The 121896-nt window shown below is 42.4% G+C and overlaps 6 protein-coding genes and 1 long non-coding RNA gene across 13 annotated transcripts in view; 3 read left to right on the forward strand and 4 right to left on the reverse strand.

Moving 5' to 3' along the window:
• The window catches only part of LOC308593209, a 361814-nt gene extending 356081 nt beyond the window's left edge, over nt 1–5733 (reverse strand). Inside the window, exon 1 of the long non-coding RNA XR_014010850.1 lies at nt 4304–5733. This is a non-coding gene — a long non-coding RNA (uncharacterized lncRNA). The remainder of the gene's footprint in view (nt 1–4303) is intronic.
• Nucleotides 3173–17424, forward strand: TERF1 (telomeric repeat binding factor 1). The gene is made up of 9 exons (XM_081205198.1): nt 3173–3509; nt 5744–5839; nt 7083–7213; nt 7476–7562; nt 11782–11928; nt 12465–12574; nt 13940–14043; nt 15765–15838; nt 17034–17424. The coding sequence occupies exons 1-9, from the start codon at nt 3287–3289 to the stop codon at nt 17190–17192; spliced, it is 1131 nt and encodes a 376-aa protein (XP_081061324.1). The 5' UTR covers nt 3173–3286; the 3' UTR covers nt 17193–17424.
• A 546-nt stretch (nt 17425–17970) lies between these two features.
• Nucleotides 17971–28540, reverse strand: SBSPON (somatomedin B and thrombospondin type 1 domain containing). Its single transcript, XM_081205156.1, has 5 exons — nt 28261–28540; nt 22731–22925; nt 21279–21369; nt 20008–20187; nt 17971–18256 (listed from the first exon to the last, which is right to left on the reverse strand). Exons 1-5 carry the CDS (start codon nt 28469–28471, stop codon nt 18139–18141), a joined length of 795 nt encoding a protein of 264 aa, XP_081061282.1. The 5' UTR covers nt 28472–28540; the 3' UTR covers nt 17971–18138.
• Nucleotides 28541–51168: 22628 nt separating this feature from the next.
• LOC308593086 (uncharacterized protein) lies at nt 51169–58137 on the reverse strand (the record flags this gene model as incomplete). Of its 5 annotated transcripts, none has more annotated exons than XR_014010688.1 (4): nt 51169–51984; nt 55541–55588; nt 56025–56090; nt 57746–58137. XR_014010688.1 is itself a non-coding variant. In XM_081205316.1 (4 exons), the coding sequence occupies 4 exons, from the start codon at nt 57426–57428 to the stop codon at nt 51937–51939; spliced, it is 309 nt and encodes a 102-aa protein (XP_081061442.1). In that variant the 3' UTR covers nt 51170–51936. The 5 variants fall into 5 exon arrangements, 1 of the variants encoding a protein (XP_081061442.1); XR_014010689.1 differs by lacking the exon at nt 57746–58137 and adding an exon at nt 56180–56477; XR_014010690.1 differs by lacking the exon at nt 57746–58137 and adding an exon at nt 56836–57210 and having other exon boundaries at nt 51170–51984.
• Nucleotides 57372–68293, forward strand: LOC308592999 (uncharacterized protein C8orf89). Of its 2 annotated transcripts, none has more exons than XM_081205157.1 (8): nt 57372–57582; nt 59514–59565; nt 60815–60975; nt 63333–63465; nt 65012–65101; nt 65690–65800; nt 67153–67217; nt 67991–68293. In XM_081205157.1, exons 1-8 carry the CDS (start codon nt 57543–57545, stop codon nt 68128–68130), a joined length of 792 nt encoding a protein of 263 aa, XP_081061283.1. In that variant the 5' UTR covers nt 57372–57542; the 3' UTR covers nt 68131–68293. The 2 variants fall into 2 exon arrangements, with proteins under 2 accessions (XP_081061283.1, XP_081061284.1); XM_081205158.1 differs by having other exon boundaries at nt 57376–57582; nt 63336–63465.
• Nucleotides 68294–68695: 402 nt separating this feature from the next.
• RPL7 (ribosomal protein L7) lies at nt 68696–78790 on the reverse strand. Of its 2 annotated transcripts, none has more exons than XM_081205187.1 (7): nt 78658–78790; nt 77369–77474; nt 75323–75489; nt 73695–73832; nt 71232–71341; nt 70365–70575; nt 68696–69191 (listed from the first exon to the last, which is right to left on the reverse strand). In XM_081205187.1, exons 1-6 carry the CDS (start codon nt 78669–78671, stop codon nt 70367–70369), a joined length of 744 nt encoding a protein of 247 aa, XP_081061313.1. In that variant the 5' UTR covers nt 78672–78790; the 3' UTR covers nt 68696–69191; nt 70365–70366. The 2 variants fall into 2 exon arrangements, with proteins under 2 accessions (XP_081061313.1, XP_081061314.1); XM_081205188.1 differs by having other exon boundaries at nt 69137–69932.
• Nucleotides 78791–80659: 1869 nt separating this feature from the next.
• On the forward strand, nt 80660–103949 carry RDH10 (retinol dehydrogenase 10). Its single transcript, XM_081204986.1, has 6 exons — nt 80660–81728; nt 83760–83992; nt 98503–98601; nt 100009–100154; nt 100613–100744; nt 102663–103949. Exons 1-6 carry the CDS (start codon nt 81437–81439, stop codon nt 102784–102786), a joined length of 1026 nt encoding a protein of 341 aa, XP_081061112.1. The 5' UTR covers nt 80660–81436; the 3' UTR covers nt 102787–103949.
• The last annotated feature ends 17947 nt before the right edge of the window (nt 103950–121896 follow it).

Below are 121896 nucleotides of genomic sequence, written 5' to 3' on the forward strand. Positions count from 1 at the left end.
GATATAGACACAACATCTTTGTAATGTGGAAATCAAGTGGTCTATATTTCACCTCTCTGGATTTAGCAAGTTCACTATATGGGCAACAGTTAGAGATAAAATAAGGGAAATTAAAATTCATAGCCATAAGAAACAGTAGAAAATGGTACCAGAAAGAAGGTACCTTCTGCATGGATGATCCAGCTGATAGGTGAAGGTCAGGGAGTGGAGAACCAATGGCTTTCCAGTTGTTGCCTAATCTGCCTGCCCTGCCTTCAGCTGCTGCCACCACCACTGAATGCCCAGGCTGCAGAAACTCTGCTGGTGGCAGCCCAGAAATAGGATTGCTGTGTGTGTTGGGTACAACCTTAGATTCCAGAATGTTTTTTTAAAAAGTAACAATTTTTTCCATTTAAAAATTATGTTAAGCAGATTATCTGTAGAATGGCTGCAGGTTGATGAAATTCAGATCTACTGTTGAGCTGTGATTGGTATGGGAAATGTTATTATGGTTTTGAATAAGTAGCTAGGGTAGGAATTTGTTGTAGTTTCCATGGATACACATGCATGCATGCATGCCAGAATTCAGCTCCCATAATATTTCTGTCACTAAATATTTCTCAACACTAAAAGGCATAAACATTTCCCAAGGGGGTTGTGCAAAATGGTTATTGAATATTCATGTCTTCCTACACCCATATTTCTTGTTCTCATTCCATATTCTCCTAGAATCAACCAAATCCAAATGTGTTTAATCTCTTCTGAGATCATTTGTTACATATGTAGCATTTCTGTTATGGGCTATTAATGTTCACCCCTTTATATACAAACATTATTACATCATCTAGATTACAAATGTTGTAATATGCATATATACACTTTAAAACCCAATAATAAGTTAGATCACATTAAATCAGCGTGGCCTATCATCTTTGCTGAAGTTAAAATTAATAGCATCTTTGTTTTCACCCACTCTTGTATTTCTCTGATTTCTGTCATCAAAACAGGAAAGACTTTATTTATGTGCTCTGCCCAGGCATCTGCTATTTATTCTATGTTGCATAGAGAGAATCGTTTCTAAAAGCAGGCCAATCGTGCTTTTCCAAGGTTTGGTTTCCTTGGAATGAGGGACAGCAGATACTGCAGTGTCTTTATGATGTATGGTTCATTTACACATATATACAACCTGAGCCTACAATGAAGGGGTTCACAACATTAACACCCCAAAAAGGTTTGCTTCTCCCATAGCCACAGCCTTGGATTCAAGCAAAGATCAGGCACAGCTCTGTCTCTCAGCTGCCCAGCCTGCAACCTTGCTTCTACCTTACACACCTCAACTCTGGACTTTGTCTTTCTAACTAAAAGTCATTTTTAAGAGGGGGACCCACCCATTTGTCCTCTGGCAGAGCCAATTCCTTTGTTACCTGAACAACCCATATATGGGCCATTAGCAAGAATCTTGCCTGGCAATTCCAGCAATTTGAATCCCAGCTGGTACCAGGAATTGGAAGGAATTCAGACATACAGCGCACCCCACCCCAAACTCACAACAGTATACTTTTCTTTCAGTTCCTTGTACTTGTTTTAAAGATATTTGGGGCGGGATGATAATATTTTTTTAAAATGTATCTTGCACAATTTTGCTAATTAACCTCAAAGAATCACCCTAATGGAAACTTTAAAAAATACAAACGAAGGTGGAATTGTAGCAAGATGCTTGTTTGCTTATCGTGATCCTATTTGACTGGCAATACAGTGGACTCCCCACAACCTCCCCACCCCAGAATTAAAATTTGCACAATTTTATTAATTCAACCCAAATAGTAAAAAGGGGAGTCCTTACTGAAAACCAGTGCAGGAAAGCTGAAAAATTATCTCACCTGAAAGTTAAAACAGTGTAGGGAGAACCAAGGAAAAGAGTCACTCTAATTTTCCACAATAATTCAGTGGCATGTACAACAGTTCAATTCAGTTTCAGTTTGGCAGGAAATGATCAGAACTAGCTGATCTCAGCACCAAATCAAATGGTAATAATTAGCATCAAACCAACTAGAACCAAGCTTTCTTGGAATGCAGTCATGCCCATTTCAATTTAAGCAAGTCGCTATGAAGAACACTGTTCTTCTATGTAATCAAAAGCAACCCAAGTCCCAGTGTGCTGGGCTATACCCTCAGGAACTCTTCAGCTGATGAAAGGAAAAGGCTTTATTAAATCCTATAGCTCCTAAGGGATCTCTTTGCAGAGAGAATGGGAGTTAGAGAGATCATGTCCTTCTTCCATCAAGCCGCATTCTGATGGGACGTAATGAATTCTCCCAGTCTGCTGATGACTACATATAAAAATGACATATAAAAGGGGGTGCACTTGCCAGTCACATCATTATAACTTCTCTTTAGAGCAGGGTGGTGAAACTGTGGCCCTCTAGATGTTGGACTACAACTCCCATCACCCCCTAACCATTGGTTACGTTGGCTGGGTCTAGTAGAATGGCTGCTACAGAAGTCTTATCATAGATGCCGTCTCCATTTTTCTGTGAGTCCTGATCCCTCAGCCTAGCCTATCTTACAGGGTTGTGGTGAACATAAAAGGGGAGGATGAGGGTGATGTGTGCCACCCTAAGTTCCTTGGAACTGGAGAAGGGATATGTGATGAAATATCTACTTTTCCCCATTAATCGTTCAGCCTCTCCAGAAGGCTAAACCTGCCAAACTGGCAAAATGAAAACACTTTCATCGAACATTATTATTACGTATTATTTTAATTTTTATCTCGCCTTTTCCCCTGACAAGGACTCAAGGCGGCCTACAGATAAAGAAGGAGCAGCTAAAAACATGGGGGGGTTTCATAAAAAACACAATTAAACATTAATAAAATTAAAACTAAATATAAAAGATTGATTAAACTTTAAGGAAGACAGATAATTACAAATAAAAACATGCAGTAGCCATGCAAAGAAAGAGGGCGAGGGGAGAGAAAATATCATTTGGTTACAACACAAGGCATAAAAAAAATGTTTGTCCGCAATACAGAAAAGAGGTAAGAGAGTCAGGGACGGTTCTCTGCGTTATTACCCTGGCCCGGAAAAAGAGGGAAGCATTAAATGAAGTCCGGAAGTGAGCGCTGTGCGTAATCCTTCCCCCCTCCCTCCCCTTTCTATATCTAGGAAAGAAGCTAGACTCCTTCCCAGATGGCCCGCGAGGCGGCAGGAAGAGGCGTGGCCAGAAGGGGACCGGTGACGTAGCGGGACGGTTGAGCGAAAAGGGGGCGGAGATTTACGTATTCGTTTTGAGCGCGCCAGATTCGGAAATGGACGTTGGGGCGAGTTTAACGGTTTCCGGCCCAGTTCGTCCCCCGCGACCGAGTCCCGCGGCGGCAGGTCCGGCTGGGCGTGACGAGGCGCAGGTTCCTTTCTCTCAGGTGGAGGCGGTCGCCGCCGGATGGATGCTGGACTTCGCTTGCCGCTGCCAGTGCCGCCATTTTTGTCAGGGCAACCGGAGGGAATTCGAGAACAGCCGAGACCAGGCGCTGAGTGAGTGACTGGCCCGGCGGTGGGGGGGGGGCTGCCGGGGGGGCCGGAGCTGCCGCCGCTCGCTTGACTGGTTCTGCCTCGAAAACACAGAAAGTGAAGCTTCTCCTCCTCTTCCTCGTGCCAGCAGAACAACCTCGCTCGCAAATTACCGCGCAACAATAGCCTCTTCCGTTGGGGGGGGGGGAATCTACACACAGAGAGAGGGAGAGAGTACGCGTGTGTGTGTGAATATTAGTTTATTAGGAGGGACAAGAGGACACAAATAACAACTGCAAAGCCAGTATGAATGGTTCCAAGCATGCCTCCGTTTTATTTCCCCTTGAGGTGTCCCTGTACTTTTAGCAGTTGCAGTGTTAGCCCAGGTACAGGTACAAGATGTTGCAGGTACAGGTACAAGATGTGATAGCCCTGTAAAGCTGCAGCTTGCTGGCCACATTCTAAATGCAATCAACACATCTGTAGCAGTACCTAATGAAACTTTCCGCATCCCACCAACCTGATTGCTCTGGAGAACAGCAAGTTCAGACTCCTGGGGAATTTCCTGTGAGAGAAAAGGTTATTTAGCGTTAAATTTGTTATCACATGCGCAGGGTATTAAAGGAATAGAGTTTTCCAATTTTATCCTCTTTAACAGTGTGGAAGGTTAGGCTGAGAAATAGCAACTGTCCCAAGGTCCCTCTGAAATACAGTGGTACCTCAGGTTACATACGCTTCAGGTTACAGACTCCGCTAACCCAGAAATAGTACCTCGGGTTAAGAACTTTGCTTCAGGATGAGAACAGAAATCGTGCGACGGTGGCACAGCAGCAGCAGGAGGCCCCATTAGCTAATGTGGTGCTTCAGGTTAAGAACAGTTTCAGGTTAAGAACGGACCTCTGGAACGAATTAAGTACTTAACCCGAGGTACCACTGTAAAATAAAACCTTGGGTATCCCCGCTGAAGGACACTCAACCCATTATACCACTCTGGTTCTATTACAGCTTGCTTGCTTGCTTGCTTGCTTGCTTACTTACTTACTTATTTAGTGTACCACCCTTCCCAGGGCCCCCACCTCTGCAGAAGGGAAAAGGTGCTGAAAGCCTCAATCTCAACAGGAAGTGATTCTTCCTGCCCAGTTGAGAAAACAAGGTCCAGAGTGTGGCCTGCCACCTGCATTGGCTGGTTGACGCGTTGGGCCCCTGGTCATCATGGCAGCTATGTAGCCCAGAGCCAGCTCTTCCCAGGCACAACCCATGTCCCTTAATTTAAACAACAACAAAAAACTCCCAAATTTAAAAACACAAGTTAAAAGCAGTAAAAAAAAACCACAATTCCAGTGGTTTTAGAACAGGGACTTATAAGGGAATGCTTTTCCTTGATGTAATAACTACAGTAGAGAAACCAAAGCTTTCCTCTTAGCTTAACTTGGCAGATTAGTATGTTCTGCCTGAAATGACCTAGTCAAATAATTAATGAACACTAAAAATACGGTATCAAACTGTTGAGCAATTGTATCATGTTTGCTGTTATGTGCTGCATTATTTCTAAGACAAATTTACAAAGACACAATGCATTTATGACTTAAGTAACTACAGTGGTACCTCGGGTTACATACGTTTCAGCTTACATACGCTTCAGGTTAAAGATTCTGCTAACCCAGAAATAGTACCTCGGGTTAAGAACCTTGCTTCAGGATGAGAACATAAATCGTGCTCCGGCGGCATGGCAGCAGCGGGAGGCCCCATTAGCTAAAGTGGTGCTTCAGGTTAAGAACAGTTTCAGGTTAAGAACGGACCTCTGAAATGAATTAAGTACGTAACCAGAGGTACCAGTGTACTTCAGACTATCACACTGGGGGGAAATTGGGTTGTTACCACCATTCAACCTGAAAGTGTCCTGAAATTTATTTCCGCTGAAAATTGGCCTGAAAAACTCTTGATCTCTGGCTCCCTCTATGGTCAAAATAACTCTAAAACTTATTGTTTAATTGCATGCAAATATGATGAATCTCATTTACAGATTGACTAGTCATATTTTAGAATGTGTGCATCGGTGCAAGCCACTAAATAAAAGTTGCCCTTGAATTCTCCAGTCCTAAGTAAAATTATTTGAAAGATAGTGCCATTGATTTCAGCACAGCTTCATTTCAAGTAACTGTGCTTAAGATACAGAAAAGGTTCCTGATACTGATAACCACACAGTGGCACTATAGGAACACAATTCATCTAATCATGTATGGTCTTTCTTTCTCCAGCTATTATCAAAGGACTAAATCAAATTGAAACTCATCAAATGAAAACAGTGTGCCTTTGTCAGCTGTTGGCATATATTGCAGAAGGAAAATCACTTGGTAAATATTCTGCTAAATTTCTTCAGTTTGCATTGTAATTCCTTTACAATATTCCTTTACAGCCCAACTTACACTGGGGTTACATTCTGAGGATAGCACCTAAAGCCCAAGTAGTGTATAGTCAAAACACATTGGGTTCAATGGTGGATGGGATTGCCAAAATCTTTTTTCCCTGACTTCCACCCGATTTAATGTTGTTGTTTCGTTTGTTTTTTTAAAAAAAGCCTAGTGCATAAAGCTGAACGTGCACAAGTTAAATGTGCATAAGTTGTAAGTTACCTGTACGGATAAATCAAATGAGGCTTCTGTTGTTTAGTGCCAACAATGCATGCAGTGCTTCACAGAGTGGCATAACAAAGCAACAAAAGGTCACTGTTTTCAGGAGCTTACAGTCTAAACTTGGACATAGGGTTGGAAAGGATGAGACTCATATAACAAAGGACAGTCATGAATGGCATCTAAAAGTTTTGTTTGGTCTTGATAGAAAGCTATTGTTTGTGATCTCTTGCACAAGTCACTGGGGAAAGTTAAAAGCAATAAGAGGTTCTTGTTGCTCTTGACCAGGGGTAGGCAACCTAAGGCACCTTCTCAATCTGGCCCGTGGACAGTGTGTTTTTATATGAGTAGAATGTGTCCTTTTATTTAAAAGGCATCTCGGTTATTTGTGGGGCATAGGAGTTTCTTCATTTATTTATTTTCAAAATATAGTCCAGCCTGCCACATGGTCTGAGGGACTGTGGCCCACGGCTGAAAAAGGTTGCTGGCCCGTGCTCTTGACCATGTCTAAAGTCTGGCCTGAGGGAAGGATTCTGCTCATTCCCTGAGACTACATTTGTCTGCCTTTGTTCTGGGCTTTGGAGCCACTCAGAAGCAGCAAATAATGTGTTTCCACTGCAAGGTGCCACCTGGTGCCAACTGAGAAGCTGTGCCCTGAATACTCTTCTATTTCTTTCCATCTTCTTGAAGTCATGGTTCTTTGTATCTCAAGCTCAAATGCATAGGTCCTGAGAATATGTCCAAGGGGGGCCTTCCTAGTTTGACATATTTGCTTGATAGAACAAAAACTGGTCACATTTAATTCTGTAAGGGTCAAACGAGGAGGCTTAACAAATGGCAAGGTGCACCTAAAACCATCAGCTGTGGAGGCATATGATGATTGCTAAATTTTAGTGTCCTTTTTGTGTGTGTCTTCTTTACTCTATGAAATACACTATTTACCCTTCTCAATTTATTTCCTTTTAAGGTTTTCATTTGGGGGATGATGAAGACTCTTCACCACTGGAAAAAGCCCTATTAATCTGGACTTCATTTTTAAAAACACAAAGCAAACAAGATAAGCTGCATGAAGACATCAAGCGGTTAATTCAGATTCAGGTCTGTTTGTAAATCCATGCAGCCGTATTTGCTTGAATGTGCCATGGAAATAAGTTAGAGCATCACTCATTTAAATTTCTTCATGGACTATCATTGACCTGTCCAAGCAAGACCATAGGATTGAGTCTTAGGAAAGGCCATTAACAAAAATTGGTCATGTAACATTCAGCTGCAGAAGTAGCTTTGCTTCCATACGGTATTACAACTTTTTGTGTAATTGTGACACCTCTTAATCAATCCAGAATGTATTCTTTCTTTGTAGGCTGTAGCAGTGTATATGGAAAAAGGATATTTTACGGAGTCAGCAGAAGTCCTGGAAAGAATATTTCCGGAATCTCTCTCAAATGAGGTAATACTGAAGTTTCAGTATTTTTAATAATAATAATAATAATAATTTTTTATTTATACCCCGCCCTCCCCAGCCAAGGCCGGGCTCAGAGCGGCTTACAAGCAATAATAAAAACAAGATGAGTGATTACAACTTAAAAACAAAAATAAAATACAACATTAAAATAATGGAACATTAAAATATTAAAATGGAGCCTCATTGCAGGAGAAGGAAAAGAAAAAAGAAAAAGGGGGCGGAGGGAATCAAATTGGCTCCAATCCAAAGGCCAGGCGGAACAACTCTGTCTTACAGGCCCTGCGGAAAGAGATCAGATCCTGCAGGGCCCCGGTCTCATGAGACAGAGCGTTCCACCAAGTTGGGGCCAGTGCTGAAAAGGCCCTGGCTCTGGTTGAAGCCAATCTAACTTCCTTAGGGCCTGGGACCACTAGGGTGTTGTTATTTATGGACCTTGAGGCTCTCCGTGGGGCATACCAGGCGAGGCGGTCCCGTAGGTACGAGGGTCCTAGGCCGTGAAGGGCTTTAAAGGTCAAAAGCAGCACCTTAAATCTGACCCTGTACTCCACCGGGAGCCAGTGCAGCTTGAAAAGCACTGGATGAATATGCTCCCATGGCAGAGACCCTGTGAGGAGCCTCGCTGCAGCATTCTGTACCCGCTGGAGTTTCTGGGATAGCTTCAAGGGCAGCCCCGCGTAGAGCGAGTTACAGTAGTCAAGCCTGGAGATGACTGTCGCATGGATCACTGTGGCCAGGTCGGGGCAGGAAAGGTAAGGGACCAACTGCTTGATGCGGCGAAGGTGGAAAAATGTCGCCTTGGCTGTTGCTGTGACTTGCGCCTCCATGGAAAGGGAGGCGTCAAGGATTACACCCAAACTCTTAACGGAAGGCAATGGCACTAATTGGGCCCCCGCAAGAGAAGGGAGTTGGTCCCTCATCCCCATGCTATCCCGACCTAGCCATAGGACCTCTGTCTTCGAAGGATTTAGTTTCAATCGGCTCCCACGAAACCATCCAGCCACAGCTTCCAAGCATCTGGTCAGTGTGTAAGGGGCCGAGTTGGTGTGGCCATCCATCAGTAGATAGAGCTGAGTGTCATCAGCATATTGATGACAGCCCAGCCCAAAGCTCCGGATAATCTGGGCAAGGGGGCGCATAAAGATGTTAAAAAGCATTGGGGAGAGAATTGCGCCCTGCGGCACTCCACACACCAAGGAGTGGCGTGACGACATTTCCCTCCCCAGTGCCACCCTCTGTCCCCGACCAGAGATAAAAGAGCACAACCAGTTACGGGCTATGCCCTGTATCCCCACGTCTGCAAGGCGATGGTCCAGAAGATCATGATCGACCATGTCAAAGGCTGCTGACAAATCTAAAAGGATCAGCAGTCCTGACCCGCCTCGATCCAGTTGTCTACGGATATCATCTGTTAGGGCAACCAGAGCCGTCTCCGTCCCAAAACCAAGACGGAAACCGGACTGAAATGGATCTAATGCCGATGTTTCCTCCAGAAACCTACCAAGCTGTTCAGCAATCGCTCTCTCAATTACCTTACCCAGGTATGGAAGATTTGAAACTGGGCGGTAATTGGATAGGTCTAAGGGATCTAATGAAGTTTTCTTTAAGAGTGGACGCACCACTGCTTCCTTCAGTTCCCCTGGGAATGTCCCCGTGTCAAGGGACAAATTGATAATTTCAACCAGGGGGGTCCGCGCAACATCTGGACACTCCCTAATCAGCCAAGACGGGCACGGATCAAGGAGGCAGGTGGTGGGCCTACCAACTTGGAGGAATCTATCCACATCAGTAGGGAGTATCCGATCGAAATGGTCCAACACTGGACCTGAAGTCAGTCGAGGGGCCTCCAGTTCAGTCACTGTATCTAAATTGGCAGGGAGGTCACGGCGGAGCAACAGGACTTTCTCCGCAAAAAAGCTCGCGAATGCCTCACAGCTGTGGGTCGAATTTGTGCTTAAATTTGGTTGTCCTCCTAAGGACGTTATTGACCTAATTATTCTAAAAAGTTGTGCCGGGCGAGAGCTAGCGGATGCAATGGAAGCTGCAAAGTAAGATTTCTTAGCAGCTTTCATAGCCATCTCATAGGCTTTCATAAGCATCCTATAAGATGTTCTTGAGGCTCCGTCACGAGTCCGTCGCCATACTCGCTCCAGAAGCTTGCTTACTCCAGACAGTTTGGTCTGGAACAAATTTTAAAAGCATCAGATGCCTATAAATGATCAATATGCAAATTTACCAAGCTATTAGCTTGTTTGTTAAATTATATATTGCATTACTGTGTAGAATGGGGTTACAAAAGAGATACGAAAGATAAAATCAGTTAAAATTAATGAGAAAATCAGAAAATACCTAGGAGCTTGTCACTTTCCCTTGGGGCTTACTTCCAGGGATTCTGGCATTGCAAGGACCTACATTGTAGTGCACAGGTGGCTGAATCTGTGGTCTTTGAGATGTTGTTGACTCCCAGTTCCCATCAGCCCGAGTCAGCATGGCTAATGGTCAAGGATGATGAATATTATAGCTCAACAACATCCAGAGGGCCACAGGTTAGCCACCCCTGCTCCAGTTGTAGTTTCTACCTTTGTGGATGCAGCCATTGTGTAATCTGAAGACACTAAAGCCTTATCTCTATGCACTAAAAACCTCCAGGGTTTTATCCTTAGTACAGTAGAACCTCTACTTACAGACATAATCAGTTCCAGAGGTCCGTCCACTAGTCGAAACAGTACGCTAGAAGAGGCGTATTGTACGCGTGTGCATTTGACGGTAGCGCACTTCTGCGCACATGCAGATGGCAGAAGCTGCTTCTGCACATGTGTGAATCGCGGCAAACCCAGTGTTTACTTCTGGGTTTGCTACGGACGCAACTTGGAATGTCTGCGAGATGAGGCGTATGTAGGTCGAGGTTCCACTGTACTGTCCTCTTAAACCAGACCTTCACAGCATACAGCCTACATTCTGACACAGCGCCCTAAGATAATTCCTAATAGCCAATAGCTTGCAGTTGTCTCTAAGGCCCAGCCTAGTTTATTGGAAGTGGTACTTAATGAGAAAAGACCTCTATTATTTCTTCTCCTTGGATTCAGCATCAGGTTTTTTAGCCTCTTGTAGCCAGCTATGCTGCAAGGTCTGCCTGTGCCCAAGAATCAGTCACTGGTGTGAATTCCTTGGAAAGTGAAAGCTTTGTGTGCCGTTACTGCACTTGAGGAAGATGTGGAGAGAAGGGACAGAAATAGGGGGAGTGCTATAGAGTGGACAAAGAGATTGGTGTGCTGAGGAAATAATGTGAGCAGGGTATAGAGAGGAGGGTGTGTGGTATGATGTGAAGAGAAAGGGGCCACCTTACAGAGTTGTACATTAGAGATCTTGAAGTTAGATATGCTTCCTTCACAGTTCAGACAGTAACATGTGACTTACGTTGTGCACTGCTGTTAGATGCAGGTTGAATGTTGAGAGTGTCATTGGGGGTGTCCTTTGGAGCTCCAGAGTATGGGTGTGCAGTTCTCACGAGTGTTTTATGCAAAGCTCCACTATGCAGGACAGCCCTGTATAGGAAAGTTTTTAATGTTTGATGTTTTACTGTGGTTTTCTAATTCTTTGGAAGATGCCCAGAGTGGCTGGGGAAACCCAGATGCCCAGATGGACAGCATATCAACAGAAGTAGTAGTAGTAGTAGTAGTAGTAGTAGTAGTAGTAGTAGTAATTTCAAAATAAGCAAGGCAGCTTTGCTTCTTCCTTGCTCCTTTCCCCTCATCTCCATGGCAGAAAGCATGCATGGTAGGGTTCCATATTTTCCCAAGCCAAGCTGCGGACAAGAAGACATTGCTCTTGGTCACCAAAGATCTTAACTAATGAAAATCAAGTTCCCTATATTGAATAGGATAGCCATTCGACATTTTGCAATCTGTAACTATATGGAGAAGTATTGAAAATTTATTCACAAACAAGTCTATAGAGCAAAATATTCCTTTAGATTGAAAATGCTAGATAAAAGAAGGGTAATTTGTGCAGCAGTGATGTGATTTGTACCAGGATAACAAATGGACCGATCCTACCTGTACTGAACTTCTTAAATTTTGGCTCGTAGAAGGCAGAAATAACATACTCTAGCTGTTCGTAAAGGTATATATCCTTAGTAAGATACAATGCAATGTAACCCTGATCATATATATATTAATTTTTTATTTTTTTATTTATTTGCATTTAGCCTTTGCGAATGAAGCTGGCTGCAATAATAAAACACAAAGATCCACATCATCCATTTCTCCGAAATTTCAGTTTCAGTCTTTTGATTCAGAACATCAAATCATACATCAATATTTTCTTGAGCGAAAAAACTGATTTTCTAACGAAGGTATGTTGAAGCAATGTGACATCTCACTTCACATGAATATCATTTTATGGAAAATTAAACAAATACTAAAAACCTGGAAAAAAATGGCTTACATCCTTTAAAGACAAAGCAAAATATAATCCTGGTTTGAAAAATTCCAATTTATGTGTACAGTGGACCCTCTAGTTACATACTGCTCTGGATACATAACTTTCGGGTTATGAACGCGGCAAACCTGGAACTGTATAGTTCTGGGTTTCGCCGCATGCGCAGAAGCGCTTAATCACGCCGTGCATGAGCACAGAAGCAGCGCCTCTGCCTACGGACTTTTCTGGTTGCGGACGGACCCCCGGAACAAATTGAATTTGTATCCAGAGGGTCCACTGTACCTGTCATTTAAGTTGGTGAGTGAACGTAAATCATTGAAATTTGTTCTTAACATTGTAGTGTAGTTTTACTCCCCCCACCCCCCAAGAAATGGATATAGTATTTCTAAGAACAATGCACTACTTTTTATTGCTGGTGAAGTAAAGTGGCATTTCTTCTCTGTTTTACAGGAAGCTATGAAAGAAGTGGAAGCTAGAAGTTCAGGAAAAATAATGTTAGAATTGCAATGTAACAGTGTAACTGAATCAAAGAAAGAAAACTGTTTGGAAACCAAACAAAGGTTAGTACAATGGTACCTCAGGTTACATACGCTTCAGGTTACCGACTCCGCTAACTCAGAAATAGTGCTTCAGGTTAAGAACTTTGCTCCAGGATGAGGACAGAAATCGTGCTCCGGCGGCACGGCAGCAACAGGAGGCTCCCTTAGCTAAAGTGGTCTTCAGGTTAAGAACAGTTTCAGGTTAAGTATGGACCTCCGGGACGAATTAAGTACTTAACCTGAGGTACCACTGTATCACTTTAAAGTAAAAATATTTTTTTATTTTGACTATGGCAGACCAACACGGCTACCTATCTGTAACTTTAAAGTAAGTACATATTGAACATGGTTCTTGTTACTGCAGCTTTATTATAGCAAGGGTAGTGTAGGTGCGAGCAGGGATTTATTCCTGAAGAGTCAGTCTCTTTTTGTGTGAAACCATATTTTCCTTAGCTCCAGACTACATTTTGTCATGTTTTTATCATAGTAAAATTTAGTAAGTAGAGGCATAGGCTGGAAAATCACTAGCTATCTAGTAAGACATTAGGGTTTCTGTATAGCATCTCCATCTCAAAAGCATTGTATGTGTGCATGTTTATAAATACAACTACACTGAGAGAAGCTTTTTCTTGCTCTGCCAATGGGCGCTGTAAATTGGAGGTGCCCCACAGATGCACAATAACTATATCAATCTGTCCTTCTTATTCACTTTTCCCCATTACCCAGGATGGTGTTGCACCCAAGAGCGGTTGGCAGTAATGCAACTTTCCTTGGAACCCTAACATGGGAGCTTCCTGAAATAGACCTGGGGTGGGGTAGATGCAGGGAGAGTCAGCATCAGGCAGCATGGCTGAAGATGTTAAGGCACTACAGAATGGTAAAAGTAGCAGTATTGATCAAACATAGAACTTTAAAACCCAGATTCCAACCCAGGAGTAGTAAAATTGGGTACAGTATTTACTTCCACAGCATCACGTGTCCCTGTATAATATGATGAATGCAGCTGAAATATAGTGTTATAGAAGTTTACTTATATCAAAGAGGATTCTGAAGTTTGAGAGAGATGGTGACAGATTTTCTATATGCAGGGTAAAATGTTGGTAGAGTATCCTAATTTGATACAAAGCAAAATATTATGTGGACATCCACTTCATCACTGCCTATGTTTGGGGCCTCCGAAGAGGAATGTTTTTTGCAGCATGAGGCACTAAGCTTTGTGGAATGTGGCCAAAGTTATATTGATTTTGTTCTTAATTCTGATCTCACCCGTCCCTCAAATAAACCCCATCCAGCAAAGAAAAAGCACTGCAAAAATATCTTCTAGCATGAATTCAAAATAGTTAAGTGTCAAGACTAGAAATTTATGTATGTTTCATTCCTTTATAGCTCAAAGAGACAAACTTGTTCATTAGCTAACCAAGTACCTTGGGATTCATGGCAACTACAGACTCCCCAGAGAAAAATAAGGAGAAAAGGAAGTGCTCTTCAAAGTAAGTGCTGCAGTCCTTTCAGTGTATATGAACTTCATTTTAATTTTGGTGGGTAAATAATTGAAATACTGCTATAAGTTTTTAAATACAAGAAAACTGCTTATAAATACTATGCATTCATACCTGGATCACAGCCTTAAACTATTTTTGGTACCAACTATTTAGGACTTGCCATGGTTCTGGTCCTACTTGGATGTTGTTTAACATCTACATGAAATCGCTGGGTGTGGTTATCTGGGGGTTTGGAGTACAGTCATACCTTGGGTTGTGAACGTGATCTGTGGATCTGTGCGGGAGGCACATTCGCAACCTACAGCGTTCGCAATGCATGAGCACCGAAACCCGGAAGTAACCCGTTCCAGTACTTCCAGGTTTGGCACAGTCCACAACCCGAAAAGGCGCAAACCACAGCGTTCGCAACCAGAGGTATGACTGTACGTTGTCAGCAATATGCTGCTGACAAACATCTGCAGGTGTGCCAGTTCATGTGCTGGACCTTGGTAATGGCCTTGCCTTGGTAATGGACTGGATGAGAGCCAACAAGATGAAGCTCAATCCAGATAAGACTGAGGAACTGTTAGTGGGTGGTTCCCTAGACTAGACAGATGGGAGATTGCCTGCTCTTGATGGGGCTATGTACTCCCTCTGAGGGTGTAGGTATGTAGCTTGGGGGTATTTCTGGGTCCTTTTCTGTCACTTGATGCTCGGGTAGCCTCAGTGGTGCCTTCCATCAGCTTCAGGTGGTGGCCCAGCTGCCTCCCTGACTGAACAGGGAGAGTCTAATTTCTGTAGTTATGCTCTGGTAACCTCTAGGACAGATTACTGAAATCCGTTATATGTGGGACTGCCTCTGAAGATTCTTCAGAAACCTCAGCAGGTGCACAGTTCAGTGGCCAGGCTGCTTACTGGGGCAAGACAGTTTGAGCATATTACATCGATCCTGGCCCAACTGAACTGGCTGCCAGTTTGTTTCCAGAGCCAATTCAAAGTGATGGTTTTGACCTATAAAGCCTTAAATGGCTCAGGACTAGAATACCTCAAAGACCACCTGCTTCCATATGAACCAACCCAGACTCTTCAATCATCATCTGAGGCACTTCTTTATGTACCCCCTTCACGAGAGATTTGAAGGGTGGCAACACAAAAACAGGCCTTTTCTGTGGTGGTTCCCCACTCGTGGAATGCTCTCCCCAGGGAGGCTCACCTGGCCCCATTATATATCTTTAGGTGCCAGGCAAAAATCTTCCCATATAACCAGGCCTTTGGCCTTTTAACTATCTGTTGCCTTTTAGAAGTGGGTAGGATGTTTTTGTTTTTCTTTATACCGCTTGGTTTTAGAGAGAGAGAGAGAGAGAGAGAGAGAGAGAGAGAGAGAGAGAGAGAGAGAGTGATCTGCCTGGTTAGTTGGTTGCAAGTCATTTTGGGTTGCCCTGGGCTATTGCTAAATTGCAAGTAAACCGTGCATATATGGCTCTCCACACAACTAAATTATTGGCAAGCTTTCTTGTCACCCTAGTTCTTTTCTCTTATTAGCTGATGTAGTTGTACATACTGTCTTATAGAAGCAATAAAGCTGTGCCCACAGAATTAACTGCTATTTAAATTATCTTCCACTGTTTTGCAATAAATTTGTATTAAGAAAATTCCTGAGTTTTAGGCCATTAATAATACATTGTAGTTGAAAGATTCAAAATATTTGTTTTGTTTGTTAGCTGAACTAGACAAGAGGGAGCTGCATGATCCTGAAAATGGTCAAGAAGATACTTTATCTCTGTCAACAAGTTTTAAGAGACAGGTATGAATGGGGGAAGGGTTATAAAATGCAGACCATGTCCTTAGAAGGGCCCATTGAATCCAGTTTCATGCTGTCACAGTGGCTAATCCATGCCTATGAGAAGCCCACAACATCACTCTCCAAACTTGTGATTCCCAGAAATTGCTATTTAGATACTGATTTTGAGATTGGAATGTAGCCATCTTAGCTACCCATTGATTGTTGTGCCCTCCATGAAGATGAAGGTGCCCCTACTTGCGCAGAAACTCCTTTCCAGAGTTGACAAGTGACATCACAGCTTGGCAGGAGAGGGTCTTGGCCTAGCAGGCTTGGGAAGCCGGCAATCCCAGACTTAAAATACTGTGTTCATTGTGGACAATTTCAGGTTCTCCCTAAAATAAGTAAATACGTTGCTTTTCTTCACAATCTTTGTTATTGAAATAATCTCAGAGCTCAAAGCAGCTCTTTTGAGTATTCCAAACAAGCTGAACCTACCCATTTCAATAGTGACGGATGTTTATAGAAGATTTTACATGAAAGAACACTGTGAATGTTCAAAAGGCTGTTGACTTTTTACAACTCTCTGAGTGGTTATTCTGTTCAATGTTGCCATTGTTCAATTCTCCCATAGGCAAAGTGAATGTTGTAACAGTGTCTTCTGTTAATCATTGCACTATTTTTTAGTTAGCTTGCATACATGGGTCTATATATTTTTACAATTTTGCAGCTAAAAATAGAATTCAGAAAGTCATTTTCAGTTGGCAAGTGAATGTTGTGCCCTGCTTGATTGGTTGGAAGATATACATTTTTATCTCAAAGGAGTTTCTGCCTTCTAAAAATATGATGTAGAAAAATCAGTCATGCTAGAGATGGTCATTAGGCTGATAGTCGTTTTATTAAAAAAACCCTAGATTTGAAGCTTGCTAAAATAGTTTCTAGATTAGCTTTCCATCAAAACAAGTCCCGTATTTAAATACAGTTTTTCCATAAAAACATTGGATTTATTGACCTTGTCCCTAGTGGGAACAATTCCTGAAATGCTACACTTCTGTAGGCTACAAGTATGCAGAAGATTTAACTCCTTCAGTCCTAAAAAATCATAATGGTAAGAACTGAAGGTTTCCTTCACAGCTTGTTAGCTCAACAGTAGAGGAAAATATTTTGAAGTGTGTTGTGCATATCTGAGTATCACAATGTTTTGTTTTGTTTTTTAAAGCGATGGAGTTGGGAAGAAGACGAGAAATTGAAAAAGGGTGTACAGGAGTTTGGAGTAGGAAAATGGACTAAAATTCTTCTACATTATGACTTCAATCATCGGACTAATGTAATGTTGAAAGACAGATGGAGGACTTTGGTCAAACTAAACATGGTTTAAGCTGTTTTCCCAAATATTTTCATTTTACTCCACTCTTCCCTATACTGTATTTCTGATCTTGTCAGGTGATTCCTTTATGTAGTCTACAGCGGACCAGTGAAAACCATTTTGGTGTAAGTATGTTTAACACAAAAAAATCTAGTATATTTTATTAAATAGTCTTGTTGCTTAAGCTGTTTTTTGAAAAGGTAGTGTATCTAGTTATCAGGCAAATAAAATGATTTGCATTCAATCATTATGATAATTTATCTTTTAGCCTTGAGAGCTTGATAAGAAATTCAAACCTATCTTCTGCACAGTTGCATAAAAGTTGCTACAAGCAATTAAAACAGAAAACCCCAGATGGTCAGAAGAATTCACGTGATGAGGGGCCACACATTAGTAGTTGTCTCATGTGAGGAGCTACTTATCTATAAAGATTAGCTGTACTGTGAAGCTGCATCAAACAGCTTCCCTATTCAGGCGTTCATGTAAAGCAGGCAGTCTCTAACCATTTCTTTTGTGTGTGCACCTTCTAAGGAACCTGTAATATTTGGCTGATGTCGAATATGCCTGGAATTCCAGTATCTATCCCAGGAACATCCTTTTGAATGGTGATTATTGTCTTTTGTACTGGATAAAACAAACTGGGAATCACTAGCCTGCTATTAAAATGGATAGGGGCAAGTGATTCTGGATTGCCTCATTTTCAGTGAGGCTTCCACAATGATCATCAGTACTGGATTATGCCAAGTAAAATCTCACTCAAATCCCATCTGCAGACCCAAGATGCCCACCATAACTTACAATAATTAGGTTAGTTTTTATTCAGTGCAGCAAAAGACTCTGATTTCAAAATGTTGACTTGTCACTTGTTAAAAAGCAATGTCTAATAGGGCTACAGAAGTCCAACAGTAGAAGAGTTTCCTCAGTTCAGTAAAATATTAAAGGTTATGTGTTCAAACTGCTACGTAAAAATAAAACTATGTACAAGAGGGCATGAACATTCTTCCAGCTGCTGAACTTTTTTCCATGTTCCATGGCAGGATGGATTGCCAACCGCTTGCCAGTGAAGAACTTTATTCCTAAAAAGAGAACATATGTATAAACATCATCCCACGGGGATTGGATATAAATACATGACATTTTAACTTCCTGTTTAAACTTACTGAGCATCCTGTAAAGAGCTACTTCACTGTTCAATAATTCTAATTCGTAGCATCTGCAAAATGAATTTTATTACTTTTTTGTATGGCAGCTAACAGCATATGCTCTCGGGTTGGTTCACAAAAAAATAAACATAAGCTATAAATCAACACATCAAACTTTAATACTGCTTTTTATGGCAGATATGCAATAAAACACAAAACATAAAATTGAAAAGCCCAGATTAGAAACATTTTTTTAATCTTCACCTTCTGTCAATATAGTTTCGCCACAGATAAGATACTTTCCCTAGCAACCAGCCACCTCACTTTATTTCGCCAAAGAAGTTGTAACAGGGTCTCCAGTGATCTTGGGGAATCAGGTAAGTATATACGTAAGAAAGTATTTTAAGTAACCTGGCCCTTTGAGTCCATAACAATGCAACATTTTCACAGTGTCTATATAAAAGCAACTTGCATTTACTGTGTCATCATATTGCAGTAACCTTCTTTCTTAAGTACACTGATTTTATAGCAGGGGTTCTGCAGATGTTGAACTCCCAACACCCATCAGCCCAAGCTAGCATGGTCAATGGTTATGTATTATGGGAGTCACAGTCAAGCAACACCTGGAGGGCTACAGGTAAGCCATCTGTGTTTAATAGCAACTTTGACTTTACTGTATCAGTTTACTTGTTGAACTGATAGAAGCTATTCATAATAACTGTCCATCAATGAAGAAAGTTATGCATTGATTCTGCTATGGTAGGTGTAAGCTGAGTTCTGTGTGAATTAGCCTATATTTTCTGTAACATGGCTGCCAAGGTCTTTTGATGCAGTCATGGAGGCAGAAGTTAAAAGCAGCAAGGTGGTAGCACTCACTACAGTAGGACCAAGAAAATAATTGATTTAAGGACTCTGCTTACTGAGCCTGCAGGGTCTAGGCCCCCACCTGTATTGCAACTCATTGGAGTACAATTTGCATCCCTGTTTTTTGTATGGAAAAAGAAATGTGCCTTTAGCTACTTTGCATGACTAATTTAACCCCACTTTTGTCAGAAAGGGATGTGAAGTAAAAGAGAAGATTTTTAAGACAGCTGAACAACCACTTGGAGAAAAGGGGGGATGTCATCTATTAGTTTTGACATTTAAGAGGGGACGAAGGAAAGGGGGCAATTGGAAAAAAGACATTAAAGAGGACATCCTCTTCAGGCTCTGGGGAGGGTCTCCTGGTGAGCCAACTATCGAATGAAGTCTCAAAACTATTATGTTGTCTGTTGGAACTCAAGCTTGGTATTTTTAAACAGTAATTTAAATGCAGGAAATGGTGTTTGAAGCCTGGATATCAAGCAATTGCTGCTTTAGCCTAAATTGAGACACCTTTACATTAAAAGATCTCACTTTTGAATGAGGGTGGGGGTCAAAACGACCCAGTTCAACTTCAAGTCAGAAAGTTCCTATTCTGCATTCACATGAACAAAATAGAGAAATGTTCTTGGCCTTGCACTTGTATACCTTAATACTGTACAGAGGAGTGCCCATACAGTAGTGATTTGAAGCAGTACAAGTTACTTTAAAATGTTCTCTGTGTCAGCAATCTACTCTCTTTAAAAACTGTTCAATATAACATATAAATCAAAAGCTTTGTGGTGCTGATGGTAGGACTTCAGAAATGAGATTCAATTGCTTACCCATCTGCATCACCACCATCTCCAAAACAGCGATGGCTGCTAGTGTGCATTGCTGGAGGCTGGCAAGTTACACACACCGTAAATCCTTCTCTGATGTACTGCATCCATCGAGCATATGGGCGATTCTCCATAGAGCAACGAGGAGACAATGTTTCTGTTTTAAATTCCACACAATAGCTCCTTAAGAGAAGAAACTTTGGTTAATGTGTTGCATTATACATTTAATAGACTATAGCATAACTATTACCTGCAACTGCAGTAAAAGGTAAGCCAAAATATGTTGTCCACTGTGTCTGTATGAACTGGTGATAGCTGAACAAAACATTACTGTCTATCAGCTACAGCCATGTTATGTTCACAGCCAGCAAACTGACCTGGGCAGACAATATTTTTTTACTTTATTTTAATACAGTGATTCCACTAGGTTAGCTATGCTGATGTTGGGTGTTTTAAATTAAAGGCTCTTGAGAATGATCCCGTATTTTGAGACAATGCAGATAGAATTGGGAAAGTATCTGAGTAATTAACTTAATATTGCTACCACTAGGAATGGGTTACAGAACAGATTAAAAAAAATTATTAAATAAGGCAGGTTAGTTGAAATAAAGCCCCATTTATAGGTGAAGTTGTAGCAGGGAGTGAGTTATCCATGAAATACATGTTGCCAAAAAAAAAAAAAAAATCACAGAAGGATCTTCACAATCACTGTGGGCTCCCTAGCAGCTAGGCAACATGAGTGTTCTGCATTCCTCATAGACAAATTATAGGAACAGAATACTATTGAGCTGTGCTTACAATCAATAGTCGCCTCACAGCAGACCCTACAATATGAAGTAGGCTGCGGCACAGGGAACTGAGAAGAAAGAGGCATTCCTGAAAACTTTGCAGAGAGGCCTTCTGCCAGTGGAGTTTTGAACATGGAAGGTGCCCCAATTAATTTTTGCAGTGCCCCCTTCAGAACCCTTACAGTATAGCTTATCCTATTCCTCAAGGTACCCTTGGCAGAGGATGATTGGCAGAGCATTTTTAGGAGCTTGTGTAGAGAAGAGATGGGGATGTCAGCTTCCACCAATCCCTTTCAGATTAACTCTGGAACAGGCCTGGTTGAATTACTCTACATGAATGTTCAATATTTTCTTTCCTGTGAACTGAATAACCTAGGTGCATATTACAAGATTAGCCTATAGCTCAAGCCTGCGTTTCTCTATACTCAGAGTAAGTACTGTGGAGTTCAACGGGGCTTGCAAGTATGGAATTGCAGCCTTAATTACCTAGAATTCTCTGTTTCTGAAGACCACCTTGGATTTGCAGCTCTCTTTTTTCTCTCTTTGCTGTATTCAGAAGTAGTTATAAAAGCAGGAACTAGGAAGAGAAAGGTTTATCAATACAAAACAAGCTTCTTCAAGAAGGATGAAAGACACTGACATTACTGTTTAGCTGAAGTGATGCAGAAAACACAGAGTTCTCTATCATAAGATAGTCATCAAATAAACTGGCAGACAAGGCCATTCTAGTAGGATCGGCTATTTTCATGAGGGACTACTGTGTTATTGGTTATAGGCCTATAAATTGTGAAGGCTCCATACGTCCAAAGTCCTGCAAATATCCCTGTCATTTTGAAATATGGTTCTCAACAAGAGGTTGAATAGGCAAACATTCGCAGTTGAGTAGATTATAGGTTTTCTCCACATTCCAATGAATATTTTCATGTAAATTACCTTTTTACCCTGCTGGCTGCTCTTTATTTGCTACTATGCAATCCCTTCTACCCCAAGTTAAATATGTTTGAAGTATGTTAACAGTTAAAGCCTTGTCTCAAAATAAACAAACTTGTCTGCTTTCCAGGAGAAATACAAGAAATTTAATAAAAGAAAAAAGCTACACAAGCACTTACATAAAAAAGACAATTCAGTTCACTGGGACTTGGAACATAAGAATTGCATTTCTGCAGAATTATCACTGGTGCTGCTGCTATGTAACAAACATCTCCAGGTGCAGTGAGGAAGCAGAATGCAAAGCTATTTACATACCACAAAATGTGGCAGGTACAGAACCAGACCATTCACATGTGTCCTGTAAAGTCCTGGGCCCGCTGCAAAACCAACTGCTGGCATAACTCTGACCTAGTGGAGATATGACACTTGCTCCCTATAAATCATAGTTTGCAGGATGGGAGTCAGCCTGCTGAACATGTTCCGTTCCTGTTCCAGGCTCTGAAGCAATTCCACCCTTTCCCCATCACTGACTGTAGTTGTGTATTATACATGCACTGACACAAACTATGGTTTACACAAACTTCACAGAGACTCTAACTGTAGTGCCTTTGAAAACTCTGATTATAAGAACATGGTTTTGGCTTCAAGCACATATTACAGTAGTTGAAACCATGGCTAATGTTAGGAAGGAGGAAGAGGGGAAGATCTGGCAAGCAGGAGGAAATATGAGTGCTCTCAGTTTGCAAAAATTAAGCACAATATATTGAAGGAAGCCATTTTAGTGAAATGGAAAGACAGTAAGGCAGATTCTTTTATTTGCTTCATGCAATACGCTACTTATCAATTGATAGTTAACCCTATGGAAAAATATTTTGCATTTTTTTGAATAAATAGTACCCAGTGTTTTTACTGCAGCCAGTCATAATAAATGAATTATTAAAAAGCAAATGTTTATGGATGTGAGTAGCATAATGGAAGATTCGGAGCAAAATAGTATGTTACGTGTACCGTGCTCATCTCCACAATCCTGCCCCTCGTAGGTAGTATATTCCAGGCATCCAGCTCTCTCTTCTAATGGAGGACAGGGCTCCCCACCATTTTTGGGTTCCTGCTGTATGTTCCGTGTACGCATACGGAAGTTTGGCTTACACTGTGCTGCGCAGCCACTCCAGTGACTCCACTCCCCAACGATGCATGGAAGAGCTACAAAGATATTTAAGATTATCATCAGTAATAATACCTGAGGAAGTTATGAAGCCATACATCAAATTATTAACATTTTCCCTGTAGTACTTAGTGAGTGGACTTGGGATGGGGGGCGGGGCTTGTTATGCCCACACTCTATATCATAGGCTGCCTCTGGCAGGAAAACACAGGGAGGCCACATAGGTAATTCTGACTAAACACTATGAAGTCAACACTCGGTGCCATTTTCAAAACTTTTGTGCCTTGCATAACCCTAGGTCTTTGTAATAAAGTATAATTCGATAAATGCATTTCCTCACATTCACCCCTTCTATTCTTTCTCTCCCTTCAAGTATGATTCAGCCAAATGCACTTTAAAGTCCCACTGATCCCTACGGAAAACTCCTTATGACCAATCAACAGCACTAAAAATAAGATCACTTTCATGAATTGTTCACATTTGTTACTTGCAGTGGTACCTCGCAAGATGAATGCCTCGCAAGACAAAAAACTCGCTAGACGAAAGGGTTTTTTGTTTTTTGAGTTGCTTCGCAAGACGATTTTCCCTATGGGCTTGCTTTGCAAGACGGAAACGTCTTGCAAGTTTGTTTCCTTTTTCTTAACACCGTTAATACAGTTGCGACTTGACTTTGAGGAGCAACTCATAGAACGCGGTGTGGTAGCCTTTTTTGAGGTTTTTAAAGACTGGTGATTTTTGAAGCTTTTCCAAAACTTTCCCGACACCACGCTTCGCAAGACGACAAAAATCGCGGAACAAATTAATTTCGTCTTGCAAGGCACCACTGTATTACCTCTTCATCTTTTCTATTGTCAAAATTTGATACAGCAGCTAGGGGAGTAGTATTGTTTTTGGAAGCTACCACACAGGAATCCCCCACACGATGGAAGAATGCACGAGGGGCATGCACTGTATAACCCTGTCCTTGATGGGAGCACCAGCCATGTTGCCTGCCAGCCACACATTCAGCAGCCAAGTGAAGGGAGCCTTTCGATGCTATTTATTTTCAATCCCCTCACATGAACTTTCCCTCCTGAATGTAATCCGATGAAAATTTTAACACTTTTCCTTTTTTCACCTTCCAAAGAGAGACGCATGCTTCGTGAACTAGATTCCCAGTCTAGCTTGGGTCTTGGCACTCTTATTTCACTTATTTGCTACCCTGGCCTCTGTTGGGAGGAAGGGCAGGATATGTATTTAAATATATGTTGCTAAGGGATTAGTTCAGGCTTCCTCAACCTCAGCACTCCAGAAGTTTTGAGACTACAATTCCCATCATCCCTGAACACTAGTCCTGCTAGCTAGGGATCATGGGAGTTGTAGGCCAAAAACATCTGGAGGGCCAAGGTTGAGGAAGCCTGGATTAGTTCAATTTAGCAGCTACAAAATTACAGTACCTCATAGGAATATGGTACCAATGTGTGAAAAATGTATTACACACTTTGCTATGTTTGAAATCCGGGATAAACAGAAATGGAAGTTGCTTTCCAAGCCATCTTTTATTTTCTTTGAACCCAGCTTGCATGTCCCTCAAGGCCCCACCTCCTACTTGGAAGGCTACCCCTTCTTCTCTCATTCCAAAAATAACATCCCCCCCCCAATAACTAACAAAACTAACAATCCTCAGGAAATCTTTTATTTTAAAACACTTTAATAATGACTGATGTCACATTTTCGTATCTAAATTTCAGTTTAGAAGGTCAAATGCCTGAGTATAGCATACCAGTAGCCTTTCGGACCACCCAAATAGATCTTTTCATTCCTTTGGCCTCCCAGCTTGATGGGAGTGGAAGTCACTAAGAAACAGCTTTGTACTGGCAATCTTTACCCTCCCAAGAATCAAGATGGAAGAACTAAAAGTCATGCTCAAGTGAGATTTCACTATTTTTGCTCATTTCAAAGACAATAATTATTTTTTGTTTATTTAATAAAATTTATATAACACTTGATTGTAAGAGAAAAAAATGCCACTGGCCATTGCATTCCTTTCTTACATGGATGTGCCAGAGGATTAGAATGAAAATCAGAATCACGGAGAATGTACTGCAGAGTCCACAGTGTTCCTCAGGAGTCCGTTCCACTGTCAAACAGTTCTTACTGTCGTGATGTTAAGTTGGAATCTCCTAACTTGAAGCCATTGGTTCCTGTCTCCAGAGTAGGAGAAAACAAGCTTGCTCCATCTTCCAGGTTACAGCCTTTTAGATATCTTCTCTCAATCTCTTTTCTAGGCTAAATATACTCAGCTCCTTCAACCGTTCCTCATAAAGCAGGGGTGTCCAAACTTTTTTCAAAGAGGGCCAGATTTCAAAGTTGTTGAGATTTTTTTGAGATTTAAGTTGTCCTTTTTGGAGGGTTTTTAACCAAAGCGCTTTTAAAATTTTTACCCTTTACCCCAATAAATAAACTACCACAGGGGCAGGATTAAATCTATACGGCCAGATTTTCAACATGCCTGTCATGAAGCTTGGTTTTCAGGCCCTTGGTCATCTTGGCTGCCCTCCTCTGCACACGTGGAAGGGTGAGGTAGGGCAGTGGCCTGAGGTAGGGACTGCACAGGCTGACTAGCAGAGCCAATCCAGAGTTTCTGACTGTACACTCCCCCAACCTTGCTTCCATGCTGCTCCACCTACGTCAGTGGCTTTGTGGCACACACCCCACACACCCGCCCCTGACTTTCATGCAGTTCAAGCAATGACTAGGCAGGAGAGGAGGGGAAAAAAGAGAAGTGCTCAGTAGGTCAGATAGTAGATTGGACCACCACTTGCCAACCACTGCTATGATGATGAAACAAACACAAGATACCCTAAAATTTTCAATGGCAGGTAATTATAATGCATGGCATATGGGGGCATTTGCAGAAGAGGGTTGATGGACTGGACGGGATATTTAAAACTTCCTCTGTCTGCTGTTCCTCCTCCACAACTGCTTCCTGGCCAGGGCTTTCTCCACCATCAAAGCTTGTTTCCATCCTGAGAAATGGGTGGCAGGAAAGCATTTAAAAGGGGCTGGAGGAGCACTATGCAAGGTAGAATTGATGAAAGCTAAGCATCCTCTCCCACTAATTTCCCTCTGCAACTACCACTACCCCATTGTAATAATAATAATAATATATTATTTATACTCCGCCCATCTGGCTGAGTTTCCCCAGCCACTCTGGGCGGCTTCCAATCGAGTATTAAAACAACTGTTAGCACCATGAGGCAAAACTGAGATTCAGAAACGCCAGTTTGCCTTATAATCTATAGTACCACGATCAGCCTGAGGTACAAGTCTGAGCAAATGGACTTAAAGAGGCCAGGTGATCATCCAATTCAACTCCCCACTCTGAGGCCGGATCCTTTCCACTGCAACCTCTCTCCCTGCTTCACAGATTAATCCATATAATCCATTTCACAATGCACCAAACAGAGCAGAAACAAACCTAGCACACCAGTCCAAGATGCCTGCAGAGCAGACAGCTCCAAAAGCTATCAAGCAAATAAGCAACACTTGCACACTGCAAGAGGGAAATCGTGAATATTGTCTGAAATAAAAAAAAGTTATTTTTAATTGTCTTTTGGGTTGCAGGCCTTTAGGGTTCACATTTGACAGACGTCTCCCTGCACCTGCTCCTGTCAGCTGTGTAAAAAGAATTAAAAAGAGGAATAATTCCTTATGCAACCTTTTTTAAAACAAAAACAAAAAACACAATTTCCAAGGGGAGGGTTTTCTCACTAGGAGGGCTTGGTCCTTTGGCATTCAGGTCCTGACTCCAGCTGCTATACTGAAAGGTTTGTATATGTCTGGCAGGATTCTTGCCTTCATTGATAAATCTATACCAGCATTGTTTGAATTACAGGGTGACTTGCTCCCTCCCTCAGCCCTTACCTTTTGTGTATAGTGCTGGTGCTCCTAGTTAATGGTTTAGAAAGATTTCAAAAAACAATTTTAAACCATGATTCATAGCTATGACTATTTGATTTCATTAAGGCCTCCTACCTTGTCTGTGACTGGAGTTCACTGTCAGGGGTCCTTTACATTTACCTTTTTTACCTTTACCCCAACAAAGCATTGTATATCAAATCAAACACTTCTACTTTACTCCATGGCAATGACACATTTAAAGAAAGAGAAAAGAAGCCTCCATATACATGATATTTTGTGTAACTCTATTCCAACACTGCTTATTGCACCACTCATGCTCTCAATACATTAGATTTGCAAAGGAATTTAATATCTCCATCTCAAGCAGGAATCTACTTCACAAACAAATACCCAGTGAAGTCTCCCTGAGTCACTTCCTTGCATTTTTTGGTTCCTCAATTGGATTTCCCATGTAAAATAAAAAAACAAGGAAATTCGTGCTTTCCCCTCCTTGTTTAAAGCCTTTGCTTATGAAGCCTGCATTTCCTTGGGATCAAGAGCAAAAAGTGGCCAATGCCAGGGCTGGAAAGGGAAGTCAAGTCCTGGGTGGAGATCTGGCATCTGAGCAGGTGGCTGTTCAGCGTCTCATTATTGGGGGTTTAAGCTGAAACAATTATTAACATTATTTTTATATTTATTTATATCCCGCTTTCCCCCCACTCTGCGACACAAGACGACTCACGCAAATTAAAACAACACAGATAAAATACTAACAGCTAAAACCATATATAAAAGATAATCGTTTTTATAGAATTTCTCCAGCCAACGGCAAGGCTTAGCCCTGGTTTGTAATAATAATAATAATAATAATAATAATAATAATAATAATAATAATAAAATTTTATTTATATCCCGCCCTCCCCAGCCGAAGCCGGGCTCAGGGCGGCTAACAACAATCAAATAATCAGTCAAATAATCACACAATCTAAAAATATTTCATTATAAAAATTAATTAAATCAAATTGAAGGCAACCAATTAAGCAAAATTCTGTGCAGGTTGCCAGAGGAGGGAGTCAGGCTGCGCCCTGACCAAAGGCCTGGTGGAACAGCTCTGTCTTGCAGGCCCTGCGGAAAGATGTCAGGTCCCGCAGGGCCCTGGTCTCTTGTGACAGAGCGTTCCACCAGATTGGAGCCGCAGCTGAAAAAGCCCTGGCTCTAGTTGAGGCCAGCCTAACCTCTCTGAGGCCTGGGACCTTGAGGATGTTATTATTTGCAGACCGTAGGTTTCTCTGTGGGGCATACCAGGAGAGGCGGTCCCGTAGGTAAGAGGGTCCGAGTAAAGCCAGCGGCGGCTCTCTGAGCATGTGCAGAGTGGACTCCACCCCCATCTCCGCCGGCAAAAGCCGCTCACGGTTAACCCTTCGGACACCTGTTCTCAGAAGGCAAAAAAAGAAGCCCACCCCCTCCAGTCTCTCCCTCCGCGGCAAGTACCTGGGCACGCCTGGGCGTAGTCATAGCAGCAGTCGCCCGTCAGCTTGCACGCCTCGTCGCAGAAGCACGTCCCGTAGGCTCGGTCGACGCGCCAGCCGCTGCTGGCACAGCTCGGGTCCCGGCCAGCGCAGCAGCGCGCCTCTTCCGCGCAGCCCGCCTCGGCGCGGCGCCAAAGCGCCAAGAGGGCCAGGGCCAGGATGCCGGCGCCCATCTCGCAGGCGAAGAGCTTACCCCGACTGAGGCGAGGGAAGGCAGCTCCACCCGGCGGGGCGCGCGGAGAGAGGGGGGCCGGGCGCGCTGCTGCCTTGCCACGCCTCGGCCCCTCCCAGCCCCTCGCCAGGCGCCCGCGGCTCTCGCTCTCCCGGAGCTAAGGTAAAAAGGGTCGCCGCCGCCGCCGCCACGCGCTCCCAGGAAAAGGCGGCAAGGGCGCGAGGGGGATTCCGCGCGCCTCCCTGCCCGCTCTTGCCGCTGCCGCTGCGTACTTGGGCGGGGAGGGGGGCAAGGGATGCTCCGGCCCGCTCATCCTCTCCGGGCAGGGTCACGGGAATGCGCGGGGTTGGCAGCGGACCAGCTGCCCTCGCTCCGCCTCTCTCCGGCCACAGCCTGCGCCGCTAGACGGGGCGGAGGGAGCGGGGCGCTTCTCGCTCTAGCACCTGTTCTCTGGTGTTGACTTTTATTGTACTGGTTCTTGTATAATTGTTGTAGGCCGTTGTAGGGGGTTTTTTTTATCAGTAACGGTATAGAAGTACAGTATGTTAATAAATCAGCTTTAAACTCGCGCACTGAGGGCCAGTGTGGTGCAGTGGTTGGACTGAGACCTGGGAGGTGAGGGTTCACAACTTTAATATAATTACAATTATAATTATTGCCTATAATTAGGCCACACAGCGATGAAGCTCCCTGGGCGGCCTTAGGCCTGCCACTGCCTCTCAGCCTAACCTACCGGTACCTCACAGGCTTGTTGTGAGGAATAAGAGCTCCTTGGAGAAAAAGGCGGGCTATAAATGCAATAATTATAATTGTAATTATATTAAACTTGTGAAATAATATTTGAGGAAGCTGTCCCTGAGCAGGTCCCTGAGAGTGCATGCCGATTCACTGAGCAGCAATAGGTATGGGTAACAGAACTTCTCCAGGGCAGCATAAGCAAAAAGAAAAATATATCCGACAGTCTTGGATTGGTACCTTCTGTGTTTGAAAGAGCTGTTGATATGGGGGAAGTGACGCTTAATGAAAGCTTATCCTTTCTTCCCACATTTGCCGGAAGAAAACTGATACTCCTTTAAACAGCTTGGATGCTCAGTGTGTGGGATCCAGTAGTGAGGACATAGCAAAATGCATAGGCCACTTTAGGGCAGGAACCAGTGGGAGACTAGATCCAGGCCTCATCTCTCCCTCCTAAATTGTTGTCAGGCACAGTGTTCAAAACTCTCATCGTTCTAGGCACATTTTGCAACTGGGAATTTCATTACCGTGAGCAACTTCTGAGCTCTGGCCACAGTACTGCGCCTAAGATTTCAGATTAAAACTGCCATTGTTGGAGTTGAGGGCTTGGAAGGAGAAATTCCTGCCTGCTGGACTTCCAAGAAATCACTGCAGTGTCAGCAAGTTGATAGGTTCTGCCTCTCAGCTGGCCTTAAAGAAAGGCAGTGTTTTGAGGGACCCTCATAAGACTATGTGGGACGCGGGTGGCACTGTGGTCTAAACCACAGAGCCTAGGGCTTGCCAGTCGGAAGGTCGGCGGTTCAAATCCCCACGACGGGGTAAGCTCCCGTTGCTCGGTCTCAGCTGCTGCCCACCCAGCAGTTCAAAAGCACGTCAAAATACAAGTAGATAAATAGGTACTGCTCCAGCGGGAAGGTAGAAGCGGCTTTGTCATGCTGGCCACATCTGCAGACAAACGCCGGCTCCCTCGGCCTATAGAGTGAGATGAGCACCATAGGCGCCGACTCCATGGGGCCTGAGGGGGCTCGAGCCCCCTCAAAAAATTTTTTGGGGGGGCTCAGCCCCCCCAATAATCTCGGGCGCCCTTCCAGCAGAGCGCCGCCGCCGTCCCTCGCCTCCTCCCCACCTGCTCCTTCGCCAGCCAGCCAGCCAGCCGCGCGCCCTAATCGGAGAGCCCCGGCCGTCCCCCGCGAGATTAGGGAATCCCCGGGGGCGGGGGCTCCTGCCTCGCTGCTTCGCAGCACCACCGCCACTGCCAAGGCACTGCCGGAAATCCCGCGAGAACAGGGGAATCCCGACTGGCCACACCTCCCAGCCAGCCAATCGGCTGGCTGGGGGGCGTGGCTTGCCCTATTTAGGGCCGGAGCCACTTTATTTGCATATTCATGAGCTTATTTATTATTCATGAGCTTTCCCGGGCCCCCCCAATATTTTTTATAAGTCCGCGTCCCTGATGAGCACACAACCCCAGAGTAGTCCTCGACTGGACCTAATGGTCAGGGGTACCTTTACTTTACCTTTACATAAGTAAGGGGGCAGGCAGGGGAAGCATGGCTTTTTTTTCTTTTTCTTTTTTTGCAGTCTTTCGATGAGGACTAGACAATGTGAAAAACGAACATAAGATTTTAGCTGCAGTTCATTCATTTTCAGCTTTGTATTCTACTTATAAAAAAAGTGTGCCTAGACATTCTGTTGTGGTGCCCATAACCTAGGTTTAAGGTGCCATTTAGCTCCTAGCTTTCATATCTCATTTTCTAACACTGGTCAGGCACTGTTGCTGGCATAGAGTTATTAGATGTGCAGCCCTGGATTGGGTCAGGAACTATGCTCCCTGTACATGTTCAGCTGCTGCTCATCCAGCAAGGGTAGGCAGTGGTGTAGCGTGGGGGGTGCAGGGGGGGCCGGCCGCACCAGGCGCAACATCTGGGGGTTAGGGTTAGGGGGCGCAAATCCACAGGTTAGGGGGCTCAAATCCATGGGTTAGGGGGCGCAAATTACTTGCCTTGCCCCGGGTGCTGACAACCCACGCTACGCCACTGGGGTAGGCACATGTATTCCATGAAGCTCACTGGGTGAAGTTGGGCCAGTCACTGCCTTCCAGCCTAACCTACCTCACAAGGTTGTTGTGGGGAGGATGGGAAGAACCATGTACAATCGCTTGAGCTCTTTGGAGAAAAGGTGGGATATAAATGCAATTCATAAACAAAAATATGCCTTCTCCCACATGTATAGAATATGCCTCTGGCTGTGTCTAGGCAACTTGGTGGTGGAATCCATTTAGATCTGTATAGTTCCTGTGTCCATCTGCTCATCACTGTTCCCTAGCCACTTTTTGGAAAACAGCTGTAGTTGGCCTCCACATCTGCAGCATTTCACATGTGACATGGTGATTTCAAAGATCACCGGGCTCTAGGAACACTGGTCATTTAAGTGGCAAATGTAAATGATATGAATTAAATAAATCCACTTAAGGATAATAGTCCATTGGGAGGTTACTTTTATTTAAACATCTTAGAGCTTGCGTTGCCTCTTCTTTCTACTTCCAGTCATTGGTGTTTGTTTGTTTTTAATGCCTCAAAGGCTGGAATATCCAGGACAGACCACTTCCCACACAGCCTGCCTTATGTGGATGTGAAGTGGGGATTTTTTCCTTCTGAGATGAGAAAACTTCTGTGGTTCATCTCATTTAGCTGAATGCATTAGCATGTCTTTAAGCCACTTTGATTTGGCATATCTTCAGATTTAAAATGCTCAACCAAGTCCATCCTGCACCATTTCCGTCTTCTACCTCCACCAAATTTCAAAATGACTTTTGTGGGTTTGCTATGAAGCTTGGTATACACAAAACATTTGCTGTACTGCTGCTTTGTGCATGGCGTGTCTGTGTTCTCCAGGATATCATGACCAAATTTGGTCAAGGACAAAACAATGCACTGCATGGCTGAGGTTTGGATATTGAGATTGCCCATGGTGCACCTGCGTCACTGAAATTCTGGAGCATTCGTTCCCCTTTTCTCTTCATTTAAGACACAAACTCCACAGTGGATCTCTGAAATGTTTTAAGAACTAAAATGCTGCTGTGGAGGGCTATAAATTTATTCACAGCAGCAGCAAGTGGGAGAGTGTTGTTTAACCCTTTCTCCTACCTAGAGTGTTCGTAGTAACCAAGTCAGGTTTTAAGGTGTTGTTATTAGTATATAAAGCCCATAACATTTTGGGACCAGGTTATCCACATATGCACCCACTCATCCATTTTTATCTGCAGAATGTCACTTTTACAAGTGTCATATAATGTTCATTCTGCACTTCAGAACCTGATCTTTTAGCAGGGAAGCTCCCACACGCTGGGACTCATTTCCCATTGATATTAGGCAGGCATCTTTCCTGTAATCTTTCTGGCACCTTCTAAAAACTTTTCTGTTTAGGCGAGCCTACGCAGACATGTAAAGTTGGCATGTATTCTAACCCGTAATTTTAGCTTATAATGTATGCTTCTAACCATTGACGCTGTTCATTTCGCTTTTAACATTGATTTTTATTGGCAGCTTTAATGTACACTTTATATTCTTTGTAAACATCTTAGAGGTTTTATTTACAGTTCTCTGCAGTATTAAAAAACATGCAAATATACTTTTTTGTAAATATATTTAACTGATTTTGTTAAAGGAAGCAAACAAGTGGCAACAAACATAATAGTTACACGTCTCGCGCCTGAGGATTTTCAAAAATAACAGCTTAGTCTTTTAGCCACTAAAAAGATAAAAAAAGGTGAAGGACCCCTGGATGATTAGGTCCAGTCAAAGGTGACTATGGGGTTGCAGCTCTCATCTCGCTTCAGGCTGAGGGAGCCGACATTTGTCCACAGACAGCTTTCTGGGTCATGTGGCCAGCATGACTAAACTACTTCTGGCACAACGGAACACCTTGACGGAAGCCTGGAAACACTGTTTACCTTCCTGTTGCAGCAGCACCTATTTATCTACTTGCACTTGTGTGCTTTCGAACTGCTTGATTGGCAGGACCTGGGACAGAGCAACAGGAGCTCACCCCATCCCCATCCTGTGGATTTGAACTGCTGACCTTACAATCAGCAAGCCCAAGAGGATCAGTGGTTTAGACCACTGCGCCACCCACTCCCCCTAACTTAGCCACTATGCTGCATCAGCTACTCATAATTTCTTTTGAGGTCCTAACTAGCTGGCTCTAAGTAAACCACTCTGTCTTGGTCTCAGTCCCCCATCCCTGCATTCCCAGTTATGATCTTTCCTTCACACACACAATTGAGGAGGAGGGAATAATAAATGTGTAATAGTAATGCTATTTGAGAAGGGTTACAGCAGTGGAGAGGATTCCTCACTAGGAATGACCATTCAGTCATAGAGCAGGATATGGTTATTGCATGTTTGGGTACCATTCCCTCATGGGCAAACCTTCCAAGCATTGCATGCCAGGGGCTAGGAAAGAAACAGGTAGAGGCAAGGTGGGCAGGATAATGGCTTTGACACTTAACTTTGTAAAGAAGGCTGGATTCCACCAGCTGCACAAAAGCCAGAGGTTTCTACACATACCTGCCTCTCTGTTCACTGCAAGCAAGAAGCACTATCGCATACCTGTCAAGCAGAAGTATTCACAGGAAAGAGGAGTATGCCCCTAGGGTTGGGTCATGGCCTAGGTTGGGTCCTAAGGCTGGAACTTGGCCTGGAGGGCTGCATTCAGCTTTCGAACCTGAAGCTCCTCACCCCAATCAATCAGAAAGGTAGCATGATAAGTCATAAATACTCAAGGAAATCAAGTAGTAATTCCATGAATTCAGAAAGTCCTGAAAGTGCTCTGAAAGAAAACACGATGAACAGAGAAAACACTAGAAAGCATGTTTGTTCACCGTGGCATGCAAATGCTGATGGAAAGTGAGTGAACCAAGCATACCCATTGCACAGTAAAATACCCAGTGTAGAATCTTTATATTACTAATAAAGGCACTGAGCAGCTGTCAAAGGTACTGAGCAGGTTAAGCCCTTTTTAAAAAATTAATGAAAATGTTATACTAGGTAATAGAATTGGTGAACATAAGTTAGCTGGTAATAGAGCACTATTCTACTTAGTTTTAAAATATTATTGCACAGGATTAATTTCCCCTTTACATAGTTTCCTCCTTTAAATCCCTATGAAATAGCCTGCCTTAGGTGAAAACACTAACAAAGTTTATAAATACACAATGGAATTAATTGAATCTCTAGAACTTTTAAAGCCACCTGGAAGAGCTTCGTATCTTGTGCCTAAGGTAATATTTAAGTAAATTTTGAATGACATGATATAACGCAAAAGACCCCTGAAAGAAAGGGGGGAAGCTAAGGAAATTTTTTTAAATCTATATGAGTCTATTAGAAACAAAAGAACCAGCCTAAAATGTGAATTAACTTACTTAAAAGCTTTATCTTTCTTTAACTTGTAGAGCAAGCTATTGAGGGAGAAGCATCTAGGGCAAAAGTTCAGTTAAACATATAAAAGCAGGTGGTGTCTTGAAAAGTCAAATAATATGGCATTTTTTTCAGTAGAAATATAACAGCATTAACAGCCATTTACTGGCTGCCATTTTGTTACCAAGCCAGGTTTAAGGTTTTTGCTATTAGCTTATCAGGTCCAAAACAAATTGGGACCAGTTTACAGTGTCTTGTTCCACGTAGCCTTGTCTGCTCACTGAGATCAGCAGGTGAAGTTGTTCCAACTTCTGTCCACCCAAAAGAGCTCCTTCACATTAAAACTACCTACCTTTTGAAATAGCCAAAGCTTCGTTACATGTCAGCCAGTAAATGGATGTCCATGCTGTTCTATTTCCACTGAAAAAAATGCCAGTTCAGATGCCACACTTTAGCCAAACATTGACTAAGCACAGCAGGACCGTCAGACCATAAGGCATCCTAGCTCCTGCCAACCTAGCAATTCAAAAGCATACCAGTGCAAGTATAAATAGGTTCCACTGCGGCGGGAAGGTAAACCGCGTTTCCTTGCACTCTGGCACTCGTCACGGTGTCCTGTTGCGCCAGAAGCGGTTTAGTCAAGCTGGCCACATTACCCGGAAAGCTATCTGTGGACAAACGCCGGCTCCCTTGGCCTGAAAAGCGAGATGAGCGCTGCACCTCATAGTCGCCTTTGACTGGCCTTAACCATCCAGGGGTCCTTTACTGCTGGAGGAAGTGTGCTTATGAATACCAGTTTCTGGAGTGCTCTTGCATATCCCGCTTGCTGGCTTCTCACAGGCATCTGGTTGTCCACAGTGAGAACAGAACCATTGGGTCGATCCAGCAGGCTCTTGTGTTTTAAAGGAAAACAGAATTTGAACACAGACGCATTGAATAACGGAAGTGCAAGATAGCCATGCGATCTAGCATACTGAAGAAATGGTCTTCATGCAATAACTGGCTTCCCATTAGATTTACAAGGAACTACATATGCTCATCAGTTAAAAAACTAGTTAGGCCTCCAGCCTGATCTATAAATACATTTTCATTGTAATAGTTAACGAGACACACAGGAAAATCAAGTTAGCTGGGACTTGTTGTTCATATTGGCCTTAGCTGAATGATTAATAGTCAAATCAACTTTGGTCTTGTCAAGTCTAAAACGTAGCAGCAGTAATATTGAATACTGAATATAAGGATCAGTAAGGTCAACTTCAAAGTATATTTCCCATATATTAGCTGTCAGTCCATAGCATTCCATGAGTGTGCACACCCTCCACATGAGCAAACTTCCTGGAAGGCCTTCACTTACACAAATACAGATAGTTCGTTCCTGTTTGCTTTTAAAGGATTTAACTGATGGCATCTAGATGAGAAGGTTTCAGAGATTCTACATTTCACTTTTCTCTCTCTTTCAGGCTTGTTTGCACATGCCCACCTATTTACTTTCCCAAAGTCTCCTTCCAATAAAAGAAACATGGGCCTTCTCGGGTTTTGAAGTGAGACAACATCATGAATTGTGTTGATACAAATGTTCACTTTGCAGAAGGTTCCCCCCACTTTCAGGATATGCAAATAAACGGTGTGTGTCCACGGAAGATCACCACCATAAATGCCCTTCATCCACCTTTCTTTCTTTCTTTCTTTCTTTCTTTCTTTCTTTCTTTTTGGTTTTCACCAACCCTAACTCTGGCAAATGTAATCCAGATATATCAAACTGAAGGCTTTCAAACATAGCTTTCAAATGAACAAAAGCATTCTGTGTTCTGAAAAACATACAAAGCACTCTGTCAATAAACATACCGGTAACTTTAAAGGGGGGGAGGGGGTTGAGGACCAAAACATGGAACAATTCTTAATTGTGGTTTAAACTAGGATCTCCGAAAAATGTCTGGCCAAACGTATGCAACAACATCTCATCTGATCTAACATGTTTCCTTTTGTCCCAAAAGCAGTCATATACATACTGGACTGTATGCCAAAAAGATTTCCTAAGGTATGTCTATTCCAACATGGTGTAATGGCGGCATATTGGACTATAATCTGAAAGACCTGGGTTCAAATCCCCACTGCTTGGGTGGCCATGTGTCCTACTTTACAGTGAACATTCATCTATTTGAAGGTGTCCTCTACTTGAGGGCTGTCCAGTCCAAGCCTGCTTTAAAGAAAAGGAACTATTAAAAGAGAGAGCATATGCGTTGAAATTGCCCATCAGTAGTTAGCAGCATCTGGTCCACTACAGCAAGATGTGTTGCTTAACTATTTAAATCAAAATAAAAAAATTCCTTCCAGTAGCACCTTAAAGACCAACTAAGTTAGTTCTTGGTATGAGCTTTCGTGTGCATGCACACTTCTTCAGATCTTCATGGCAGATTTAGAACAACGTTTCCTAAACTCCTACCCACTCAAACCTCTCTTGTACCTGCGATACATTGACGATATTTTTATCATCTGGACACATGGTCAACAGACCCTGGACACCTTTCACCAGAAATTTAATGATTTTCACCCCACAATCAACCTTACAATGAATCAATCTATGCAAGAAATACATTTTTTGGACACTACTATAAAAATACAGGATGGGCGCATAGACACCACCTTATACCGTAAACCAACTGACCGACAAACATATCTACATGCCTCTAGCTACCATCCCAAACATACCAAACAGTCCATTGTATATAGCCAGGCACTACGTTACAGCCGCATCTGTTTCAATTCTACAGACAGAGACTCTCACCTAAGAGATCTACAGCAAACCTTTTCAGAACTAAAATACCCAGCAGATGAAGTTAGACAACAGATCAACAGAGCCAGACTTATACCCAGAGACAACTTGCTGCAAGACAGACCCCAAAAAGAAAATAACAGAACACCTCTAGTCATCACGTACAGCTCCCAAGTTAAAACAGTACAACACATCATCAGAGATCTACAACCTCTCCTGGACAATGACAGTTCTCTTTCTCAAGCTCTGGGAGGAAGACCTTTCATTGCCTACAGACAGCCACCCAATCTTAAACAACTCCTAACCCACAATAATACTACAACCAGACTTAACACGGACACTGGCACCAGAGCCTGCAATAAACCCAGATGCCAACTTTGCTGCCACATACACCCGGACAACACCATTACTGGCCCCAACAACATCACACATACCATCTCGGGACTATTCAATTACTCATCGTCTAACATTGTGTATGCCATCAAATGCCAACAGTGTCCTTCAGCTCTCTATATTGGACAAACAGGCCAAACCTTACGCCAAAGAATAAACGGACATAAATCTGACATCAAGAATCACAAAACAGAGAAACCAGTAGGAGAACACTTCAATCTCCCAGGACATTCTATAAAAGATCTCAAAGTAGCTGTTTTACTACAAAGGAATTTCAGAAATAGACTGGAAAGAGAAGGAATTTCAGAAATAGACTGGAAAGAGAAGCTGCTGAATTGCAGCTCATTACCAAACTTAAAACCATGGAGAGACCTGGTTTGAACAAAGACATTGGATTCTTATCCCATTATACATGACTAAGCCATTTCTCACCTTCTCACCCCTTGCCTTTTCCTGTAAGACCTATTACAGTCGTTAAGAGTCGTCAACAGGCTCATCTCAGCTATCTGCCAATCTCCCATTCCCACCACCCTTCTGAGTAATACCCCTCCCCACCTTCTCACTATATAGAAGGATCTGGCAACTTCTGTTTCAGTGTATCTGAAGAAGTGTGCATGCACACGAAAGCTCATACCAAGAACTAACTTAGTTGGTCTTTAAGGTGCTACTGGAAGGATTTTTTTTATTTTGACTATGGCAGACCAACACAGCTACCTATCTGTATTTAAATCAAGATTGTTTATAAATTTGCACCTATACATATAACTACCATGTGTAATTTTTATGCACATGGACATAATCTTTTTTCTTTTCTTTTTGGTGATGCGAATCTTATTTTTGGCAATGCATAACTTGCAACTCTAATTCAGCTGTGAAGCTCATTGGTGACCTTGCACTAATTATTCTCTTCTTTACATTTTAAATGGTCTTTAATGTTATATTTTGAATTGTTGTAACCCGGCCTAGGACTGTAGGGTGAAGGATGAGTAGCCAATTAAATTATTTTTGCTATTAAGAACAGCGTTGACATCTGCTGCTTGAGTAGCTGCCACATTTGTATCTCCATAGATGGATCATGGCCATTTTAAAAACAGAGTATTCTACGACCTCTTGTACTAGTACACTATTTAATTGAATGCTGCCCAATGGGATGGATTCAATGAATCCACTGTGCTAGCAGAAGCCAGCTCAAGTATTCCTGCTAGTGCAGGCATAGGCAAACTCGGCCCTCCAGATGTTTTGGGAATACAACTCCCATCATCCCTGACCACTGGTCCTGTTAGCTAGGGATGATGGGAGTTGTGGTCCCAAAACATCTGGAGGGCCGAGTTTGCCTATGCCTGTGCTAGTGCTAGTTCAATGGGGCTTCCCCCACTGCGCCCCATGTACTCCCTGCACTTCCCCCAAATCCATTCTGGAGGGCCAGAGAAAACCCCAGAACAGCACATGGCTGTGGAGAGGAGAGGAGATATTATTACATGTGGCAAGCATGTGCCCCGATGAAATTATTGTATTAGCATGATGCTAAATTCTACCCATTATATTTAGGGTCAGGAAGGGTGAACTTTAGTGTTATTTTGCCATTGCTTTCTTTTGTAGTTTTCTGTTACACCTTTCAGACATGATAGCTGGAGAAGTGTGAGACAAGCTTGTTCTCCATCCAGCTCACGATTCCAAATTATAAGCTTGCTGGTGAAAGTTGCTGGGAGAAACAGGAAAGTTATTTCCTTAATGCTTGTAATGTATCAATAGTATGGTGCCACACAGATTCAACAGGGATGTACTGTGATCTGATTTTTATTTTTATTCTAATGGCTTGCAATATTTTAAATCTTCACAGTTTTAAAATTACTGTTAATTTAATATTCTAATTGGGATTGCAAACCAGCCAGAAAAGCCTGCAAACTAGAGTGTTCAGTTTGTTGTCAGAGTCAGGTTGCGTGCACAATTTACCTGCAAAGCACATTCTTTCCCTCAAAGGACTGTGTAGTTTACCCCTCGCTAGGGCTACAATTCCCAGCAACCCTTTAATAAACTCTCTGAATTCTTTGAGGGAGAAAACATGCTTCTGCTATAGTGTATACAGAGCCTCACACTTGACCATGAAGCCCAATTGGGTGGCCTTGGGCCAGTCACTACCTCTCTGCCCAACCTACCTCACATGGTTGTTATGGGGATTGATGGGAGGGGGAAAGAAAACAGTGTTCACCACTTTGAGCTCCTGAGAGGAAAAAGTGGGATATTAATTAAATAAATAAATACAGCAGGGATTGTGAACCCAAGTCTCATCACATGTTGTTGGACTACACCTTCCATCCGCCTCAGCCAGCATGATTGCAGTAGTTCAGCAACATCTGTAGAGCCACTCATTAGCTCAGAGGCCCATGTGCCTTTAACTGCTAGACAAATGGTGCACAAAGAATGTGGTTGGTTCTGGTTATCTCAGCATGAAGATACAGCGATGGAGAAAGTTTCCCCTACTAAGGTTTGGCCTATCACAAGTTGTTCTTAAAACCACAGAATCGTCAGCACAGAAAATGTGGCAATCTTAACATGTTCATTTAGGGTCATTGAGACCGAAACAAGTTGAATAGGATTACTCCAGAGAAAGTTCTTTGAGGCTTTAAAGGGCAAACAGTCCTCCCTGTCACATAAAGCTAGCTTATGGGTTGTTGTTTTTAACGTACACAAACATACATATATATCATATATAGTGGTGTGCCAGGAGAGATTAATGCAAACAAACTATATCTCATTAGACTTCGTGCCACAGATTCTCTCTGAAAAGAGGAGAGGTTTTCATAATATTTATGTGAGCATTTATTTAAACCACAGAGACTTTCAACACATACAGCTTGAAGCCTAACATTTCCCAGACATTAGCTGCAGATCATCTAAACTAATTCCCTCTGTTCACACCATATGTGGAACAATGAAGGAGCTTTTACAACATAGTTCCCATTTTGAGTTTTATGTTGGGGTTTTTTAAACACACGCGTGCACACTGGCAAAGTAAAATAAGATTAGCCATATAGTTGATTGTACTGGCACCAGTAGAAATTATGTTCATTTTTGGCCTTAAAAGGAAGCTTTTAAAGTTTTACGGCTGAGACCAAAAATAGAGAGAAAAAGGAAATCCTGCCAAGTTTGTGGGCAGTTATTTCCCTCCCCTCACTCTTTTCATTTAGATTAAAAAGTTATTTAAGCAGAACAGTGATATAAACCCATTTCACTGTGCATAAGGAGACAGGTTCTAAGGCTGGAATACTATGCATGCTTACTTAGAAGTAAGCCCTGCTGGAGCCAATTGGTGTCTCCCATTAGGTTTTACTCATAGTAGACCTGCTGAAATTAATGAACCTAGGTCAGTCATGTCCATTCATTTCAGTGGGACTTCCTTGAGTAGAACCAACATTGGCTTCAACCCAATGGCGGCTTGCTTCTGAGTAAACATGCTGGAGACATATTTTTGCAATTAACTGCATTTTTCTAAACAAAATGCAAGTAAAGATTCAGAGGAACTCATTTATTAGCTGCTGCAAGATGCAGCCACCAAGTCAGATCACGTCAAAGGAGGAATGTACAAATTAGTGGAGAACAAGGCTCTTAGTGGCTACTAGCCGTGAGGAAGGTATACTGCCTCCCTTTGCTGTTCGAGGGAAGCAGTATACCTCTCAACACCAGTGGCTGGATATCCAAAATGGGGAGAGCTCTATTGCACTTGGGTCATTTTTGTGGGCTTCCTGCAGGCATATAGTTGGCCACTGTGAGATGCTGGACTAGATGGGCCATTGGCCTGATCCAGCAGACTCTTCTTACTTAAGGAACTGATATCCCACTTTTCTATTTATTAAAACAATAACATGCTCAAGAGAGCTTACAATAATAATAAAAAACACCATCATTAAATGTTCAAAAACCAAACAACACAACCATGGAACAAGGATGCTAGATCCTATACAATGGTTCATTCCTATGACTTCACATGCCACTCAGTCTGAGCATGATGCCAGTCCAGTGCCACAAGCTGTGAGCTTCTTGCGCTGGCACAGCAAGGGCTTTATGCCAGCTGTGCAGGGGAATCTGCCATCGCAAATGTTTTAAGAGCTGGGGTGTCGTCATAGTTTCTGAATAAGCCTTCAGGAGGCAAGTTCTGTGATGCTGAATATTTGATGCTAGCCAGGTCTTGAAATTCATCTTCATTAAATGAGAATGTTTCATTCTGTCAACTTCATCGCACAGGGAAACCTCACACAGCTTCAGGAATGTGAGCACCACCTGTTTCCCAGAGGGCACTGAAAAAAAGGAAGACAGACCCTTTGCTCATGGTACAGAGTGGTGCTTTGAAAGCACGAGCTGAAGGATCTCCATCAGAGCCAGGAAGACACCTGTCTGAGGCCAGATTTGCAAAGACTGCTGTAGACGTCACTTTGCAGGCAGGTCTGCTACTGAGCCACAGTCAGATTGTCCTCTGGGGGCTGCTGAAAGCCATAAACTAACTCAACTTGTGGTGTGTCCATACACACCACGTTATGCAGTGAGATGAGCACCACACCCCATAGTTGCCTTTGACTGGACTTAACCATCCAGAGGTCCTTTACCTTTACCTTACCTTTTGATATGCAGTGTCTAAGCAGCAATGAAACAGACACAGGAAAAGGCAACTCTAGACTTTGTCATTTGTTGGTATAACATGTTGTGAAGCGCTTTGTGAAACATGTTGCTTAATAAGCTGGCTATGAATTGCATCCAAATTAAGTCCTACCCAGACTACACCTACAGAAGCCAAAGGAACTAAGTTAGTCAGGACCCAGGGAAATTGAGGGTGCTATGACACCAGAGAGAGAGAGAGAGAGAGAGATGCAACCAGCTTCAAATCCACATTAAATTCTAATGTGGACAAATCTCAATCATAGGATTAGGTTTTAAGGCACACGCTTTTACTGGGTTTACAAGTTATGTTGAGAGACTCGCACAAAGTCTTTCTCTTCTCTTCTCTTCTCTTCTCTTCTCTTCTCTTCTCTTCTCTTTTCTTTTCTTTTCTTGTCATGTCTTTTCTTTTCAAGCACACTAGTCTAGTCCTGAAGTGCCAAAACACTTCTCTGAAAACAGACCTCCCAGTTTAGCGGTGGGTTTCCCCACCGCCTTACACACTGTAGGTCAAAGATCAGTTTTGATCATTACTCACTAGAGTGAAAGGTTGTTTTAACACCTTTTTCTGAAATATGAAATTTACTTCATATGTCAAGGGATAGTAAATTCTTAACAGCATGGAGAAGCCAGAAACAAATATTATAGAAAGGATTTGCAAAAGAATTCAAAGTGAAGAGGCACAAGGGGGGAACGAGGTAACTGCTATCTAGTGAGCTGCTAGAAGCATACACACACACACACCCCTACCCCTCATGGACTCCACATATTCTACTGCCTCCCTGATAGGGGCAACCTGTGATTAGGCAGCCATGTTAGGGACCTATCCCATTCACATAATAAATGGAGTGATGGGCGGTGGCCTGATTTTCTGCATCAAAAGGGAAACACAAGTGAAGGAACTTAAACTCCCTCCCACTTTTATTTCATTACTTCACACAGGCCAGCGTAGGGGGCTGGGTGCCCTCTAGATGTTGTTGGATTACAAGTCCCATCATTCTTGGCCATGATGGCTAGAGCTGATGATGCCATGCCCCTGCTCAAGGAATTCTAATCAGAGGAAGACCTGGTAATCCTTGAAGGGAACGGTATGGAGGTAGTGGTGGGGTCAGGTAACAAGGCCAAACCAGGACCGTCAGACCATATGGCATCCCAGCTGCTGCTCCAATAGAGACCCCAGACTTGGAGGTAGAAGCTGAGCCTGAGAGAGCTCTAGTGCAAGACTAGGCAGTGGCCAGGCAATGGAGCGTCCTTCAGAAAGTCAAGGCCTCCTTCAGAGTAATGGGCTATGTGTGAGGGGAAAGCTCTGGTGGCCACCAGCTGTGCAAAGGGATACTTGATAAAAGCCTTCAGTTCCTTGAGAAAGCTGTTGGAACAGGATTGGTCCTCTGGTGTGTTGATGGGCTGTGTTACCTTGATCTATGACTGGCCTTTGTGTCTCTTGTTGATCCCTTCCAGACCCCCACCCCACTTGACCTTAGACTGTGACCTGACATTAGTCTCTGGACATGGAGAGCTACAGGCTCCCCATGGGTCCTTTGCTCTTATACTGGAAATGAGCTGGGCTGGAAGAAAGGTTGCTGGAGTAACAGCATGGGGACAGGAAGGGTTTGGCTTCCATTGTGTCCGTCTCTCCTTTCATGGAAAAACCAGACATTCAAATATGTGCCCTCTTTTTTGGTGATGTGTTCTCTTTCTCCCCCCCCCCCACCTTGTGGCTGCTTTTAAACATTTTTTTTTAAGTCAGGAACCTAACCCTCAATCTCCTACTGCCTCATGTATCCATTAGCCCTCAGTCTTTCAGTACATTGCAAGATCATAGTGATTTCCTATAAAACTTTTTGTAACTTGGTGCCATGCTATAATATTGTTATAAGATGGGGGTGGTCTGGATGTAATTTTATGTAGGTAAAATTGGGTTATATAAAAAGAGAGGCTGTCAAAGTCGTCAGACTAGTCTATTTATAAAATTAGTGGTTCTAGCCCAATCTGTTAAGTATCTCTTTCCATGATTAAAGTGTACAAGTGACTCACTGCCATTGAAACTTCTGGCTGGAGATTTTTCCAGAATGGGCCTATTCTCCCGTTCCCAGATGGAGGCAATCACATTGGTAATCCAAAACTGGGAAGGGGGATAGAAACCTAATGGAAGTGTGAGAAATGTTGGGAGTGTTAATTCTGTGAGCACTTCCATTGGGACTCAGCATGGACTCAGCACGTGTTTATTTACACCACAATCTCTGATGACCTTCATTCCAAGAAAATTAAACCCAAGATACTGTATGTGTTGGCTCCCATGAGATCTCTCACTATATGGAGTTTAGTGTGCACTAACAATATGGAGGACCTTCTCCATATGAACCTCCCCAGATGTTGAGATGTGTGAGGAAAGCCTTGGTCCAGATAGTTATGGAGTTGAATCCACAGCAGAACAGAAGTATGGTACTCCTAATGGTTCCACTCTAGCTGTGGAACATCCAACCCTGAGAAGCTCAATGTTGTCGATTTTCTGCAGACAAGTTATTTTAGGCTGACATTTTCCTGAAGCTGTCTTGATGGTAGTTCTTGGAATTTGTTGAGAGATTATTTGACATGTATACATTTAACTAGTCTTAACTGTAACTGAGATGTAAACTGTATAAAGAAATCAAATAAAAGCTGCCTTTGGGCTGCAAAGGAAAACCCACGATAACAATTCCATTTCAGATAAAATGCTTCAAGAATGCAAAGATTATAACCTTCTCTGCCTCTGTTTTCTTTCTTCCTTTCTTGCTGTCTGGCTTGCTTCTCCACTGTTTCAAAGGCAGTACTGACAGTTCTCTACCCTGCAAGCATCCTTCAAGAACTAACAATTTCATTCAGTAGAGCTGTAAGACCTTGACTTTGACCTCAAAGTCCAGCCCTAACTGCATCACTGGCCATAGAACCTGTGGCTCTCCAGATGTTGAATTCAAACTCAGCCCTAGGCAGCATAGCTAATGTTCAGAGATTATCAGAGCTGTAGTCCCAGCAATCTCTAGAGCAGTGTTTCCCAACCACTGTTCCGCGGCACACTAGTGTGCCGCGAGATGTTGCCTGGTGTGCCGCGAGATGTTGCCTGGAGGGAGGCGGGCGAGTCGGGCGGTGAGAGGCGGGGCGGCGCCGGCGAGGAGAGGCCGCCCAGCGCGGAGCTCTCGCCGTCTGCCTGCCTGGCTGCCTGCGAGCTCGGCGGGCAGCGCCTCCGTCCGCAGCGCCCGCCTCGCGGCTCTCATTCCCTGCCCCTGCCAAAGCTCACCCAGCCAAGCTGCGCTCTCCTTCCTGCCTCGCTTTGCTGCCTCCTCCTCCCCCCACCCCCAAAGCTTGGAGGTTCCCCGGCAAGGGGGAGGGAAAAAAATTGAAACTTACACTTTCGTGCGTCCCTCCCGGCGTGACGCTGCGCGCTGACGTCACGGGGCTGTAATGGTGGTGTGCCTCGAGATTTTTTTCATCAAACAAGTGTGCCTTTGCCCAAAAAAGGTTGGGAAACACTGCTCTAGAGGACCTCCCTAGTGTAGGCAATACTGAACTATATGGCCCAGTGCTCTGATCTGGCATAAGTCTATGTTGTTGTTTCACTCAATAATCTGAAGAGGAGTCTGCCAGAGATCTCCAAATGTCATGTGCTTGGTTATAGATCACAAGAGCAAGTGGCTTGGAATGTCTCCTTTCAGCACATCAAAATTACACAGATGAAACATTAAGTAAAAAACAAGAGTATCATGGGACAGTCATTTCCTGCTGAAGGCATTATCAGGAAATCCTAAAGGGCGCAATTATCTGATGAAACTGCTATACTTTGAAGCTTCTTGTTTTTTGAAGAGGGAGCCTTTGCCCTTTTAACGCTGCACCAAACTGATGGCATTGGCATTTTCGAGTGGTTAATCCTTTGTTTGGAATGAGCAATTTATGCAACAAGCTTTAATGTCCTTGCAAAATACACAGTGGTCTATCGGAGCCCTTTCTCTGTTCAAAACAGGGCTCTCTTAGGAAAAGGAAGGGAAAGCTGTTTTGACAGTGGGGGGGGGGTGTGCATATCCATCATCAGCCAGTGGTGTGTATTACCCACCCACCATCATTTCTGTAAGTCGCCGGCAGAGCAGAGAGCTGCTAGCAATCCTCTTAAGACTTAAGTGAAAGCTAAGCCAGAACACACCTCTCTGTGGGTGATAAAAGCATTTCCCACTAGGCTGCTCCTGTGCTGAATCTCCAGTACGGACTCAGTAAAGCACTCCCACTCTGTGGCCTGAGAGGCATAATCAAGCTGAGAATTCCTCAAGCCTGAGGAAATCCTGGAGCGAAATGTGCGGTGCTTCAGGCCTTTTACAATTGCCCTCATTCTTCATATGATGAACTGATCTCGCTTTGGCTGAGAGCCCCTCTCTGGAACTTGACCTCTGAGGCACTAGGAGTGGGGAAACAAGAAAAATGTCCGTGGTTGAAGAGCTTGTTTGCTGTCTACCTAAGAACAAAGCTGTTGGATCCAAGCCTGATAGCTCTCCGTTTTCTAGTAACACTTCCTCCCAGCTTGAGGATGGGGCCAGGATAACACTGAGCTTTTTTGCACAGAGATTTAGTACTGCAGTCAGAGGTTAACTAGCCCATGCTGTCTGCTCAGTGGCCAATTTCTTAACAGAAAAGTGTCATACATAGCACCACAATGGAAATCTCAGAGGTAGATTAGAAACCGCCTTATACTGAGCCAGTCCTTTAGCTCTGTATTGTCTATAATGACTGATAGTGTCTCTCCAGGATCTCAGACAAGGAGTCTTTCGCAGCCCTTCCTGGAGATGCTGAAGATTGAAGTGGAGAAGCGATATGGCTCAGTGGTAGGGTTGAAAGGATCTCTCCGTTTTAGTTCTCTCAGATTCTCATTTTCCCAGTTTTAAATTCAGTTCACATTTCTCAGCAATATGTGAGTATTATTTTTAAATTCACGTGAAAATTCAATAGCATTTCATTGTGAATCTCTCTAATAAACGCATTCTGGTATGCAATTTTGACTGATGTGCATGTTTTTGCAAGCAACTTCCCCCCAAAAATGCATTTTGTGTGTTATTTTCATGAATGTGTTTTTTATTTCATGCCTTCCCCGAATGTATGCATTATTGTAAATATTGAGTGAGTGGAGAACTGCACCACAAAATTTGGATAAGTGCAGGACCACTTCCTGTCATTTGACCACTTAAAGGGCTTGAGACCACCTCCATTCACATGAAGCTGCACAACTCACCAAGCGCCTTTCTCCAAGATCCCTGCCACCAGATGTCAGGCAGGCAGTGACCAAACAAAGCTTTCTTAGTCATGGTGCTTTGTATCTGAGGCAACCTCCTTGGAGAGGCTTCATTGGCGTCAACACCAGCAACATTTTGGCACCAAGCGAAAGCTTTATATTTGCTTAGACATCCAGCATATTTATTAGCTGGATTTCATGCCTTCTTTTGAGTATTATTATCTTGTTATGGCCTGTTACGTTTGTATTTTACTGTTTGTGTTGTATTTTATGGTAGCTGGTTTTAGTGTTTGTAAGCTACAGTGCCTCGTGCTGAAGGGCAGATTATAAATTAATCAAATACAATGTACAAAGACAATAAACTTACCAAATGCACGCCAACATACATTGTGGAGGGCAGAGAGAAGGGTCTTGTAACCAAGATGGGTATGGACCAGTATTTTAATCAAAAGGGATAGAAAGCAAGGCCTGTATTTTTGCAAAATCATACATGGTGAAGCAATCTACCATATCACAGGGAGTAAGAAGTGAAGGATTATAATGAAGCAAAATAACTGAAGTGGATAAAGTTATACACGGTTGTGCTTTTTTAAAAAAAAACTTTTTCTTTTCAGTTACATTTAATAATGTGTTGCCTCTTCTAATGATATTTTAGAAGACTGCCAAGAATAATTTTAGTTATAAAAAAATGGCATTTCATACTCTCAGCTGTAAACATTAATATCAGCTGATTTCCTGACATTAACTACATCTTTTCTCAGCACTTTCTCATTTCACTGGGTTTTGCCCTTCTCTCTCTCTCTCTCTCTCTCTCTCTCTCTCTCACACACACACACACACACACACACACACACACACACACACACGTGTGTGTGTTTCAGAAATCAGTCCAGCCTTGGAAACCTCTCTGTAGAGTCCATCCTCATTGAATTCTTCTCATTACCATGCGCAGGTATCAGGATCTAACTCAGGCACACAGAAGAATTGCACTAATCAGAGGCCATGCTTGTCTTCTACCAGCCCCAATCCAGGGAGCACAAGGCCTCCCCAGAATCATTAGGTGGTGAACACTAGAGGCAGCTCCCACAGTAGTTCAAATATATAAAAGGATGTCACATAGAGGAGGGAGAAAGGTTGTTTTCTGCTGCTCCAGAGAAGCGGACACGGAGCAATGGAGCCAAACTACAAGAAAGAAGATTCCACCTAAACATTAGGAAGAACTTCCTGACAGTAAGAGCTGTTCGACAGTGGAATTTGCTGCCAAGGAGTGTGGTGGAGTCTCCTTCTTTGGAGGTCTTTAAGCAGAGGCTTGACAACCATATGTCAGGAGTGCTCTGATGGTGTTTCCTGCTTGGCAGGGGGTTGGACTCGATGGCCCTTGTGGTCTCTTCCAACTCTATGATTCTATGATTCTATGATTCTATGAATTGCTGTGATACATCCCACACAGGCACTGGCAGAGGAAGAGGAGTGCGGGGGGAGCGCACTGCCCCCGACAGCATGATCCCAGTGGGGTGCCATCGTGGCTGCTCCCCCACCCGCACTGGGACCACGCCCCCACAGGCAGCGCACCACACTGCCCCCGCCTGCTCTCCACACACACACACACACCCATGCCGAAGCATGAAGCTCTGCCACTGCACACAGGATCCCCTTCCTCCATTACAGGAGAAGCAAATGTTTGTTCTTACTGTGATAAGTTCCTTCTCTGTAGGGAGGAAGGAGATCCAGCTGCCAAGTGACTATTGCAGGGGAGAGGTCATTGGACACAGAGAGCTGAAGGTTGTCCGGGGCCTTGGGTCACCTACCAACACACACACCAATGTTCAGGGGCCTCCACTTTTCCTTTCCCATCTTCTCCCTTCTCTTACTCCAGCCCATACCAGGATTTTTCTTCTCTTCTTACAGGGGCCATTAGGACCTCTTAGGACTGGGCCATAGGGAACAGAGTGGTATGTCCCACTGTGGAACCACTGAGTTCTTTTTTATTAACAAGTTGTGTTCTGTTTCATTCCTGCTTTTAAGTTGTTTATTTATTATTTATTTATTGCTGTCTAGTTATTTGCTTAAGCACAAATTGAACTGGCAGGGGACACCTCTTGAAAGTCTAACTTCCTGCCAGTGGAGAGGTGGGTGGTGACAAACCACACAGGATCCCCTTCCTCAAACTTTGCTTCTGCTCAGACTCAGCTTTACTCTTGCCAAAACAATGCCAAATAGCTTGTTCTCTGTGCAGGCAAGTGGCTCAGCAATTGTCTCATTAAGTAATTTTTGTAATTGTTTCCCCTTCAGCACATCTGAAAAGGTGCCTGACACCAATTACTAACAAGTGTGTAATTATTCTCGCACATCCCTAGAATCATTAGGAACCTTGATGCAAAGGTTTATGACATAACATTGCAAGTGCAATACATTGCATTCAAGTGGTGGACATTAGGGCAAAAAAATACTAATTTCACATATACTCTCAAGGGGTCTGAAGTGGCAGTAATGGACCAGGAATGAGACCTTTGAGTCATAGAGGGTAGATTGAGGAAGATGTTGACCCAATGTGCAGCAGCTGTGAAAAAGGCAGGTCCCACGCTAGGGATAATTAGGAAAGAGATTGAAAATAAAACTGTCAGCATCACAATGTCATTGTACAAATCTATGGTGAGGCCACACTCGGAATAGAGTTCTGGTTACATCACCTCAAAAAAATCATTGTAGAGCTGGAAAAGGTTCAGAAAAAGGCAAGCAAAATTATCAAGAGCTTGGAGTAACTCCCCAGTAAAGAAAGGGTACAGCATCTGGAGGTTTTTTTAGTTTACAACAGGGTTTCCCAAACTTGGGGCTGCAGCTGGTTTTGGACTACAATTCCCATCATCCCTGACCACTAGTGCTGCTAGCTAGGGGTGATGGGAGTTGTAGTCCAAAAACAGCTGGAGACCCAAGTTTGGGAAACCCTGGTTTAGAAAAATGGTGAGGGGTTACTGATAGAAGTGTAATAATATGATGTGTAGTGTGGATTAAGTTTTCCTCCCTCTCTCATTATATTAGAACTTGGGGCCATTCAATGAAGTTGAACACTGGATGATTCAGAACAGGCAAAGAAAGTACTTCTTTACACAGTGCATAGTTGAACTATGGAATTCTATCCTGCAAGATGTAGTGATGGCCACCAGTTTGGAAGGCTTAGCAGGCATGGCCAAACTTGGCCCTCCAGCTGTTTTGGGACTACAACTCCCATCATCCCTAGCTAACAGGACCAGTGGTCAGGGATGATGGGAATTGTAGTTCCAAAACAGCTGGAGGGCCAAGTTTGGCCATGCCTGGCTTAGAGGATCAAACAGATTAATGGCTATGTTCTACCTCCACCATTGGAGGCAGAATGCCTCCGAATGCCAGTTGCTGGGAATCACAAATAGAAAGGGTGCTGATATATACTGAGAGGGGCTTGCTGTCCCTTGCCCCTTTCCACATCTTGTATAGATATTTGCTTGTCTGCATGGCTTCTTGCTAATTTGTGCTCCACAAAGGAGTAGGATTCTTTATTTATTAAAATATGTATGTGTCATTTATTACGAAAACAGCTCAGGGTTTAGAATAAAATCCATTAAAAATACAACAGCAACCATAATATTAATCCAGCAGCATGAACAGACAGTACAAATAAACAGTTATGACAAATGGCTGACATAAGTAGCTAGCAAATGCCTTGGTAAACAGCTAAGTTTTCAGTATTTGCTGAAACAGCATTAATGGCAGCAATGGTGCTACCAACTGGAAAGAGTACAGATACATATGCAACCTATTACAGGTGTCTCTTGTGTATTGGCATAGAAAATGTACTTACTTAGCTAACACCATTAGGCAGGGGCATTTTATTTATTTTAGTTAACCATTTAAATATGCACAGTAGGCTTAGAAGCTGTTATGATAACAGCAGTTGACTTTCTCTATAGCAACCCGAAAGGGGTTATAGTGTACTGCAAATGCCTACAATATTTTTAAAAAGATAAATTCAAATGGGAGAAGCACATGTAAAGATTCAAGCTGCTGCACACAATCTGATGTTGAAGGGTCTATTTAGGTTTGTTTCATTGCCCCACCTAGTGGTTAACATGTACAATTCAACAGCCGTTCTACATAACAAAATGTCAAAACATGTCTAACAGTTTCTTACTGAATGTAAAGATAAAACCTATCATAAGTGTAGTAAGAAACCAGAATGACACAAATCTGTCTGGAATTACAGAAATTTTGAGTTGTTATTTTTCTTCCTTTTTTGATTTCAGTCTGTCATTCTGCTCATGGAGCTTTTCCATAGAAGCACATGAAAAGTAAAAAAAAAAAAAATGAAATCAGGCATTACTGTGTTCATAAGTAGGGAAAGAATTCAAGCCCAGGCTTAATGCATTATTTAATCAGGCATACTCTATAAAACTTTCCAGGGATGCTGGCCAATTGTTAGCAACTTTTGACCCTTATTTTGGCTTCATTGGATCTTGGCACTCTGGCAACAAGCAAACCAATGGGACTCTGATTTCAGAGGAGCTCAGCCACTCCTGAAAGGTGATTTAAAATATCCAGAAGTCAAATAACAAACTTCTTAACTTTAAAGTATAGTTCAAGGGGGATGTAGATAGAACCACAAAGTAAGGGGAGCATATAGCCTACAGCTGTATGTGGGTGCAGAATCCCCCTCCCCATTTACTGCATGGAAGTCAATGGTTGGAAGCTGGAGACATGGTCCCACTGCCTCTTCCATGCACTGGCTGTGAAGACTCCTTGTGATTTCTGGGTATTACTCAGCATGGGAGTGGAAACGGGAGGGACAAGAGATCAGAGCAGGTCATCATGAACAGCACCCATGCCCACAACTGCTGCACTCTCACTCTTTAGTCCAGTTCTCTGAAATTCTGGCAGGGGATGTGATTCAAATTCTGCTGAGAAGTGTCGCTGGGTCAAAATAGGTGTATCATATCTGCTGGATCTCCAAATAAAAGTCATGCAATCAATGATACCAAAGTGGCCCGACACCAGGGAAGCATTGCTATAGGGTTGGAGAGGTAGTCTGGATAATATCTGTGGGCCCCTTCCAAACCTGTGATTCTGTATCTGTGAGGTTAGAATCTACAAAAAGAAACCTGATTGCTGAACCAATCAAACCAGTTCCATAGCTGACCCAGGTAAGTGCCTCTGTTAGCATCCTAATGGGCCATGTTGTGATGGAATGATTCATTCTCTCCACCCTGTCACCTGGCTGGAAGTGACATCATCTTGAAGTTAGGACAATAGCAGAGCTGGTCCGTGTATGATTGATGCTCTATGTTGAATCCAAAGCTATGGAAACTAATGGGGAGGCACAACCTGTTTTAGTCCCAAAGGCCAAATAGAAAGGCCCAGGAGGCTGCATTTGGCCTCCAGGCCTGAGGTTCTGCATCCCTGACCTCCAGCCTCTAACTTTTTAAACAAATATATACCTCTTGCTATTCTGGGAACTGCCCCCAAAGCAAGCAAGCAAACAAAATGCAGCCACACTGGTTTTTGTGGTCGGATAGCTGTTACAAGGTTGTGTACTGTTACAATGGCAACTCCTCTCACTGCTTTGTGTTGGTAACACCGGCATAGAATGTATCCTATTTTGCACCTGTTTTCAATTAGAAATATAAATCTCTACCCTAGTGTAGCAATGTTTGACTTATCTCCAGTCAATTAGACATAGCTGAGTTTAAAGTTCCATTAGGTGTTGCCTTTTTTACATACTTGGGCCTTCTAGAGGTGTTAGGTTCAGGTCCCGATGGCCTGATAAAATGCCCAAGCAATCCCCACCCCCTTTTTAACAAATAAGAAACTGGTTTTATTGACTTTTCCTCATTTTGATATGTTAAATTTATCTATAAATCCATGGGAAATGCAACATTTGCCCGCATTTTATTTCTCTTCTGTGCAATATAAAAGGAACTAATAAGCCAGGTTGGTCTTTTTGTTGCTTTGACAACAGATTTAACTGATTTAACGAAAAACAAAAGTTAAGGGAGAAAAAAGACTTATAATGGCTTCTATTTTTGGCAATCTTGTTATTGTAATTTATGAAACCAGGAACTGAAGGTTTGCAAAGTGAGAACCCTGCAGAAGACAAATCAAACATTGCATAGATCAGCAAATTTTAAGAAACATTCAAAGGTCAAACATATAAGCAAGAAGCAAGTAAGTAAAAGAAAATGTATTGGGCTCTGGATGCTAACACACACGTGCACACCCAGCAGGAGAGTGGAAAGAAGAGAGGACCATTTATCTGGGTAGACAGTAAAAGGTGTTCCTTAACAACTGCTGCCTTCTTGTCCTCTGCCTGTGGTACGTTTGCAGGAGAGTTTGGCTCCTAGAGAGGCCAGCCAGTTTGACTCAGCAGTTTGTCAGCAGACACCTCTGCCTGATGTCATCATCAGGTTTCTGGTGACAAGGACTTAAAAGGAATCCTGTTTGGCGGGATGGACCCACCAGTGGCAGGGTCACCACCAATAGCTTGTAGTCCTCCTATATTCATCCTTGTCACTGGAGGTCCAGGTAACTGACTAGATTATCCTCAGGGTCCCTTCCAACTCTACAATTATACTAATTGTGTATTGTCCCTGTACTCTGGAACACCCCTTCCCTTTGTCATACACAAAGCATCATCCATTAGTTGCTTCAGAGATGTATATACATCTTTTTTCAGGCTTTCACTGACCCTTAAGATTTGAGCCTGTTATTTCTAGCTTTCTGTCTTTATATCTGTTTATATAATACTGTTGTGAGTTTGGGGGTTTAGCCTGCATGATACCCAAGTCCCTTGTAATTCCTGGAATCCTGGATCCAGCAAGGGTTAAAATCTAATGGATTTGTTCCACTGTTGAATGGGTCAGGCAAGTCCCTTTGTGAGAGAATGGCCATAGTTACCATCTAAGTATGTTCCTTATTATAACAAAGTGGGTTGCTGTATGCCAGAGAGCAAATGGGTGGTAGAGAGAAAGACAAATGCCAGTGTGTGAGACAGCTGAGCTAGAAGCAGGCAGAAGCTAGAGAGTGAGAGCTAGATATTAATGAGACTAGGTAAGCAAGACAGGAAAGGTAGGGTGTTAAATATAGCTATACTTTGTAGAGAAAAGCAGACATGCAGAATGACCAGTAATCTCAGGGTGGTCTATTTCTGCAAAAATGTCTTACAAACACTTTGCTCATCATTTCACAAACAGTTGCAAAAATACTGTACACAGACTGTTGTTTTGTCCACAGCTTGACCACAAGATGTAAAAGCATGGTGTGATTGTTGGTAATTCTGTATTTGCATTTCTGTACCGAGTATCCCTATTTTTGACATCTTTCTTACCTTTCCTCTTCCATTAACCTTAATTGAACCTTTAAGTGCCAATGCTTTGGACAAAATCCCCATCTATGTAGACTTCTTGTACTGTTTGTTTCTGCTTTACTGAGCCAGGATTCTAGAGTGTCACCCGTTGTGTAACTGAGAATCTAGTATGCTGTGTCTCCACTCCACAGAGGTGGTTGTCATCAATGAACCTGTTGTATTTCAGACAGTGTATCAAATTTGCCGTCCTATTCTCTCATCTTTTCACCTCTTGGCTGAAGGGGTATGCTTTTGTGTTTGTGGCGTGGCTTTTCAAGCTCATGCCTCCAGTCACACAAACACAAATGCATAGCTTTTAGTGCACATAAATATTTTCAGTATTCACGATATGGCCAATTTTATGCACACAAGTGCCAGAATATTGACTGTGGGGCAACTGGGCTATGTGGCTAATCCTACAAAGAAAAGCAATCATGAATATCAAGACAGCCAGATGGCAAATTTCTGGTTGTGGCACATTTTACCTTGAATTGCAGAATTATGCAGAGGGAGAGTGTGGAATCCTGTGTTTCCTATGAAAGGACACAAACCAGTTTTTGACAAGACAGCAGTGTCATGATTTTTGTCAGTATTCATCAATCTGTCCTTGCTTAGTCTTGTGCCAAAGAAGCAGCTAGGAATTTATTTGAAGTAGAAATAAGATATTCTCTCCCCTTTATGCTGTTTTCACTGGTGGTATATTTTTCTGATGGGAAAGTGGTTTAACATACATTTACTCCCACCTGCAACATGAAGTGGCACAGTTCAGAAAGACCTTTACTGCGTGAATGTGCTGAATGTATAAATTGAGATTTAGATGTACACCACTTTTGAAGGAATGATTTGTGCTTTTGAAATCCTTATATTATGACTGCGTTTCATTCAGCAGCTGGTGTTGTGACCTTTTTTGTCCTAGTTCTTGCTAGAATTGTCACAACATTATTTTTAAAAGGAACTCATGGAACTTACTTTATTTGCTTCATGGAATCTATAGCACTGCATAACTTTAGCGTTGCGATGGTTCCATGGTGTTGTCTGAAATAAAGGACAGCCCGTTTAATGTTATAAAATAACTTCTACGGAGAAACTTCTCCCACCCGTGGTAAAACAGATTAGAACCTCACATTGACATTGCCACTTAGGGTGTGTGGACAGGGCAGCACTGAGTAAACAGTGCCTTTGCTGTTTCTGCAGCTGTTCTCCTTTCCTATTGATGGAATCCTTATCATTCTAGGACTCCTATCCTAACCTTCTCTTGGTGCTTGGATAAAAAATCAGCCAACTCAAATGCTTTGAAATAAGTTGTGAAACAACCTGGGAACCCACACAGCTGCTGAAGTACCAGCAATTATGTGTAGTAGTAGTAGTAGTAATAATAATAATAATAATAATGACAATAATAATAATTTATTATCCACTTATTTCACAATGAAATCATCTCCTGGAGTGCTCTTTGCCAATCCTCTGCATGCCAGTTTATACAGAGAGGATCCCACCAAATGAACCAAGCAGCAGCAGAAGCAGATTACATTAGCATGCATGGCTAGGGGTTAAACTGTCACTTTTATATTGAAAAGCTCCAAAGTTACTTCATGATGATTAAGCAACATGCCACAAACATAGTGAGCATGTATTTGAATCCACAAGGCATCGGACTAGACCTTGAGCCAAACAGAAGAGGCGTGTGAGAAAAATTAAACTGTGTGATTTTAATCCAAAACATTACTCTTGGTTATATAGTCTTATAAAGGGTGTGGCTATGGGAATAGTGTGCCTTCACCACTGCTCCTAATGCCCGGCATTAAAGGTGAGAACCGCCACATTCTGGATCCAAGGACAATTCCATCTGAGTCAACGTGGACTACGATGAAACTCTTTAAAGACTTTGCGATGCCCATGAAGTTTGGGATTTTGCCGTAAGAGACTAAATGCAGCTCCCATTCCGGGCCTTGGCCATGGAGGATGCTGCCTCTCCCTATCAGCCTTTCTGATTGCAGGTGGCAGAAATTCAACAGGGGAGGCTTTTTCCAAAACAAAAGAGGGCAGCAGCAGGTGGCTTCGCCTGTTGAACGCCTGCCTTGCAGAAACAGTTGTCGGAAGCCGAGGGAACCCTCCTCGCAGCAGTGAAGGGAAGGCACTCGACGGGCCTTCTCAGCTGCGGCTTCCCTTCAGCTTCAAGGCCCAGAGAGCCACCTCGCCGCCGCCCCAATGAAGGCCAGGCCTCGCCTCTTTATTGCGGCTCCCTCCGTTGCCTAGCAACCAGCGGCAGGCCTGCTCGCCCGCCCGCGCCGGTCCGGCGCTCCAGTAGCCGAGGCCGGCGGGGCAGAAATGCGGCCGTTGGGGTCTCGCGCGCCGGCTGCCGCGGAGGGCCATGAGGGGCCTCAGCCTCCTCCCGTCCTACAGAGGCGAGGGGGCCGAATCTTCGGCCGCCGTTGAGCCTCCTTCGTCTTTTCCCCGAGCGAGCGCGGTGGTGCTGGAAGGGCCGCTATGAGCAGGAGCCAGCAGCGCATCCACTTGGAACAGCAGGGTGCGTGAGTGCTGCGGGGGGGGGGTGTTGTGGGGGGGGCAGAGGGGAACTGCTGCAAGTCCCCCCCACCTCTTCCCCTAAAAGGAAAGGACGCTGCAGAAGACGCTGGTGGGCCATTCTCCCTGCTTGGCGTGCGTGCAGCATGGCGACCCAATTGGTCTACCTTACGAGGTTGTTGTGAGGGATTAAGGTGAAGCTCCCCGGGCGCTCTCTTAACAGGGCGATATGTCCCATTGAGCTAAATGGGGTTTATTCACAAAGAAGAGAGCACAGGATTCTAGCCTAAAGCATTTTGCAAATGCTGGGTATTGGAGGCATGTTGGGGCTCAACTCTGCCTGAAACGACTCCCCTATCACGTGGGGACTGATAGGGAAGGGCACTCTGCACGTGCTTGAAACACTTCTCACCCTGCGGTGGGGGTTTGCATATCATTCCGAGGTATATTGTGTTAAAAAACAGGGTTGCAGGAATGGCACCTGACACAAACAAAGGCGTGGGGCTTCCACTCCGAAAGTAAAAGATACCTAACAGTCCTGAGGACTCGAGGAAACAAAAGTGAGCAGTGGTAAAATAGAGCAGTGGGAATAAGAATTGGCCTGCTGGGAAGGGAGTTTGTTTCCAGTGGGGAGTCATAAGGGTAATTTCCCCAAAATTGTATGGTGGCCCAGATTAACATGGGTATGGTTTTGTGCGGTGTGTTTGTTCTGAGGTAGTGGAGAGGGAGTGTGTGGGCTTGAGAAACTTGTAGGTTTGAGAGATGATATGGGGATAATTTATTTGATTTAGATTTGCTAGAGTAAGTCAACTGCTAGGCTGGAAAGAGCAGAGGGCTGTAAATTTTATTTATCATAGTTCATGTAAAAAGAGACCATCAGAAATGTAATATAAATGTTTTTCTAACAAACTTTGAAATCTATGCCTTTTGATGTATTGTACATAGGGTTCATTTTTTATAAATTTCCCAGAAATTTCAGCGAGTACAAAATACAGTGTGACCAGTTAATTGGGGCCAACTTTATGCATCCTTTCTCACCTGTGCTTACATAGCTGCATTAGATTTCTTTCCAAGCACAATTCAAAGTGTAGATTGTTACCTTTCTGTGGGGAATCTTTGGTCTACAGGCTTAATTAGGTATACTAGGCCTCTCCATACCCACCTACACCTAACATCTTATATGATGACACCAGGTGCAGAGCAGGTGTATGTGCACCTGAGCCAAAAAGAAGTTTGCAGGCACTGCTGATCATCCACACTTGCAAAGCCCAGTGCAGCTGATTGGTTGTTGATGCTTTGTGGGCTGTGTCAAAAATGGGGCACCTGACATCACTGTGGTGTCAGGTGATTGATAGGTGGGTGAACTCATCTCCTGGCTAGATCCACTTCCTCAACCTTGCTATAAAGCCTTAAGTTGTGTGCGGCTGGTGATAAATGGTTATAGAGCTGTCCCAGTTGTACCTCTGATATGTAATATTCTCTCTCAAGAAGTGTAACAGGTTCCAATTTTGATGTCTTTTTGGCATCTGAAATTGCAGCAAATTTTTTAGTTTTAGTGTTTTCTGCTTGATCTTTGAGGTTTTTGCTGCAGCTTCTATGATTTATTGTATTGTTTGTATGCCAGCCTGAGAACCCTGTTATTGAAAGATGGTTTATAAAGTGACAAAATAAGCTATAAAAATTCCTTAAGTGTTTTGTTAATAGATATTATATCCCAATCACACTCATTTAAATCGGTGTTCCGACCAAATTTTGGGTTGAATAATATGTTGTAGTGCATCATTAAAATGGGGGAGTGTGCTGTCTAAAGCAAAATTTACCATTACTGGTAAAATATTTACTGTTTTTAATGCAAGTATATTTAACTGTAATGTTACTTTAACTTTTGGTATGAAAATAGAGTAACTGAATCTGAATGGACTTTGCATATTACAGGTTCACAAGCTCCTAATGGTAAGCTGCCAGAAATCTCGTGCATCCCTGAATGGTAAGTATTTATTTAACTTTGCCCAGTGGTCTAAAATTAGTGTTCTAAAATATGAAACTGTTTTTAAAATATGAAAGCCCAACCCAACTTGATTTCAAGAGGTTGGTTTTTGGCTAAGTGCTTAGGGCTTATATACCTTAACTTAGCATCGTTCCATAACTCCTAATTCCTCATTCCCATTAATGGAGATGAGTGGTTAAGTCTGTAATCTTCTGGGAGTAAGCCCCACTGAACTAAGTGAGACCTGCTCCAAAGTAGACATGTAGAAGATTGCATTGTTAATCTCTTTGTAACTGAGAGGCTGCTGTTGCTTACTGCGTCTGCCACCTGAACAGCAGACTTGTATGTAGTCATGATGCTGAAATTGCCTGATGCTGGTTCACAGGAATACTTTCGATTCTATCGTTTAGAGCCAAATATTCCCTTGTTCTATTCAACTTCTTGTTCTATTCAACTTCTTTATTCCCAGTTCTTGAGACCCTTGGGGGTTTATTGATATTTTTAAATGTCTACAAGTACTGCGCTTTCTTTGCCAAAGATTTGGAGTTATTTTCTATTTTAGGGGATAGGGTCTTGTAAGTTTAGATTGCAACAGAAGAATTTACAATAAGGACAGCTTAGCATCGTATTTTGATGATTCATAAGAGCTGTAGCAATTATCAAAACAGGCACTTTTTAAAAGTAAAGGGACATTTGCCTCTAGTATGCATAGGATCCTTTTCTTTATGACTATGCATTTTGAACTTTCTTTGGCAATCTATCTGGTTTTCTCACTGAGAATATCAATGCAAACTTTCCTGAAACAGTTTGTCCATCCCTGTTGCTAGCCCTGTAAAATGCATGCTGTTGATTTGGAGTATGCCTAAAGATGCACTAGAGATCATACTGGGTAATAGTGAGGCTGTACATGTCTGAACAATGGCTTGTGCTCGGTGTGCACCCTAGAACATTTCTCTTTTCTCTGTAGCACTCCAATATTCCATGGCTGAAATTGAGTAGTTTCTCACAAATAGATAAGGAAAGAGGTAGCTAAATGTTACAATATTTGATTGAAAACAGTTTGAGGCACAATTCTGAAGAAACAGTAAGTTGGCCATGGAGAGACGTCCTTCTGAGGAGTAATCATGTAGGGCAGTCTTCCCCAACCCACTTACTACTTGAGAAATACCGGTACCAGACAACATGTGAAAAGCATTTATTATTTTTGCTTTTGTATCCCCTCTGGTGTTCACTATTATGTTTGAAACAGCAGACCTGTCATTTCTCAGCCACCAAAGGAACAAAAATTGCCAATCCTAAAATCTGACCAAAGATTCCTAGATAAAAAAGTCTCCGGAAAATCATTTGGGGGTCACCTTTTCGAGAATAGTTGGAAACATGCAGTGATAAAGACAAAAAGGATAAAACAAGGTAAGATGTTTAAGGTTGTCATTTGATAGTTATCCTAGGCTACATTTCATAAAAAGGAAACTTACCAAGATTTTTTAGTGTTGGAATTGCCATAAAGATCAACCTAATCCCTATTTCTGGGTTCCAAATTGTCATTAGTTTGTGGACTGGAATCCACTGACTACTGGCAAATTTAGGTTGAGCAATTATAGTGGATTTCGTAGTTGTGTACAACAAACAAATTCCTTTGCAATAAGAAAAGTGATGGGAAATACACTGAAAGGGGGTAGCAATTGCTTGATTTAAATACATACAACATCCCCACAAACAAATCAAAATCAAAAGTTGTTAACAAACTGGTTGTCTGGGAAGGTACCTATGTAGTTTTTCCTTGCACTTTTTGTTGTTGAGAGTTTTCTTCCACTCCTTAAAATCAATAGTTTGCCCATTGAGTTCAAAAGAACAAGAATTGTCCTTTAAACTGCTGTACTGCACACCCTCTCCAGATATTGCTGTTCTTCTCAGCCACTTTTGATACCGTTAACGATAGTATTCTTCTGGATGGGCACCCTGGTTTGGAAGATGGAAGTGATGTTCTGATTGGTTCACTTCTGCCTCTCAAGCTGTTCCCAGAATGTGATAGTTGGGAACTACTGCTTGATCCCATATAATTTCTTCTTTGCTGTTTCATAGTGTTTTGTCTTGCTCCATACTTTTTTCATAACTAAATCACACTTTTGGATAAAGGCCACCAGTGTACTGATGACACCCAGCACTTTCTGTGTGTCTCTTGTTTTATCAGTTTCAGGTGAGGGAGTAGAAGTGCTGAGGAGGTGCCTGGAATCTATAATGGGCTGAATGTGGGTTAATAAGCAAACTCAATCCCATCAAGACAGAGGTTCTGTGAGTAGGTGTTTTGTCTGTTCAGGGAGATAGTGTTCAGCTTGTTCTGGATGGGGGTTACATTCACCCTAGAGGTAGCTAACGTGGTACAGAAAATGTAGTTGAACCACAGCTCCTATCATCACTGACCTGCTGACTTGGACTGATGGAAACTGTAGCATAACAACATGTGGAGGCCACCTCATTAGCTTCTGAGTACACATTTTGGGGGTACTCCTAGATCAAACATTCTACTTGGAGGCCTTGGAAGCTCTGTGGCAAGAAGTGCCTGTCCGCAGCGTAGGCTGGTGCACCAGCTGCGGCTTCTAGACAGAAATAACCTGGCCATAGTTATTCATTCCAGGTAACATCTAGGATTGAATAATACAATGTTTTGTGCATGGAGCTGCCTTTTAAAACGGTTAAGAAACTGCAAATGGCTCACAGTACGGTGGTTAGGCTGCTAACTGTAACTGATCATTTTAGAAGTATTACGCCAATACCTGAAGAACTTCACTAGTCCATTTTCCACATGCAATTCAAAGTACTTCTGAAGTCCTTATGTGACTTGGTACCTGAAGGAACACCACCTTCCATATCAACCTGCCTATGTAGTGAGAGTCTTCAGAAGCTCTCTTCTGGAGCTCTCTCCATTTGAGGTAAGGTGTGTGGTGACCAGAGTGAAGGCCTCTTCTGGTTGTGGTACCCCATTCTTTCCCAAGGGAAGCTTACCTGATACCAGCATTACTATCTTTTCAGTGCAAGCAAAGACTTTTTAATATATTGCTGTTTTTAATATGTTGTGTATTAGCATATTTTTGTAAATGGCACAAAAGGATTGCTAAAGGGAGATATATAAACATTTGTTTGTAAATAAAATAAATGTTAAGGTAGTCAACGACAGTTTTTGTTCTAAAACAGTAGGTTTTTTGGGGGGGGGGTTAGCGATGGCATTATTCCAGGTTTGACTGCCATTCAGGGGTTCTTAGGATTGCTGCAACTTGATCCTCTTACCTGGGAGTAAGCCCCATTGAACTTGGTGGAACTTATTTCAAAGTAGGCATGCATAAAATAGTGCTGTTATCTGCAATCGCCCTGCGATGCATTGTGTTCCAGGTAGTGGCTCAGCGTAAGGAACAGAATGTGCATGTTTTAGATACTGGAGTAAGTTTCAGCTGTGGATTTGAATGATGAATAGATGTTATGTAGTTAGTTTAGTGTAAGTGTGTGCACACAGTATATTTAGAAGGCATTTCCGCTCTTGACGATTCCTGACTCTATAGGTGGCTGAGAACATAAGCTTACTATAAGGGAACTGCTCCTTCTGACTTGGTAACCCCACAAGGACCAGACCAGTTTCTTGTGCCCAGACATGTCTCTTCAGAAGTCTCCCATTGACCTCAGTGGAGCAAACTTCTAAGCAAGTGTAAGACTGTAGCTCTAGCTAGTTTTGGCCTGATGTTCCATGTACGCTGCTTTGAATTATTTCTCTTAAGCAGAATATACATCTGCATATGGCTTGAGAGACTCTGATGAAAATGCTGCAATGCCAATTCTTGCTCAGGCAATACCAAACTCCTCTCCCGTTGCACAGAAGACACAAGGTGCTGCTCATTTATTTCCAGACAGGTATACCTTTATAAACTCTATTATTGTATGAAGTGCATAGATGTTTCACATACTCAAAGTGCACTGCACAGGTATAATTCAGAGGCAGACTTCAAGCTGAGGAATTTCTAATAAGCACATCTCATAAAATTTCATGTACAAATTTATTTTAAAAATAGCAATAGAAGATGGAATTTTAGCTCCATTTCTGCATTTAAAGTCAAATGGATTGAAGATGTACACTTCTAAAATATGAACAGGCCATGATATAGTGACTTGTATAAATCATCATTATATAGTGGAAATTCTATTACTTCCAAATGTTGTATGAGCCCCAATTCAGACATTGGCAAGTAGGCATATAGCCAGTCAGATGGTTAAAGCTGTTGCTTGTGATCATCAGTGATCACCTGTTCAGAGGAAAGGGGAAGATTATTATTGGGTACTTCATACTCAGACTGGCTTTGTTTTTTGTTTAGAGCAAAGGGAATCACTTGCCATTCAGTCACCATCTTGCCTCAAGCTTAGTAGTTTCACATTGGCTTGTTTCAAACAAGCTATGTTTTGTCAGTTGCAACAAGGAAACAAGCTGTAGGTAAGCAAAAATGGAAATGAAATGTTCCACATTCTACCTCATAGCTGTTAGGAAGAGGAGACCAGTTTGTTCTGACCACACTAAACTGTGGTATAGGGTGATGTCTGAATATGGCAAGTGGGAAACAGCAAAAACCTCAGTATTTTTAAGTGATCAAGTACTCATCTGTGCCATAGGCTTACTGCTTTATGGTTTGGTTTGGTTTGGTTTGGTTTGGGTTTTATAGACAAAGCTTATGCCTGTACAGGGTAGTGTTATTTCCTACACATAAAGTCTCAACTTCGTTAATGGTAGTTTACAATGTTTCATTGTTTAATGTGGTATGTAACTGAGAGGCTTCTCACTAACTCTACAATTGAATCAACTGGAGAAATGACAGTAACCACAAGTTTCCTAAAGTGAACAGAGGATAGGTTTTTGCTCTTCTCCCCTTCATGTTTCTTTTAGTGTAAGTTGCCCCAGAGCCAGTAGTAGAAAGCCAAACAGCAAGCATGTATTTAATAAACACACGCTTAATTTGGCCCCGGAAGTTCTATAACTATGTGTCTTACCACTCAGCTATACATGTATCATTAAAAAACAATTTTTAGTAGAAACGGGAGTGGATGAATGTACTCTTCATGTTTTTCTCATAGCTTGTTGCATACTGCAGCTGGGGTTGAGGCAGGATCGTTTAAGGCAATTCCCAGAAGTGCAGACAAGTTAGTCTGTTGTAGCAAAAACTACAGGGCCACAAGGCACTTTAAATCAATATATGTATGGCATAAGGTTTCACGGACTAGTCAGCGTAGTGTTATGAGTTAGAGGTCAGAGAGAAATATATGACAAAGAGCCCTGTTTTATTTCTACCCAATTATGTATATCCCTGTATCTGTTGACCAATCCCATTAATTGGGATATGCTAAAAAATTATAACACAACGTCTAACCATTTAATATTATATAGTTAGATACCTTCTTCTTTTGATTTTAGCTGTTACAGTAATGATGACCCCGGTTTGCCACCTTTTGTGCTTCCATGTACTTCATCACAATACTTTATTGAAAGCTGCTACAAAAGCAGGCAAGTTAATTTTACTCTTTATAGTTTGGATTCAGAATTATGTTCCTGAAGGGTGAATGTTGGCATGTCCGACTGGGCTTTAGTCAGCCTCAGAGCTCCTTCCCCTAGGGTCAAAAGAGGGGCAGGGCCTCCGAGAGGCAGATCTGCTGTCCACTCCCCACTGCAGCAGACCCTACTGATGTCAGAGCTCTACTGGTAGGCCTCAAAAGGAGTATTATTAAAAGTAGATGCAGTGAAGGAGACATACCCAGACCTGCAACATGGACCCTACACTAGGGAGAAAACTATGATAGCAAACCTGTAAAGGGTGGAGGAGGGCTGCTTCATCCTTACTTTCTCCCTGCCAGTGACAGCCCAGCAGGGCACTGGGTGAAATTGCCACCTTTGATTTCCTCTCCTATGTCTTTAAGATTGTGCCTTAAAATGACTTGACACTGGTAAAGAACGTGGTGTGCTGGTGATATGCTGTTTGTGAACCTTGGGCCATAAAAACTACCCTCACAGCACTATGTGAAAAATAAGTGATGCCAGGATAGTTTTACTGTAAAACCTATTGCTGTCTGAGATACTTTTTTTTTTCTCCTGCAGGGGAGATACAGCCATGGGGGATGCTTATAAAAGAGGGTCGTTTACTTGGAAACCAGGCCCTCTGAAGACATCCGGTATGCATGGTGGAGCTGGAGAATTAGGTGCTGTAAGGTAAGGCAGTATGAGTGGACCAGGTCTTTCATGAAAAACAATGTTGGGAGTTACTTTAATTTATATATTTAATTCTGTCTCTTCACCAGACTGTTTTCTAAATGTTTATTCCTGAAACAACATAATAGCTAAAGAGGGAAACATGACTTGATCAAATTCATGAAAATAAAGGGAATATTTATTTTAACCACCTTTAACTGTCCCGAAATGGTGTGTTTGGCAGACTAGTCCACCTGCTTGCCTTCAGCAAGGTCACTGCATGATGTGCCCTTCACCATGTCTTGGGACCTTACTGGGGGACACAGGAAGTGGAGAGGCAAGGATCAAAACTCACTTAGACCTGGGGCAGTTCCAGAGTGTTGCTATATTGTGGGTGGGATTGAACTGGGCACCGGATAGTTAAGCAGCTTCCACATTTTAGCCTGGCCCATCCCCTTGATAGTCTCTGGACTCAGCCAAGGGGTTATCTTTTGTTGTGATGCTGGGAAACATCACCCCCTTGCCAAAGGGTCATGTGTACAGTGGTACCTCGGGTTACATACGCTTCAGGTTGCAGACTCCGCTAACCCAGAAATAGTACCTCGGATTAAGAACTTTGCTTCAGGAGGAGAACAGAAATCGTGCTCCAGCGGCGTGACAGCAGCAGAAGGCCCAATTAGCTAAAGTGGTGCTTCAGGTTAAGAACAGTTTCAGGTTAAGAACGGACCTCCGGAACAAATTAAGTACTTAAACCGAGGTACCACTGTACACCCACAAAGGGGCAGGGGAAGGTAAAAAAAAAGCAGAGATTTAGAATCAGCAGAGCTGGTGTCATCTCGCTTCCTGAAGCTAGGCAGAACCACAATGAGGAAGGAGAGCTCTCCCATGTAGTAAAGGCTTGTGTAAAGGTGCAGTATTGGCCCACTTGAGCTGGTGGAAAGAGTTACTGAGTCAATACTTTTCTCTGCTGGAGGAAAATGTTATGACTATTAAAACAGTACGATTCAGAAGCAGTTCCTATGCAAATTTTATTTCCCAGCAATGCTTGCTGTCCTATAGCCGCTCAGTTCAACTCTATTAACCTTATTTTTTAGTATTCATTTATAGGTCTGCCCTGTTAATATTTACCTAAATCCCCATGCATATTAGTCCTTTCAGTACAAAGGTTCTGATACTTGTTGAGTACTACTAGGAATCTGGATGGAGATTCCTAAAGAAATACATTTTGATGTAATACTTATATGGCATTGATCAGCATGTTTTTTCATCTCAGCACACCGCTGGGAAATTACACCACTGCAAGTCACCTTGATTGCCATAGTCCATAAATATAACATTCTATTAATAGTATGTTCTTGTGCAAATGTTTGTAGGTTGAAGAAGTATAATCGGTGTTCCAGCCTAATTTCATTTCCAGAAGGATCCAAATTCAAGCCTGGTAATGTATAGTACCTAATATATTTAATTTCCTACCATCTGTCTTCACCAAGATGCATTTCCTAGGCAAACTCATTTTCTCACTGCTTTACTATGTGAACTTTCTTGCATTTTGAATATTGTTGCTGTTATAAACATGTTTATTGAAGGCTTTGTTTTCGTATGTACCTAAGGGACAGCATTTCTAGTCGTGTTTGTAAAATGTTTCAAAGGCTTAATTCAGCTAATTAACAAAAGGCAATTACTGATACAAGCTACTAGTTATTCTAGATTTATTCTAGAGTTGTTTTGGAATGAAAATAAATTGGGTCATATTGCATTTTTATGGTCACAAATGTAATTTTTCTACTTTAATGCATAACTTGCTCAAAAGATTGCTTAGGCAAATAATAAACTAAATGGATAACATAAAATGCTAATATAGCAAGAGAAATGGGAATCTGTTTAGGTTTTTTTTTAAAATCCTAGGTATCTGTACTTCAAATTGATTTTTTTATGAACCTATATAAAATCATAGGCCTCTCTAAAAAGCATGGTCAGGCTAATGCATAATGGGCCAGGTTTATGAACACTATGTACCCCTTTTTACTACCTTTGATGATCTCTCAGATAACCATTACAACTTGTTTCTATTTTAAGGAATAGGGTGATTTTATTCCCTTTCACTGGTTTTTGATGTATATTGTATAATTGTGTTTTAAGTACTTTCATGAGAGGGGCACATTATACTTTGTACACACTACTACTCAAGGGGAGTTTCATTTTTTCTTCTAGGTTACCGTTTCATAGACCCTGTCACTGGAGCTCCTCCTCAGTTCCTCCAGCGGCTTTCTCAACTGGCTGCATTGGAATGTGAAACCATACATCAAGAGAGAACAAGAAGACTCAGGAAGGCCAAGAGACAGATGATGTAAATAACGTACCAGGAAAGGAACAGGCTCCTTTGAAATCATGTAAAGTTACTATTTTCTTGTTCACGTCTATCAAATTCTTTCACAAATACTATGTTGATCAACAAACCTCACAATTAAGGGAAAAGGGGAAATATGTGATTAATAAAGCTTTTTTATGTTTGTAGTTATATTGCCATTGTAAAGTTTTTGAACTGCATCTAATGCTGTAGATGCAGTAGCAGGTCAGCCACCCCTTCCCCGGAATAGTGATAGAAAAGTCAGAGTTGGAAGGGAACCCTGAGGATCATCTTGTCCAATCTTCTCTAATGCAGGAATCTCAGCTAAAGCTTGTCAATGACAAACACCCAACCTCTGTCTAAAAACCCCCAACGAAGCAAGAGTCCTTTTGTTATTGAAAGAAAATGCTGTCTGACTTATCCTATTAGCCTGCCTGCTGTTAACACATTACTGGGTTTGGGTTGCTTAACTTCTTAGCCCTTTGCTATCCCCAGGATAGGCTGTGATTTATTTCATCAAAATTATATACTGCTTTACAGGTTTCTTTAAAAAAAATCAAAACCCCAAAGCAGTTTACAAAAACAATAAATTTATCAGTAAAATGAATTAACAGTAATTTGAAATGTTAAAATAACTGACTAAAAGCAGATTAAAACTCACATCAGCTTTCTAAACAATTTTTTTAACAGTAGGTGCTGACACCACAAGCTGCTGTGTGGATTTCCACCAGCACTTCTCTTTCCCAGGGCCCATTTAATGTTCTAGGACAAGGGTGATCATCATAGCTCCTTTTCTGAACCAAGCATCTGCCTACTCTTCTGACTGGCAAGGTCATTTAACACCTTGTTGTCAGACAGACCTTCAGCTAACAGGATCTTTGTGTAGGTTAACCATAGCTTAGATTTCTCAATAACGTTCATAACTTACTGTTTGTAGCTACCTAAAAGTAAAAAGGTTGCAGAAGTACTCTGACTGCCAGTCAATTTCAGAGCAAGGAAGAACAGCACAATTTCACAGAAGATTTTTTTTATTAACAATGCATAGAGATGTCATCTGCTAGGCCCCTAGAAGAGAAGACAAACTCAGATTAGAAACATTTCAATTGGTGAATATTTTTCAGAGAATTTCAAGTTGGGCTGACAGCACACATTTCAGTGTTTTACTTGCCTTTATGTGCACACAAAAATCACTTTCAACCAAAAAGCCACTTATCTGGCTGCCTGTGGTGACTAAAAAATAGTAAAAGATGTGTTTCCCATAATTTCCTATATACCCAACTCGGTATACTACAGCAATTATTACTCTAAAACACACAGTGCATAACCTAAAGTGCAGTCTAAAGTCCATCTTAACCAACCACCCAAATGACTTAAAATAGCACAAATAGAGCAATGGGGGCATAATTTGTTCTCTGAATAAGCAGCTTATGGCTTAACATGACAATATGAGTTCCGAATACAAAGGGAAGTAACAAAACTGCAATTCAACAGCTAGACAAACTGCCATCCACACCCACATTTGCTAACAATTCCCCCTACAAACCCCACACCTAAAGAACTTTAACTTGATTTTCTGGAATATCTGACATTTTAAAGATTGTATAGCTTTATTGTATTTTTAATCCTGCACATTGGGGCAGTTTGGTCTAAATAGTTTGTTGTAGAATTTTGCCATAGTTGTATCGCATCCTGTGGGAGGCATGGTCACAGTATACTCGCATGCACACAGAAAGACATACACAAGTTCCTCCCCCATCTTCTGCAGATCTTTGCAATGTTGGGCTGAGATGCCATTGCATTTCCTAGCTAGGAGAAGGGCAAGGAAAGCCCTCTTACTTGATTACAAAGGCACTTCTTCTGCCTCTGGCAGGGTGTCATCCCTAGAAAGTCTTAGTGTGCACAAAACAGGAAGGAACCTTAAGATGTCATAGCTTTGGTATTGTGGCTGAGAGAGAAGTGCCTTTGCAAGCTAAGACTGTGGATTCACCACCTCTAATCCGTAAAGGTATAAGGAGCTCCTTTAGGAAGCAATACAATTAACATGTGATGCACAGTTTCCCATCTGGGAACTGACCATGACAAGATCTGCTTAACTTTGTCAATGAATTCCCAAGACTCCCTGATTCCACATGAAGAAAATATTCTACAACCTGAAGCCTATATCCCTTGTGTACAAAAGATGTGTGAAGGAAACCCTTGCTACAAGTTTGTATTTTAGTGTTCTGCAGCCCAGCATACCATTAATTCATCCTCCTTATGAGCCGGTTAATCTGGTCTTCCCTGTTTCCTGCATCACCACCTTCTACGAAGTGAATAGTTTTCTTCTTCATTCCACCCCGTGGAGAAGACAGCTTGAATGGCCAGAGAAAGTTGTTTGCTGCTTTGAAGTTTTTGCCAACAGTATAGATTTCATGGATCAGATCCTCCATGCAAATGATGCCGTGTTTTTCTAAAAGTAGAGTTAGAAAAGGTTCAGAGTACAAAGTGCCTTCCCATTCATTGATTGTTGCAATCACCCTGCGGGTAGCTGAGAGAATGCAATTTGCCAAGTCATCCAAATGAGAGCATCGCAACCAAAAAGAAACTGGGACATGGGAAATGTATAGCACTATACACTGCACGTCCAACAAAATGGGCACATTTTGTCACTACTGTAAAGCCAGAATGTCCATCACTCAAATAGTATAACTTGATAGTGGCACTCTTGTATTTGTTTGACATTAAGTTAAACTGAAGTTACTTTTTTCTATTGACTTCTAGCGCTAAACCACAATCTTATTAGGAAAGAGCTGGTATAGTGTAATGTGGCTAGACATGAAAACCAGAATGTGTTAGGTTCAAATCTCAGCTCACAAATTGACAGCCTTCAGCAAGCCACTGCCTCATTACTCCATCTTGCAAAAATGGCATAATACTGGCACACCGTTAGAGAAAAGTTAGAGAACATCAGTGAAATACTTTCTATGTAAATGTAAAATGTTATGCTCAAGTTGGCCAGCAGGATTGCAAAGAATAATTGTCTCAGACAATACAAGAATGCAATAAGCTTGCAGATGTAGCGATACACTAAAATAATCCAGTACAAGTTGTCATAAATTTACTTACCCAGGCATCTTTTGATGAGAGAGTTATCTGTCAAAGCAATGCGCTGCTTGTTGATCTTCCCATAACCACGCTTGTAGATCAACTCATGCACAGATTTCAAGTTGGGGTAACTGGAACAAAAGATAAGACATGACAACAGCACTGCTAACTTAGTAACATAATGAAAATCAGCTGCTTGAATTTCTAAGTTAAAAATATAAAAATGTGTATACCGAATGCATGAGTTCATTGGCAATATTGTGTCCTCAATACCTTGCTGTTTGTCCATTCAGTACACATCTGTATTTATCACAGCCAACTAATTTCTAAAATTAAGTAGCTGTATCCAGACATAAGCTTTTGGATTTGAATGCTGGAAACAAAACAGCTCTCTCACAAGGAATGAAAATTAGCATGGACAACTTCTGGCACACAGTGGAAGATTGCATTGGACAAGGCAGAAAGGAGGGTGTTGGGGGGGGGGAATCATTTTTAGCCTAAGCAGGAAGGAAATCTGCTTAGAACATATTTATGACAGAGAGATGCCAGGTGAGAAATAATGGCTTATATTATGTATTTGTTTATTAACTAATTTTCTACCCTCCTCTTCTATTGCAATCACAATACAAAGGACAATGTACAAAAGTTAGACTCATAATTGGAAGGTAAAGGTAAAGGGACCCCTGACCGTTAGGTCCAGTCGCGGACGACTCTGGGGTTGTAGCGCTCATCTCGCTTTATTGGCCAAGGGAGCTGGCGTACAGCTTCCGGGTCATGTGGCCAACATGACTAAGTCGTTTCTGTTGAAACCAGAGGAGCGCACAGAAACGCAGTTTATCTTCCCGCCGGAGCGGTACCTATTTATCTACTTGCACTTTGACGTACTTTCGAACTGCTAGGTGGGCAGGAGCTGGGACTGAACAACAGGAGCTCACCCCATCACCGGGATTCGAACCGCCTACCTTCTGATCAGCAAGCCCTAGGCTCTGTGGTTTAACCCACAGCACCACCTGCGTCCCTTCATAATTGGAAAGCATACATTTAAGTTCTGACACAAACTTAGGTCAGTAAAATACAAGCATGAAGTAGAGAAAAAGCATCCAACACAAGTCTACTATAACCACATTAAGATAACTTAACCCAGCAGGCCAAAAGTTTGTCAGATCAAAAATGTTTTCAATAGATGACATAAGGTAGGTGGTTTTTTTGGGAGGGGGGCAAACTTATTGAGGCAGGTATTTCTGCATTCTCGACAGAAGGGATAGATGTCCCAATCAACTATGCTTCTACTACCATTAGAATGCAGTGAAGAGCCTATGTGAATCTTAAAAAGACAGGCTTATATGGGAGGAGAGCTACTACAGGTATCCTGGAGGCAAATCTTTTGGCCCAGAATTAGTTGCTGGGAACTATTACCACTTCCAGGACCATAGGAATTATTCACTATTTTAATACAACACTTTCTCAGATAGGAGTGATACTTTTAATTGTACAATCATACTGAATTTTGTTGTTCAGCAGGAACTAGAATGTGGTTTCCGATATAGAAATGCCACACTGGAAGTTTTCATCAGCAAGAAAAAGTATCATTTACCAACCTATACTCTAGTCCATAGCCCTTTGGATAACATAGGCCAGAAAGAGCCAACACCTGTATTATCATGAATTACTGTACTTCTCTAAACATTAGTCCAGAGCTAAAACTATCTAGCCCCTTATGTATTACAAAGATGAAGTTATTATGGAAGCAGACTTGGTATGAAGTAATCAACTTGGAGAAGATAACCAAGGTAGTTCCTCAAACAAAAATCCTTTCACAGGATTACTGGCAGTAAACTTTGCAATTCCAGACATTACAAAGTAGTTAAAAGTGACAAGAGGGAAAAGAGGCATGAAAGAGAACTTTGGTAAACAGATGAAGGTACAGTGGACCCTCTGGATACGAACTTAATTTGTTCTGGGGGCCGTGCACACCCAGAAAAATCTGCATTGAGACACCACTTCTACGCATGGCGTGATAGAGCGCTTCTGCGCATGCGGTGAAACCCAGAAAAATACTTCCAGGTTTGCCGCTTTCACAAGCCAAAGTTTACATTACTCAAGAGTAATGTAACCCAAGGGTCTACTGTACATTTATTTCTGTTACACATTCTGTACGGTATACAAAATAGTAACATTAAATGCACATGAAAACTTGTTGCATCATTCCACACAAGTGAAACTGCAAAGAAATATCTCTTGTGGGACATTAGCTGGTCATACATGGGCTACACTATGGATCAGTGTATTTTTTTAAATGCTGCCAACCTCATTATGCTTCAACCTTCTAAATATATATGAGGCAATGTTCAGTCTGCGATTGCAGCGCAGAGTAGAACTTTCTGCTCTGGAGCAGGTGTAGAGACCACTTCGCCCAACGCAGACAAGCAGAAGGCAACATATATAGGGAACAATATATACCACTAAATTTAAGATTCAACTTACCCCCATGCAATGTAAGGTTCAACAATCCTCAGCATGTTAATGGATGCTTTGTTGAGTTTCACAAATGTGCCATTGAAAATTTGACGCAGGCGAAGAAGCTGCAGTACCTTGCGAACCTTGGGACTAACGCCATTAATTCTAAAAGTATAGTAAAACATGTTTCTTTTCAGTACGGTCTCCAAACAGATTTAACTACCAGCTACTTCCAATGAAAGCTTTTATCATATTAGTAAAACATGTAACACTCCAGATAGCTGAACTTACGTTATAATTAACATACCAATGACATTTATTTTTAATGGATAGCATTAATGATAATTTTGCCCCACAAACACAGAGTCCACGAAAGGATTAAAAAAATCCTACCAAAACACAGTCCTTGCCCACTTCAAAATAAGGAGCATTTAGAAAAAGTGGCAACCGTTATGCAATCCAAGATAAGAGGCCTTCATTGTGTTAGTAACCTATACAAATGATTCCCCCCACCCACCCCAGAATTTCCATGGAGCAAACTGTACCACCTTTCATTTTTCAGGCGAAGACATGTTTATTCTTCTTACACTTCATTTTTTAGGTCAAGACATGTTTATTCTCCATAATCTTCCATCTGTTTTATTGCTACTCCTCTGCCATTGTGGTTCAGCTGTGCTCATATTCACAGAAAGCTACTACTGTTGGTAGCAAACTAAACCCAAACGAGGTATTGAGGGGGTAGAACACTGGCAGCTTTTGAGCACCGGGATCTAAATATGCTAAATACCATTTTAAATGCTACTTTGGATGTTATTAATGAATTATTTTATGTTATTTTATTAGCCATCACCGATTCTTAGCCAGTCAGAAGGCTTTCAGGGAGAAATCAAAATAAATTAAGTGACTAAATTACACCTAGACCATAAGCAGAACAAAGCACTCATGCATTTTTAACTCAAAATGAAGTCCGAGCGTGCTCAGTGGAGCTTTCCTCAATATACTAAAACTTGTGGGATATTACTTAAAAATACAAAGCAAAAAGTTATGCTCTTTCACTTTGAAATCAATTAGGCCTTAACACTGATATAAGGCTGAAAGTCTTGCTCTGCATTAGGCCCAACGTGTATAATTTGAATGTTAAGTAAAATTATATTTATTTATATTTAATCATTCATGCATTAAATTTATATACCGCCCTTCATCCGAAGATTTCAGGATGGTTCACAAGATAAAAATACAGGATAAAAGCACAAATATTTGGAACAAAATCAAAACTACTACCACCCCTCCCCTAAACACATTTAAAATATTTTTTATTTTATTTATTCTGAAACCTGGACTTCATGGAACTTCCCACCAGCTGGTCAATTCTCTAGGCACACAGCTTTAGAACTGTTTTTATCTAAGGGTAACCTGAATAAAGAGGCTTCTACACAAGGTATTTTTGAATTAGTCTCATAAAGGACAGTGCTGCTGCAAAGGCTTAGGTCATAGAAAGGATTGCCCCTCAAACAGCTGCAACCCCCAGCACCCTTAACAAACTACAGTTCCCAGGATTCTTTGGGGGGAAAGTCATGTTCCTTACATATACAGTGTGGGCGTGAGACCAACTGCTGTTAATTTATGTGATAGCACAACACATTTGTTCATCTTACCCTCTGATCCTGATAACAAATGCCAATTTGGGTTCAGCAGGTACATAGTAATTGCCAGCTTTGCGAGCCATGCGGGCCATGCGAATTTCGCGCCGGTACATCTGCCTGTACTCTTTGTGGTATAACTCAGCCCTTTTATAGATTAATTTTCGTTCAGCAATTCGCAACTGAAAACAGAAGAGAATATTATTACATTTCCTAAGTAAATATATGCACATTTATTACATCTTTGTCTCTGTCTTCCTTCAGGGGATCAGGACAGCATACATCATGGGGAGGCAAACTAAGGCCCAGGGGCCAGCCCAAACATCTTCTAAATCTGGCCCACGGAAGGTCCGGGAATCAGTGTGTCTTTACAGGAGTAGAATGTGTCCTTTATTTAAAATGCATCTCTTGGTTATTTGTGGGGCATAGGAATTCGGTTCCCCCCCAAAAAATATAGTCTGCCCCCCCCACAAGGTCTGAGGGATAGTGGACCAGCCCCCTGCTGAAAAGGTGTGCTGACCCCTGGATACATCATTCTCCCTCATTTATTTAGTACAGTGGTACCTCTGGATACGAACGGGGATCCATTCCGGATCCCCGTTCGCATCCTGAAGCGAATGTAACCCGTGCCTGCACGAGTCGCAATTCGTCGCTTCCGCACATGCACGTGATGTCATTTTGTCATTTCCGGTGAAATCCGGAAATAACACATTCCATTACTTCCGGGTTGAAGCGGAACGCAACCCGAAATCACTCAACCTGAAGCATATTTAACCTGAGGTATGACTGTACCTTTATATCATGGCTTTCTTCCATCATGGAGTTTAAAGTTTTTTCCAAGTGGTCTCTTATCCAGGCACTGACCAGCTCCAGACCCGCTTAGCTTCAGCAGTTATCTGCATCAGATACCCTCATCATGCAACCCAGAGATTTCCAAACTTTTCATGTAGGTGACACACTTTTTAGACATGCATCATTTCACGACACAGCAATTCAGTTTTACTAACAAACCATGGGTTAAACTAACCCCTTTCCAGCGCTGAGCGCGTTTGCGCAACACACCTATACACTGCAATCGACACACTAATGTGTCGCGACACACAGTTTGGAAAGCTCTGATGTAACCTCACTGAAAGGAAGTGGCCTAGTGAGCTTCATAACTGAGTAGGAATTTGAACTTGGGTCTTTTGAAGTCCTAGTCTGACACTCTAACTACAATTCCACACTGGTTCTTACCTTTATTAACCTGTAATAGCGCAAAGGTGGGCGGAGTACTATAATTATCAAATAGCTTCTTTTTTGTGTGTGATCAGTCTATGCTGGGTGCACACATGCACATACATAGTTTTGATGGTGCTTGCTTGGAATGAATGCTTACTTGCTTTTCTTATCTTGCTTTTTTAAAGAAGGGGGGAGCAAGGTCCCAGCCTTGGTAGAGCCAAGGCTGGGGGAGGTGAGTTTTGTAACTGAGTGGTTAAGGCAAGGAACCCCTTCAATGAGATGCAAGAAGAGAATGGATAAAGGGCATTTGGTTAAGAGCTTTATAATCTCTATAATGAAAAAGGCCACTGATAACCATCTCACTAATATATCTGAAAGATGTTGAATATGTATGGGAAAGGTGGCTCTGGTGCCAGCTACAGCTGCTCATGGGAAAGAAGACATAAGCCAGAATGAGGACAATATTGTTTCTAGATATACACTAAGCAGTGGAGAATATTAAAAAAACTAGATTTTTGATCCATATATTACAAGCTTTTTGCAGGCAGATCAATCTGCCTACTAATTTTATAGAGCCACAAAAAGTTAACAGGCCAACTACCTAAGTTGTCACACACAAAAATCCAATTTTGCAGCTTAATGGTATCCCCTCTTAACATACCACATGGAACATTGTTACAGTATCAAGGCAAAACAAGCCACTTCCATCAAATTGCATCTAGCACAACTCAATTAATAAAAGCTGTAATCCTGCATATACTAGGAATATGCTCCACTAAACACAATAGGGCTTATTTCTGTGTAACATGCATATGGACAAGACTGTTAAGTTATATTCACCTTCTTTTGGACCAACAGCTTTTTCAGACGTTTGGCCTTCATATCAGCAAAAGCCTTCCGTTTCTTCAAAAGGCTCTCAGGAACCGAAGGCAACTTCTTCTTCGCTCTACATTAGAAAGCAAAAGACATATACATCTTAATATGTATGTTTCTTCTCATGCATACTGCACACAAAAAGAAACAACCTAATAGCCATACAATATCTTTTTAGACTTGTTAGTAGAAAACTATTGCAGCTGTACAACACTGCATCATTAACCAAATTACTTTATTCAAACTTTTCTCTCCAGAGACAGGTTTACTGCTTTCCTGAATTTCCAGATATCAAGCAGTTTTGATTTCCTGAGATATAGCTACGTGAAACTCATTGTTAACACTGTTGGTAGTTATAAACATGTTTAACAAACCAGTGGCCTGCAAAGCTGGAGTGTTTTTTTGGAGATTTATAAATTATCTTAAAATCCCAAATTATAATACTGGTATTTTAAAAGCAAAACTACTTGACCCCACTCCTGGAAAAATAGTTTCTATAAAAATAATTCCAGTGTAATCTCAGGGCCATGTGTTCGAGCCACATGTTGGGCAGAAAGATTCCTGCCTTGCAGGGGGTTGGACTAGATGACCCTCGGGAACCCTTCCAATACAACAATCGTATGTATGGTTAACGATCGTAACAGCGGGTCAAAGCCTTTTTTCCCGGGACTATGCAAGACAAATGCGGACAAACGCCGGCTCCCTCGGCCTGTAAAGCGAGATGAGCGCCGCAACCCCTGAGTCGTCTGCGACTGGACATAACCATCAGGGGTCCTTTACCTTACGCAAGAAAAAGCACTCAAAAATCCCCAAGTAACCAATGCTTCCGAATTTTCTGGCCTACCTCAACCAACGGAGCTGGGCGCGTGTGCCGGAAGGCTACAGCTAGGCCTAACCGCGCCACGCAAACTACCAGACCAGCACTGCCTGCATGAAGCGAGGTGGCCAAGTGAGTCTGGAAGCTGCCAACGGCGGTCGCGGCCTTCCCGCTCGTCTCCAGCTCCGCTCATTCCCCAGAAATGAACCCCTCGCAACGCGCCCCACTGCAACAGGGAGGGACACTTCCTAGTTCCCAGCCGCATCCCTCTGAATGGACCCCTCCGTCTCCCGAGAAAACACTCGCTAAGAAGGCTCAGCAAAAGCCTCTTCAGAATACGGAGCCCTCAGCGGCGAAGGCCGAGAAACAAAACCCAGGAAACGCTTTCTTAATGTCGCGGATGGCAACGGATTGTACCGAGGAAGAAAAAGCTACTCACTCTTCGCCCGCCATGGTCGCCGCCGGAAAAGAAAGAGCTGGCGCATGCGCGGTGAACTTGAAGACTCTTTCCGCCGCCTAGTGGAAGGGACCATTAAGCGCAAAGCCCCAGCTTTAGGTGTCTCAAGCGATGCCTGTGGCGAAAAAGGAAGAATGCCTACGTAAGAGCCGGAGCTGTAGCACATGCGTAACTGTCATTAACTCCTTGATGCGGTGAATATCCAGGTGTTTGAGGGAATGAGAAAATAAGACATGACACACACACCAAATAAAAGTTGATGATTAGAACAACCTCTTTTTCCAAGCAGTGAATTTTGATGTGTGTTATATTCAGGTCTGGTGTTATAAACCAGCTTTTCGATATTGTTGGTAGACATACACGGAGTGGCGTCTTGAATTCTCAGATTCTGGGCGATTAAAAATAGTACGTTTTATATATTTCTCTTGAAGTATGTAAAGGGCATGTAGCCATGTACACTTTGCACAGCTATGCACATGGTTATTCTGTAGTTACTCCCAGTGAGTTCAGTGAGGTGCATAGAATTTCAGCCTTGACATTAGAACAGTTTACTTTCCCGGTTGCCCTGCGACCGCAAAACCCAATGAAAGTACGCTCTGGATTGCCGGACCAACGCAGCAAGGTCCACTGGGAGGCTGCCCCTCTGCCTCCCAGGAAGAACCTCATGGCAATGGGAGACCAATCTGGTGCTATCCATTGGCCAATGAAGGAGCCCCTGCGCCAGTGCAAACACTTTCCTTCTCCTTCCCGATCATTTTCCCCGTTTGTATCATGTGTCTTCGATTGTAGAACATTATAGGTGTTTTAAGCGCTGATATGAATGATTAACATCGCTTCTTGCGTGAAAGGTGTACAGGACGTAAATTAAGATGGGCACTCCTATATACACTTATCTGGGACTAAAGCCCTATTGAACACCTCTGAGCAAACGTATATTGGACTACAGCGTAAGCACAATGAAACTCGGAGCAAATTCAAAATTGATAGATGACAAGTTAAAACTACATCTCCCAGCATACATTGTCAAATGGGGCGGGGCAAAATAAAAATTATTGCTTCAGTGCATCATGGGTTCTGTAGTCTTTGCCAGCTGTGCCTTAAGTCTAGACCTGTCGCTATGCATTATGGTGAATGTAGGCAATTTGTATTAACTTCTCCCCAAGGAATAGCTAAGCCTTAGTGGCCAGTGTGGCACGAAAATATAGTTTCCTGCACGAAGCTTACTGTTTGCCAACGCTTAGGCCTCTACCCAGATACTCGGGAGTAAGAACACATAGGATTACTGTCACGCTGAAAGTCAGCGTGCTGCGTCGGACTGCAGCCCCATCCTATGCTGTTAGGTGCGCCTAAGTCCATTCAAATCAACGGGTTCAGTTAGGCTTGCCCAGTTTAGCGTTGCAGCTCTGTCTCCGAGGGTAACGGACTGTGGGCGAAGCCGCTCACATGAAGGTGAGCTGACAAAAGCTTAAAGACCCTGTGGTCTGCCTAGGAGAAAGCACCAAAGAACTCAACGGGACTTACTTCTGAGTAGGGGAAAAAAATCGCACAGTGTACCAACAGTTCTGTCCTGCATACTCTGCCCGCCCCCTTTCCACGTTTACGGTACCATCGCTTTAAATGCGACTCTCCTTTTTATATATTAAAAAAAGTGTGCACATGAGCGCGACTCTCGGCAGCCTGTGCTTCCTGGAGGTCGTGGCACTCAGGAACATGATTGTTTAAGAAAACAGAAAAGAGGCAGCAGAGGCGCAGATCGCACAGGCTGGGTGGGCCTAGCAGCGCGGGGAACAGTTCGCGCTGCCGCTGCGCTTGACTGCGCCGTCGTGGCCGGACTGGGCTCTCTGGTTAATAAAGGAGGGCGGCGCTGCTGGGCGGAAACGTGACGGGAATAGACGGGGGAAGGCCTAGGAATGCAAAGTGGGCGACGAGGAGGCGGGGCCGGGCTGGGAAGCGCGGATGATGGTGGGTTTGGGGGCGGGAGGGTTGGCGGAGGGGGGCCTGGTTTCCTCTCGCCGGGGCTATATAGAGCGCCGAGTGGTGGGAAAATGTTCACTTTCAGGGGCGAGGTGCTGAGGTTGGGCACAGCCGCAAGGCGGAGGGGACAGGTAGGGCTAAGGCGCGAGGAGCGTGAGAGGGGTAGTAGGAGCAGGAGCAGCAGCAGCCGCGGCCGCCTCACCGCTCAGCCTTTTCCGCGAGCTGGGAAGGTGGCAGTCGGACGCCCCTTCGCGTGAGTCCTGCGGGGCGTGTTTGTTCTGAGAGCGCGGAGGAAGCGCAGCAGGAACCTCCGAGGGAAACTTGTTCCGTGCGCTGCTTTAACTTGCCGCTCGCGGTGGTCACCTCAGGGTAGGAGGGCGCTGAGAGATTTGCCCTTTAGAGTGCCCGTAGCAAGAAGTAGTGGCCACTGCCGCCGCCGCCACCGAAGGCGACTGAAAGAGCGAAGCCGGAGGCGGCCCTTGAGGTGCCCTTAGGAGGCTTGGCCGGTGCCTAGCGCAGAGTTCCTGCCTTAAGCGCGGAAGCAGCTTGCGCGCTCCCTTCGCTGTCCGAGGAGGCAGAGAGCGGGCAGTTTCTGCGCCCCTGGCTATGCTCGGGCGCGCTGCCCCTCGCTGAATTGTCGAGGCGTGCGCGCTCTCCCGGCTTCTCCGCGCGGGGGGACTCCGAAGTAGCCTTTTTAGGGCGCCGCGAGCTGCTGCTGCTGCTCAGTCGCCCGCTTCTCTCGCTGCTCCTCCCGGCTCCCCGACCGCCCTCCAAGGGAGCCGCCACCATGAACATCATCCTGGAGTTCTTCGTGGTTACCTTCAAGGTCCTCTGGGCGTTCGTGGTGGCCGCCGCCAAGTGGCTCATGCGCCCCAAGGAGAAGAGCGTGGCGGGGCAGGTGTGCCTCATCACCGGCGCTGGCAGTGGGCTGGGCCGCCTCTTCGCACTGGAGTTTGCCCGCCGCCGGGCGCGCTTGGTGCTCTGGGACATCAACACGCAGAGCAACGAGGAAACGGCGGGCATGGTGCGGCACATCTACCGGGAGATCGCCGAGGAAGCCGTGGTCGCTGCTCAGAAAGGTAACCGACCGGCGGGAGAAGGTCGCTGAGGTGGGAACGGGGATGAGCTTGGGAAGCCCCGGGTTCTTAAAAGGCAAACAAGAGAAGCAAGCGCCACTTCCTTCTAGGAAAGAAAAGCAAGGGTTTTTCCTATCGATACTTAAAAAACAGCGCGCTCCTGCACGTGGTCTACTCGGGAGTAAGCCCCATTAAGTTCAGTGAGGCTTAGTCCCAGGTAAGCGTGCAGGATTGCAGCCTTGGGTGCTTTAAAATAAAGTGCAAGATTTGGAGAGAAGAGGGTATAGGAAAGGGAAAACATTTCAAAAGCAGCGGCAATAGTAGTAGCTGAAACTGTTACCTCCTGGATCGTTGCTCTTGTGCAGAGACCTCCTGCCGATACCTGGACAAAGTTCTAGATTAACTTTGAGGATCATTCTGTCTTCCGGGGGCAAGGGATGTCTTCTCTTTAACAGAAAGAGGGGCAATAAGGCAGATTGTGGAGTTCTTTGATAGGATGCTTTTCTGGCACACGGATCTGTACATGGTTGGGCGGGAAGAGAAAGAGACAACGGCTTGTACAGCTTGTAGTGTTCTCCAGAGTGACTTTACCTGCCTCTTTATCAAGGGTGGCTGAGTTGCAAACATTCGTAAGTCCTCCTATTGTGTGAAAAAGTGTTGGGTGGGGTTTTTTAACGACTTGGTCTTAGGGGAATATTCTCCATTCTTGCCACCCAAGAAGTTTTTTTGGGGGGATGCAGTGATTTATTTTTTTTACAGAGGCAGAGATTGGCACACTAAAGGCAATGACTGGTATTCAATTAACTTCTCCACTGAAATTAATGGGACTTAACTGAGTCATGTTGGTCCATTTCATTGAGTACTCCAAATACTGCACAACAGTTATCTCGGATTCCAGAAATTCTAGGCAAGGCTGAAATTGAGGAACTTTTCTTGCTTTGGTATGCTGGGCTGCAGCGGTTTGCAAATTTTAAATTGAATGTGCAGGTGTTAAAATAGGAATAAAAGCAAATGAGCCTTCGTTGACCATTTTCAGAAAACTGTGTAAAGGTCTGGCCACCCCATCTGAAATGCACAACCAAGAATCGGAAGAGGGGAGGATTAACCAAATGTTTACTAATAATATTGGAAGCTGCCTTTTGTCCATCTAGCTCAGTTTTGTCTATACTACCTGAAAGTGAGACTCCAGGGTTTCAGATGGGGGACATTCCCAATCCTACTTGGAGATGCCAGAGATTCAACTTGGGACTTTCTGCATGCAAAACATATGTTCTAACACTGAGTTCCTATGCTCTACCCGACTGTTGCCTATTCCTGGAACAGAAGAAGAGAAGGAAATAATTGATTCCAATGGAATTTAATATGGCCATTAAATGGAGAGCACCAAGTGGAGATAGCAAAGGAGGTCTGGGCGTATTTGGGACAGTAAATCTTGTGGGTGGTGAAATGGGAATACTCTTTGCTGCCTGTTGCACAGAAATCCAGGTTGTGGGTTGTATGAGATGCAGTGTGATACACATGGAAAGCAATGGTCTGACATATTTGTGCTGCAACTCTCCAATGGTTTGACTTTACCCCTAGACTCTGTGACCTGGGAGTTAGTCCCATTGAACTCAGTGGAACTGGCTTTTGAGTATACTGTTTAGAATTGTAGTGTCACAAATGGCTTCACCAGTTTGTTTCACCACCATCATCATCATGCTTAATTTAGCTCATGTGCACCATTTGCACAAACCTATCAAATAGAATAGTTGGGTTTTTAAACAAAAAACAAAAAAAGAAAGTCTGCAGTCTTGTTCATATTTGAGAATAAGCCCTAAATCTACTGAACTCAGTAAGACTTATTTCTAAGTAAATATAACATTCAAGCTGCATGTTCCCATACCCTCAAATTTAAAAACTCCATCTGAAGTGGTTTGTGGATCAAGCTGTCCACTTATTTTCTGATATGTAAGCATTGCATGATACTTGAAATCGTTTTCTTTCTTTTCTCCCCCCCCCCCACCCCTTGTTTGTCTGGCTTCCTGTAAGTAGCTGGGCATGGTGAAGAAGTGGTACCTCACTACAACTTGCAAGTCCACACATATACTTGTGATGTGAGCAAAAGAGAGAACGTATACACAACTGCTGAGAGAGTTCGCAAAGAAGTTGGTGAAGTCTCAGTCCTGGTTAATAATGCTGGTGTGGTTTCTGGACACCATCTCCTGGAATGTCCCGATGAGCTTATTGAAAGGACCATGATGGTTAACTGCCACGCACACTTCTGGGTAAGTATATCTATTTATGTTCCTACATTTGAGATCTAGTCTGTCTGTTCCCTATAAAATGAAATCACAATTTGTTCAGGACAGCATTTGTTTTTGTGTGACAGCATTGCATAATTTGGGCCTTCTGTTACTTTGCCCATCTTACTCACTGAGCCAGATCCTGAGAAAATTGTGTTCAACTAAAAACAACAATTGGGCAAGTTAGTCTCAACAAACTTTCACCCTGTTGATTTCATTGGGACCTGAATGTGGCTAATGCTGTCTGGGTCAGAGCCTCTGGTATACAGAGATATCGGCTGGCCTTTTTGCCACACTGATTGAGTCTTTGGTCCACTGAGCCCAATGTTACAAATGGTAGCATCTGCTCAAAGTCCCATGCAGAAGCTTTCCCAACAGCAGAAGTCTTGGCTGTATTACTTTTCATACTAAGCTATGCAGCTTTCCCTTGATTCTTCTGGCTATCTTCTGTGGAACCATCGCTTAATAGTGCAAAACAGAAGTCTTTGGTAGTCAACATGGTGCCTTCCAGAGGTTGTTGAACTCTTAGCTCCCATCAGCTCCAGCCTGCATGGTCAAAGGTTATGGAAGATGGGAGTTGTAGTCTATGGCAGCTGGACGGTACCACATTAAATAGTATGGTGTAAGATACCCACATAGAGTTTGAGCAAGTGCTGCTTTTTCTACCCGAAGTTCTATTGTATGCATGTTGGGTTGGAATTAATTCACTGTATTCGATGAGACTTACTCTTAGGTAAGTGCATACAGGATTGCAGCCTAAAGAGTGGGACGTTACAGATATGCAGAGAATATTGCAAATTTTTCTCTCCTCTGTTTTCCTGGGAAGACTTGGACCAATGTTTATAAAGAGCGACTTTTTAAAGACTTTGCCTAAATACCAGGCTATATTCAGAAATATTTTCTTGAATTTCCTTCAAAATCCACTGCATAATATCCAGTGTCAATTACAGCATCTATACTGTTGAAATACTCTGCAAACTCCATGTTACTGAGAGTTCTAAATATTTGCTGTGCCTATCTTAAGATAGGAGAGTAGAAGACTGGTTCATGACCTTTATGTCAAGCATTCTGTTCAGTGAGTAAAGCATGAACTGAAGGAAGATCCAGTTTCATCATACACTATTTGAACAATTCAGAAGATATTGGTTTAAATGTTTTACAATTAGAATGAGCCTGAGGGATTTTTCTGCAAAAATGAAATGCAAACACCCAGTTTATACTTGTAAAAACAGGGAACTTTGGTAACTGAGTAAATGCATGCTTGTGGCATAGCTGTAAAAATTTAGAGTTCTTGGAAGTGGTCACTTATGACATCATTGTCATTAAAATATGGGCGGATCCTAGCCTGCCCAGCTGCTCTTGCTTCAGGCATCTAATTCAACAATAACGCGCAACATTATTGTGTATTCTAAGGATTCATTTAAAAATCCTAATTTAACAATGGAAACATAATAATGCAGTGCTCTTCATGTCTATTGAAAAAGTAAGTCCCACTCTCTGTTTAGTGGGGGAAACCAGAAAATGTTTCGCACCCCCTAAGGATTGCAGCCTTAGGTATGTTTTGAAAACCATTTTGATACTTAAGACATTTCAAGCTCCTTTTCCCTTTGAAGCACCTCTCTGGAGCTAACCTTTGTCATGTGGACTGAACTTGACAGGCCTATTTCAGCTAAACAAGTCAATACCTTGTCATGCAGTGTTGTATAGTTTCAAGTAGCAACCCACAACCCTTTTATTAATGCTTTTTATCAATAAATTATTCTCCAAAGTGGATGCTCAAGCTGTTCTTTTGTTTCCCAGACTTAGGTAACTGGATACATTTGCTAGTTTCCTAAATGTAGAACAATATAAACAAAGGAAGAGGATGTTTAAATCATTAATTTCTGCAAATTAAGTAGCAAAAGAAATGGAATAAGTAAAAATTGGGAAGAGCCTTTAGTAGGTACATTGGTGCTTCAATTTCAGTATACGTACTTGGTATTTTACATTGGCTTTTCCAGTTGGTTGACCTTGGTGAAATTAAATAGTGTCCACTTGCTTCAGATTTCTGGATTCTGCTATAATGAAGAAAAGCCAAAGCTCTTTGAGGCATAATGAGGGAACAGCTGTCAAACACACACACACACACACACACAGAGAGAGAGAGAGAGAGAGAGAGAGAGAGAGCGCTGAATCACCTCCACAAGTGATAAGAAACAAACACTGCTTTTCTTGGGGAATGTGGTTCCAAACAGGATTGTTGTTGATTCAGAGAATAAACACTGTCAGTGCAACCAAATCAAGCCTTTTGAACAGCAATACTGCTTCACCTTCTATGTATACCAGTCTGAATAATCTTTGCTAGAATTCTCTATCAATATCTCTTATAGTGCCAGCATGGTAGGAGATGGTGCATGATTTCTTATTTGTTGTACTTCCAAGTAACATTAAACCATGGTTTAGTGCTACATACATGATGTCCTCCTCTGGCCGTGTTGTGATGCTTTGTTGAGAATATTATCAACTTGACCTTCTGCCCATGGGAAAGTATGAGTGATCTGTTTGAATCTCACTTGGTATGCATCTAAGCTTGCTTACAGACTAATCCTAGGCATGACTACTGAAAAGTAAGTTCCACTTCATTCAATTCCTAGGATACAGTCCTATGCGCGTTTTCCTACCTCCTTATGACAGTGTAAGCCCAAGGGTATGGGGTGTGATAGTCTTTTTGTTGTGTGTTGATCAGGAGATCATCAGCAGGGTAAACACCTATTGAAGTTATTGCCTGTTGTACTAATCTGGGTCTTGCACAGAGTCTGAATTACCCCCTCAATATTGTGATCAGCCCAGGTATCTCTTTGTACCTAAGGTGTTAGCTAAGTTCATTTGCTCCATTTGAAAGAGAAAATGTTGCTGTGTTCAAGCCATATATTTGCAGGCTTATTTGGAACCTGTAACATGTCCAGATCTTGTTTTGGCTAGCCAACTCCTCAAGAAAGGTGGCAAAGTTTCCTTCATTGAACTAGGTTGGCAGGTGGTGTAGAACCTGCCTTATTTGATATGTGGGCAATTCAACAGACTTTGTATCTATTGTATGTAGCAATGGGCTATGTCAAATTGCAGCATCTTCTCAAAAAGACAGACTTCCCAATAGAAGTCCTGCATTAGGTCTATGAAAACCATTGAAAATGAGGGTGCTTGTACAGTCTCCAGGAGTGTAGTCTCCAGGATTGGTGCAGAGTAGACATGACATCCCTTGGCCACTAACCATGCCTAGCAGAAGTAGTGTGTTGTAAATGTGCCTGCTCCCTTCCTATTACTTTTGGTCCTCCTTCTTTCTATGTTCTGTGTTGAATCTTTATCCCTGTTAACCATGGCCAATGCCACCTGGATTCCCTCATGCAAGGGCATGCAGATTTGTAGCTCTGATTATGATGGCAATCCTAGTAATCATTAGTCATTGTTAGTACTGATATGTATACACCAGGCTGCACCATGCCTTAGGGCTGGCCCACCCATGAAGGAAGCTGAGGCAACTGCTTCAGGCAGCAGGAGCCATAGGGCAGCAAATCCAAGGAAAGCATTCCCCGCTGCTGCTGCTGCTGCTGCTGCTGCTGCTGCTATGGTAGCAGCAAAATCTACAGCATACTCCTTGGAGGCCAACTCGTCAGCCCTCATGCCACATCTACAGTGGCCTCTTGGCAAATAGGAGTTACTGCTGGTCTCCTCCCACCCTTGTTCTTCATGTAGATCTTCACTAGTCCCTTCTCCCCTGGCGAGGGGCACCATTTTATAGTTTGCCTCAGGTGCCAAACTGTCTTGGGCCAGCCCTTCTAAACCTGAAGCAGAGTGTAGGAGAGAAGGCAGCGGGAGAATCGGTGGCACACTCCTGCTTTTTAAAATCTGTTTTATGGAAACACTTAAGCAGAGCTAAAAATAGCTTTGAGATGTCATGTATATATCTACCATATTTGGAGCCTGCACATTGGCTTTTTGCCTCCTCCAGAGCGAACTGAGGTGGTGCCAGGCAGTACAACATGCTTAATAGTACTATAGACTGTTCTGTGTATTTAGAAATACCTTACAATATTTTAGTACAACAGTTTGACTGATTAAATGCAAAGGCTGACAATGGGGGGCAGTTTCTGTGCAAAAATCTAAATATAGACCAACCAGCTTTTTAGCAGAGGGAGCTTGCTTGTGAGTACACCCTCAATATCTTTTAGACACTTTCATTAGCCAGTGAACTTCAGTAAGATAACTACAGTTGCTTTGGAAATGATTCTTGTTAAACTTGGGTTCTCCCTGTGTACCAGGGTTGCCATATGTCCTCTTTTTCCAGGACATGTCCTTTTCCCCCCACAAGTAAAATTTCTGTCCTGGCGGATTTTTTGTATTTGCCAAAATGTCCTCATTCTCGGGCATGCTGCTGGCCCCGTGGTGTGCCTCCCCCACATACACCTCTGCATAGGACCATAAAAAGGATCCTGGAGGGTGAAACCATGGGGCTATCTAGGCCAGCATCTTCTCTCCTGCACCCCCTCCTTCCCGTCCCCTGCCCCAACCACCGGCAAATGTGTCCTCTTTTTCCTCTTCAAATTATGGCAACCCTACTGTGTACTATCTTTCTCTCCCTTAACACACTGCATTTATTTAAATTGTAAGATAGTATGAGCCTGGGACAGTTTAAGCTTACCCAAAGATCTACATACAGTGGTTAAGAACTTAATTCGTTCTGGAGGTCCATTCTTAACCTGAAACTGTTCTTAACCTGAGGTACCACTTTAGCTAATGGGGCCTCCCACTGCTGCCGCGCCGCCAGAGCACGATTTCTGTTCTCATCCTGAAGCAAAATTCTTAACCCAAGGTACTATTTCTGGGTTAGTGGAGTCTGTAACCTGAAGCGTCTGTAACCCAAGGTACCACTGTACAGTGGTAACTCGGGTTACAGACGCTTCAGGTTACATACACTTCAGGTTACAGACTCCGCTAATCCAGAAATAGAGATTCAGGTTAAGAACTTTGCTTCAGGATGAGAACAGAAAACGTGCTCCGCCAGTGTGGCAGCAGCAGGAGGCCTCATTAGCTAAAGTGGTGCTTCAGGTTAAGAACAGTTTCAGGTTAAGTACAGGCCTCTGGAACGAATTAAGTACTTAACCCAAGGTACCACTGTATTTGTTTGCTACATAACTTGCATGTTGCTCCCCCCCCCCCAATCCCTTATCAAATGTATTATTTGATCCTTGGCTTAGCTTCCACTACTGTGTTGATCCAAAGACTTGGCATACACTAGTTGAAATAGGAAAGAAGGAGTGTGAGAAAACACTCCTGTATAAGTTGCACTTGGAAGTATTTTGATAGTTCTTGGTAGTTAGGTATGGGTGCCCAATATCCTAGAACTGTGATAGTTTAGCTGGAATGCAAAGAACAGGAGTGGAAATAGAACTTCAAATGTATAACATCTCTACCTGTGAACAGGAAGAGGTTGGTGAGTTTAGCTTCTTCTGTCCTGTGCCTGCCCCGCCCTGTAGCCTGAAGGTCTTGGCTTCTGCTTACTACAAGTTGCTAAATACTTTTCAAATACTTTTCAAAGCAAAGGAGGCTCCCCCCCCCCACATACCTGGGTATCTCTTTATCCCTCCATCTAACTGTAATTCAAAATAATTTACACATGCCAATGTACCGTTTTATACCTGTTCATGTTTCTGGGTCCTCCATCCTTCTGTTTCTGAAATTACTATCCTTCTGGAAAGGAACAAGAGACTTGCTTAAAGGGGCAAATGCAGTGTTGGCTTCTTCATTGAAACAGAAGCCTCACACAAAACTCTACTGGCTTAGAATGAATGTTTAACCAGCTCAGGTTCATTTTTCCTAGACCTTGGTTCCCTGGGAATGACACAGCCACACACTCTGTTTCCTAAGCTGCTTGGCACTCTACTCTTGTCTGCCCATAGGTTCTAGACAATCCCTTCAGGCCAGAACTGTTTCTTCTGTGCTTACATACTATGTTTCCTTTAAAAAGGAGCAGTGTTTATCCATTTAATTGTTAATAACAGCTTGCCAAATTGTCTCTTGGGATTCATTCATGGATGATTACATACCATCTTCCATGCACTACTCAAGGATCGGGCCGAAAGGGGGCAGATTTGCAGGTATTATAGGAAAGTAAAAAGGTTGAGCACAGCCACAAGCCGTAACCAACAACAAACATTTCTTGTTCTAGGATTTTAAGTGGTGCGCTCTTGCAACATAGAGGTGAAGCTATTGCAACACTCAAGTTTGTTTAACTGGGCAGGGTGAAAGTATTGCACCTTTTAAATACCGGATTAGATCAAAAGTATCCCTCAATAAGCAGAGCTGCACAATTGGCAATATTCCATGATGGAGCTCTTGCTTGACAATACCATTTCCCACTGCAAGTGAAGGAGCCTATGTTTATAGATAGATAAAGATACATCCTTGTCTTCGGCAACACTGCTTTCAGTTCACCTAACATTCAAGCAAGATAAATTATCAGAGTTCAGGGACGCATTCCAGCAGACAAAAAGACTTGGGGCTGTGAAGCAGGGAGAGTAAGGAGGTGTGGTCTGGAGAGAGTTCTGAGGGCCAGGTAAGAGAGGACTGGAGGGCCACATTTGGCCTCAGGGACTGAGGGCCCCCACCCTGCAACAAGAGCTTGAGCAGGTTCACACTTTTCATAGAATCATAGTAACATTGGAAGGGACCACGAGGCTCATCTACCCTAACCAACAGCGATGCAGGAATCTTTCGCCCAACATGGGGCAGGAATCCACTGCCCTGAGATTAAGAGTATCCTGCTCTACCTCAATAGAAACCCATTTTTAAAAATGCAACAGCAGCAGCAGCAGCATTTCCAGCTTCATGCTATAAGGAAAAGTTTCTCCTTAAGAAAAGGCATTTTTGCATGCAAATTTCTTATCCGTTTAAAAATGGGTTTCTACCTATGCAAAAAGGAACTTGCTCAGACCCTTTGGGCTAGTCAGAATCTAACACTGATAATGTGTACGCTGTAAATAGCGAGTATTGCTCCCTTCCTTTGTTTCCCATAATGGTTCATCACCCAGGCTATCACCTCAATCCAGGAAGCTAGCCTGGCTTATATTTTAACACTTGCTAGATCCAGGGGTCAGAAGGGTCTAGGCAAACAGGTCTCTCCCCCCACCCCCCCACCCCGATTCATAAGCTTCGTCTCTTATTTGAAAGAGAAGTACATACTGTGACCTGGTTTTGCACATAAAACTAAACTTTAAACCATGGCTTAGCATAAATGGATGAATGTGTTCTTGGAGAGGAGATTGTGGTCACTGCAGCTACAGAATAGTGCAGTTAAATGGTCCCATTATATCTAGCACTCTTAAGAAAACATGTTTATGTGCATGTGAGTGACGAAGAATAATGACACATGAGTTGGTGTCGGGGGGGGGGACAGTATAGATATTTACATTATTCATTTATTTCATAACCAAATGGAAACGTGGCTCTGGGGCTAATCAAATGACGTGAGGAATTCTCGCAAGTAGCAGTGGAATGCATTAGTAAGTGGGATTTAAGCTTGTGGTGCTAAGAAACTTCCAACGTATAATGAGCTGTGCAAAACAAAAGGTGACTCCTTTAATGGGGCTTGGCTGTTTAGATTCTATACCTAAAAATAAACTAACCTTTACAGGTTTTTCTTTATTTGCTGTTCTTTTTTTTAAAAGTGTGTGCCAACTGCTTTTGCTTCCTGATAATCCTGAATTAGGGTAGGCTGTGTGCGTCTGTCTTGAATAGACGAAATAGTAGTAAAGCAATAGCTAAACAATTTGGAACTTGCCACTGACGTTAAATGTAATTGGTTTTACTTTATTCAGAGGCCAGAAATCTTAACACTGGATTGTGTACACGGGCAAGTTCTAAGCCTGCACCATGAAGTTTGCCTGTGTTCAAGACTTATCCTTCTGTCCCCAAGTCCTTGACCCAGATAATAGCATAGACTGAGGTAATAGCATTTTCAGGTAATCCTAGCATTTCTCAGAACCTTAACGGGGGACCACTGAGTAATCGGTACCTTCCTCGGATATCTTGCCTATATCTGCCATTCTCCTCTTCCAGTGCTTCAGTGTAGAACAGGCATAGGCAAACTCGGCCCTCCAGATGTTTTGGGACTACAACTCCCATAATCCCTAGCTAACAGGACCAGTGGTCAGGGATGATGGGAATTGTAGTCTCAAAACAGCTGGAGGGCCGAGTTTCCCTATGCCTGGTGTAGAAGACTATGTGTTCCAGGCCTCACCTTTGGCTTACATTGGACAAGGGTGAATCCCAACAGCCTGGCCAACAGAGTTGCACATGAACAGAATACTATGCAGAGCACAGGATGTTTATGGCAAGCACATCTATGTGGAAAGGGTTCCCTGGAGATCAGGGCCAGATTTAGGTTTGATGAGGCCCTAAGCTACTGAAGGTAATGGGGCCCTTTATATAGCAGGTGGGGCCTATTACTTATATCATAGGAGCCTACATAACACAAAACACTGTTGCTGTATGTAGTTTTATTTTATTTGTTTTTTATCTTATATTTTGGAAATGTACATCCAGGGTTTTTTTCCCTTTAATTTTTTGGGGGGAGCCTAAGAGAGTGAGCCCTAAGCTATAGCTTGTTTAGCTTATACGTAAATCTGGCACTGCTGGAGATGGAAAGTTTTGAAAACCATTGGCGTATGCTATGGAAGTGGCAACGTCTGGCTGGGCTGAAAGAATGTATTGGGCAGCATTGCAATCTTCCTATTCTAGCCTTAGCCTAGTTCTTTGGCTAGGGTTTAACATTTCTGTGGCAGACAAATGGCTGTGACAATCAAAACCTGATTTGTTGACTCCTTAAGCCAATATTTGAACAACCCATTCCTACAGGGATAAACTTAGGACATAACCCACTTCTTAGCCCACTCCCTAGAAACTCTGGAGATACCGTCCCAACTTCTGTGGTCTCATTAACAAGACGTGTGTTCCTTTCCCCCTCTCCTCTCTGCCCCACCTCATGTTTCCATAAATACCTTATTGGTGAATGTAGACTGACAGTTGCTGTTAACCTATGCATTTATTACTTTATTTACAGCACATTCTGCAGAAGCCTTCCCTTGGTAGGATATTATGCAAATGCAGGATATTATGTTTTATTATTTTGGGCTATTTACTAATTGTGGTGTTGTATTTCATTACCCTTTAAATAGTGGGTAGTGAAATGGAGGCCTGTGGGCCTGATCTGACCTGCTAAGCCTTCCCTAATGGCCCACTGATCCCCCAACCCAACTTTGCAGCTTTGAAGAGCACCAGCAGGAACAGAACAATCTTCATCTTCATCATAGCGCTGGGCTAAGCACCTCTGCCCAGCACCATGGTGAGGATGCTGATCACTCTCCCCTGCTATTCTGATTTGCAGGGAAAGGATACAGTCTTCATGTCCCATGGAACCGGGTGTTACTCAGCCCAGTGCCTTGATGGGGATGCAGATTGGCAAGATTTCCCTCCTTTTCCCATTCAAACAGAGAGGGTGATATGAAGGAAAATTGCTTCCTCCACCACCATGACAGTGGGGAGGGGCAAATTTTCCTGAGAGAGACAAAGATGGCCACACCCACTTCAATTTTGCCACATTTACCACTGGGATATGACCTTTGGTGGGTTGGCCCACAGTGACCCATGGACTGAAAAAGTTTAGACTATCACAAGTAGAAGGATGTCACTGGGAAAGCCCTTTCTGTTCTTGACAATCAATTAGCTCTTGGTACAAAACTGAATGTGCTCCTAATATACACAGGAGTAGTTTACACTAATGTTGTCATCTTTGAAGGCTTGGTATTTCAAACAGCTCTTAGCAGTTACTGGGTGATTAAAGTCATGCTTGGAGCAGACCCAATGAAAACAGTGGGCTGACTTGCACCCGTTGATTTCAATGGGTCTGCTTTGAATATGTCCAATATTGGATAATTGACTATTGTTATTTATCATGGCAGTTTACAAAGAATGAGGGCAGGTTCCTGCCCAAATAAGCTTATGCTCTTAAATTTTGACATGAGGAAGACAACATCAAGAGCTCTTTTTCTCTTTTTCTCTCTTTTTTGTACTTTTTTCTTTAATTCTTAAACTTTTAATAAATATTATTTAAAAAAAAGAGACAACATCAAAAAGGAAGCAGAGGCAGGTGTGTGTTCTCTTTGGCATCTCTTTGCATGCACGTCTAGGCCTCATGGCCAGAGAAGATTTTTGAAAGTGGGTAGCGCTATCTGCTGAATACTAAACCTTTGTTAGCTCTTAAGGTAGGACTTTGGTGTACTCAGCAACTCTGTCCCTATTCATATTATCAAATGTGCATAGCTTGCTTTCTTCCAGCGGAGAACAAGTATCCTAGATCCTACAGAGCTCTATACAGATTAAACACATTTTCAGCACATTTTAAAGCAACTGTATTCAAGTTCTCTCAATGGGGAACAGTTTGGTAAATCATTTTGAATTCTGCCTATCTGAGAGTAAGAGTAGCTGCCATGTGAAATTGAGGCAATTCCTTGTATGGCTGTCTAACCAGTTAAACCAGTTCTTTCATGATGTCAGGATGGTGCAAAGAAGCTGGTTAACAGGACAGAGCCAAGAGGATATGAAATTTTCATTGTCCCTCCCAGCTGCTCCATTAAGTAGATTCCAGTGCTACTATAGGGCACTACTTTTTAGCATCTTACCTGATGGATTGGGGGGGGGGAGTTAGTCTGCAACACAATTCTACTGCTACACACATTTTAGCACTGTTCAAACATTTGCTGTTCCATTCTTGCATTGTACTCTTGTCTGGGTGCTTTTAAAGTAGTTAACAAGCTTTCATAATTCATCTTTCTTGGTATTTTTGAGCTATAAAAATCTTTCAACTATTTTAAAATATTGTATGGTATCTTCCTAAGACTATAAAATAACAAGCAAATAATTCAGCTTCATACACAAATTAAAGTTTGAACTTGTGTTTACTTACTGATTGATTGATTGATTGATTGATTGATTGATTGGCTGCTGTGGTAGATCAACTTCCTTTGTTATATCCTCATAACCATAGGATTATAGATAACTTGGTTTCATTGTTCTTGTTATGATCACGTCCATAACATTAATCTTAAAAATGGTAAAAAGTGGTTGCAGAATCACTTCTTGTAATCAGGATAGGAAACTTTCTAAAGGGTAATTTATGACTTCTGACTAATTCCCACTAGAATATATCTAAATTGGTTCTGCCCCATATAGCAACTGCCTTTCTCTTCTAAATAAGAGCTAATCAACATGAATCAGAAACAAGTTACATGATTGAGGGGTGGACTGCACTATGGAGTATGCTATTTGAGGAGGTGGAGAAGCAATTCAGGCCCTAGAAGGCAAAGTTTCTTTGCATGTAGAAAACTAGTGTGTCAGAGGAGGGTTCCAGGATTAGCCCTCTCCCTGCTAGTTTTCTAAGTGTAGGGGGTTTCTACCTCCTCCCAAGGGATTGTTCAAGCTGAACTGTATAGTATAGTCCAGGAAAAATGGAATCCTGCGATTCCATGGTTATTGGCTTCTATCGGGGACAAAATGTTTGTGCCAGATTTTTTTATAACTCTGCAGAGCATTGGGTGTAGAACTTTGGTTGTGGAGATAATGAAGATCCTGGAAAGAATTCAGATGAAACTGAGTTCAGATGTATTGCATTACTCCATGGTGTTATGGTTCAAGGAGCTGGAGGAAGAGGGCTACATGTGAAGCCATTTCTAGCAAAGCTTCATAAAATGAACTTTTGTTTTTATTTTCAGTGTACTAAAAGTACCGTACAGAGAGCAACTTTAATCGAGGTAGTTCTGAGTGGGTTTGTGGTATGGGAATTGGATCCAGACTTCATGAGTGCAGAACTTGAGTCACAGGATGTTCCTACCAGAGGGGTGATTTTTCAAGATTTCTCTTCCCTGCTGCGGCACTCTGTACTTCCCAAAAATCAGCTCTGGACTGTTGGAGGACCCTCTAGAATAGTGCAGCAAGGGAACAGGGAACTGGCAAATATCACTTCTTGTTTCCTTTGTCAAGTGAGAGCTTCTACTGGAACTTATTTTCTAAGGAGCAAGTCTGGGTCTCACCCCTTCTGTGTGAGAGAGGTTTCATCAGTAAATGAAGCCAGAAGAGCCTTATGATAGCAATCTGAGAACCAAAATGAAGCTAGGCAACCAATGGAGATTAACTGATTTAAATTTTGAATTGGGAACAATGACACCATGTCATTATATTACAACAATCTTTCTCCCATGAATAGTATCTCTTCCCCCCCAATGAAGCAAAGGAAAGCATGAGATATAGAGTGGGAAACAGGAGACTTGAAAGTAAGTAAGTACAACTTACTAGCCCCAACAACCCCTACCCATCGTGCCAGCTTTTGCTCTCACATTTCCCTTCTGCTCAAAATAGTTTTTTACTTTCTACTCCTGAACAATTATGTTTGTTTAAAACTGCCACATCTGCAGAATAGTCTTGTACCAAAAACCATGATGTCCTAGAATAAACTGTTCCCTCACATGGCAATAAATGAAGCCATAGTCCAGTCTTCGTTGATACCAAAGATGTTTGCAGATGCCCCTTGCTTCAAGAAGCGGGAGAAGTTCAAAACATAATGGTTGATCATGGGTCTGGGCACACAGAACTGTGTGTGAGACTTGGTGGAGTCCAACAGTTGGCACACCCTGAGAACTGAGTGTTTATATTGAATTTTCTGCATTTGTAGCTGCAGAGAAATGTTTTAAAACATGCAAGCTCTCTTCTGTAAAAGGCTCAGCACTGGAGACTGTTAGTCCTACAAGATACAATATCAGCCCTTTCCTTGGTCCTCCAGTCATTTTCCATCGCTTGCCCTGCTTGCAAGTGTGGTAGATGGTGAAATTATTTGGTGGCAGCTTCTCCAACTAGCAGGGAGAGGAACAACACAGGAATAGCGGTGCAATTCCTAATTATCTCCCTTATAACTACAGGTTTAAAATGTACATTATTGGGAAAAACAGCATGCACTGTATTATGCTTACATAGTACGACTTCCCAGCATAATTTTTGACCCAGATATTTGGTAGCAGTTGGTGCCTTGCAACAAAACTTCTCATGTTTTGAACTCCTTTAAAGGATGATGACCGGGGAGGGGGGACTCAAGCAAACCAGGTTAGTTCTGTAGTGTAGCAAATCCTTCATTAAGAGCCGAGGCAAGAAACTGAGAATGGGAGAACCTGTTAATCTTCTGTCATCCACTAGCTGCCCATTGAAAACACATGTTTGTGTGGTGTTCAGAGGTTTAAGTTAGTCATTTAACACCTGCGAACAGAAATGCCTCACCAAGAACATGTGAACATTCTTAGAGCAAAACTGTTTTGATGTCTCTGATTGGAAAAAGCAGAGACGCCATAAGAATGGAATTAGATTGAGTCAGCAGCAGTCTTTTTCTAGCTGAAATTGTTTAGGCTGTCAGTTACCTAGTGAACAAATGCAGCGAGTGGTTTAAGTTCAAGAAAATTCCCTACCTTTTTAGCTTTCAGTATTTCAAAATAATTGTGTTTGTTTAGATTAGGAAGCCACTTAACTTTAAAAGCTGCTAGTATTGGTTTGGATTGGGGGGGGGCTTCCTTAATAGTACAGAACTAGTGGTGTAGCAGTTTAAAAATGAGTCCTGTTTCTGGCTTACAGATGCAGTCAATTTGGCAGAAATGCGATTCTAGCACAGAGTCACTTCCTGCAACTGCATGGCAGCTGCAAAGCAACTGCTGTAAAGTAATTATAGATGGCTTAATCTTTCAAATATATTTCTGCAGGTGGAATCTCAGCAAAGTCCATGGAGGAATATGCAGGTGTCATGAGATGAGATTATACATGGAGCTTTGTGGAGACTTCATCTGTTGTTGTGTTGGCCTCTTAGCATGCCTGTTACAACGTGAAAAACAAGTCAGCCATACATTAGTCTGAGCAATGTCAATATATTGTTGCAAATTTCTAAGTACAACAAGATACAGTACATATTTTTAAATATACATTCCTCGCTTATAATAGGAGCTTTTTGCCAGAATTGTGCAGTGTAAAGATTAAAGAGTAAGGGAGGGAAACTAGGAGGAAAAACAGATTAGAATCTCCACTCACCCATGAAGCTTTCTGACCTTGTGCCAGTCTCATAGGGATGTTTGAGGCTAAAATGGGATGGACAGAGAGACAACCTTGTGTGTTATGACTACTTTTGCAAACTTGCTGTCTCTTAGACAAGTTAGTCTGACCACTTGACTTTGGGAGAAAGGTAAGTATATCTGGCCTAATGGAAACTCTGGGCATAATTGTAATCAAACTTAGGGTGCTACATTTTCTCTGTAAGAATTATCTCAGGGTACCATTCACTCAATTGCCTGCAGTCTTGTATTTTGGCTGATGCAGAAGTAGGCCAATGAATGGTAGGCACTTACGTAACAAACTCGTGTGCTCTTGCTTTGTAGACCACTAAAGCATTCCTTCCCAAAATGCTGGAATTGAATCATGGACACATTGTGACTGTTGCAAGTTCCCTTGGCCTGTTTAGTACCGCTGGAGTGGAGGTTTGTTAAGATTACTGTACTTTAAAACTGATCTTGCATGTCTAAGTTCTTCATGCTGTTGTTGAACCTGCTGGCGTACAAATTAACTCAGACTTCTGGGAAGCTCACAGCTCTAACTTCTGTTGAAAATTCAAGGTTCAACTTGAATTCAGTTGAGTAACCATCAGTTTTGGCTTTTTACTTTCTAGAAATGACTTCCTCAGAAGAGTTAGTGCAGGGAATAAGAATGAGCAACACTTGTTGAAATACCAGCAGTATGGTATTTAATAGTCGTAATCCCCATGTGCCATACAGCACCATATTACATGTACCAAAAATTACCATTGTAGGTATAGTGAAGGTTAGATCAGGGTTGGAGAACCTGTGGCCATCCAGATGGTGTTGGGCACCAGCTTCTATCTGTTGCAGCCAGCATGGCCAATGGTCAGAGATGATGGGAGCCAGACTCCAACATCAGTTGGTGGGCGACACGTTCCCCATCCCTGATCTAGATGTTGCAAGGCAGCATTCCTGCTTCAGACACTTCAAAATTAAAATACAGTACCAGTGACATGACAGATTTCAAAATGATAGTTGTGTGATCAAAATGGAATAAGGTACCTCCTGTCTGCTCTCTTTCCTAGCCTCACACTAAGTACTTCTGGAGCACTCTGCCCCATGCTGTGTTGTCATCATAAGTGCTGGTGACTTGATGAAAACAAAGCGTTTACTGGTCACTCCTCTACATACAGTGTTTATGTACTTAAATATCAATGGTGATCTTTATTTCTGATTTAAGAAGGCACAATTGTGAACAGCTGTGGGTGGTTTTTTTGTCTTTCACACTCCCAACAATAATTCCATTAATCAACACTGATTGTCTAATTTAGCCATTGTGCTGCAACAGGTTGTAAAGAACAGAACTTCTTAGTGAGCAAGCAAGCAAGCAAGCAAGCAAGCCAGAAAAGGGTATAGAAATGCTAAAGGAGAAGTGGTTTAGACTTCATATCCCTGGCTGGCAAATAAACAATGGCAGATTACCAGACTAAGCCATCCACACCTTAAGGTGGTCCACAAGCAAGATTGTCTCCCAGTTACTTTTCCCATTGCGTGTTTCCTTCTCCCTTGATAACCCAAGTCATGAGGTTTCAGAATGAAAGAGAATATGCACTTCCATATTGATGGGGCATTTCTCCTTGTATTATGACTTGAAGCTGACAACTGACAATACATTCCTGCCCCTCATTACACTGCTACATGAAGCTAATAATACAGATGAGAAGAAATCATTTCAGTTAGTGCTATCACCGCTTAGAGGATTTTGATTAAGTGATATAATGATTCAATAGGAACATGAACGGTGCTTTCAAATCTGTTCACTTTATTTTTGCTATATTTACACACTTGCTTCTTCCATTACCAATCTAGGATTATTGTGCCAGTAAATTTGGAGCAGTGGGTTTTCACGAATCTTTGAGCCATGAACTGAAGGCAGCTGAAAAAGATGGCATTAAAACAACATTGGTCTGTCCTTACCTTGTAGACACAGGAATGTTCAGAGGCTGCAGAATTAGGTAAGCACAACTAGCTTGTTTTTTCTTTTCTTTTCAGTAACTGAAAAAGATAATAGCTATATCAAATGCCACAAAAATGACATATTTTGGGTCCAGTGCAATAAAAGATTACATTGCAAAACATAAATATGATCTCTTTAACTTTGTTCATGTAACAGGGAAACACAAATATTATTTGAAGCCAAGCTGCATTTTAACTTTCACTTTTTGATGTGTCATAAATGCCTCTTATATCTGGTAAATGTACAGACTTGTTTAATCTAGATCAGACTTTAATTTAGAAACGCTTCAAATGGCATAATCTGACCCAAATTAAACCATTGACTCATATTAAAATCAATGGGACTTAAGCTTATATTTAAACCATTCCCTCTAAAGTAAAAAGTGGCTTTAACTCTGGCTGAATCTTCTCTCTGCATGTATATTTCTAAAATGAGGCTTTCGTTTTTCTTTTTCAGAAAAGAAATTGAGCCTTTCCTTCCACCACTGAAGCCAGATTACTGTGTAAAACAAGCAATGAGAGCTATACTTACAGACCAACCTATGATTTGCACACCTCGCCTGATGTATATGGTCACCTTCATGAAAAGGTGACTATCTTGGAATCTTGACTAGCAATTAATGTATAACGTTTAACAGACCAATGGGTACCCAGTATATTGGAGTGCTGTGCATCTTGGACTTGCTCTTACTAGTCTCACCCCTGGAAGACTTCTTGTCAGAGTCTGATAGCATAAATCTGGCATAGGCAAACTCAGCCCTCCAGATGTTTTGGGACTACAACTCCCATCATCCCTAGCTAACAGGACCCAGTGGTCAGGGATGATGGGAATTGTAGTCTTAAAACATCTGGAGGGCCGAGTTTGCCTATGCCTGTCATAAATGCACAGCTAGAAAAGTTCTGTAGGAACTTGTGTTGGTGGAAAAACTTCTCAAGTGTACAATAATATACTTATGATGTTTTATTGAATAATGCATACAAGTCAAGCTGTGTGGCAAGAGGAAAACAGTGTTTTTGATGGAAGTGAAATAGTTTTGGATCCCAAATACAGCAATCTTTCTCTGAATTAATAAAACAAACCATTCCTGAGGATTTGTCTAGAAAGGTGCCTTTGGTGCCCTTTATGTCAGCATTCTCTCTCTGTTCATGGCACAGCACTAGAAAAGGTAAAAAGTTCATGGGCTGTGGTAGGGAGAGAGAGATTTCTCCTCACCCCAATTATTTTAATCTTATATTGGCATATTAAGAATACACACACATCCCCCAGAACAGCCTATGTGGATCACATGTTAAGGCACTTAACTAACGCTTGGACCTTGTGGTGTTTGAAATGTTATAGTTTGCAGAAGTGCAGAAAAACTACACCACACTAGGCCCACCTGGCACTCATATTTAATAAAGGATTCCCTCCCAAACACCCCCCCTTCCGTCCAGCTGCTAAGTCTCCATATTGCGGAATCCACAGGTGGGAATGGGGGTAGTGGAGGCATCCTGGCCTCCTTAATTTGGATCATAAGCGGGGGAGCTAATCAGCACTAAGTTATCTGCTCTTGCACTGTAGCTTCAGTTCTGGAGAACTCCTACCCCCTCTGTTTGCCTTCTGATGATACACACAAATTCAACTTAATTGGCACAAGCTCCTGCTTGCACAGTGAAGCTAATGGAGGCAGCAGGAGCAGCTATGCCCATTGCTTCAGTAGGCAACTTTGACAAATAATTCCATTGCCAAATATCCTGGATCTGAAGAAGTTCTTGCTTTTCAGTTTAATTCAAATTTCTGGGGTTTTTTAAACTGAAAACTGGCATCAACAAAGGCATGCAAAACAAAATTGGAAGTGTTAGTATTGATTCATCTAATCTCTGAAAGGTTTCTACATAGTGCCCCAGCAAGTATATAGCAAAAACTAGTCCAGTGTCAAAATCTTCCTTCAGTTAAATATCAATGTGGCACTCCAATTTCTGATGGGGGAGAGGGCTACCCTGAAGTTTCTGTGAAGTGTTCAGGGTCTCCCATTGTCTATTTCTCTTTTAAAACTGAGGCTCTTTATCAATGCTCAGAAATTGGGGGCGAGCAATATCTGAATATAAACTTCTAATAGCTATATGACATTTTAAACATTTGTCATACACAGTCATATATTTAAAGTAATCAATGATTGTTATTGTGCCAAGGCTTTGTTTACTCGTACAAAAGATTATTTCAAAAGGGACTAAGCTGAAAATAGCACATTGTCTTTTGTCTGTTTTTCTTACTTTCAAGGAGAGGTCAGTAACTGCAGACAGTATTTTTAGCTTTCTGGCATTTATCTATGTCTAAATAAATAAATGCATCATATGTAAATATTGATACTTATTCTTCGTTTTTTTTATATTGTATTTTTATGTTGTGAGCCACCCTGAGTTCTACAGATGAAGGGTGGTATACATATTTAATAAATAATAGCAATTCTTCACCAATTGTCATGTAAAGTGTTTTATAACGTTTCTTATTTTCTTTCCCCTCTCAGCATCCTGCCTTTTGAAGCAGTTGTGTGTATGTACCGGTTTCTGGGAGCAGACAAGTGCATGTACCCTTTCATTGCTCAACGAAAACAGGCCACAAATAACAATGAAGCAAAAAATGGAATTTAACGTTTTACAAAGGACTGGTGTTTGTAGCTGAATTATGTTCAACACTAAATGACTGAATTGTGAAGTGCACTTGCAGTTAGCAGATGCAATAGTTAACATTTTACTGTGGTATTCTCTTGGATCCTATACCTGTATAGTGAACAGAAAATCAATGTTTTTACATACTGTATATAAAGTAATAGAATTCTTGGAAACTGTGATGGGCAAAGTGAATTTATAAAATGTAGTGGTCACCCTTGTCCCTTTTGAAACTTCACTAAATGTACATTAACATTCTACTCTTTTGTAAACAAACTGTAAGATTGCTCCTGAGATGGCCATTCAACCAGAAGATGCAATTGTTTCAGCACCTATTATATTTTCTTGTATTTTCTGTGAGCAAATATTTTAAAACAAATGTGGTGAAATAGTGGGGCGGTGTTTCACGGGTTCACCCAGGCTACGTAGAACAGATAAATTTCAGTGAAATTCTGCTGTGTAACACCTACATCCATTGAACACCAAATCTTTCCTAACTCAACTGGAAAATGTGCATTTTATGAAGTTTTTGGAATGAAGTAATGCAGGGCTTTTTCCTTCCATTACTGAGAGAGACTCCCACCCCAAATCTTTTTAAAGTTGGTAGCTTCTTAAAGCTAATTTGTGTTTTGAGGTGCAATGGCATATCTAAATTATGACCAAATATCATGGCAAAACCCTTTCTGCCCCCCCCTCATTGCTCTCATATGTAAATATTACTTTACCCAAGCTCTTGTCTAAAATTCAAAAGCAATCAAGCAAGGTGGATAAAAAAAGCAAGTCTTCATTCTTATGCCAGCTAATTTGCAAAGATACGGTTAATGCTGGATGCAACTTGACTGTTTTAAGGATGGAAAGGGTGTGTAAATGTCTCTTCACGAACATTTTTAAAAAGTGTTCACGTTGTAGAAGCAGTTGGGTTTTTTGTTTGTAAAAAAACACAATTTTGTGCCTTGAATCTGAGCATCTGTATTAGTGGAATATTGTAACAGTGAACTTCTACCTCTATATCTAAATGTATACCATCCGCTTGTAAATTTACTATAAAACGAATCCTGTGGTGACTTTTTTTTTTTTAGAATGTCATGTTAAATAGTGACCAACTTTTGTGGTTATTAAAGTGAGCCACTTTGTTCTTTAAGCAACTCCTTGTATGTGTTTTAAATGCTGACAAGGTTCTGGGTTGGGTTGGAGAGAGCCTAGGAAACCACTATCAAAGAGTGGCATGGCTGGCTGCTGTTGCGCTCAGAGCTAGAAATTACTAGCTGCAGTACTATATTCCTCACAACAACATCTAACTAGGAACCAGACTGTTAGGGGGAAGAGAAATTTTGGAGAGTGAATGTTTGGAAGGAGATATTGGGGGCTGTGGGAGGAAGTCAATGTCGGAGAGTTATTTGACACGGAAGCTTTGTAGATTCTTGGTAGCATCTGGGGGGTGGGTTAAACAGAAGGCATTTGTGTGATCATGTTACATATTTCAAGGTCATACGCTCAATGAACTGTGGACCACTGCTTGTCATCTGCAAGTCCTCAGGGTGGAAACTTTAAGGTTTCTGCTGAGTACGGAAACTTGTAAGGAGACTATGCCTGTTGAACATTCAATCCCAGTTGGAAAGGGGAAATTGCCAGTGCAAAGCGACTGAATGCTGCTGAAGTCTTTCTCCTGCTCGTAGCAAGTGCTCCAACAGATATGGTATGTGATTGATAGAGGTGACGAGATTGGACAAACCATCAAGCTCAAACGCCCAGGAAAATCTGTTGAGGGCATTTTCAAAGCAATGTGGATGACACCAGGACTTGGTCCTACCTGATCCCTTTGTGACGGCAACAGCAGCAGTTCCTTAGCAGCCTCCCTTAGAGCCAGAGCCAACGTGGTGTAGTGGTTCAGAGTGGTGGGTTCGTAATCTAGTGAACCGGGTTCGCATCTCCGCTCCTCCACATGCAGCTGCTGGGTGACCTTGGGCTAGTCACACTTCTTTGAAGTTTCTCAGCCCCACTCACCTCACAGAGTGTTTGTTGTGGGGGAGGAAGGGAAAGGAGAATGTTAGCCGCTTTGAGACTCCTTAAAGGGAGTGAAAGGCGGGATATCAAATCCAAACTCTTCTTCTTCTCCCCCAGCTTTGTGCCCTCCAGGTCACATCTGCCCCAGCCAGCATGCCTAATGTTCAGAGATGATCAGAATTAAAGTCCAAAATATCTAGAGAGTACCAGGTTGAATAAAAGTTGCTAAGATTAAGGGTTGGAGTGTCATCCAAGGCACTGTCTCTGTAATGCAAGTGATGGAATGGGGTCCTAATTTCAGGCAGGTCATATTGAGGGAGCTAGGAAAAGCTGGCTTTGTGGCAGGTGGAGAGTACCTCACTGACTGCCCAGTGTTTGCTTACCAGAGCTACATTCACTGCAATGTCTCCTTCTCCAAGGCTATATAGTCAACAGGTGAATTGAGCTCTGAAAGACACATAAGACTCCCCCCCCTTCATTGCTCTCCCTGCCACCAATGATAGCAATAGCAATGATGGGGTTTGTGTGCTGGACTACCAAGGAATAGCAGCCCTCTTGCCATGCGTGATCACTCTGCTTGCCTGCCTGCCTGCTCAGTCAGACAACTCGCTTGGGGCTTCCCAGACTTCCCTTGCCTTTTTAAACTGGCTACACTTGCATGCTCAGTCATCAGAGTGATGATGGGTGAGTACAAATACAGTATAGAGAGAGAACAGTTTTGTACTGCAACTGCACAGCGGCTACAGACACCGTGCAACTGCATTGCACACTCTCTTCACTGTTTCAATTTATGCACTGGCTCAGTGATAAACCCAACTTCCCCCATGGCAAAATATGATACTGTGTCATCCCTGCCCAATGCTACCTGGAGAAAACACCTGGTTCTCCTGCACCAAATGTTCAGCAACTGAACATTGGTTGTGACATCCTGTTGTCTGAAAATACAGTTGTTAGCAGTAAAGATACAGAAGGACAAGGATGCTTACCGTAAATAGTAACGGGTAGAGATGTAGGATAGGCAGTCCCAGGTATAATTTGTACCATTGCACCCGAGGGAAGTCTGTAGCTCAGTGGTTGGGCACATTCTCTGCATGCAAAAGATGCCAGGTTCAATTCCTGGCATCTTCAAGTTGGGCTAGAAAATAAGCTTGTCTGAAGCTTTGGGGAAGCACTGCCAGGCACAATACTGTACTATATGGTCCATTGTCCTGGCTCATTGTAAGGAAAGGGTGTTTTTTTTTTTTTTCAGACCAAGGGCTGCCTTGCCTTCTACACAACCTGGGAACCACATGCCCGTGGTGGGTGGTCCAGAAGCAAAAGTGGGTACAGCAACAAAGGTTAATTTACTCACACATCCCACTCTATTCTCCATCCAAGGCAAGCAAGAAGTATGAGCATTCGAGAATACATTCCAGCATAGGAAAAGCATTCAAGGAGGCTGCCAAGCAGGGCCAGCTAGGTAGGGAGTAGCTGGGGGGGGGAGGGTCCCCAGTCGGGGGTGACTGTCTTATATCAGTGTTTCCCAACCTTTTTTGGGCAAAGGCACACTTGTTTGATGAAAAAAATCTCGAGGCACACCACCATTACAGCCCCGTGACGTCAGCGTGCAGCATCACGCCGGGAGGGACGCACGAAAGTGTAAGTTTCAATTTTTTCCCCTCCCCCTTGCCGGGGAACCTCCAAGCTTTGGGGGTGGGGGGGAGGAGGCAGCAAAGCGAGGCAGGAAGGAGAGCGCGGCTTGGCTGGGTGAGCTTTGGCAGGGGCAGGGAATGAGAGCCGCGAGGCGGGCGCTGCGGACGGAGGCGCTGCCCGCCGAGCTCGCAGGCAGCCAGGCAGGCAGACGGCGAGAGCCCCGCGCTGGGCGGCCTCTCCTCGCCGCCGCCGCCCCGCCTCTCGCCGCCCGACTCGCCCACCTCCCTCCAGGCAACATCTCGCGGCACACCAGGCAACATCTCGCGGCACACTAGTGTGCCGCGGAACAGTGGTTGGGAAACACTGTCTTATATTAGCTAGTTGGTTGCAATATCCTGTGACTTAATGCAAGCAAAATTACTAAATGCACCCCTAAGCGTGATTACTCCAAAGCAACTCCCACTTCTCTAGTTCTTCCCATTAGAGAAGCAATTTATATATAATTGTGGTCACAATAACTCTGCTTCTCAGTTGAACAGTGTTTCCTAGACAGTGGAAATAGGTCAGTAAATGCCAACTATGTATATAATTTAATATACGAAAAACCCCAAATGTTTAGGTGATGTATGCTTCTGGTAACGGTTCAGCCACTCCAGTTTTACTTGCTACTAAAGATGCATCAACTAACTTGTGAGTTTGCAGGTATGCGTCGGACACTTCTCTGAAATCATAGAGAAGAGACCAGAAGCAGCTGCACTCTAAAGCAGGCCTATCCATTTCTCTATGACCCTTTTGAAAACCAGATATGGGAAGAGGGTCTGAAAAAAGATTAGCACATGCCATTAATAGATGAATAAAAGGAAACAGCCAAATGTCTTTGGCACCTTTGAGTGATGCATACCACAACATAAAATGGTGGCCATACTCTACAGCTGTCACACTTATACTTGAATAGTCCAAATTCATGGGGTTAATCTGTCTGAAAACACCTGTAAACCAATTTAATTACTTCCTCAAGGTCCTTGATGAGGTGCAGCTCAAGGCAGAGAAGTAAAAAACTAAACCCATGTGGCATTTAAACTGAAGACACTGAGATGCCCAAATGCACTGAATTCAGATCTGAAGTTGAAGTATTTGGCTGTGTCTATACTAAAATGCAGCATAAACACAGTATCATTACCACAAATTGGTATAATTCCAGTTGTGATGATGAAGTAACAATGGGACTATTTGAATCACTGCATCTTCTCCTGGTGAGTCATCCTGAGTGTTTGTAGAATTTTTTTCTTAGTGCAAGAAGAGTAGCAGCTATGCCACAAAAGGTTCAAGTCCAGATGGAGTGAAAGAGAGTTTCAAAATGTATGAGTAGTCTTATACCTCAGAATTAGACAGACATAAATTAAGATGTTAATGACTAACAGTGCAATCCTGTATGTGTCTTCTCAGAAATAAGTCCCCTTTGAGCTAAGTTTGGCTTACTCCCAGATGAGTGGGTATAAGATAGCAACCTTAATCATTGGTCTTCACTAGCCATTTTTAAAAAATAGTCCTTCGTTAATAGATATAACAGCAGTAATTAACTGTGGGGCATAGAGCCAGTGTTGTGTAGTGGTTAGAGTGTTGGATTAGGACCTGGAAGACCAGGGATAAAATCCCCACTCATTCATGAGGCTAACTAGGTGACCTTTGACCATTCATGATCTCTCAGCCTAACCTACCTCACAGAATTCTTGTGAGGATAAAATGGGGGTTGGAAGATTAATCTGAACACCTAAAATGAATGGTGGGATGGGAAGAGGAAGAGGAAGAGGAAGAGGAAGAGGAAGAGGAAGAGGAAGAAGAAGAAGAAGAAGAAGAAGAAGAAGAAGAAGAAGAAGAAGAAGAAGAAGAAGGAAATTTGAACCTCGCAGATTAATGAAGTTGCTAAAAATATGGAAAGGCTACAAGCTGTACTGTAACCAGCAATACTATTGTGCATTTAAAGTGTAACTACTTATTACTGGTGCAACACTGATATGCATGCAGCGAGAAATTGAGAGAAAATACATGGACTTGAGTAGAGTAACTGTTAGAGCTGGAATAGCAAAATATTTCTTCCAGTAACCTGCTGATCTATTTAAATGGATAGCTGGTATATACAGTTTGATTTTAAAAAAAAAAAAAAAAGCCAGTCACCCCAACAGAAAAATGTGAATCAGCTGAAGAATAAACAAAGATAATGAATGTCAACATGAAATAATCAATGTTAAAAATGACAAAGCATATAAGCTGCAAGTGTTCAATAAAACAGAACAACATTGTGAATATCAAGCAGTGATAAAGAAAGCACACACACTTAGGATGCCAAAGGTCAATAAATACAGAAATAGCTCCTAAGTGTTGCAGTTAAATCCCAATAGAAGGCTGTTCATTTGTCAATTTCAGATTGCTATATACAGATGATGATAAGAATTTGTGAAGGAAAGAAAGTGAGTGAATATTGAGGCTAAAAACTTTGGCCCCAGGCGGGCTTGATGAGGAATTATATTTGCTTCCTCCCTTATAGTTACAAGATTTGGGGATGCTCCCTTGGGTTTTTTTGCTCTCTCATGGTTACAAGTGATAGTCGTTGATCTTTTTAAAGCATATATTAACAACACCTGTATATGATTCTTTAGAAAATGTATAATTTGTTGCCTTTGGACAATAATTTTGGTCATCAGTTAATGTAAACAGGAGATATATTAGGGCTGCCGTACGTCCAGATTTCCCCAGACATTACTAGGATTTAAAAATAAATAAATAAAAAGTCCAACAACTGCTGTGACTGAAGGTAGCCTTTTTTTTTAAAAAAAGTCAGAACATCACAGTGGAAAAGGAATCAGCATCTGCTAAACTGCCTGCAACTGTTTAAAGACACATAAGTTTTATTTAATGTTTGTTGGTCACTTTTAAGCCAAGTGGCCTCAAGCTTGGCTGAGTGAATTGTACAATCTCTTAAAAATGATCAATATATCTGCAGAGTAGAAATATAGCTCTAACAAGTTAAACGAGCAGCACTGTCCTGTTAGGAGATTCTGTGGACCACACTCCCTTTTCTAAAAACATTTTAAAAAATAAAATCCCACATGATTTATTGTGTAACCAAGGACTCTTCATTTTCAGCACAGAAACTTGTTTATTGATGTTGGCTAAGTTGCTATCCAAACCAGTTAGATAGCACTGATGTAAAATGATTTCAGCAAAACTTCCCACTGGCCTGCTCTCTCAAGGATTTGGATAACTAAATCCTTTGTTTCTGTAATCCAATTAAGAGCCTGCATAGCAGCAAAGTTTGGGAAACAGCTAAAGTTGGGTGATCAAGAAAGTTAGTGGTCTGCAACTGAGAAGGCAAAGAGGAAACTTTGGAAGTATGAAAGTTCGTAAAACTTTCTCAAAACACACTCTGATTGTCATGTGTTTCACCACCCATTGAGATTTCTGCCTATTTTATAAAATTCCTGAACTTTTCAAAGTCCTTATTATTGCTGGTATTTTACTGTTCTGGAGGGAGCGGTGGGAATTATGGGCACAGGATATAAAAAAGTCATAAAGGGCTTGGTGGCATCTCCAGGTTTTGTGGGTTCCTTGCTCAAGATTCCTCAAGTGGCCCCATCAGCTTGCCACTATCACCTTTGCCCATTTCCTTGTTGTCTCCCTTTGTGCCACTCATCATCGGTGCTCAGAATGAGAGAGCAAGGCAAACAGAGGCTCTTGTTGGATTAAGCAGGGTGAGGGAGCTCTGGGGATCAGCAGACTGCTGGCATATGGGCCTTAGAAGATGCCAACCCTTTTGATGGCTCTGAAATTACTGTATCCACACTTCTAAAAGCTGTACCTGTTTTCCACTAGACCAGCTTTGTAATGCCCCAAATCCTGAAAATATAGTTTCAGGAGGCTGCTGAGGATATTCTGTTAGATACATACCACCCTCTCTATGGGATCATCAACACTTTCGCTTATCCTGTGCCTAGAATGTGGGAGATTGCACTCAAACATATCTATGCATGAGTGCTAGTTAGTGCATGAAAGGGGTAAGACCAGAAAGTTCTGTCCCTAGATCATGCCTAGGTCATGCCCCCTGTTCTCTGTGAGGTGAGGAAGTGAAGCTGCTGTTCCTCACTCTCTCTCCATGCCATGTTATTGACCATGATGGACATGTCTGAACATGCTCCAAGTTCACACAGCATGTTTTAAACTATATGCTGTATTTTGCAACCAATAGTAATCTACCTGTGTTCTCCTTGCTGTTGCATGGAATAATGCATGAACCAGACCTTTGCATCTAGTAAGTAAAGCATTTTAAACTTACTTAAACTTACTTAAACATTTTAAACTTACTCCCAGATTATTGTTTTGTTAATTACCCACACATATGTCAGATCTATTTTCCACATGCACACAGAAAGCATGGGTCCGAACGGTTTTCCATTTGACCCACACTTTCTAGGCATGAGTCCCAGCAGTTCTCCCCTTGCCCTACTGCTTTTCCTGGGAAAATCCGCTCTTTAGTGCTAAATCAGAGGAAACATCAATCTGGAGAAACCTCAGATTGCCGTTTGCTCCAATTGAGTGCTAAAGAGCAGTTTTCTCCAGGGAGAACAGGGGAAAGCAGTGGGACAAGAGGAAGTCTGAATAAGCCCTATGACACTCTCTCTCTCTCTCTCTCTCTCTCTCTCTCTCTCTCACACACACACACACACACACACACACACTCATCCCCTACAGTTTACAGACATCCCCGAAGAGAGGCAATGACTGTTTAGCCAGTCTAGGTCTGTATTGCATATATACCCTCTGTTCTTAGATCAAAAGACCAATCCTTATCACAAGACAGGTCCCTCCATATATCATCTCCCTGGAGAGCAACCTGCACAGTTAAGACATCAATGGAACTATTAATTGTGTACTTACAGTTGGATAGATCTTTGCAAAAATCATCCCTAAATTGGGTATTTATAAAGAATCTGCAAGCGGTGGTACTGTGTGTTCAAGCTGATCTTCCTTTGATGTACGCCACTGTGGTAATTACACACAAGATTAAAGGGAAATAGTGGAGACCACAGAGATTCAATCTCTTCCCACTAGCATAAGGGCTTAGGATGGGTCTTTTCATGGAGAGCCTCCGATTCCTAGGAAGGAAAGTTTTCAGGTTTTATCTGTCTGTTGCAGTGTTTTAGTCATTTTTATCCTTCCTTTCAATTGGATATTTTCAAGGCACTGTACAAGACTGATACAACATCAATCCAAACAAATTACTAAAATGAAATAGAAAACTATAAAGCAGCGGAGAAAACGGAACAGGACAGGGGTTCAAATAAAACAAAACCATCTTCAGTAAAAGAACAGAGCCTCTAAAAGCCATTGGCAGGTGCTTAAAACATAGCAGAGTACGCACACGGCAAACAACCGTGCGGAAAAAATTCCAAAAACTGGTGCCACCATCGAGAAGGCCCAGTCCCTGTTACCACACACTAAGTAAGAGAAAAGCCCCTACATTTTATTTCAGTTTAGACCTTAAGATGACCTTTAAAGTCCTATATGGAAATACACACAATCACGAATTGTACTGGAAATGGTAGATTCACAACTTCCTCCAAAGAATTCAGGGAACTTTAGTTTAAGAGGGCTGGATATCTTTTAAATGTATGGTGTGGATCTGTCCTTGGTTAGAAGTTAGCAAATTGGGCTAGTGAAGCTTATGGTACTGTATTTCTAACTTAATTATAATAATTATTTGTAAATTTGTTATCCATACATATACATTAGTTTATGCAGTTTTTATACAAATCTGCATATTTTGTCACCTTTTGGGGTGGGGCATTTCTTCTTTTTAAGTGCTCACCCTAGTCTCTTTACATATTGAACTGAAGAAGAAAGGTCCTGGCTGCTTTAAACAAAAATGTCACCAATCAGTAATGGGTAAACAAGGGTCCACATCTTCTTTGTATGTATTAGCAGAGCTTTTAGATGTTAGAAGACATCTGAAGGCAGCCCTGTTTAGGGAAGTTTTTAATGTTTGATGTTTTATTGTGTTTTTAATATTCTGTTGGGAGCCACCCAGAGTGGCTGGGGCAACCCAGTCAGATGGGTGGCTAATTATTATTATTATTAGTAGTAGTATCATTAATATTGAAAAAGTCAATTAGAGTTGGGCAAGGTCTAAATGATGCCTTTACTCATGCTATCAGACTCATCTCTGTCTCGTAAGAAACTTGTACACATGTGGGAGGGCCTTAGCATTAGAACATTTGGCCCTCTAGGTCAGGGTTTCCCAAACTTGGGTCTCCAGCTGTTTTTGGACTACAACTCCCATCACCCCTAGCTAGCAGAACAAGTGGTCAGAGATTATGGGAACTGCAGTCCAAAAACAGCAGGAGAAGCCTGCTTCAGGTGTTATTGACATAGCTCCGTTCCGCCCATTTTTCTCGTTTAGCCACTCACTATTTTAAAATTCTGTATAGAAAAATGCATCTACAAATCTAAAAGCAGACAGTAAAATAACCTTCAGATTTATTCAGTATCTGCAATAACATCAACTGCATTCTGCCTTTTGAGGAACGGCTGTAGCTCAAGTGGCAGAGTATCCCCAGCATCTCCAGGTATGAATGTGAGAGAACCACGTCTGAAATCCTAGAGAGTTGCTACCACTCATTGCAGTTAATACTGAACTGGATGAACCAATAGTCTGACTCAGTAAGGCAGCTTCCTATATAATTACATTCTCTGGACTTGCCTAACGCCATTAAAAATGGGGCAACTTTGCTTTTATCTTGAGATCCTATAGCAAAAAGCAAACAAATCTTTCTTCTGAACGACAGTCCATTATTTACAGACCAGGGATTTGAGTTTACTTACCCATCCTGCACCAGCCCTCCCCAACCTGATGCTTTCCAGAACTTGAATCCAATTAAGTAATGTTCTAAAAAGACCCACTGAAAGCAATGGATGTGACAACTGAAGTCTATTAATTTCAATGGGTCTGTGTTTGACTCGGCTGGATTCAACATCAAATGTTTTGAACTAAAACTCCAATCATCCCTGGCAGAAGCTCATGGGAGTTGGAGTTCCACAACATCTGGAAGACACCAGGTTAGGGAAGGCTGCTCTGCACTATGTAAGCTGTAAAGAATGGCATGAACAGAAGATTCTGTTCAAGAAAATTTTTCACTCTTTAACTGTGAAGCAGGTGGCCACATAAGTGCAAAATCTCTCAAGAACTAGCCTAGTAAGAATTGTTCCACAATAATCAACTTCGGTGATTTACAAGGGCCTGAACTTTCAGATTAGGCCCTGCCATTTTTCAGCTCTTGACTTCATCATTACTGACTTGAATCTGACATCATCATCACAAGGCATGGTTGGGATCAACTTAAAGTTAAAACATGTGGTTGAAATCAAGTGAGAAAGAAAAGCAACCTGACACATTTTTCTATATCTATTTATCATTTTGATAACATGCCAGCGACCCAAGTTTTAGGCTGAGTTTGTACAAAGCCACCATTTTGTGTACCTACACATTTATGTAGTCAAATTTCTGGTCACAGAGTGTAGTTATTTGTTACTCATCAATATGAGGAGTGATCTGAGACAGGTTTAGGAGCAGACGATACAGGCAACCTAACTGAGCAACACTTGCCAAATTTTCATGGGAAAATTTCTAGCTTCAGTGCCCATTCAACAAATGGCGAGAGTGTGTGAGAGAGAGTGATGAATTTACACACAGACATCTTATCACATCTCATAGAACTGGGATAAATCATGCATGCAAATTGGGCATCAAAGTCATGGAAATGGGCTACAACAGCCATTAAAAAAAATTCAAGGTATTCAAAAGTTGGACAAATGGAAGGAGTACCATTTGGTTTAGGGCTGGCACCAAAGTAAATGGTAAGTCTTCATTTACAAAGTAAAAGAGGAGAAGGGCATCCCATTGGCATGGAGGTTAGATCCTGGCCCCTGGTGACAGACACTATTAAGAGGAAAGCCTGATCCAATTCTATCTGCAATAGTTCCATTCAAAGTTGTGTTTCTTGATCACACTAAACTACAAATGAATGATAAGTAATGGGGCTTGCAGATTTGCAGCTTGTTCTCTGTGGTAATTACTGACCCAAAAAACAGGCCAGGCTCCATCTCAGTACATTTCTTAAAAGCTCTATTTGGTTTTTCCAATATTCAGCAATACAGCAAATAGAATATAAAACAACACTAGCTGTTTATAGCCACACACACACATCTAAAGGGTTTATATAACTATATAGAGAAAAGCTAAACTGTGAACAAGAGACAGTGACTAGCCCCAAATCACTCGGGGACTTTAATGGCTAAGTGGGAATTTGAACCCAGGCCCTAGTCTAATGCTGTACCCACTGCACCTCACTGGCTCACTGATACAAAGACATTACCTGAGGAAAGACAAATGGAGGGAGGGAGAAGATAGAAATTTTCAGTTTTGCTTATTTCCCTTTAAGCACTGTACGGTTTGAGAGTGTATATTCAAAAGAGTTTTCATTTCTGTCAGATTAATTCCTGTTCTGATTTTTGTGGCTCTTGATTATCTTATTCAGGCCTGAAGCCATATTTAAATGTGTGTGGTGGGTAATGGTTATTTATATTTCATGAACAGAAATGGCAATGGCACCTGATCAAGCTATTCCTATAAAACAGGAAACCACCAGCAGCATAGGAAGAACAGACTGCTTGAAGCTACACCGCAGTGAAGACTGCAAAAGCTAATCTATAAGAGAATACACAAAAGGCCATTAATTATGAAAATGTACCAATATAAGATGATTTAGCCTCCAAATCCACACAGCCGCAGCTTTACAAGAAATCTGAGGAGGAATTCAATCTGCTTGACAGGATTATGGTAAGAAGAATGCTATTTGATTGGCTTGCCAGTGATTCAGAAGAGAAAATCCAGTACACAATCTTTTGGCAGCACAATCCGAATGGACCTTGACCTCTGATTAAGTGGTGACTATTTCTTCCAACTGCAGCGTATGTGGGAGTTTGTGGGCAGTATGCTGAGTGAGAGAGAAAGCACCTCAGCTGGGCTTTTCCTTTCACAAGACAGAAAATGAGGCAAAAGCATGAATGAGAAGTAGAGCAACAGTACTGGAATTCCACCCCACCCCACCCCCCACACCTCACTCCCACTAGACAGTCTGGTATTTTATTAAGTCATCTTTCAATTTCTTTGTTATCTCCGTTACGCAGTGACAAATATTCCTCAATATCTCAAGAATATTGCTAAGCGCAGCAGCGTCATTGGCGGAGGCTGTGGCTCTTAGCGTTGCGACAGGATGGTAAAATTGAGAGAAGCCCCACAGACAAATAAATTTATCTCCAGTGAACACTCCAAACAGGAATGTGAAACGGAAAAGCCATTTATAGAACTGAATAAAGATACTGTGCACATCTCACTTTCTGCCAATCGCTCTGGGGACTTCCCCAGATTTTCCTCAGAGAGGAAATGTTTCACAAACCTTGGCAAGGGAGTTCTTTAATTATGGGAAGAGAGGGAGAGGGCTAAAGAAATGTGTTATTTGCGATTTTAACAAATGGAATGACCAATGGCTATATTCCAGGTTTCATGTCCATTTTGCTACTATTATTTTTTCTGATATGCAGATATGTTATAACTGTAGAGAGAGAAAATACACTTGTAAAGCCTTTCACACATTACGTTTTCCCAATGCAGGCCTTCAATCAGAAAAAGTAAATATGTGAAGCAGTCTTCATATCTTACTTTTTCACCTATTTATTTATATTACAGTGGTACCTCGGTTTAAGAACTTAATTCATTATGGAGGTTCTTAACCTGAAACTGTTCTTAACCTGAGGTACCACTTTAGCTAATGGGACCTCCTGCTGCCGCCATGCCGCCACCGTGCGATTTCTGCTCTCATCCTGAAGCAAAGTTCTTAACCCGAGGTACAATTTCTGGGTTAGTGGAGTCTGTAACCTGAAGAGTCTGTAACCCGAGGTACCACTGTATTTATACTTTATATCTCCATCCATTTCTTCCATTCTGGGCCCTACAGAATATGAGCTTTCCAGGCAACTTCTTATCCATATACTATCCAAATCCAGGCCAGCTTAGTTTCAAGTAAGGTGTCTTCAGACCATGCTATGTGACTTTTCCCAGTATGAATATTTACACCCATGTTAGAGAAAAGTAAAGTGTGAATGGCCTTAAAAGTGATATCCAACAACAAAGAGTCCTGCTGAGGTTTCAGTTTGATTATATATGTGCAAACAGATAATTCAAATGACCAACATTTGAGCCACAAAGGGCTATTACAGTCTAGGAAGGTCATCTAGGCCTGCCTTCCTGCCATGTGGTGTTGAAAATGAAAAACAGGATTCAAAGGTTCAGTCCTATAGATGAAGAAATTGACACACCATGAAGTTCAGTGTTTTCATTGTGCTAGAGTTAATTGGATCATCCTTGCAGGCAGAGACTCCTTAAATGAATACAAAGTAGCTAAAATAACAAGGTATTTGGACCTTACTGTGAGCAATGATTGTATTGACTTAAGCAACTGTGAAATATCTGAATGATTATGCATAACAGAGTTCTGTTTGCCACTTACTAGTTACCATAAATGTGATGTTACATTGTCATTGGCTCACAGTTGTTGGCCTTTGTAGTATTACTTTGGGGATTTGCAGAATTGTCTATAAAGCTCAGTCCAGCTGCAACAGCAAAGGCAATTCTCATTTTATAGGCTAATAAATATATTTAACAGGTCTCGTTATGTTTTTAACATAATATATGACATGAAAACCTTTGATTTGCCTTCCCTTTGTAGGATATAAAATGGAAGCATGAGGATAACTCCCAGCACTGGATTTATGCCTGAATCAGGGACATTTATGGGAGAAAAACTCTTGTGGTTTCTATTCCAGTTTTTCAGATGGCCACTGGGGCCAGGAAGTGATTACTTCTACTTGGTCTCTATCTCTTCTTTTTTCTTTATCACTAAGAACTAAAGAAACTAGGGTGCCATTTTAGTTTTGAGTAAGGATGTTGTTTCAGTAAAGGAAAACAGAATTGTTAGCAAGGTTTAAAGGCCCATTCTTTGGTATATTCAACATGAAGCTGTTTAAAAACAGTCCTTCAAAGGACCACTAGTTGCAATAAGTTTAGACACATCACAGAACCTGCAGAAATGTTATAAAATGCAAGTCAAAGAAAAGCAAATGGGTTTATGCATTGGTCTATTAAATAAAACTAGTCACAAACTGTGTAGGGCATGTGTGCTCTGAAGAACAATCAGATGTTCTCCATTGGCCCCAATGGCCCTGTTGATGATTTTCCACCCGATACCTTCCATACACGTAGCATGCGCTGTCTAAGCAATTTATTACAGCACACCCATTAGAGTTGGAAGGAACCCTGACGGTCATTTAGTCCAACCCCCTGCAATGCAGGAATCTCAACTAAAGCATCCATGACAGTTGGCCATCCAACCTCTGCTTAAAAGCCTCCAAGGAAGGAGGGTCCACAGCCAGGGCCGTCTTATCCATAGGCGCTAGGGGTGCCAGGCACCCGGGCACTGGGCTCTCAGGGGCGCCAGGCCAAGAGTCTGGGGCCCGAGAGTTGAGTCCAGGGAAGAGCCCGCCCGTCAGTCAGAGCGCTGTGATGGGCTCTTCTGCTGCAGGCGGCTCTGCTACGTGAGTTCAGAGGCGACCAAGCCAGTGAGACGCTGAGGCAGCCGGGCGGCTCCACCCTCCTGTGCACCTGGGACTGGGCAACCTGGGGGGGGGCACTGGGTGGATCTTTGCACCCCAGCACCGCATATGCTTAAGACAGCCCTGTCAACAGGGAATCTGTTCCACTGTTAAACAGCTGTCAGAAAGTTATTTCTAATGTTTAGTTGGAATCTCCTCTCAGGTAACTTGAAACCATTGGTTTGGGTCCTAACCTCCAGAGCAGGAGAAAACAAGCTTGCTCCATCTTCCATGTGACAGCCCTTGAGATATTCTTCGCTTTCCCAGGCTAAACTTACACAATTCCCTCAACTGTTCCTCAAAAACCTTGGTTTCCCGACCCTTGGCCATCTTGGTTGCCCTCCACTGCACACATTCCAGCCTGTCAATATCCTTCTTAAATTGTGGCACCCAGAACTGGACGCAGTATTCCACGTGTGGTCTTATTGGTGAAGACTTTAAATGCTACATGTGACCCACACTCTGGGGAGAAATTGATGGTGCTTAAAAACTCTTTTGGATCCCAAACCAGTGTTTTCCTTATTACTTTTTTTTTTTTTTTGCAGTTTTTCTGCTTAAACAGGTAAAGTACTAAATAATGTTCTAGTTCCTGTAATAACATTCATAATACATCATCAACTCAAATAAAAAACCCAATAGGCTATTACTTAGGAATACAATTGTATAGAGTTTTAAAAACATCATGGAGTGACTGACTTCCGTATGAGGAAAGAATGCAGCATTTAAGGCTTTTTAGTTTAGAAAAGAGGCAAGTGAGAAGTGACACAATAAAAGGTTATAAAACTATACATGCTGTTGTTTAGTTGTTTAGTCGTGTCTGACCCTTCGTCACCCCATGGACCAGAGCACGCCAGGCACTCCTGTCTTCCACTGCCTCCTGCAGCTTAGTCAAACTCATGCTGGTAGCTTCAAGCCATGTTCAAATATATAAAAGGATGTCACATAGAAGAGGGAGAAAGGTTGTTTTCTGCTGCTCCAGAGAAGCGGACACGGAGCAATGGATCCAAACTACAAGAAAGAAGATTCCACCTAAACATTAGGAAGAACTTCCTGACAGTAAGAGCTGTTCGACAGTGGAATTTGCTGCCAAGGAGTGTGGTGGAGTCTCCTTCTTTGGAGGTCTTTAAGCAGAGGCTTGACAACCATATGTCAGGAGTGCTCTGATGGTGTTTCCTGCTTGGCAGGGGGTTGGACTCGATGGCCCTTGTGGTCTCTTCCAACTCTATGATTCTATGATTCTATGATTCTAAGAACACTGTCCAACCATCTCGTCCTCTGTCGCTCCCTTCTCCTTGTGCCCTCCATCTTTCCCAACATTAGGGTCTTTTCAAGGGAGTCTTCTCTTCTCATGAGGTGGCCAAAGTACTGGAGCCTCAGCTTCAGAATCTGTCCTTCCAGTGAGCACTCAGGGCTGATTTCCTTCAGAATGGATACGTTTGATCTTCTTGCAGTCCATGGGACTCTCAAGAGTCTCCTCCAGCACCATAATTCAAAAGCATCAATTCTTCGGTGATTAGCCGTCTTTATGGTCCAGCTCTCACTTCCATACATCACTACTGGGAAAACCATAGCTTTAACTATACGGACCTTTGTTGGCAAGGTGATGTCTCTGCTTTTTAAGATGCTGTCTAGGTTTGTCATTGCTTTGATTGCTTTGGAGAAAGTAGAGAAAAGTGTTTCTCCCTCTCTCATAGCACTAGAATTTGTGGACAGCCAATTAAGCTGAATGTTGGCAGATTCAGTGCACAGTTAAACTATGGAACTCACTGCCACAGGTCCCAACTTGCTCTCAACTGTCACAGGCAGTTCAGCTGGAGATATGCTGGCATGGCTTTCTCAGCCGAGCTTAGCTAAGGTGAAGCCATCTGAGCTGAGGCATGTGCTCACTGAAGGAGAGTGGAGGACAAGTGGCAGGACCAGGTAAAGGGGGACTTATGCTGGTTCTTAACTGCATTGAGCTCAGTCACATGACTTGGCAACCCAAAAGGCTTGTTTTCGGTTATAATATACAATATGATGAATGGTCAAAATTATGGAATGAAAGACTAAAATTTACGGCATGTACTGCGTTAAAGGAAAATGTGATGAAAATGGTATATAGATGGTATATAACGCCAGTAAAACTAGCTAAAATGTATAAAACATGTAATAAGTGTTGGAAATGTAAAGAAAAAGAAGGGACATTCTATCATATGTGGTGGGAGTGTAAAAAGGCGAGAGGCTTCTGGGAAATGATATATAATGAATTGAAAAAGATGTTGAAATATACATTTATTAAGAAACCGGCGGCCTTCTTATTGGGATTGGTAGGAAATGAGATAAGTAAGAAAGACTGTAAACTTTTTCAATACGCAGTTACAGCAGCGAGAATACTTCTGGCCCAAAAATGGAAACAGGAAGAGTTACCGACGGTGGAAGAATGGAGACTGAAATTGACTGATTATGCAGAATTGGACAAACTAACAGGGAAGATTCGGTATCAACGAGACCAAAAGTTCATCGAGGACTGGGGAAGATTTACAGATTATCTGAAAGGCATATGTGATGAACAGATAACGTTTGTTGGTTTTCAAGAGACTCTGTGAAAAACAGTGGAATATTGTTAAAAAGAAAATAAGAGGCGGGAAGGAGATATCTAAAGGCAATACTAAGTTAAGAAATGCGTTAATAATATTGACGCAAACGAAAGATCGGCAGAGGAGCTGAGGGAAGTCAAAAAAAGAGATGAATGTGTGATAAAATGTGAATTGATTGTATAAAAAATTGGGTTTTTTCCCCTTTTGTGGAAAATGAATAAAAATATTATTGAAAAATGGAAAAAAAGAAAAAAGAAAAAAGGCTTGTTTTCCCTCTGCTAGGCTTAGGCCAACTCAGCTGGCAGTAGCCCTGCTGCTAAAAGGAGTTTGGATCTGGCATACATTATGCTAGCTTAACTTGAGCCAGTGTAAAGTATGCTGGCCTCCTGTATTTAGGATTGCTCCCTTAGTGAGGTCCATTATTTCAATGGGTTTTTCCCCCCAGAGTAAAACTTAGCTAAGTATCACCCACTGAAATCAATGGACATGGCTCACTTAGGTTCATTAATTCCAATGGGTCTACTCTGATCATAACCTAGTTGGATACAACCCAGTATTATTCGCATTTGATAGCAAATTGTCATGTCTGCCGAGAAAAGGTCAACAATCCATGGAATATTTCCCTCTCCAAAATATTTATCTATGCAGTAATTAAATTGTATTCTTTAGCAGTGATGTTCTGCCATGGCCTGACCTTCCTGGTTAACTTTCCTACTGTTTCCCAGTAGCTCAGTATCAGGTCACATAATCACAAATAAGATAACCCTATCAGTTTCCCAAAAATCCTTCGCTAAGGAGTGCCGCCTAAAACTACCAAAGTAGTCTGATTATAAAGGACTAATAATCTATGTGGCTTTGTGGTGGATTGTTAAACTCATTTTTAAGAATACTGGTTTCTGCAATTTAAAATTTTAAGTAGGAAGAAAGGCAACAGGAAGCATCTTTGCTGTCCGAGTAAAGAGAAGCCAGATGTCATTTGTTTGTTGACTGGAATATGGGAACTTGGACCACAGAGCATGACGCTGAAATCTCCATAAGAAAAACAAATACGATGATTGAGAATAATTTGGTTGCAGTTACTGTAAATGTTTTCTTTGGGGTGAAGAGCAGAAAGAGAAAG

This window comes from Podarcis bocagei (assembly GCF_964188305.1).
Source record: "Podarcis bocagei genome assembly, chromosome: 8".
Classification (NCBI taxonomy): domain Eukaryota; kingdom Metazoa; phylum Chordata; class Lepidosauria; order Squamata; family Lacertidae; genus Podarcis; species Podarcis bocagei.

Coding starts and splice junctions, on each gene's coding strand:
- RPL7 (XM_081205187.1), bottom strand. Junction 75,490..77,368: donor AGCTGTTGGTCCAAAAGAAG/GTGAATATAACT, acceptor TTCTGTTTTCAG/TTGCGAATTGCTGAACGAAA. Junction 71,342..73,694: donor GAACCTTACATTGCATGGGG/GTAAGTTGAATC, acceptor CTTTTGTTCCAG/TTACCCCAACTTGAAATCTG.
- SBSPON (XM_081205156.1), bottom strand. CDS start 28,471: ATGGGCGCCGGCATCCTGGCCCTGGCCCTCTTGGCGCTTTGGCGCCGC. Junction 21,370..22,730: donor GGATTGTGGAGATGAGCACG/GTACACGTAACA, acceptor TTCTCTTCCTAG/TTCCTGCTTTTATAACTACT. Junction 20,188..21,278: donor TCAGAAACAGAGAATTCTAG/GTAATTAAGGCT, acceptor TCTTCTCTTAAG/GAGCTATTGTGTGGAATTTA.
- RDH10 (XM_081204986.1), top strand. CDS start 81,437: ATGAACATCATCCTGGAGTTCTTCGTGGTTACCTTCAAGGTCCTCTGG. Junction 83,993..98,502: donor ACTGCCACGCACACTTCTGG/GTAAGTATATCT, acceptor CTTGCTTTGTAG/ACCACTAAAGCATTCCTTCC. Junction 100,155..100,612: donor TTCAGAGGCTGCAGAATTAG/GTAAGCACAACT, acceptor TTTCTTTTTCAG/AAAAGAAATTGAGCCTTTCC.
- TERF1 (XM_081205198.1), top strand. CDS start 3,287: ATGGACGTTGGGGCGAGTTTAACGGTTTCCGGCCCAGTTCGTCCCCCG. Junction 14,044..15,764: donor AAAAGGAAGTGCTCTTCAAA/GTAAGTGCTGCA, acceptor TAGCTGAACTAG/ACAAGAGGGAGCTGCATGAT. Junction 15,839..17,033: donor CAACAAGTTTTAAGAGACAG/GTATGAATGGGG, acceptor TGTTTTTTAAAG/CGATGGAGTTGGGAAGAAGA.
- LOC308592999 (XM_081205157.1), top strand. CDS start 57,543: ATGAGCAGGAGCCAGCAGCGCATCCACTTGGAACAGCAGG. Junction 63,466..65,011: donor GCTCATTTATTTCCAGACAG/GTATACCTTTAT, acceptor TTTTGATTTTAG/CTGTTACAGTAATGATGACC. Junction 65,102..65,689: donor GAAAGCTGCTACAAAAGCAG/GCAAGTTAATTT, acceptor TTTCTCCTGCAG/GGGAGATACAGCCATGGGGG.